The following is a 144,179-nucleotide window of genomic DNA, read 5'->3' on the forward strand; positions in this document are numbered from 1 at the left end:
CTCCCGTGTTCTAATCTTTGTAATTTTTCATAGTTTGGGCTGTCATTTTACAGGTTATTCTAAAGCAAAGACATTCAGCTTATTCCCTCTCTCTTCTCAGTCTTACTCCAATTTACAAAATATCTCTAAGTTGGAAGGAGCAAATTGTCTTGATTGCCCAAGTTTATTTCTTCCTTCTTCTGTTTCTCATCTTCTACTGTGGAGTCATTAAACCATGAAAGGAGAAGGAAACAAGGACACCACCAATTGCAAACTGCAACAATTAGGAAGCAGGAACACCCCAATTCAATAGGTAGCCTAAGAATTTTTTTCTTATTTTTTTCCTACGTCTCTTTCTCTCCTATTTCCCTCCCCTCCCTCCTTGCCCCCCCCTCCCCCCGACCCCTTCCATGTCTGTGCATCCTATTGTACATGTTCATGTTGGGACTGGTATTGATTCAGGACCAAACTTCATCAGAATAATTTCAGTTAAACACAATAAGCGAGCCAGTGACATTAAGAGGGGATAATTGAGATGGTGCTTTGGGCAGTTAGATTGAAAGGAATGGAGATAGATAAGGATTGGTTTAAAATGCAAAAAAAGGGCTGAAATATTATTGCAAGCGTTATTTAATTATTTCCGAGTTAACAATGCAAAATGAGGGTACACTAAATATAAACCCTTATCTTTAATTATTAAGCCTGTCCTGTTCTACTTGTACTGGAAAACCTGAAATCAATGGGAACGAATCCCAGCAGCGATCCAGTTACTACCAGAGAAGGATTGCATATACGAAAGGAGGGCAGCGTGCTTTAAAAGACAATACAACAGAAAGTAATGCAATTTGAGGCGGAAAAAAAAGGAAAAAAATACAAGCGAGGTTTGTTTCCTTGTCTGCCTTCATCCTGAGCTCACATTAAATGATAGACTTTTCTTCTCTCTGCATTCCAATTAGACTGTGCCAGTGGGCAAGCGGGGAAGGGAATGTTAATGAGGCAGCCGGCAGCGGGCTGGGAGCCGGGGCTGGCGGCTCCCCGCTCCCGCCGCAGTCCGGGGCAGCGCGGCGCGGCTGCCGCGGCTGTGCCCCGCCGAACGCGCGCTTGACCGGAGGCGACTGAGAGGCTGAGGAGGGAGGGCTACGGAAAATGTCTTGTACCGGTCCGGGGACCGCTTTTCGCCCCGTTTCTCGTTCGCGCACCGGCAACGCTGCCGCGCCCGCCCGCTCCGGGCTCCGAGGCCGCGGAAGCCGCCCCGGGCCGGTGCCGCTGCCCCTCGGCGGGGACCCCGCGCCCCCCGTGTCCCGCGCGGGCCGGGCCGCGGGGGCGGCGGGCGCGGCCCCGTGACGGCCCCCGGGGCAGCCCCGCGCCCCGGCAGGAGCGGGCACGCGCGCGCGCGCCCGCCGCTCGGTCCCCGCTCGGTCCCGGCCGCGCCCGCCGCCGCCGCCGCCCCGCGCTCCCCGCCACCGCCTGCCCCGCTCGCCGGCGGCACCCGCCTCCCCTCCCTCCCTGCTTCCCTCCCTCCCTCTCCCCTCCCTCCCCGCCTCGGCCGCCCGCCCGCCCGCTGCTCCCAGGTAGGGTCCCCGGGGGTCCGCAGCTGCGGCGGCAGCGCCCGCCCGTGTCGGGGGCTCTGCTGCGCTCCGCAACTTCTCTGCCTGCGGGGGCTGCCCCCGCCGCCGCCCCGCGCCCCTTGCGCTCCCCGGCGGCGGCCGCCGGTGCTCTGCCGAGCAGCTGTCAAACGTGCTGGGCGCTCGGCGGCGGCGGGGGGCGGCTCGCCCGCGGTCGGTCCCCGCACCGAGCCCCGGCGAATGGCATGACTCTGCCTCCCGCCCGCCCCCCCGCCCCCCCGGCTGCGGTGTGCCGTAGTGAGGCGAGGGGTGGTTAAACCCCCATCCTCCCATACATACGGTTTTTATTTTTTGTTCCTTTTCGTCTCGGGGCTTTCACATCACGGAACAGGAAAGCATCTGATGCGCCGGCTCACATGCCACTTCTGATCATACATTGCCTCCTTGCACAGAGCAGGATCGTTGGGAAAGATGGAGATACAATAAGTTGCTAGTACCGAAAAGTGCTGCGGAAATCCAGTGGTTTCCTTTCTCCAGTGAAGTGACATATTTTCCTCGGGTTTAAGTTGAAAGCACTGCTTGGCGGAGACTGACTGTGGCTGAGAGTGGGTTTGTGTTTTTCTTGCACCGTTAGGTTTTGCAAAGAGCAGCGATGAAGAAGAAGCTGGCACTCTCCGAGATGCAGTTGGTTCTTCTCGTTTTATTGGTGTGGCTACCAACGAGGTGAGAGGATATTTAGTTTCGTTGTTCAGTGCGAACGTGTATGTTACAATCTGCTAAGGGTAAGCTTGTGTGAGGGGTTATAAAAGTACAGTATGTAGTAACGTAATAAAAAAATCTTTCTTAGCTGTTTGAATGCAGTATTACATAGTTTAGAGAGCAAATGCAGTAGAATGTAGTTTAAGGACCATAAAAGCCTGATGTCTTGTCCTTAAACGGTTTGTGAATTGATGCTTTATTCCACCATTAAAATAACAATTTCTTTAAATGCTTTTTTGGATCTTAAAGACTTGAGTTACTGCATGACTGTGATTCTGTACCATACAAAAGGGAGAAATAGATTTTTATGAAGTCTTACTGCAAATCACTGTCCTTAAAATAATGCTCGTATATTTATTAATATGGCCATGCCTTTTTTTTTTCCCTTGATTTTTTTTTTTGGTCAAACATAATAGAATTCAAAATGATGCTTAAGCCTTAAACCTCTAGGTGGAGATAGCATACAACTTCACAATCACATATAATAAAACAATAGCATCATTTATTAATCAACTTTTCTTATGCTGTGTAAAGTTCTCAATTTCTAAAGTGACAGCACGAGAGCAAGTAATTTTTATTACATTACACTTTTGTGTTGCTCACAGTCCCTAAACACAATAATTAATTGTAGTTTGTAACTTTGATTTACTTGCTTTGGTTGTGGCTGCAGTAGGTCTTGTCCTAATATGGTAAAGATTGCATGCTATATAATGCAAGTTTCCTATGATTTAACATGTCTCCAATATTTTTGTTTGTTTCCCAGTGAACAAAATATTTTCTGAAACTATATTTTCTATTTCACTTTATACCTAACTATGGTGCAGTATTAGTTGAGTCACAGTGGGCCAGATCCTGCAAACCCTACTCAAGTGAGTAATCTTACTGACGTCAAAGAGACTATAAGCGTTATTAAAGACTTTATGCCTGAGTAAAGTTTGCAGGATTCGACCCTAATTTGATGTAATTATATTGATCTAATATTTTTAGTGGAATCTTGAGTTCAAAAACTGTTGTATCTCAAAAAGAAGCTTAAAAATGGCAGAGACGTACTCTGGTAGTCCATGAGTACAACGATACATTTTACAAACCGAAAAGGAACCATCCGGTTATTGCAACTAAGAAAAAACTGACACATGAGTAAAATCACACATGGCATTTTCATGGGTTCTTTACAAATTATCTGATTTGGGTCGATTCTATGGTTTATATGATGGAAAGCACAGACTGCAATGATTTACATTTAAATACTTCTTTATGGCATTGAGCTGGGACCAACATACAGCCTTGTCTTTAATCCTTTTATAGCTTGCTTTAGCGAAAATATCACCCAAACCTACTTTTGGTTTGGAGGAGGAGGAAACATGCTTGCTGTTTTGGCATTCAGAATATCTTCATTTCAAGATGATTAATACTCAAACATTTAGGGTTAAAAATTTAGGTAGCTGAAAAAGATATAAATGGTAATGTGCGTAGCATATGATGCTTTACTTCCTTGATACCAATGTGCTGGTTTTAAGTAGTTAAGACTGATGAGCTCATGTATTTCACATGCATGGTGCTTAAAATTGTTGGCACGGTAACATTTGCATGTGTAAGGCTTTCTGTGTGTCAGGGCTTCCCTGGCACAAACCCTGTTGGTCTGGGTGCCCAGGTTCCAGAGGACTGTGGGGCACCACGGCTGGCTGGGCAGCAGGTTCATATTCCAGCCCCTATAGCATGTCCCACTGAGATTTGATCCATAAAGGCTGTAATGTCTCTTTCTTTATTGGGGAACTTTGAAGCCATCAGTGTTCTACAGATTCTTCTTGACACTTCATTTATGCTTCCTTTTTCCATCCAACATTTATAAGGTTTGTCTGCATCTGATGGAGTATCAGACAGTGCGTTTTATGACAAAATAGCATTTTAGAAAGATGAAGGCTGTCCACAGCTACCCTGCAGCTTGCTAGTCAGCACTGGTGTTCCCTCCCACCAACTGCTGGCGTCAGAGGACTCCCTGAGCATGATCGCTGGAGTTTTCCCTCATGTTAGTTCTTCTGGTCATGTACATTACATGACCATTGGGTGGAGGCAAATCCACAGGATTTATCCAGAGATAGAGTATGCCTAAGTGAGGACAGATAACAGAGCTAGAAGGAGATGGGTTTGTGCATGGGAACCCGGGTTATCAGCCCAGGAGTGACATGCCACCAAAGCCTGGGAGGCTCTTCTAGGGTTTTGCACCAGCGCAGCCTCCACTAACGATGTTTGGGGAGCTGGAAGCAGCACTCACAGTAATGCAATGATGCATAGAAGTACAGACTACTTGAAAATGACTTCCTGAATATTTTAAGTAGTATTCTGTTGACCCTTATATGTCTGAACTTGTTATATAGAAATTCTGTATTTGCATACTGTTAAATACACCTTTCCTGTTGGAATGCAGCAAGTAATGGCCTGTCTGAAAAAAATGCATGTTGAGTGTATGTTAAAACATACTTAGCACCTTCTAAAATGTAAAATATCCATTTAGATCGGTGCTGGCTGACTCCCTGGAAGACGAAGCTAAGAATAACATCACCATCTTTACAAGAATTCTAGACAGACTTCTGGATGGTTATGATAATCGCCTGAGACCTGGATTAGGAGGTAATACAACCAATTAAAGATTGATTTTAAAAAATCAATTTTAATGTTCAGATTTTATGCAGTGATATTCTTCCTTCGGGGTTTTTTTTCCCCTAACAACTGGTATGCATCTTGATAAATTATTTATAACTACATTCACCCAGATGAATCATTTGAAGTTTGAGGAAGATAACATCTATGAATGGAAAGAAGGCATTTTCACACATTTATCTTAAGTAAAAAGAAAAAAATCTGGTGTTTTAACATAGTAAAACAGAATGTGAACAAAAATAACATCTAAAGCTGTTATTCCAGTCAGGGAATTTTGGTTGAACAAGGAATCCAGGCTTAATTCCCTGCAATCTGATAGGTGTATGTTTTCAGAAATCTGCACAAGTGTTTTGTGCGATGCATATAAATTCCACATTTGAGATTTGTTCCTTGGCCCAGTAAGTTCAGTGAAAATGTTGTGATTTTGAACCCTTTGGAATTGGGGTGTCACTGGTAATATACATTTAATTTCTGGGCACCTTGCACTTATTTGAGCATTTGGAAAAAAAATAGAGAAAAAGAGAATATTGGAGGACAGAGGTCACTGCACTCTTGTGCCATGACTGTCAGTTATTTTTCAAAATGTCAGTTCACATTTTGATTTTAAAGCTGTATGCCATCTTTTGTCAGTATGTGTTACGTTGGCAAGAAATTTAAATAATTTTCGTGGTGTTGAAAATATTACTGTGTACAGAAAAATATCTATGACATAGGGAGGGGCTGAATATCTCAGTTTTGACAATGTTTTGTCTACTACTATTGTTCATCTGTGTTTATACTATCTAACATTGACATGTATGATTCAAATATACACTTCTACTGCCATTATTATTATTTGTAACGGTTTTGGTAATTGTAATTTTCAACCTGGAGACTGTTTCAGCTTGGTGAAGCTAATTCCAGTACAAAATCCTTGGGAGCCATTCCTGTTCCTGTTGATTTCAGGAAGATCAGGCCCAAAGCTAGAGACACACTCCAACTTCCATGGAAATTACAATAACAGCTCTGATCAAATTAGGCATTAGTTAAAGCTCAGAGTTTTTATCCAACACTATTCCATCCTGACCTGTGGCTCTGTTGCTGTTCTGGTCCTGGGGAATTGTGGCTTAAATCTGACACAGCAGAAAGTGGGAGCTGACGCTGACTGAAACAGATTTCTCATTATGCATTGCTTTTAAACTAGGATGTATTTTCATTTCCATTTCTGGCCTCTGTACAGTGAAGGCTTGTGAAATATTTTATATTCAAAGATTTCTTAATTTGGATGATACAGGGGACCTATAGTACCGTTGATGCCAGAATTTATATAGTAATTTTTTACGTGGAGTTTTGATTTCTTTGCAATATACTCAAATTTAAGAATTTAGGCATAGTGTAAACATACAATGACTTGCAGAAACATTTCATATCACCAAACTCATGTTGAATTGACAGGGCTTTAAAAATAATGCATTTTATTAGAAAAATAGTTAAAGTTTTCTTGCTTACAAGGAATGAGCCATTTAATGAGAGCAGTCTGCAGTTCCTTTGCATATCAAGCATTTTTTTTCATATTGAAATAATATTTTTGAGAACATGAAATACAGACCTAATGGATTTTTCTATTTTTCACTAAATTTGCTTCAAAATAACCTCCCTCTTTTTCTTTATGAAACCTCATAGATAATTAAAACATACTCTGAGAACAAAAAATTAAAGAATTAACATCTGTTTGATATTGGTATACATGGCAATCAACCCATGCAGAATATGTGTGAAATGAAACTGTGTCATGCATATTAAACCGTGGAGATTCATGACACATTAATCTTAATCCTCAAGAATACTTCAGTTGTGGATGGATGGATTCTTACAGTTTTAAAGAACACTTGTAAATGGCAGTTGTGATAATTCATGATACAAAGCATACCAAACAAGGCTTTTGTACATAGTGCTTAGTAATTATTTAGCTTCATATTTCAGGAATTTTCTAGCAGTTTATTCCTTTTTCTATACTGACCTGTAGTCTGAAAAGAGATGTGGAAATAATTAACCTTCTGTTTTTTAACAGTATGTGCCTAGTAAGCCTGGGAATTTCTAGAAGTGTTTTTGCAAGAGATTACTGCATTTTGACCATGCCACACATCATTAATTTAAGATACCTAGTCTCAGTTGTTTTTCACTTCCCTTTATATGAATCTGAAATAGCTCATTTGAATGCAGCAGAATGTTTACTTTGGCATAGCAGTTTGCATTGTCGTGCACATATCACTGCTATGACTGGGATCACAATCTGGCCTAACATGCTACAACAGAAATAGTCCAGGGTCTGAGATCCTTCTGAAGTTGTCTGAAAGCAAGAGCTGTTCATCAGCCCACTTTCACTTGCTGTGAAAGACATTTTCAGAGATGTCTTGCAGCAAGAATTTAGCTCATTGTAAAAAACTGCTCCTTTAGTAATGAAATATTTTGGGTTGATATTACCATTTTATCTAGTTATTGACCAACAAAAGGGAAATGTACAGGCTTCTTGAAAGTCTGTATATTAAATTCAGCTAAATAAATGTCTGATTTGGAGGTTGTTCTTGAATTAAGGGATAAATTTGTAATTAATTTTGCTGGGACACAGTCTGACTACTGACAGTATGTAACTTGATGCTTTACTGATGCAATTCAAAGCAGAGTACTATTTTCTATAAGCTGTTGAGGAAGGTTTAACTTTTACTGGTGGTACACCTCAGTCAGATAAAGAGGTTTTGGCTGTTGGTTATTGGCTATCTTAGCAGCTGGGATCTTTGAGTGATGTATGAACACTACAATGATGAAATGACCTGCAAAATGGGTGTGGGCAGGGGGAAGATGACACTGCACCATCTCCTGAAGCCAGAGACATCTCATATGACTTAGCTATATACCCCAGCCTGCTGTATTGATAGGGATGAGCATGGGTTTATTTGAGGGGAGATAATATTTTCTCTGTACTCATTTTATGCTAAGCACAGGATTGCAGCTGGAACACTCTTGACTGTACTTTCAGCTCTGAAGTGAACCATTTTACCCAAACATTCCATGCCATTTCTGTTTAGTCAACAAAATAAATTACAAGTTTGACTTCAAACCAAATTTTCCTGTATCATTAGCATTAATTTATATGAAATATAGCCATGCAAATGGCAACTCATACAGACCTTCATTGTTTATGACTTTCTACAAGTAATGAAGGTATTTTCTTCTTTTTATTTGCTGTAATGTTGGCAATACACTTAGGCTAACATTTTTTCATAAATCTTTTGCTTTTTATTAGCAAGTAGAAAAGCAAATACACACATTAATGGGCACTAAAACTAAGCAAGGAACCAAAATATCTGTAAGTGATTGAATTATCTGTCTGCTCTCCTCTGCCCCATGAACAGACATGATCATGCTGGGTACTTCAGTAATGTGACTATCTCCATAAGTTATTCAGCCTTCTTTACTTTCTCACATCTGAAATTAGCCTTTCCCACAGCTAAAGAACTTCTGTCTTTTCTACTCTCAGAAACTTATAAAACAGAACTGAATAGAAAACTTAAATGTTGGAGAAAAGAAACAAACAACAAAGCAAAAGAAAAGGGAAGTTACAAGGGCAGAAGACTGGACTTCATAGCCTAAAGTTTCAAGTGCCATATTGATATTGAAAAGATCTATGGAAATGTCAGGATCCTTTTGCAAACTGTGGTCAGTCTCATCAGCTTCAGGATTGGTGTTCTTATTGTAACCAAAGAGTTGAATGATGGTTGTTAAAAAAAGAGGAAGATAAGACAGTAGGTAGGTAAAAATTAAATGCACTGTGAATCTGTTTTGAAGGAACCATCTCTGCTTTCAAATGTCCTGATTGCTTTAAGCAAGCATCTGCATTGCATTTCTCACACAGACGGACCAAATCCTCTTTTTTCCCAACATTTTGTAAATCAGTTGAACAGAAAAACTGAAAAGAATTGAGGGGAATTCTTTCTGACTATTGCTATCAGAGAGATGGTCAGCAATGAGCACTTGCTGTGTGTGATCTTTCATCTTTGGAGAACTGGATCTTTCATTGCATAGAATCAGTATAATGGTGTAGAATATCAGACTTGGTGATTAAAAGTTTTGTGATGTGCTCACCAATATGAGCACAAGGGAAACTCATTTTTTCACATATTACCTTTGTCTCCTGCCCGGATCAGGAGAGCTGTATCCATATATATGTGTGTGTGTGTTTGTGTGTGTGTGTGTGTGTTTATCAAATAGCTGGAGGTTTTCAGTTGCCAGGAAACACAGCCATGGTCATATGCTGATAATCTGAAATATGTTGAATTTAGGGCACTGTATTTATATATCACTGTGGTTCAGAGTTTTTAATGAGCTTCGGAAGAGTTTGTAGCTATAGCAGTCCCTAGCCTGGGGACCCTCATTTGGCTAGTCCCCTAGCCAAACCTAGTGGTGTTTGTCAGCCCCAAACATGCTTAATGCAAATTCAGAGTATCATAAAGGAAGGTTCTTTTTTTTCTGCAGAGCACTACTAGAAATCTTCCACTACTGTTTTTAAAGGGGAAAAGTGCAGCTCCCCATCTCAATTCTGGTTGCTTCCTTAGGCTTTCTTTGATCCAGGTTAATATTTTGGAAATGGTAATATCTCTCTGCCAGTGCTAGTCCAGAGCAATTCAGAGCAGCACTTGCATCTTCTAAAAGCCCACTGTCCTTGTAGCTATGCTGGGACACAAAGGGATAAACTACTGTATGTATGCTTCTCTTTTGGGCATACCTGGAAGGGACACATGGAATATCTGGCCATAATGGTGCTTTCAGAGGAGTCAGTGAGAAACTTATGTTAGAGCTGTGGATAATGTATATTGGCAAAAAGCATTCCTTGTAAAAAATGGAGAAGCAATAGAGAACAGGATATGAACATCTCATTAATAACTTATCCAGGGCATGCAGACAGTGCTAAGATGCAAGAACAGAACTAACTCAGTAGCTATAAGCATTCCAGGGAATGATTCATTAGGAAAGTGGAAGGATAAAAAACCTACAGAAACCTCTTTGATACTTAAGAACAAATCAGAAAAATTGTCTAGTACAGGGTAGGGCTGAGTAACTAGACAGAGGTTATTTGGTTATTTATTTATTGAAGTCTGTGAACAAATCAACAGTGAAGACATAAAAATAAAATTGATGCTACAGCTGTGCAGAGTACTGCAGTTGGGGAAAGTGTTGCACAATGCAAAGCAAAAAAGTCACAGAATCACAAAATAAGCTGATTTGGAAGGGACCCACAAGGATCATTGAACCCAACTCTGGGCCTCAACAGCACCATCCTAAAGAGTCAAATGCTCTGCCTCAGATGAGTTAACAGAAATATAGGTACTGTACAGTAGTTATATGTGCCCATAGAGGAGCTAGTCTGGGAAGCTCTCCCAGTTCACTGAACATGTATATTTAGTACTTTTTTTTTCTCTCCTGGCAAAGCATCAGCATTTGCTTCTAATGCTAGAATTACTGCTGACGACACCAATGCTGAATTAGAGCTTTGCTTACTTTTGTCTTATCTGCAAGGAAGCTGTGAAAGCAGATACTGCAGATTTCTCTGGAGCTCATTGGTGCTCATTGTAAATCAGACTAATGGGGTGCTTACATTTTTTTTCAGTCAGATTTGATAGACAAAGAAATCAAAACCATCACTTTTTATCTGTGATGCAGTTATTCTGGGTTATTTAGGAAAGGGTTGAGAAGCAGTGGTCTTGCTGGTATCCAAGGTATTCTACTGTTGATTGCTTTCATTAAGGCCTTTTATCTTGTTAAATCTTGCAATGATTTTTTTTTCTGTCTCAAACATACAACTACTCATTCAGGCTGACTAGTTTAAATAGCTAAGTACCAAAGGAATGCAATATCATAGTTCCAAAGTTTTTATTACCCTTGTGTAATGATACAATTCGCATAAAGCTACCTGAATTGGAAATATAATTATTATTTAAATAATCCAACTCTAAAACATTTTCTGAAATATTTAAGCACATTAGAAATTCATCCAGGATAACTTTGGGTATTTTTATGGATTTCATGGGTTTTTACTAGTGGATTTTAACCAATCAAAAAGTTAATGTAAAATGTAGTAATCAATGTATATGTTACTTACAATGAAAAAAAATTATTATTCAATCTGTAGAAATGAAGAGATTGTATAATACAAAATTAATACTATTCTAGGTTACACTTATAAAGAATATCAGGGAAATCCTTTCATGTTTACGGCTGTGATGCACCCATGGAGTACTCAGTTTTGTATATTCTTTTTATAGGAGACACACAGAGAATTACATTTCAAATATTTTCTTAAGTAAGATATACCAAAAAAAGAGTGCTAATTAAGAATGTAAGAAGGAAGCTATAGAGATCTCTTGTTCAGTTTTATAATTATCTAAAGATATTCTGAAAATTTTGGTGAAGAGCTATTAAATCAATTATTATGTTATCTATTATAAAAGCATTGATGGTCTTTGACATTTTGGGTTTAGATGCATAGGATGCAGACAAAAATTTGGAATACACTGCCCTCCATAAAGGTGAAAAAGTGGATCTTGGAAGATGTTTGATTTAAGGAAAAATGGCAATTATATCTCTGTGGTATGACTGACATCACTATTTAGTGATGTTGATTTCTACTTGTGTGACAACAACCAATATTTAAGCAAATAGTGAAGCATAACTTTCAAGACAATTAACTGGCAAGTTTTGACATTTTATTTTCAATGAAAACTAAAAACTTGGGATTAAATGGGCATGTATAACTCCTTCAACTTCTTTGTGTAGAAAAGACTGTGGTTTTCGTAACCTTTGTTCTTGAGCCCTGTAATGGTAAATATACATTTCAATATATCTTCCGTATTTTAGCACCTATAAAGAAAAAACTGCCATGAGACATTCATTCTGCATAGCAGAATGGGCTCCTACTACATTTAAGGCCTGATTGTGGCAAAACAGTGTAACAATACTGTGTCTTTATGAGACATAATCTAAAAGGACCAAAAAAAGAATTATTTTCATCCCCTCCTTAGTTTTACTAGGCAAACTCATAACTGTTATAGTTATAATATAACTCATAACTATTATGCCAATGCTGATGATTTTCAACAGATACAGAGATAATGGCTGCTCAGAGTTGTTGTGGAGTTTCCATCTTTGTGGAGACCCTCACAATTTGACAGAATATGACTTGGGTAACTTGCTGTGTTTTCAGAGATTGCTCTGCTTTGGACCTTCCAAAGGTTCTTTTTAAACTTAGTTGTTCTAAGATTCTTTAACTGACAGCCAGCAAGACATTGAAATAATGGCTGCAGCTTTCCATCTTACTTGGAAAAGGTAAAAAGAATTTAGTATATTAGATCTTGAAGATATAGCTGAAGGAAAAAGTCTGTGTAAATGAAAGGTTTAAACTGCTTCAGAACAGCAGGATGCACAGTGTTGTATAACTCTTGAGCTTATTATTCATGAAGACCCCACTGAAAAATATAAGATTTTGGGTAGACAGGATCTGCAAAAATGAAGAGGAAATATCCTTGTTTATAGTCTTAGCCACATTTTTCCTACGATCACCTTATGCTGAAGTCCTGAAAAGGGTTAAATATGTGAAAAGACAGTATTTTAAAGGACAGGCACTGTATTTCATCAAATCCTTTTCAGTTTACTTCAGCAGTGTACAGGGAAGTGAAAAGCTGCACAACACTGTGCATCCTGGAGATCAACACCTCCTCAGGAAGCATCCAGGAACCTCTAATCACTACCCTTCTGAAGTGTCCCAAGGTACCTTCCAAGGCTCCTCCTGTTTCATTCTTCTGTTTTTATATTGCCTTTTTCTTTTCTAAATACCTGTCTATTTTGTCTATTCTTATAAAAAATGCCCAACTGTCTTTTTTGACCAAAATTTGATGAATTTATCTAATTCCATCTAAATATAGAGTTAGCCAAGTCCAGGTGAGACCTGCCATGTCGATGTACAGCTGCTGACATCCAGCTGTACCTGAAAGATTTCTTATCCAGTGGAACTGGATGGAGGAGGTTGAAATGATGTGAAGACAGGCTCCTCTGTGGGTAGAAAGCAAAGATTATCCTTTACCCACAGATAAAATGGTTTTCCTTTTGTGCCAGCACAGTTCTCTGGTGCTGTTGACTGGTCTGAGACAGATCTGTTGCTTCTGGCAGTTCTCCTGACTGCATATTCCTGTTTCTGTTTTCTTGCAATGCTACCATTTCGTGACTGTCTTTTAGAATAACCTTTTCAATGCACAATCTAGTGCATCCAATTTTTAGAATTAATAGTGTGGAGAGAGAGATAGAGGTATTTCATCAGAAAGGATCATAGAGGAGGACCTTGTAATTGTCTATATATAAAAACAGCACATGCTTTTATTTTTTTTCCCAGTATTTTGGTCTTTTTTAATTGTCAGTATTCATGGCTACAATTAATATCTAAAAGTAGCTTCTAAATACTCCAAATAACATATATGAAGTAGAAAAAAAAGCTCTTTTTCAACAACCTAGCATTAGCATAATACAAGCCAAGGTGAAAAACCACTATGAGCAATAAATATGGGAAAGGGAAGGAGGGCAGAACAAAAGAGATGATGAGTGAAACAAGATTAAATTGTCATACTAACCATTGACAACTTTTAAAAAACTTGGCAGATTTAAACAGCTGAATGATCGTTTTTTCAAATATCCTTTGGAAACTTGAAAGTAGAATAGATAAGAAATGTTATCATTATGGTATATGCATGCATTTAAATTTCTGATATTAGAGTTGTTCAACAATGAGTCATCCATCTCAAGAAACAGGTATAGAGGATGTGTTGCTGTACTATTCACCAAACTGCTAAATTAAAGCAGCAGCAGAAGATTTTGAATTAATACTGTCAAAAGTCTAATAAATTTTTTTACTGTCAAAAGTCTAATAATTATAAGAATCAAAGGACTTTAATATGCCAATATTAATCTTTAAACACATTTTTATATCTGTTTTTTTACATGTTAATGCTACAATGAAATTAATCACAAGCTAAAATAAATTTTGTTTACCACTGTCACCCAATTAATAGTTTGCTTTATCATGCAGAGTATTTCACCACTAGTTTGTGGAAATGTAAATCACAAAAGTATGATTCTGCTAATCTTCCAGAAGTGGTATTGCTATTTGGGAACCATTTACGTGATTACTGTGTAGCACATGGCTCCTGATTTACATTCCATAATTCCTTGCCATATGTTGAGGGCTATTTAATAATTAGAGCATTTAACACTGTGAAAGAAATGTAAATCAATTCCCCTCTTACCTGGGATTATTGTGCATCAGAGAACATTGAACACTGCAGTGAAGTTGTGCAGCTGCAGAGATTGGATCTAGTCTGGCCAAACTGCATTCATTTTTTAATGTATATACATGCATATTTGGTCCTCCCCATGCATTTTTTTTGTTGAACCAGTAGAGATCACATGTCCTTACCTGCAATTTGTTTGAGAAAACCTGGGTGTCCCATGTTCCATCTGCTTAATCTATGTTTTTTTACAGACTATAAATTAAGTATTTTATAATCTGGTAGTGTTATAACTAATAGAGTTGACTGAAGATAAAATTCAGTACTATGGACCACTGACCTTCACATATGGTTCAATAGAAATCAATTTAAAAAGTGGTGTATGCTGTAAAATTTTCAAGACTGCTTGCATTTATGATATTTGGTGTGAAAGTAGTTCCCTGGAGTCACCTATCTTCATTTAGCACCTTCTTCTGTTTTAATTTAAAAAATTGCATCTGTCCATCTCTTAAATACCAAGATGACATGAAGGCAATGTATGTTCTGACTGAATGATTGCCCTGAATGTTGATAGTTCTTCTTTGTTTGTCTCAATTGCTTGGTGCTGATTCATCCAAAAGAGATAATTGTCTTCCAACACATTCCCTCCTTTTTCTTTCTTGTATCCATTCTTAGTTGTTCTAAGACAATAGGTTCCTCAGACTTCCATCAGGAAATTGGGAATTATTATTATTATTATTATTATTATTATTATTATTATTATTATTATTATTATTTCCATTCTTGCAAGTGTGTAAGCCTCTCAGCACAACACCAGAGAGCAGAAAAGGAATGGAACAGGTGAGGAAGTCTGTGTTTATATTCAGGAATTTAGAGATGGGTTCAAGGGACAATTCCTACCCTTAATACACCAGCATAATGTTCTAGATGTGTCATTCTGAGTGACAGTCTAAAGGCTACTGTAGATGCCTGTTTATTCTCACTATTTGAAATAATAATTTAAAGGCTCACTGAATGAGAAGCAGCTGAAGAGAGTTGTATTGTGGTGTATATAAATGAGAAAACCAAAGGTTTTAGTCATAAATGCAATGCTGTGTTTATATAACCACTCTGACATCCTAAGGCATTCCATAGCATTTCATGGACTTGTTTGTGTCAATAGTTTTAAGTGAGAATCAAAAAGTAAACTTCTTTTTACCAGATCTTTAAATGTGAATTTGGTACTGCATCATCTCATGCAGTTTCTGAAAGGAAAAGGGAAGAGACTTCCACCTGGGAAAATAAATGAATAAATAAATAAATAAGTAAGTAAAGATGAGAAAGGAGAAATGTAAATGCCTGTTACTTGAGATAAGGAAATGGTCACATTTTTAATAATCCCTTTTCATCGTCTCGGTGCTAAAAGCTGTCAGAGAATTCTTAAAGAATAGATAATCTGGTTTGCTACTGCATGATAATGCTATTTTAAAGTAATTGACTGTTTTAAAATAATATCTGCAGTAGATATTACCTGCATTTTCACAAATATTTCTGCTTAGAACAATATGCACTTTAAGGAACTGGGTTCTGATTAAACTCATATTAGGCATTGTTTCAAATTAAAAAAAAAAAAACACCCTCTTTTTTAATTTATGCCTGTAGAAAATCCAACCTGTTAATTTAATATTACAAGCAGATTCCGGTCCCAAATATATAGTCTTTCCACATATAGAAACCTAGTGGATTCTCAAAGTTCCATGGAAAGCCAGAGGCAAATTCTCTTGTCATAGGCAAAAATAAAAGGCAAATTTGAGGCTGCTTAATCCAAGCTCTGGGAGTATCCTGGGAGTATGTTTTAGAGGAGATTCAGGGAAACACTGTTATCTGTAAGTAGCTTGGAGACATTCTAGTGACTCAGCTGTGGGACTTTTGAGTGCCACAGTACACTTCTTGTACACACTAAGACCTTTTTTAGTATTAACTGGATAATCGAAGAATAAATGACAACTCTGTAACATGTTAAAATGAGAGTTAAAAATTGCTTCATTGTTGTCCATGCCAGTACTTTTTGCTTATTTGGGAGATGCTTGCTGAAGTATTAAAATGATTCTCTGTTGGATCAAGCCATGAACTCGTCGTTTGTCAGGACTCCTGTTTAGCAGGAAGGGTATTACCCATGACCATCATCTGAGTTGTCCTGCCAGGCAAAAAATGTTAATAAAAAAATTAAAGACAGCTTGGCATCCAGTCTGATTTTTGCTGTGTCTTGAAACCATAACTCTACTCCTTCCTTCCCTGTGTTTCAGCAGCTGTGATGCTCAGGAATGTGTGAGGAAAGTGTGTGTCTACGTGTGCTTAAGCATGCTAGGTATTTAGGGTGTTAACATGCACACAACCTCTAGCTGATTTTAGTAATTCATCTGGCTAGCTTTTTTGAGAATATAGAGTAGTCTGGATAAACATTAATTTCCTGTCCTTCATAGTTATTTTACCTAGCTTGAAATAGGAACTGCTGCCTAGTCGATAGGAGGATTAGAACACTCTCTAATTTTTTTTTTTTGGATAGTGTATCACAGTCTTCTGAAATACTATTATAGAATTTCATACAGCATTACATATGAAAAATATATTTGAGGATCCTGCTGCAAAAAGATGCATTAAAAGTGCCCACTAATATGCAGCTCTATTAAATAAAGGCACTACCTCTTTCTACCATTGGTTGCTGTCATGCTTGAATGCAAAGTACAAGGCTAGCAAAAGATAAAAGAGCTGCAGCTCCATTTTTAATGACTATACAATCCAGGACTATAATACCCAGACACTAAGCACAGACATTAAAATTAATCTGTCTGAAAGTATCTTCATTTTCAATGCTTCCTTATGTCTGTTGATCTCTAGAGGACATCATCAGCATTTGGGACTTTGGAACATGTGAGTTTCATACTTTGTTCTGAGAGCAGCAAATTTTGGGAAGATGCCAGCTTCTGGTGATGTGAGTGCTTGCCACAGAACAAGCAAGACAATCCTTCCCAGAGCTTCATCACAGTTTCTCTCAGCTCCAGGGTGGCAACTTTTTTGCTGTGGCTGACCACGGATACAGACATAATCCAAAGGCTTCTGCTGAAGCTGGTAGTCACTGGGCAAAGACTTTTTCACTGACTTCACTGGGCTCTGGCATGCAACCCAAATTCCTCCTTAAATAATTAACACGGCTAATAAGCACTGTGACAGTGTCTGTTTTAGCTTAGAAATAGTAGTATAGACAAAGAATGAAATGCTCTGTGTATATCATATGCATATGTATATCTATGTATGTCTATGTTTCCTGGACATTCCACTGAATTCTGTGGCCATTTTATAGGTGCTTGAAGTGGACTTATGATGTTCTTCCAGGAAATAATAAGAATTTAGGGTTTTTTAAAATGTTTAGAATGTGGGAAGGTCCTGAAGGACAGCATCCTTTCATAGCTTTGTACTTTCACTGGCAAGTTGACATGTTGCATATTTAATATATATATATGTGAACCAAAGTGGCTTCTGAAATCTAATTTGGATAAAATCTAGAATGAGTGATCTTGGTTAGAAGAGCAGCTGGGCCTATGTAAGTGATGGGCAAGCAAATAAGCTAATGACCACAAAAAATGAAGTTTTTGAAGAGCCAATAGCCACTATACAATAAAATCACTTGTTAAGAAATCCAGATTTGGCTGCATTATAACTGCAAAGAGAAACTGGAAGCTGCTACTTTTTAAAAATGATACTGCTGTTAGGGGTAGATGTGGTTTGAAATGCAGGAGGGACCATCAGAGTGAGTGTATCAAATGGGATGATTTATAAATGCTATGACTTGGAATATAGCACAGAGATTAAACCTGAAATTAGCCTAGAAGTGTAAAGCAGCAGAATTTGCCAAGGTGTTCCATGACTTTAGGTACTGAGGTCATAAAATTCAAACATTTAAAAAAAAAGAAGAGAGATAAAGACCTCTGAGTATAAGTTTCTGCAATCTGGAATAATTTTGGGAGTTTTTCTGCCTTACCTACATGTTATGATTTTCTCTCTAGTAGCACAAATCTCCAAGCAGAGTAGACAGAAATATGGTCTCATGCGAGTAATAACTTTGCCCTCCCTACTTGTGTGATGACACCAATTCAGGTCAGTTCAAATAATTACTGCTCTACTTTATCAAAGTCTGCTCCCTTCCAGACTCGTTTGAGTGCTCTTTTTGTCTTCCTCTGTCTCATTCTTTAGACAGTGTTGGGGCAGTCTGGTTCATTTTAGCTCCATCATGCTCATCCAGTTGATCTAAACAATGCAGCAGTCATATTTATTACTCAGCCTGGTAATTATAAACACTTCTCATCCTGATGGAAGCTGTAGTGTCTAAAGGGACCAGATTTAGTGCTGATGTTTTAGTTTTCATTTGTGTGACATGTGGTTTTGGTTTGCTGCCAAATGTGTTGTGTGTTTGCTAAATTCCTCTAACTTCAACATTTAAGTAATCTGTTTCAGCAAGACCACATTTCTTCCAGCCAAACTCAACTATATTTTCAATTTCATGTTTCTTTTGAACATTTTGTGCAACTTTAACTAAAAATTTCTCACACTGGTAGTTTACTTTAGAGCTGCATGCTTTTAAGTTATTTTTATTTTTATTTTTATTTTTATTTTTATTTTTATTTTTATTTTTATTTTTATTTTTATTTTTTTATTTTTATTTTTTTGCCTTCATGGTATGTGAGGATGTAATGAAAAGGGAAGAAAGGGAGATTTGGTGGATTTCATGGTAGTCTTATGGGAACAAGTTTATGCCCATGTGTTTAGATTGCTCTTCCCAATGATTTAATTTACTTTTCAAAATTTTGTCTCTCCCTTTTTAACGGTCAACACTAATGTTAACAATTATCCAGCTTTTACAAGTGTTTATACAACCAAAGCATCCATATTGTATTAATACCTTTACAATGAACCTGTAAATTGGAGGAATACTCTATTAAAATGATAGGGAAAAAATCCAAAAAGCTGTCTAGATAGTTAATTGCTTCCTTAATCACTTGGCAGTCAATACCTCTGAGATTGTCAAAATGTTGCCGGAGGCGACAAAAGTCTATGAAGTTCAACAGTAATGAGTGAGAGTAAATATCTTCTTTTCCCAGTGCAAAGAACCAATTAAGTTATGCACTTTTGGGTTGTTTGAAATCTCTTTCATGTTAAAGTAGTGTCAGGATTCAGGCTAGACACTGGATGGTTGATTGGCCCAATGTGATATGAGCTGCACCAGTCAGTACAGCACCCTTCTCATCAGGGATGAAGTACATTCTAGATTAAACATCTTAGTTACTCATAAGGCCTGATTTGGAAAAGGGATCTAAATCCATATTTCCCACTTTCCAAACCTTTTATGTAGACACGGGGTTTTTGATCATCCTGAAAAAGTGGCTTCTTCCACTGGAGATGTTTTACTTATTTATTTGTATAAAATAGCTACATATGTGTCAGAACATGGACTCAGATCTCTTTTTTCCTGCTGCCCTTTAGAGGCATAGAGGCATTCACGGTCTTTGGCCAGTTGGCCCCACAAGACTGAGGGCTTAAGTTTGTCAGTTCCCACATCTCCTGGAGCCCACATACAGTGGAATTCATTGCTTCCAACAGCTGGGCATCCTATGTGGAACATGAGAAAAGCTGGGCATGTTGGCACATCTCAGAGATGGTGTTGGCATAACTGTCTACAAATGTGGCTCTTAAAGTTGATAAACTGAGTAGAAATCTGTCAAGCTAAGTAATTAAAAATGCTGAAGAGGAGCAAGCAGCTGAAGCCTTTCCTTACTAACACATGTGAAACAACCAAGTTTGGGTGTGAAAACTTTACTAGTCTCCTTTTCATCTATTCACAGGGGTGTTCCCTCTCATGTCATTCCTCCTTTCCTGAAAAGAGCCATGAGAGAAGCTGATGGTCGGGTTTAATGGAAACTTCTAAAATAGAGAGCAGCTCTTGTCAAGTGCATGCTCTAATTTAAAGAAAAGACATGAACTCAGTTACTGTGTGTCAGGTTCTGTCTTGACCACAAAGGTGAATTTTCTAAGACACAGCATACTTCCTCAGTCTTTGGAAGGAATTATTCTGCTTTGTGTAAATAATTAGATCTTGAGCAGAGGCTTCAATTTAAGTCTGCTCTATCCCATGAGTACTGCTAGGCTGTGGAATCAGTCTCTTCCTTGTTTTCTTGCTTTCTCTCTCAAAATCTTTCTGGCTCAGTAAATTTGTAATTATTTATAGTTTGAGGAACTCGTTGGGACTTGGTTGAGAGCCAATTCTTTAGGCTGCTTGGCAGCATTGGGATATTTTTGCCTTAAGGTGGAAATATAAGCAGCCGGGGAATTTTAGGTACTGACAATGTTAGACAGAAATTTAGGAATAAAGGGGATTCAGACAAATATAAGCACAAAACTTAGTCATTATGATCTGGATCACAGAGACATTCAGATTAACTTTGATTGATTTAAATGGAAGCTTGGAGCTTAAATAACTTTGTGCAGCTTGTCCAATGTACTTTAAGAGATAATTGAGCACCAAAATCAGTCTTTAGTGCTATCCTTGAGCAACTTTCTCAAGTTTGTAGAGAAAGCATAAAATAAAGTTAAAACTGCACCTCAAATATCACTTATATCCAAAGTTCTTCATTCACAGGACCCTTTGGAAATTTAAATTTGTGATCTGAAATAATAAGGTTTGCAAATTAAAGGTCACTTGGGAGAGAGAGAAGAAAATGTAGTAAATATAACGTTTGTGTGTGTGATCTGCACTCTTCTTTTTCACTGAGAGTTAAGCCTCAAATTTGTTATATACATGTGAAAATTATCTTTGTAATGAGTAAATTTTCTCTCAGCACAGAATTTTTTTGTTTTTTAATTTGATATCTGGTAATGGTGCTTAGGTAGTTCAAACCAGCATCTTCTACATACAGCACAAAGAGTAAATACTGATTATAATATCACATTATTTGTGTTTCAGATGTGCCTACATATCATTCTGTGCACATTTTGTGGGTAACCTACACCTAAAAAAGCTGTTAGTTTAGCTAAAAACATATCTGAGAATGTTTTCACAAGTCATATTTTTTGCTACAGTAGAGAAGGGTGTTGACAGCTAAGCTAAATTCTTTTTTCCAGGTTAGTGTGTTTTTCTGATGGTCAAAAAGTCTTACTCATCTCTAAAGAAACACTAATGTTTAACTGAATTATTGTCTTATAGCAAATTCTTGTCATTTTGAACAAGTTTTAATTATTTCAGAATAATGAATACTGCTTTGCTGAAATAAAAGAGTAGGCTTATATGCAGCCCAAGTATTCTGTTAGTGTAAATGACATAATAGTATTTATGGTACTGCTTTACAGGGCTGCTGAATTTTTAAGTTCTGAATAGGCCTTTGGAGGGCCCCTGATAGACTTTATATGGAGCTGTCATTAATTTAATAATCGATATAATATTTGCTAATAGAAATCAGCTCTTCAGAGGTAAGTCAGTTGGGGTCTCAGGCTACTGGCTTTCAACTCCTGTCTCTTCCTCCATACTTTTTCTCTAGAATATATTCTTGTTCCATCAACACCATGAGAAATTAAGTACAGTGTCTGATTCTGGTCTTATTTACACCAATGTGAATCAAGAGTGCAGCTGTTAATACAATACTTAGTAGTATTATGCTAGAAGCTCCAGAAGTTAAACTGGTAAGCTTATTCTACATAAGCTTTGTTAGAGAGGGAGATTTGAAAGACAATCGTGGCCCATATGAAGAAATTTTCTTGCTGATAGTTCATGAATAAAGTGTGGCCTTTGGAAGTGAAGTGCTAATGTTAAGGGGAGAAATGGATTTTTTCTTCTCACCGATGACTTCAGCTTATAAATTGGAAGTGGTTTTATGTAGGGCATAAGTGGCTTTGAGACTGTTGTAATTTAATAGTGGATAATGAATGAAGATGCCGAAGTTGGATAAATAAAATTGTTGCATAAACCACCTAAACCAAAAATAAAGAAATGGCAGAACATGATTTTGAAATATCTGTGTTCCCACAGATTTTGCTGCTGTTACAGCTCTGTGTTGCATGACCTCCTCTGACCCCCATTCCCTGCCAGCCAGTCAGTGTCTTGAGCTGTCAACAGACACACTAAGGAGCTTGTCAGATAAAGGCAGCATGTTGAGTTGGAACAGTGTTTGATGGATTAAGACCCTGGCTGTTTCACCTGTGCAATTTCTGACTTGTATTATGAATGACATTTTCAAGGCCTTTGGGCAACATTGCCAAGCATGCCCCTGGAGACCATATTACAATGTCAGAACAATGTCAATTCCAGATAAATAATTTTTTATAGAAAAATAATTAAATTAACATCAAGCTTTTGACAGCATTTCCACAAAAACTCAGAAATCCTCAGTTAAATTTCCCATAGCACTGCAACTTGACCTCCTGTTTTTTGTTGTTGACATACTTATTTAAAGAGCAGTATTTTATTTTTGCTTCTTTTTTTTTTTTCTGCATGCTTTAGCAGCCTTTCAGTTACAGTCTTGCAGTGTTCTCACAGGCACTATTAATTCTACATTTAAAATAATGTTTGTCTGAATATTTTTTATAGTATACATTAGAACTGCGTATGTATACTTTAAAAGTTCTATCCCACCAAGAAGACTTTTGATGGTTTTTGATTGCCTCAAAGAGATTGTCTTCTATTTTAGCTGCCCAAAACCTGTATTTACAGCTTTATTGAATAAAAATTGAAATTAAAAAGAATAAAAAGCCCAACCCAATCTTTCAGGCCTGTTTTCTTCTGAAAACAGCCTTGACACATTAATCAATAATATAGCCAGTTTCATGCAAACAAACATCTGGAACCTTTCAGAAGATTTTGCAGTGATCACACTCCTTTCTTCTCTTCTTTTAAACGTACATAGAGTGAGCCATGCATGTTTTGTCCCTACCCTCTGTGAAGAAAGGAATCTAGATTATTTTGGTGAGGGGGGGAATGAATAATACTCAGGTCATTCTCAAATATGGGAAATACTCTGAAAATTTATTTCAATAAAGGTAATGCTTTCTCAGCATTCTCCAGGAGAGGGGGAGCTCTCAGGTATGCAGAATCCTGCATGTCTATCTACCTCACATCACAGACTGGAACTCTGTGTACCCTGTCAGGGATGCAGGCAGCTGAGAAGGGACATATGAAAGAACTCGAAAAAATTTTGAAAACTGCTGTCAGACAGCAGACCAAAGGAACTCATTGAAAATTTAAATGCCTCTGTGGAATCTTAACATTTTGACAAACTGGTAAATGCTCCTGAGGAGCCTTTTCATCTGACTTTTCTGATCATCTCTGTTACTCAGCCTGGATTGGTTTAGACTTCAGCCACTGCAAATTCTCTGCCAAGCAGCCTACTTCAGCTGAGCCAGCTCTTCTGCTGAGGGACAAGTCAGCAGGATTTCAGACCATCAGAAAGGGTATCCCAACAGCTGGAGAGCTGGCATAAAGGAATTGGTGATGCCACTGATACCAACTCCAGCTAAGTGCTGAACCACTTTTCTAATTTTTTGACAAGTCAATGATGTTGACATTTTCCAGTGTGTTTACTTAGTAGTGGACATCTGTAAGCAGACTTGGCAAACACCTGTACTTCACCTTACTTGCACATAATTTAATCCTTCTGCCTCAGCTTCCCAAGGAAAATTGAAGATAATAAAATTATTATCTTCATAGAGGACTTGTTATAATTAACATTTTTTTTTTGATCCTAAATGTAATTAAAATACATAGCAAACATTCCAGCTAAGGACAGATAAGGATGTATAAATCTTCTGCAATTTGTTATATGTATTGATTTTTCTTCCTTTCTGTTTTTTATTTTCCCCAGTAATAATATCATGTCAGTTCAAGTAAGGAAGGGGAATCAGAAGAAACCAGTGCTTGAGAACCATGTGCAACGTGATCTTAATAATTACTGGGGGTTTTTTTACTTCCATGGGATGTGCTTTTCTTCCTTCCTTTATCATTAATTTTATTGACTATATTTTGTCAGTTTACCCTTGACTTCCATCATCTGAGAAACTGGTCTGATCTAAGTCAGATAGGGAATTTTTTTAACATTTATGACCAAAGAAAGTTAGAAATGGTGCTGTAATAGCCTTTGCAGAATTTTAGAGTATGTCATGTGATGGTGGCAGCTACTTTTTATATTCTTTGCCTGAGATTTTTTCCCCTAAAAGAAGCATCTTAAATAGAAATTATATCCTTACCCTTTGCTGTTCCCATTTCTTTGTATAACTTTCAAAAGCAGTGATTCAGAATAACTTAAGAGCCCACAAGTATAAATGAATCTGCCCCCCTTCCTCCCAACAGAGGGTTCTTTAAAATCTAGACTGTTTTTCAATATGGGCCTCCATTGATTTTAGCACTTTTGAAAATCAGGCCTTTTAGTTACATGCATATGTGTCACTTGAGGAAACAAATTTTATAATCCCAGTGGGAAAAGCTTGTCCTTTTCTCAAAAAAACAAGCTAGATTTTTATGCAAACACATGTTGCATTGAACATCTTTTAGCTGAGTATATTCCTTGGCTTTTCCACAAGAACTGATGATCCAGAACTGTTTGAATCTCTGGTGGGCTAAGTACGATGACTGGTGCTGTTCTTGACAGAATACGAGTTATAAAAAGCCTGTAACTGTGACGCCTGCTGGATGAATTTTGATTAGAGAGCCCATTTGAAACTGTGCTTTGTGCTTCTGAATTGTTTGTTTGACAAGTACATACTCCTTCAAAGCAATAGCTACAATATTTGTTGTAAAAAAAGGATGATGTATGTTTTGTTTTTGTTGACGTTGATTCAGAACCCTCAAGTTCAAATTTTTAATTCGGAGGTACCTTTATTTTAGCACTATGTAAAGTAACAAGGAAGAAACAAACACAAGATTCAGGCTGCTAACACAAATGGTAACAGGAGTAATTCAAGATTTATTACATTTCAGCTTCTTTTGTCTTTAAGGACTTGTTTTCTTTAAGGTAGGGTATGAATAGAAACTTCTTAACTATGAAGAATTTGGAAAATAAGAGGTAAAAATATAAAAAACTGCCATTTCTTCCTTAGTGTACATTTTCTTAACACAAACCAACAGGGAGAATCGATAGACTGTTCTAATAGCAGTTGTGGTCAATATGTTTGCTCTCCTCTCTGTCTTCTCTACTCATTTCTGATGGAAAAATAGATCCAGAAGAGTTTAGAAATCATATAACAGAGTATGGGAATTTTTTAAAAAATTAAAACTTGGAATGCAAGGCAAGCTTGAAGATTCCATGTCCTGTAGTTTATTCTATGCAAATATTAAAATCATTCCTCTGTGTCAAATAAAAAAATCACATACAAATAACTGGTAGCATTAGAGTAAGTTTACAAGAGGACCATGTTTCCAAGCATTTGATGGGTGGGGAGCATGCAGGTAAAGATTTGCCAAGTGACTTTGTTGCCTATAGTAGGGTTCCTTCAAGTTATACAATTATATTTGAATTTAGCCTTGATCCCTGCTGTTGGGATACTTGATTGTCAGTCATATTTTTGTAACACCAGTGCTTTTCTTGGAATTTTAATTAATATTTTGTATTGTCATCAGTACAGGCCAAATTTCACAATTAGTCCCTGCAGCTCCATTTTACCTCCTGAAGAGTAGCTCTCTTGTCACTCTCCCATTTCATTCCAGTCTGTGCCAGGTAACCATTTGGAGATAATAATCTTTTTTTTTTTTTTCTGGAGAGTCTCCCATGGGCAGCATGAAGTCCCTAGTCCTCTGAAATGTACTTTTGGCTCCTGTAGGATACTTCAGCCATATCTGTACTTTATCCTTGTTGAATAGCAAGGGCTGTGCCGACTCAGCACCTTTTCTGTCCACTGACTTAAAATTTGTTTGTAAGAAGTTTGGAGTAGAAATCAACTTAGCTTGTGTAAGGATGCTTCATAATGGATTTCAGAAGTCTCTATCATACAAATAAACCAATCTTAGGACGTGCAGAGGATTTTTAGGAGTCAATCTTTATTTATTTGCTTAAAAAGCAGACATGATCCTGGGAAAAAGATTCTTTTTGGTAGGAAGGGCTTTTTGGAGTCCTGTATTTCTAGAGTTTGGCTGAAAAAGGAAGTTTCCTTGCAGATGAGAACAGATGAATATTCCTTGTCCATGCTCCAGAAGTTGTCTGAAATCACTGTATCTTTGCAGCTACATCCCTTTGAAAATGCACTGCTCCCCATGCAGCTGCTCCTGGAACAGTGCTGGCCTTTTCCTGGTGCCTGGTAGAGACTGTTCTCATGAGTGAGCACCACTGGTTTCTCCCAGTGAGGAGCAGGGATTGTACTGTTGGCCTCCATATAATTAGAAGTAAAATTGGCTTGTATCATGTATTTGTTAAAAGGCAGCTTTCAGGAAAACAGAAACTATTATCTACCCACATTTAATAACGATTAAATAGGGAAATATAATCATAATATAACAGCAGGATCACTTATACAACAGGCAGTTGTATTATTTTTGGGAATGGGAAATTCTGCAATGAGTCAAATTGCACCTAGTTATATTCAAATTTTTCTTTTCCAATCAGCAGCTGGCTTTAAGGAAGAGAATTCCTTGTGTTGACTGTCTAGAATGCTGACTGTGTGTCTAGAATGCAGACTGTGGTTGGCAACTGCTGTTAAGAAATTTCCTGTGCATACTGCCCCTCTTAGTGAATATCATTCTATTTTGAGCCTAATTGAAAACTGAAGATAGAAAACTAAGCAGTTATTTTCCCCTGCAGTACAATATCTAATATTCTGATTTCATGGCTGTCTGACTGCAATGATTGGGAAGGACATTTTCTCAAAGTGTTCACAGTACCACAGCAATGTGTCATGAGCATTGCCTATCAAGGAAAGGAACTGTTATATTAAAATATGTGCCACTTAAAAACACACCCAATTGAAAAGTAGGATGCTGTTGTGTTACATTTGGTGCAGTCAATAATTGCCTTTTCTTGTCTTTTTCTTTGGAAAAGCTATTAAGAATGTAGAAAACAGCCTTCAACTAGAAAGGCTTTAATAGGAGAGATCTGCAACAACAGAGGTAACACCTCTGCAACAAAGGCATTTTGTGTTCAGAACTCTCCTTCCATGTTAAGTCCACGATGCTGGGGTTATTTTTGCTGGTAGAGAAAAGGGATATGTGTGTGTAGTTGCTGGTGATTGTATAGCTAAACAGGCTTAAACAAACTACTCTGTGATACAAATGCTTGTTTGTTAACCTCTGTGTTAAGTGGGAAAGAAACCTCCAGTATTTACAACAGGACACTGGTGAGGGGTAGTAAATAAGGAGAGAAACCTGTTCAAAATGTCCCATAATCTTACATAACAATAGAAAAAGTACTGTCAATTTAAAATGTTTGCTTGTTTGTTTTTTTTTCTTTTCTTTTTATATCAGATAGTATTACTGAAGTCTTCACTAACATCTATGTGACCAGTTTTGGACCTGTGTCAGATACTGATATGGTGAGTTCCTGAATCTTTTGCATATATGGGTAAATGGTGTAAGATATATATAAACTTCCTTTAAACCTGTATTCTTTTACTTATTGTGGATGGATTTGAAACAATCTTACTGAAATCAGAACAAGCCAAACCCCATGTAGTTTGAAATTTGAAAATTGATTTATGGACTTTTCGTGATAAGTGTGCTTGTGTTAGCTGTTTAATTTAGACCAGTAAATCTTCTGATTTTCCCACTGACTGTACTTTGGTTTATATTCTGGAGAAATCTTGATATGGATGAACTGGATTCCTCTTGCATGAAAACCTGAAAACCTGGAGTGAAAGGAGCACTCTTAATATTGGCAATAGACTGAGGGACCTGATGGAAATCAAATCTAAAACTTCTTGAAAGACATAGCTTGGAAGCTGGGTCATCAACATGATTGTGGAGTTTTACAGATCTGTCCTTGATAGTTTGCATTGTTTAGTAAGCATTTAAAGAAGTCAGTGACATTAAAAAAGAAAGAAATGTTCAGAATATTGCTCTGGATTATAAGGAATTGTTTGTAGGCTCACTGCAAATAATACAGAGATTAGGGAGAATGTTTCACACTGGGTACAAAGACCTGATGGATATAGCTGTCTAAAAGGAAAGGGAAGGACAGTCTCAAACTTACTTTACCTGTCATGCTCCTGTTCACTTGCCTGGTGTAGGGAAAGGTGGTTTAATTGACTCTGGGAAATGTGTAGGAGAGAACAAAATTCTCAGAAGAGTCAACAACAATCTTTTACTTGCAAAATGTAGAACATCAAGATAGAATAAGATACTTGACTGATGTTAAAAAAACATCCAAAGTAAGTACTTCACAAAATTTAGTTTAGCAAACTTAAACTTAGCCAAGCTTAACAAATCCAGATACAGGACACTTAATAAGGCATTGCCAGGAATTTTTTAGTCTGGCTGACCATGTATTTTGAGAAGAAATGGAGAAAGAAAGAGAAGGAAAGGATAAGAGCAGAAAAATATCACCATCTGTGGATTTAGTAACAAGACTCGATTTTGATGTCCTTTGGTCTAAATGGTATCTTGATCCATCAGGGGTGGGAGAAACCCACAAAACACAAATTCCGGAGGGTTTAAATATATGCTTAGCTTTAGATGGAATGTCCAGGCACCTTCCCTGGGGTAGGGAGTTTTATGCTGTCTTTTGCAGCACCTTGAATCTGTTGCAACACTGTGGATCCTGCTCAGTCCTCTGGTGGAAAACCCCAGGAATTATTCTGGGGGCATTTTTGGGGTCTTTGATGGTTTATGACATTTTCTAAGACATGACAACTGCCTCTCAGTCAGTGCAGTTGAGCCCCTTATGCCCTATCAGATGGGATGAATATCTTCAGGCCTACGTGTGAATATCCCAGTATGTCCCCCAGCTGGGGAGGAGTTTCACAGCTGAGCCACTTGTGTAAGGAAGGACATCAGCATGATAAAAAATATTAATCCACCTCACAGGATCTGCTACTTTTTGGCCTCCTCCCTCATCTGTCTCAAACCCCAGCTTCTTGCTAAGCCAAGGCTGCTTTGTCATGGTCATCCCCTGGTGCTCACACCCTCTGCACCTGGGCTGTTACTGTGCTTATCCTCAGCAAAGCACCTGCTGCTTTTGCAAATGGCTGATTGTTTGAGCCATTAGCCATTAACACCTCAATCTTTCACACTACCCTTGCCAATCCGGCAAGAAATTATTTTTGAAATGTTTCAAATATTCTTTATTATGTATGAGACATATTAAATACTACCTTGGTGTAGCTGTAGAGACTAAAAATTAATATTTTTTAAAGTAAGACAACATTTCTTTTTCTATGAAAAAAATCAGGTTATGCATCATACAAAACAGGGAACATTATGATGTTATGAACAAGTTTATGAAGTTAAATTTTTCATGGTACATTGAACATTTTAAAAGTTATTTGCTTACTGGTAAGTTAAAAGTTATTTGATTACCAGGTAATCATAGCTTTGGAAAATATATTCTAGTGGGGTTTTGTGGGTTTTTTTTGTGTGGGTTTTTTTGTGTTTTCAAGCTCTGTTTTGAAAGTTATGAATACACAGGTAAGACTTCACATGAAAGGCCATGAAAGGTGATTTCATAGGAGAAATAGACTTTTGTTTATATTACTGTACATGTTGCTGATTCTCCTGAGGTGTTTTTTTCCTGATGATTTTAGGTTTATGAAATATTTCTTATTTTGTTAATAATTTTGTAAAAAAGGTATCCACGGCTATGTACAAAGATGATATGAACATCTTGACCTTGTTGGTCTAGTATCTCATGACTTCAGAGTGGTGAAGTCTTGCATTTATGGTATTCCTGTGTAACAGGAATATGATATTAATCCACTTTTAAAGATGATTACTGAGCCACAAGGAGACTTACCCAAGGCTGTGCAAGTCATCTGTGCTTAAATGGAAAAGTAATGAAAGCTCCCTGAGCCTATTCCCTCCCTCCCAACACACTTCTGACATCAGTGGATAAATGTATGGAGAACTCTGGGTGCCTATTTGCATAGACATATAGACAGTGCACAGATCTGTGCAGAGGTGTTAATCAAAGCAGAGTGCACTGCATTACAATGGCAGCTGTTACTCTAATGGGTAGGTTTATTTGCACATAAGTAGATAGATAAGTAAGAGCAGTTTAATTCTTATTACTACAAGCTTCAGGGTTAATTTAGCTTGTTCTGTTGATAATTATAGAATAATTTTGAAACGTATGAGCAGTCAATGAGAAAATTCCAACATGTGAGTTTTGAAATAATAGCTTCCAAACCATCACATATCCTGTCGAACATGAAGGTGACATTAGGGTTTTAACCATGAGTACTTTTTCATTTAGGAGCTGCATGACTGAATCAATAATTTAAACTATTATGTAGAGGATTCGTTGATATTTTCTTCTGTAAATGCTGGAAACTCAGGGATATTACATATTTTTAAAATTTCTTCCTTAAAAGGCTTTATTGCAAGAATAAATTTGACTCTTGCCCATGTCTTCTAGAATTTTTAGAGGATCCCAAGTTCAGATTTTTTCAGGAAGATTGGCCCCATCTCAGGAAGTCCTCTGCTGGCACAATGTGAATGGTGAGGCCCTCAGTCATGTGAGGTATTTAGGCTGAACACTGCTGTTGCCCAAAACTCTTAGGATTATTGCTGCCCCTAGGATTCCTTCCACTGCGGTTTCTTACAGTAATAAGATCATCAGCTGTGTGGCTGCACCCCTTTACATGATCTGTTTTGCAGTTTGTTTTTTCCTCCTTGGTCAGTGTATTGTGAAGAATGATGGTGCTTGGAAGAAAGGTGCTTTTGAAAACAGGAAGGGGACTCACTGACATGCGAGGTGTTTAATATGCATTTACAATATGGAATAAGGAAGTGACAAACAAGCAGTGATGGATGGATTGGAGCCAAGGACACAGTTCTTACGTAGTGTTGATACACAAAGTTGATAAAATTTAATTCTAACCTTTTTTGTTGCATTGCTATGAATTCGTGAGGTCTCTGCTTCCCTCACTAGCTGTTCCCATTAATGGTAAAGTGGTATGGTGTTTGATCTGTGACCCAGTCATTGCTGAGTGTGGGTTTTTATTCACATTTGCTGTATTTCTCCAGTATCACAACTTTGCCAAAAAATCATTATGTCCAGGGGAATTTGATCTTTTTCTGATTTTAAGCTAGCTGGAATTGCTGTTGATAAATTCAGGAAGTAGAAGCTGAGGCTGAGATTTTTCTCTAAATGTGTTAAGAGTCAAAAACATTTGGTGCGTGTAGTGGATTAACATTTTGACTAAGTTCAAAAGATGCTACTCTCTGTTCTGACCAAAATAGTCAGCTACCAAATGTGTTCTCTCTTGGCCAGGAGTCAGTTGCAAACTGTGCTTCAAATGAACAAAAATATTTGTATCTCTACCATTTGTGTCAAAGAAAAGCTCTATTGTATGTCAACCACTCTATCTAATGTCACATATGCAGTGCCAATATATAAGGATTTTCAACTTCCTTTTGCAAGCTAATGAGAATCAAGGAAGGCAAAGCAAAACACAAGTTTAAACAGATTTTATTTTCGCCCTTCTATCTTTTTGAGTTGTTGTTTCTCAGAAATGTTCAAGTTCAGTATTGTGATGCTATGCCTTATAGGCTTCCAACCCAATCAGTGATAAAAATTTATTTTGACATTAGCCCGAGAGAAGAAAAGCTGCATTATTTAGAAAAACAAACAAATGAAAAATTGGACAGCACAACTGAAAAACAAAGTATCTCTTAATTTTCTGAAGTGTTATAGGATTAAGTTCTTGTTACAGGGGCTAATTAAAGCATTTATCATGAAATTAAAATGGTTAATATTTGAAAATTCAGAGATAAAGGATGAACTTCTTTGGACTATAATTTGTAGGATATAAAAGGATTGAACATTAAACCTGATTATTTTTCTATTTTTAAAAATTTGTTTGAAATCTGGTTGACTGTACCATCACTATAAATCTACATGCTGCTCACTTGAATTTCCTCACTGAAAGCTATGTATTTTTACCTCTTTTTCTCAGGCTTGGTGTCCTTCCAGGCTCTCCTGGCACTTTGGCTCCTAAAATTTCTCCCACAGCCATAAACATAGTGCAGATGTCTACAATTGAAAAAAATTATACATATAATAAATGACACCTATTTACTCTTCAAGCAGTAGTTATTTTATGTAAGACAGATTATGTAGGTACTGAGTCCCTTATATAAGGTCTGCTGTGAAGAAAGATTTGCCAAGATGCAGCAAATTTTGCCTCAGAACAGTCTTTCTGATTGTTGTTGGGAACGGTCTTTCCTGCTTTCCTCCAACACATGGTTAGTAGGTGGCAGGACTTGAATCAGTTTAGCTTGAATATTAAAACTAAGACGCCTTCTGAAACTTTTGTATTTCAACTTGCAGTCTTAGATTTTCATTGCTATTGGGGGGTTTTGTTTATTGTAGTTGCACCTTTATTCCCAAGTCGCTTGTAAACAACAATTTTTCCTAATTTCTTGATGATAGACTTCCTGTTTTTCACTTTGAAGTCAAGGAACAGGAACATTCCTTTGTAGAGATCATCATACACAGCTGGTATGTGTATGATGTGTATATTCATCACTACGCACACTTCCATCTCATCAGTTTTCAACTGAAATGTCAATAAGTGTTTCTGATTTTTCAGATACAACCAGATTAAAAATTTTCAGTGAAGGCTGAAAGTTAAATACAGAAGTAAGCAGAAGGTTTGTTACAGCATTCATCACTACAATTGAGGATGGTTCTTTAGAGGTAGTGACTGACCTTAGAACCCTGTTTCTTTTTTCTCTCTGTTTTTCAAATTTCATCACTTCAGTTTGTATTTCAGGTTTTGTTTGGGAATTTTTTTCTATGCAACTTATTTTTTTGCTCTGTTTCAGAGTCTAATTATTAGGTAAAATTCCTTAAGAGAAGCTTTACAGAGCTGGTATGATATTTAAGTCTGGACAGAATAAGGGAATGCATCAAGATGATTCAATTTTCAAATAGATTAGAAAAAAGGTACTGCAGTTACTTTTACGTAGTTATTATTTGAACTCAGTAAGAGAAGACTAAAGAGTAAAGGAAATGCTACATACACCTGGAATTTTTGGGACGAATTGGGGAACATCTAGGTTGTGTTTTTATAATTGATATATTTCTGAAAAGTCAATATATTGTTGGCTCAGGTAATTGCCTTTGCAAGTTAAATCCATACACTGAAATTTTGATGAGAATATCTCACATGATCTCTTGCAGAGTTTCTATCCATTTATTCTGTTGGGAAGGCTTTTTCCTCTGTGCAAAGTCCTGCCAAGGGAATCAGTATTGGAGATTGATTTGTCAGAGGTTGTGTCCAAGCCTGTCACTGCCATTAGCTCTCTCTGTACCTTTGTTTGGATTCCTGTTCCTGGCACCAGGCATCCACTGTGTTTCAGGGTTGCTCTTTCTCCATGTCTGAATAAAAAAGGGATAATGACAAGTGTTTTTATTTTCAGTGACAGCAGAAAAACATCCTGTACTCTCTTTTTTAAGTAATCCCTATTTGTATCTTGTACAGAACTCTCTTATCCCTCCTTGGTGCTTCTTTTAGGCTCAGCTTTCATTCTACATCAGGTATATGGAAAAAAAGAGAGAGAAAATTATTCTGAGAAGGTCCTTTTCATAGATGAATATGAATAGAAAGACATTCTCTTCCCTAGACGCTATCATTCAAACTGGTTAAACACATTTTTTCCAATTTTTTTTTAATACTTCATGTTTCGATTAAATGCCTAGACAGAAATGACTGAGGTTGACAGATTAGGCAGAAATAAAAGGCTTGAAACAAGTTCTTCAAATAGAGAAAAATTGTGCTGCAATTCCCTAGAAATACTCCACATATTCTTGATAGTATGAAAGGGCATGTGTATCTGGCAGGCATTACTTATGTATTTAAAAATGAATACATGTTCCTTTGAAATGCAGTGATGGGATTGTGTTTCAATTTTTAACAGGGATGTGAAGGGTTTTGATGAAAACTAACCAACAATGCTGTTTCAAACCAGAATCCTCCTTCATCAGAATATTTTCAAGGATTCCAGTCACTAGTATGTAAGATCCACACTCTGAAAGACCTGAAGGAAATTTCTGTCTGTATGCTGTTTTTTATGTCTATGTTCTGTGTTGTGCACACATCAGAAGGTAGGTTTTGGAGAAGAGAAAATGGACTCAGTTTATTTATCTGAGCAGTGAGGTTTGATGTTGATAGACAAGGGCCTGTACAGAGCCTGAGTAGTCAGTACTTATTACTGGAGCATTGAGGGGGTTTGGAGGAGAACTCTTTCAGTCCTCATATTGTAAGAGAATTGCTTGTTTTTAGAGAAGAGAAAAGTAGAAAGTGAGATGGATTGTTTGTCCAGTCTGGTAGGTGGGCCTGGGCAAAGCCAAGCAGTGCAATGATGAAGTAGCTTATGCAGACTGCTGTAGTGTGTCAGTCCTTCCTTCTGTGTGCCATCTGCACCCTGCATGGATCTGCCCACAGAGACAACCACCAAGACAACCAACTAGTGATGTGATCCTCCTACTGTAAAGCTAAATTCAGCACTCACTGAAAATATCTAGTGTGCAGGTTTAATAAATTGAACTGCAGAAGTTGCATCACAAACTTACACTCGTCACACCGATGAATATCAGGTTATGGTAAGAGTGCATATAATGGGCAGATTAATTTTCTTTGACTAATTACATTTTTTTGAGTCTTCTGTCTAAACTCCTTCTTGGTTTTCTTGAAAGTAATTTTGATGCTTAGATACATACTAATCATGTTAGTATTCTGCTGCACCAGTTACATACTAAGGTTGTTAATGTTTTTTAAAAAATTCAAAAGAGAAATTACACGTTTCCTTAAGGCAGATATGAAAACAAGAATGTACATTTTAAGAACTAAAATGAAGAAATTATGCTGATGTAAAAATAAATATTAACATGCAGTCCCTATATTAGCTAGGCAAGATTTAGGTCTATGAATCTGAACGGTCTCATCAGTGTATCAACCACAGTATTTCTAACTGTTTTAAGGATTCAGTGGAAAGCTATATGTGCCATTTCCCCTTTGCTTGCTTTTAATTTTTTTAATTTGTGTTTTAAATGTTTTATATTTTGCAGTATTTAAAATTTGTTTTTGTGGTTATATATATATATCTGTCCATTAATGGCTATGAGAGTGGTCAGGAAAAAGACAAATACACTTTAGATAAATGACTCAGAAAAATCTTTACAAATGGGGAATGAGGAACTCTGGCTTGAACTATTCATTAAACAAAATGCTGTGTTCCAGAAGGTAATTAATAAAATGTTCCATCTGCTTCAGGACAATACTGCTTGCTAATGGACACTTACAATTTTTGAGATATTTGGAACACGTCCATCTTTACTCCAGATGCTAAAACTTCCAAAATTTGCCAACCATTATTGGACAGGATGAAAGTACATTTTTTGTTGTTTGAACAGATACAAATCTGGTCTTAGCAAAAAAAAACAAAACAAAACAAAAACACAAACAAAAAAAACCCACCAAAAACTGTCATGTAGTGGGGAGGGATTGCTTATACTCAGGTCAGTTAAAGCTTCTGCCAGAGACACTAACTTCTTTTTTATGGTGTGTAGTGTTATGCACACCAACTGCATATTAAAAGAGGAATAAAATTCCTTGCCATTTTATTCTTCATTGAACTGGCAGAGGGTCAAGTGCTTCTTAAAACTGTAGCAAGAATCTCATTGCCTGCACCTAAAATTTCATGTAAGGTAGTATAACACGTATTTGAAAGATTATGTTTAATCATACTGCATTAGAGTCTGGCTGTATAAGCACCATTTTAGACAGGACACAGTAGACAGTTCTTTCTTGTCTAGAAATTATCACAAGACTCCTCTGAAAACTTGGAAGTATGATCCTGTGATTTTGTGGAGATACTGCACTGTATACTGCAGAGTGGTTAGGTTATATCCAGAGAGAACAGGTGTTTTTCATAGGAGAATATTTGCAGAATGAATGAAATTAGTATCAGGTATTAATCTGAGTATTTTTTCTGGAGTCCAGATTTGCCTTTGTCATGGACATTAGTCTTGACTGAAAAGTAAACATTACACAGCATTTATCACAAAGTGATATATATCAAACATATTGAATAGGAATTAGTCTCAAAATCTTTATGTAGCAGCTATTTGTAGCTGGCTTTTTATCATATTGGTTATATTCAATGTACTTCAATTCCTTTCTATTTTTTCATTTTTTAATATGGTAAACATCAGTAGGGATATTCCTGATCATAAGTAGAATAGATTTGGCACAGAAGGGAACATAGGGTCAAGTGAATATAGCACTGGGCTGCAAAGGCAGGGGTTGTGTTTTGCTTAAATAATCATTTTAAATGAACAGAGACAAGATTCAGATCCTAATACTTCCATTGAAAAAAAATGCAAAGAAGTCTGTAGAAAGATAAGTTATTTAAGAGCTATGAGATTTTACTACTATTGTGGAAAATGGAAACAGAAGGTGTTTGTCATCATTCACACCAAACCTTGGTTTATCCTGTTTCCATCTTCTAAATGAGATGTTCTGAAATAAAGATCTCCAGCACAGACAAGAGGGTGTTACAAACCACCCTAAATGTGAGGGTAACTCAGGTTCTTATTAATTGATCCTGGGAGCAGATTAGGGTGAAACAACACTGAATGACTAGTGTTTATAAACACATACATACATATATATATATGTGTGTGTGTGTGTGTGTATGAGTTAATTTTGGAAAGCTTTGGTTCAATGGAAAGGGGGTATGTAGCCATTTTGGTTAGTAGTATCAATAGTAATATAGCAGTACAAAAGCATAAAAATAACACTGAAGAAAATTTTTGAGGAAATGAAAGAAAAAGAAGGAAAGGAGAATAGAAAGATATCACCACACATGGATTCAACAAGACTTGATGTAATTTCAGCATTTGTTAGTCAAAGTGATGGCCACACTTTTGATCTGCCAGGGGTGTGGGAAGACCATGAAACATAGAGTTAATATGTATGTTAGTATTAACAATGGGTTAATATATGTTCAGGTTTACATGGGAGTGCCCAGACACCTCTCCTGGGGAAGGGAGCTTTACACTTTCTTTTGCAATATGTGGATGTGTTGCAAGTGTGGATCATGTGCAGACCTCAGGTGGAAGACCCCAGAAATGAGTCTGGCAGCTATGGCCTTCCCCTGCCAGACCCAGCCAGGGCTTACTTTCAGCACATCTGCAGAGTTGGCTTTTCTTGTGGATACATTGCTTCAGCCTTGTCTACTTCTCCTTAGACCTGAGGTAATGGGACAATAGTAGCACCTTTATCTTATCTCAAGTTCCTATCTGGAGGCTTAACTTACTGTCCAAATTTCCAGGAATTCACAGAGGGATACTGGGGAGAGGGAGAGAGGGGAGTTCTGTGGTCTCAGAAGAGCAGTTGCTTTTTTATATGCTTTCCCATAGTGGGCAAAGTCCTTTGGTGATTACCTTAACAGTGTTTGAGCCATTAACCATTACCTGTGGATCATCAGAGATTTCCCAGTAGGATCTTTCAAGGCTGCAGCTCATTTTACTGCTCATTCTTTCCTGTTCATTCTACTTCCTTAGCTGTTGCCATGCAGCAGATGCAGGGTTTTGTGAAATGTTGCTGGTTTGATTTAGTAGCATTTCATGTCTGCTTTTTTTTTTTTTCTATTTTATTTCTCTTGTAATTATTTTTTATGAATGTTGGAAGACAGTAAAAAAGCAGGATCTTTGAAGTTCTTTATTGATGGAAACATTGCAAAAAGGTTCAGATTTATATTCTAATCATTTATGTGCAGAGGTGTTTGTCAAAAGAACCTGTAGGACGTATCACTCACTCCTGTTGAATTTCAGTGGAATTTCAAAGTCTTAATCCCTTCAGGCTCTTCTTCCCAATTCTTTATACCTCAAACATCAGTCTTACCATAAAAATGATTTATTGGTAAAGCCCCTCAGATGAAAGGTACAAGGAGGCTCTTGGGGCAATTTTCCTTTAATTACCTGGTATTTCTATCCATATTTCATATATTCCCCCTGCTCCTGATCCTCCATGATATTAGGCATTTTGTCACTTTCCCTGGTCTGCAACTGAACTGATAGGTAACTTGTTATTTGTAAATGGGATTTTAAGTCACATGATATCTAACAAATAAAACAACATATAAATCAGCAAATAAAAGAGGACAATTAAATGTGATCTATCATAAAGAAGTGAGCAAACCACTTGTTATGAGGCAGTGTCTCCAGCAGTGATGAGGCACTGAACAAAATCCAGTGTAATATCAAAGAAATGCATGTTTTAGAGGTTCATAGTTTTGTATTAAACAGATATATTTGCTAAAATACTATTAGAGAAAATAGAAAATGGGATTAAAGAAAACCAAGCAAATAAATGTTCAGTGTACTGTTGTGTTAGTTTTATTTAAGTTTATTTTAAAAATTTAAAATTTTAATTATAAAAATGCCAGAATTTATTACATTAATGTATTATGTATATACCTCTTGGTATAGCTAAAAACTGAGCTTCTGTTTTTTGTCAGATTAGTTTATAAGTATCCATAGTTTCCAAAATATCTCTTTGCATCTGTCACCATTCATAAAGAGAACAGCTTTCTCTCCTGCCCCTGTCATGCTCCTTCACATAACAAAATTCTCTTTCCTTTATTCCTCATTCTCTCCTTAGCCTCTGGCCCTGACCTGGAAAAGTCCTCACAGCTCTTTGGCTTGCAGACCAAAGGAGCTGAAGAGAGCTGTCACTTGTCTCTGTCTAGTCAGCACTCCTTTTGTATTGCTATATGATTGATGGAGAAGAACCCTAAGCCTTGTTAATCAGCACACAAGGGAGCCAGCAGAAAATGATAGAGGCTGATAAGTTCCTTGAAGTCACTTTTATATTGAAATCCCTTGAAAATTTTATATTGGTTAAATTTTATCAGGCCTTGTCCATTCAAAGTAATTTACTTGAAAATGGTCTATGCAGAGCAATTGCAGTAGTACAGACTGTTGCAGCATACTAATATTTTGAAGTCATGAGATGACATTTTGTACCTGTCCAACAAAACAAAGTTGCACCAAGGTAGCATTTGCCAATATGCCGAATACAGTTTGCTTCCAACATAGTTTTTAAGCTCTCCCATATCCAATTTTTATGCTGGGCAAAGCAAAGCACTAAATCCATTTGCAGTTTCATTTTTGAAGAGAGCTGATAAATTTAATTTATCAATGTTTAATCAGTTTTTTGTTTGTTTGTGTTGTGGTTTAACCCCAGCCAGCAACCAACTAAACAGCAACAAAACCCACCAGATGGGATACCCAGCCTGCTGACACAGGCATCTGGTCTAGGTCATCAGTCTGTTTTTGCTTGCATCCTTTTTTCCCCACTGTACTGCCTTCCCAAGACTAGGCATCAGGGTGATATTCACCAAGCAGTGTGTGTCACCTGTTAGTCATCAGCTGCTGTTTCCTAACCAGGTACTTTTGTTCATAAAATCCACACCACTACAGGGCCTTACATTCCTCTTTGGAAAAATCTTATATCATTCTGTTTGTATATACTGTACCCCTTGTGGGTTGCCTTGTTTCCTTCCAGGCTCAACCATTCTCCATGCTCTTGAAATGCTGGGTTATTCTATGGGAGAAGATACTGAAAGAACTATTTAATCTTGTGTATTTTTTCCTTACTTTCCTTCCTTACTGTGTTTATGTTATTACCCAGGTCACAGGTACTTTGTATATCAGAAACAGATATAAATATTGAAAGAGTTCAATATAAAAACAACACCTAGCAATCATGAAGAAGGATGTCATACCCTTAATACACTGACTTCCTGCTTATTATTCTCAGTACTATACAATTTTTTTTGTGATGATTGTTCTCCCTTGACAATTTTACGAAGGGAATTTTGCAGACAAAGCTTTTCTATTTTTGTTCTCAGAAAGCAGATTAGTGTTTCATTGTGTCAAGAAAGGCATATATTTATTCCATTACAGGAGTACACGATAGATGTGTTCTTCCGTCAGCGATGGAAGGATGAGAGATTAAAGTTTAAAGGCCCAATGAACATTCTTCGACTGAACAACCTAATGGCCAGCAAAATCTGGACTCCAGATACATTTTTCCACAATGGGAAGAAGTCAGTGGCTCATAACATGACAATGCCAAACAAGCTTCTACGAATCCAGGACGATGGGACCCTCTTGTACACCATGAGGTATATCTGTTCATCTCTTCTCTACTCAAGCTATTTCTTGATGGCATTTTTCCATTGAACAATTAGATCAGGTTTCAGGAGAACTCTCCTTTGCTTTGTTTTTCTCTACGCAGAAAGAAAGCTAGAAAAATGTATGTTTTGTTTCCAGTTCTGTTAAAGGCTTTTGGCTGATAATGAGTTAGATAGTTTTCTTATGTGTGCCTCAATTTTTGTAATGCGTTGAAGATACTGAACAGCTGAATAAAGTTAAGTGAGACCTTCAGGTAGAGTTTACCAAGTCTGTTTTAGAATGATTAAGGTAACGTAGGAGTTGACCTATTACTGCAGCCATTGTACTGAATATGTGAACCCCTAAGCAAATTTTTCATTAAGATCGGGGGAATAAAAAAACAGAGCAAGAATGAAGAGATAATAATGTCTCAAATTCTTTCCAGCAAGAGCTAAAGGGAAAATATGTCTTACTGTGTAATTACTGTTTCTTTATATATAATTAAAATATTTATCTTTAAATTTTAATTTTTTCATCTTGTGCATCATTTGTAGCTAAGATAAATATTTCAGCTGGTAAAATGTATTAAATTTACTTAGAAAATAGAATATAGAATATGAAAAATTATAAAAAATCATGTATACACAGATATTAGTAGCATTTTTATAAGGCTGATTTCTTCTTTGGTAACTCTTTTGGCAATAATGTTTGTTACCTATGTGAATTTTTTTGAATATTTTACCCAAGTTTCCAGAAGCCCTTGACTTAGTTTTTTTCTTTTTCTTGGAGAATACATAATAAATTGAAGTTGTCATGAATGTTGACTTAAAATCCCCAGCCTAAGTCAGATAGAAAATGTGAGCTTCAAAGTTAGCATGTACTCTGGTACTTTCTTCATGCAGCCATGCCAGCATCCCTGAAACCCAGTTTTACAACCCAGATCTGAAACCCTTACGCTATTGAGAGTTGATGAGTAGGCTGCTGATGATATTGGATGATGTAGTGCTTGGAGAGATTCAGAAAAGTTTGCTTGAAGTAAATTCAGGCCCCCAATGTTGTATTTTTGCTTTGGCTCAAATTAATATTCGAGAATAATCTGTCTAAGCTGACTGAAATTCCTTCTCCAGAGAGTATAAGAATCATATACTATATATTATAGGAAATACTGTTTGAGACCATTATGAAGCATAAGCTGGGTCAGGTTAATTATAATTGACTAAGCATTTTTGTTACTTGTGAGTATGTTGGTTCTCAGGGTATGAGATTAATGTGTACACTGATCTGTTTTGCCTAGATTTTAAACAGCTATTTTTATTATGTCTACATAAAATGATTGTGTGATTTACATCAGAAGCTCATGCAGTTCTTTCCTTTGCCTTCAGCCTGTTTGCTGATTCTTATCTGCTGGTGCCCCTTGAATTCAGATAAACATTGCTGGGGAGTGGAGGGGTAGAAATATGAAATATTTTTTGGTGGAAGGCTGGGAGAATATGGCAGAGAATGCAATGACTAGGAACCACTGGGAATACAGAAGGATGTAACTGATGTTTGGGGCTGGATGAAGAGGAAGAAAAGGCATACAGAAAAAAATCTCTACCCAGAGAAGACTTAAAGGATAGGAAGGAGAAACAAAGGGTTTTTTCTTGGCTTTTTTAAAAATTAAAAATAATGGAGAAGTCCATGAAATGCTTTCTTCAAATTGTTTTAAATTATTTTTTATTATAGTAATCCTACTACAATGTTACTGGGATGTTTCACAAAATAGGCAAAAGTGGACGCTTTGTTAACATACGTAACATATACACACTTTACATAAAGATTACTCACTAGTAACATGGAGAATGAGCAGCAGCAATCTTTTGAAAGAAAAAAAATATTTTTTCTCTGTATCTTCCATTCAAACTGTGAAAAAAATTGAATTCAAAAGACTGGAGTAGGGTTCTTTGGCAAGTTAATTGTATTTTAGATGCTCCTTTAAGACCTGTAGTAGCACACAAGTACAACAGAATATTATGAGAAGAAAATTATTTTTCTTAACAGCCTGGCAGTTCTTAATTTGTATTTTTCTTTAAATGACCTTTGTTCATAATTTTGAGGTCAGCTTTTACAGGTTCTTGATATGATAAGTAAATGCCTTTCAAAGGAACACACAAATTGGAAGAAGTAAAAGTAGATTTAAATTCTTGTTAGTTTAATATAAAATTTCAATTTAGTCTACTAAATTGGCATGAACTCTGTTCATTTCTGTGGAACTGATTTTCTTGTCCTGCTAAATGACTTAAATGCATAGAGATCTTTTGCCTTTTAGGCTTACAGTCCAAGCTGAATGTCCAATGCATTTGGAGGACTTCCCTATGGATGCTCACTCGTGCCCACTGAAATTTGGCAGCTGTAAGTATATAATGGGAAGTAGAGCCTTGATTCACTTGATTAGTGAATATCTAACATTTCTCAGCATAATTTTGTTTCAGTAAATTTTTACATGAGAAATGTAAACCACAAGATGGGACTAAAAAAAAAAAAATCTGTAACCTGACACATCAAAATCTCTTTTCTCTATTCAAGTATTGTGTCTTCTAGTTTATTTTAAAGATTTCATTACTCCAGTTAACAATAAACACCCTGCATCTGATCAACACTGCACTGGTCTACTTTCATTACAGTGTGCAAATCACACTGACCAACACAGAACTGGATGCATGTAGCCTGCGTAGCATTAACAAAGAGCAGATAGAGGAATTCAGTGAGTGGGTTTTTAAAATTTATCACCAAAACTTAGTTTCTCTTTATTGTTAATGATATTTTTAATGTTCTTATTCAATGAAGGCAATAAGGAATGGCTTTGTGTGATAAAAAATTTCATTCTTTAGTGCATCTGCATGTTACAGACAGGTGGAATTTGACCTCACTGGTATTATTTTTAACAGCAGCATTATTTCACTTTCTTAGATTACAGCCATTCTTCTTCTTCATTATATATATTTTGGATGTTTTACACTAAAAGCTTTATGGTTTTTTTTTCCCTTTGGCTGCAGCCTACATTTTCTGCTGGGCCCAGGAAAGGAAATTGGGTTTTTTTGAGGAAACAAGTTAAGCCTATAAATTCTGTCTGACTTTACAATAATTGTAGAAACCACAGAATACAAAACGGGATATGTTGCCACTAAGGACCTCATTAACCACATGATGCTTGTCATAGCACTGTGCTACTGTGCACACTCTCCATCATGCTCCAATATTCCTTTTCCTTGGAGTTTGTAGCAAATTAAACAAAGCCCGTGCTTCTGATGATGTTTCCACATTTGTAGGAAATCTTAGCTATGGAGATAAAAGATCATTAAAATGAATACTATTTGCATCATGGAGCTTTCTCCTGCCCCCTCAATATTATATTTGTAGTACATGATGCAGCCTAAATAACTAACACCAGAGATGTGAGCCAAAAACAGCTACTGACTAATAGTATTTACATATATGTACCCAGCAAGGCATGTTGGATTTATAAGGTGTTGCAGGAAAAAAAAGGCTCCTCTGTAGCCTCAAAAGAATTTGAAAACTCCTGTAATAATGGAACTGATACTCAGGCTAAAAACCTACTTTCTTCAGGAGCAATTTTAGGTTGAAAATCCTTATTACTAGATGTATTAGACTCTGTGTGAATCACTTCCTTTTTTTGTCATTTTTTTTGGTCCTGATTGTTTGTTTCTCTTACCAGCTTGCTCTTTTTTTCTCTGCCTATGATTTTCTAATAATCAGAGGAATTCTAAATGTGAGCAATGTGATTTTAAAAAGTGTATTTCATTTCTCTCAAAGTCACCCGTGCCTGTTGGCACATTCTCAGGGGACTCTTATTTCTGTTCATTTTGAGTGGCTTCGCACACATTTTATTTCTTTACCTAGGACTCAATTCTAGACAACTGTCCATTTTTCAGCTTTTATTTTGGGATAGAATCTGAATGATGAATAGTGGTGAAAATAAGCAGGAATCCTGAGGATTTTGGTTTAACTAAGGCAAGTTTGCCGGTGGTATATATTTGTCACAGCTCTTCATATGCTGCTAATCTTATGTTGCTAGGAGGATCATCAGCATGTATGAATGTCTCTTTTTATACATAAGAGAAAAGCCACAATGAATGTATGGGAGAAGCTGTAGCTTAATTGATTGCTTTTCTTTATTCTTTTCCAAAAGTCTAGCTGAAAGTGAAGAGAATGGAGAGAAATTAGCAATTTGCCATACTGCTGGTTTGCATTAAAGCAGAGATATTTTTGTGTAAAGCTGGAAGGATACATGGGAAGTGCTAAAATCTCTACTTGCTACCCACCTGCTAGATTTTGTTAGTCATGCAATTTATGGCTAGTTGCATGAAGAAGCTACTTTCTGAGCCTCTAGAGATTTCTCAAGTGAAAATGTTTGCAGACCAACAGTAATGATGCTTTACTTTTTAATTACACTGCAATTATGGTGTAGGATTTAAAATGTACTTGTCTCAGTCAATCAAAATGAACACCCAACTTCTTCCGTCAGTAGTTCACCCTTTTTCTTTCATATCCCATCTGTTAATAGCATATTAGACTGGAAAAACTTTCAGGACATACTCTTTTTTTTTCTTACTTACTGGAGAGGCATAAGTGCTGTTTAAAATTCAGTGTTGATTTGCTTTCATACTAGTTTATTTTGAGAGACCAGGCTAAATGTATGTTTGATCATGAATGTACTGAGAGAGCAGCCTGTTTAATGTTGGTGTGTCCCCCAAAATAATGGACACTAGTGAGATTTAAGAAGGTAGGCAGAACAAGGTGCCAGGGTGTTTTCACTGCTGGCATGCCATATTTAAGTCTAGATTTCAACTAATAATGAAATCGTTGTGATACATCCCCGAAGTTGAGCATGGAGACAATGGAAGATCAGAACTATACAGGAATGAATTTTTAAAAACGCTGTGTGTCCTAAATCTTGCAAATTGTTCTTCTTTTCATCTGTGTTATCACAAATTATAAGATACATATAATAATCTCTGACAAGTCTTTTAACAGTGTAGAAGAAATGTTGTTTGTAGTTTAATAGAAAGAAATTGTGTTTAATAAGATCACAAGTGAGTGCCCTGTTCCCATGCTGCAATAGACACTTACTTTACAGTAAAGCTATTTTAAATGACCAAAGATACTTTTTACCACATAATTTTAAATTCTTTGGGGCGAGTTTTATTTGAAAAATAAGTAGGTCTTGTAATTCTGTGAGTTTTGATCAATGCTATTTAATTTAAATTGTTGATGAAATATTTTACCTTGTTTCTCACAGATGCATACACAACTTCAGAAGTGACATACATTTGGACTTACAATGCTTCAGATTCAGTGCAAGTGGCACCAGATGGCTCAAGACTGAATCAGTATGATCTTTTAGGCCAAACAATTGGAAAAGAGACAGTTAAGTCAAGTACAGGTTAGTAAAAGAAATTTTGAAATATTTTGGAGAAAAAGGCAGTTACTGGCTGTGAAAACTATATTCCAGGTGGTGTTACAGGCTTCTGAAAAAGAATGTTGCAAAATGGGATCTATTAGGCATGTACTGTGCAAGTAACACAAAACAGCACTTCACTGATTCTTTCAAATTATAATTAGCTGAGATAGCAGAGATGAAATTGCCCTCAGTAACTGTCTTTTAAAATGCTATCTGGAGGTTCATGTTTAATCCTAACATTTGTAACCCAGGGTTGGGATATTTGTTAAATTTCATGTGGTAAATGACATAGATTTTGTCTATTAAATGGTAAAGCAGACATGTTTCAGCTATGTTTCCCTTCCATCCTGTTTTTGACATGAAACACTGGACTATTCTACTAGACTCTAGACTGTTTTCCTGCATGTGCCACACTGTGATGGACCCCCGTGACCGCTTCTGATCATAATTAAATTCTCAGAGAGATGTTGTGTGAATGCAGAGAGTTTCTTATAAGCAGAAGACTTCAAGGTTGAAGTACTTCTCAGTGCATACAGGAGTTCCTGGAAGTTCCTTAACACTCATCTTTCATGGAACACAGTGGGAATAAGAAATAGCTGTACTCAAAATCTTTCTTACATTCTACAGGATGCTATTGCAAAATACCTCTGGTACAATATAACCCTAGAACATTTGTTTCACATAAATATAGCAAATGTTCTCTTATCAAGGAAATGGACTTTCTGAAGATGATTACCTTTTGTTTCATTGTATTTTTTTTTGTTTGTTTGTGGCACCTAGGTGAATATACAGTAATGACGGCTCATTTTCACTTGAAGAGAAAAATTGGTTATTTTGTCATTCAGACTTACCTCCCCTGTATCATGACTGTCATTCTGTCTCAAGTGTCATTCTGGCTGAACAGAGAATCTGTACCTGCCAGGACAGTCTTTGGTGAGTATATTGAGTAGCATTAGCTCTGTTTGCAGTAGCTGAAGATGCTAGAAAGTACTTCTGAATTAAAGGGCTTTTTCATTCAAGTTAAAGTGTTTGTAGAATGTTAGATAGATAGATATGATTTCTTTTCCAAACACCTTTCAACTGCAGCTTACACATCTCCCGAGAATCCCAAAGGTCTTGGAAATTAGTACATGCAAGCAAACTGTCCTCATATCCTTGACTCTTAAGAGAAAAAAAAATCACAGAATAGAAAAAGATGATAATGTTTCTATTTAAAAAGTAAATTTAGTAAATTTAGATGATTTTCTGAAATATCGTACTTACCTTGGTATTGTACAAGTTTTCCGGTACTTGGTAGATAAGCAAATTTCTAAATTTATATGTAAATTAGGCAAATTAAATTTGAATTTGTTGAATTATTTGTGTTAAAATTTCAAGCTGAAGTTCTTTTAAAGAAACCCTATTCTGGGGGTTTGGGCAACACTTTTTTGCTAATTCAAATTGGAGATTACTGTGAGGCAGGTTCAGCAGAGCAATAAGATGTTGTTTCTCAAAGTAACGTCTTTCTTATTTGCAAAGCAAAGTTCATTTAGTTTGTTTGCTTTTAAAGAAAAAGAGATCAGCAAAATAAAATTATTTTCTGTGTGAAATCACCCATCAAAAATGCTGCATAAAATGGTATGCTTAGTCATCAGTGAGCACCGTGTACTCTTCAAAAAATAGGCCAAACTCAAATGCATATTAAATATGATGCACAACAAAGCACTTACTGTCTCTCCTGGTAGAAAACATGCCACACAAAGCACTGTGAAAATTGCAGGTTTGAATATGAGCCTTACAGAAGTCAGATGAAATGGGTCAGTGGTTTCAGTGGGACCAGAATTCTACCATGGTTTTCCAGGCAGCTATCAGGCAGATTCTTTGTCTTTCTTCACAATCTTCCGTGAATTTATCTATTTTTAATTATGAAAACGTACACTCCTGTTTTTCACCCTCGCAAGTACACTGTCAAATCCTTCTATATCTCTGTCTTTGCCCTTTTCTGTATCCACTCCAATACATATAGGACAGTGTCACTGGTTTCTCCAAAAAAAGTCTCACATCTGCTCTTCCTAAAATGCACTTTCTGTTACCGTGTCACTGTTAACAAGGCCCTGCATCCATAACAAGACCCTGGGATAATTTTCCTGAAATGTGTCCCTTCCTGCACACCTGTTCTTTATTCTTGATTTATTTTCTGTTTAATTTATAATTTTTTTTAGAAATAAGTGGTATCTGCATGGCAGCCTGCTGCTTTACTCTCCTGGGGTTTAGCATAACATGGATAATGAAGTGTCTTGCTTCAGGACTGATTCAGTCTTGAGGGAAGTGCATAGGAGGGCCACAAGAACAGAATCACACCACTCAGCGACACCAAACCTGAAATCTCTTTACTAAAAACATTGAGTTTATTGCAGACATGGCAGTTTTATGCTAGTATTTTATTCCTGCCACACAGACATGTACCCTGTATGCCAGTAGGGGCTCTGTCTCCTTCAGGCACCCTTAACCCAGGGAAACAAGACACATCCAGGCTCTCCCTTTTGAAGAAACCTTAGCCCTAGCATGCAGCATTTGCTCCCCAGGCTTAGCCTTTTTCATTGGGTTGGGTTGGATTTTCCCTGAGGAGCTATTTTATAACATTCTTTGACACTCTAGATGAGATTGTCAGCAGAAGCTGCCAATGGGCTCTCTAAATGCACAGCCTGAAGTGGATCTCCCAGGCTTTCTCCATACCTACTGGCAGCAGTTGTCACTGGGATTTCTGATACCCCCTGGTCTCTTGCCTGAATGTGTTACAAAAATGTGCAATTAGTCAGAGTTTCATAACAAAGTTCCTCTATAGCTCTTTAGTGGTTTTTGAGCATACCGAAATATTCTTGTCAGTTGGAGTTGGGCTGGTACACTCAAGGTTTCATCTGGGTGATACTTTGGAGTAGGCTCCATCCAGTTACAAGAGAAGCTCATACTGCAGTGGCATTAATGAAATGAGCTACATTCAGCAGAGAATATAAAAATTTTAGGGGGTATTCCTTTACATTTTATTGATCATACTTAATTTTTAGTTTTTATATGGAGTAGTCACTTGTTAGATACCCATTTTTGCATTGTATATTAAATATATCAATTTTAAAATGTAATTAAACAGAAGTTATGAGTCTGACAAAGTGTTTTTAAAAATCAGTGAGAAATTTGTTTCAATGACATTCTTGAGAGCTAAGGACCAACTACAGGAATACTGTTCCTTTCAATGAAACATACCTTCAAGTTATTCAAAGCACCACTTAGCATGTATTATTTCATGGGTGAAAGAAGTTACTTTTCTTTTCCTTTTTATTCTCTTGCAATGTGGTTTCAAGTTCTAGGCTAACATTAGGGGTTGGTATAATGAGGCTTATTTTATAGTTGAGCTCTTTAATCCCCTTTCTTTATGGCATCTATTTAATATTATTACTATATTGCTTCAACTTTGCTTTAAATTATTGGAAGAAGAAAGTTTCGTCATCGTTGATTAAATAAGTCTTGAATGTGTTTTCTCTAGCAGATAAATCTGATTGCATTCTTAATGAAAGAGAATAAGACTGGTTCATGATGCCTTCATTTAGTGCAAGATTACAATCTGTTTCATTTACTAATGTGTTTATTGTCATGCATTTAGTGTCAACAATATTAGCAAAACTAATCTTGTGCAGCTTCTTGGATTCTTGCTTTGTTTTAATGGGTCATAGCACTTAGAAGCATCACATGTGTTTGAATAGCAGCATTAGATGCAGGTGACAAATCAGAAATTAGTTTTCTTAGTTCTACAGTTATCTATCCTTTAACTCACATGGAGTATCAATGAGAATGATAAAATAAATGTAGTTAGGTATATAATCTTTGTTAACTGAAGCAGGAAAGAACAAAAATTTGTCTTATTATTTATTATATTTAAATTCACATAGCTATGTTCTTTTGTCAGTTCACTGTGATAATTTTATTGTTACACAGTTCCTGTGTCTGTTTTTACTTGTTCTTGATGTGGGTGCAGTCCTTCAGGAGCAGAGTGCTCCAGAATGGGTCCCCTGTGGAGCCACAGGTCCTGCTGGAAGCCTGCTCCAGCACAGATTTCCATAGTGTCACAGCCCCCTCCAGGCATTCAGCTGTTCTTTTGGGGGGACCTCCATGGGCTGGAGGTCGATCTCTGCTCCACTGTGGACCTCTCTGTGGGCTGCAGGGCCACAGCTGCTTCCCCATGGCTTTTACCACAGGCTAAAGGGGGATCTCATCTCTGGTGGGGGAGCACCTCCTCCCTCTCCCTCTCCACTGACCTGGGTGTCTGCAGAGGTGTTTCTGTCACATATTCTCACTTGTCTTCTCTGCCTGCAGTTGTGTCTGCTCAATATAATTTTTTTTCCATCTTAAATATGTCATCCTAGAGGCACTGGATGTGTTGCCCTTGGGCTTGGGCTTGGCCTTGGCCAGCAGTTGTGGGTCCCTCTTGGAGCTGGCTGGCTTTGGATCTCTCAGGCATGGGGGAAGCTCCTGGCAGCTTCTCGCAGAAGCCACCACTGCAGTCCCCCACTACCAAAACCTTGCCATGTAAACCCAGAGCAACTTTTTAATTGTGACACTACAGGAAGAGGAACCCAAGAAAAGTTCTTGGAGAACTTTGAAGATTTGTTCTCTGGTTATTTTTACATGGGAATTGAATAATAAAGACCCGTCCTTTTGAGCAATTCTATAAATACAAAGTACATTTTCTCATTTTATTGAAAAAAAATCTCAAGTGTCTTTATTCTTCTCTCCTTCCACATGCTGCAGATTATCTTTTGTGCCTTTAGAGATATCCCACCACTCACACATTTCTGTTTATAATTTCTTAATTGGGAATTTCTGCTTAATGTAGATATAATTATATAGTGATAGGCAGTGGGTAGTGGAAAACTAGCCCTGAGCATGAGACTGAGCTGGCTGCAGACAAACCAATATGTCTCCTCAGCTTAGTTTTGTGTGAAGACGCTAGTTCATATTCCAGGGGTGGCATAATTGCATGCAGCTTTTCCTGGAGTTGGGGTAAATGGCATTTGCCATTTGCCTTTGGGAATAAACTTGTCTGTTGCTCCATGGGAAATTGTGTTCCATTGCTCAGTATTGATACAGTGAAGCAGCATGGTACCAGCTTCACCATATGGATACATAGCTTACCCAAATGATTGAATTCAACTTTTCTGGAAATAGATTTTGTTATAGTTCTTGTCTTCCAAGCTATTTAAAAAGGCTGGTTGGTGTTGTTATTTTAGTGAAAAGAGTGCTTGAGCTATTTTCTGTAATCATTCTCTCAATGGTTGTTCAGATTTACCTGCTGGTGTTCAAGCAAAAAAGTACACTCCTTTTGTATTGTATTTCCTGCTAACACATATACATTGAGTAAATAAAAGCAAACAGCATCCCGTGTGCTGAAATGTTATGGTGTAATGCTTTAAAATCATGCTAGTACAGAATTTTTAAACTTTTGTTTACACTTCTATTTGGTCTCGGAGTGATAAAATGAAGTGGTAATCTGTATCTCTGAAATGGTCAACAATCTTTTCTTTCTACTGTTATTTGTATTTATGAATCTCTTTGGGTTTTGGGCCAGGTTGGATATCTAATTACCAAAACACATTTGCAATTGCTGTTAAAAAAATAGAATAATGAAATTAATTTCCTAAATTAAAAAAAAAAGTGATTTATCAATCCTTTTGTGATATGTTCTTCAACCATTATGCGTAATTAATAAATGTGGGCATAAAGTAGTTATCTTGACAGATTTTAACTTTATTATATATGTGTTAACTCCTGTTATTTCCACTCTCTGTTTCTAGTTAGACATTTCTCGCTTTTCAGATTACCTCTTCCACTGTTATAAGCATAACAGAGCTGCTATTTTCCAGAGATATAAGTTTAGTGCCAGTGAAAAGTGTTGAATTTGCAGCTCGGGAGATGGATTTTCTCTCTCCAGTAAGCAAATGCTGTTTAAAAAGCAGCAACATAAAAAAAAAAAAAAAATCCCAGGCAATCAAATAGCTCCAGTCTTGGCTGTAATGGATAAACCTGTAGTGATAGAAGATATTTAGCTATGTAGGCATGCACTGCTGCGAACAAACCTTGTAAGGATGTTCACTGTGAAGTAAAAATTCTTGGTCTTCTTTGGAGAAAAAAGGTGGTTGGATGGTTTATTTTTTGGATCTTTTTCAAAGACTAACTGATGACTGCTCATGGTCCTCACAAAATAATACATGACTGTTTCTTCTGGCATCAATTCAGTTGCCACATCTGCTGGGTGCTGGGATGTAGAAGAGAGTTCTTGCCCTGTATGTAAACTGTTTTTTCTGCATCATAGTGAGATATCATGCAGTCTTTACATAGCCTTTTAAATGTTTTTTGACCACTTCATTGTAGGGGCTACAATCTACTTGCTGATTTTATACCAATTTTAGGTCACTAGTGTTATGAATTAGATGAGCAATGATGAATATGAGTTTTGTTCTGATCAGTGTATGGGTTTTGTGAGGTTTTAAGTTAAACCTTTAGGAAATAAATGAGTTTTGTTTTTTCAAGTTGACCATGTTCTTCCACATTATTAACTTTTCAGTCCTCTCAGGTTTAGCAGTGGCAAGGAGGCAGGTTATTTCCATTCAGTCCTTTTTCATAAAGAAGACTTGATAGAACTGATTTTTCAAATTAACTATAATGTGCAAAATCATCTGTCTTTTCTCTGAAGAATAATAGCAATCTAAAAGGACTAGAGAATCCTAAACTGACAGATATTAAGATAAAATTTTCTGTCCAATTTTTTCCCATTCAATTCAGGTTAAATGACTGTGATAGCTTGAACATCACTGAATTTACAGAGTGAAGGAATAAATGAAAGTATGTTGGCAATGGTCTGACAGTGTGCTGCTTGATTAGCATTTGGGTCACAAAGTGGTGTAACTTGCTGAACTTTTTAGAGAAATTGTCAAGTGGTAGCATGTGGTAACAAGATATAAATTCACAATGTTTTAACTGGGACTAGGAAAGGTCAGCAGTAAATCTTAAATCAGATTTCTGAAGAAGTCAATGTGGTTTCCAGAAGATTAATTTATATCTATAAAGTGGGATTTAAACTGAGTAATACCTTAGCAACTGTATATATTTACATGTGGATAAGGTCACCTTATATCTGAGAAACACTCACTTTACTGAACCTCTGTATAATTATAATGGTTTATCTGCAGTTCAGGACCAGTGTTAAAATTTACATGTGATAATTTAAAATGTAAGATAGGCTGTCTTTTCCCTGAGCTGCTGAAAATAATTAAGCCATATGTTCTGTAAGCATTAGGAGAGACTAAGTTCTTTACAAAATATATTTTTTCTACAGATTTTCGTACTGTTCTGTACGATAGCTGCTTCCTTTTCATTATATAGCCTAGTAGATGCCAACAGTGTCATGGCTGATTCCAGGCCACCCACTTCTTTAATTTATGGTGGCTGAAAAACAGCAATTAGAGATTTATGTTTGCTAAGGTGTCTCCTGTGTGACTCAGCAGAATGCTTCTGTGTGTTGTTTTCCCTGCTGCGCAGACCTTTGAAGGCACTGAAGCTGAGTCCACTTAGCTTTGCTCTGTCACCCTTGTGGCACCTTCAGAGATGGAGAATCTTTACTGGAGGGATGAAGATTGTGGAGTCTGAGGAGGTCTCAGTAGATGCAAATGCTGCCTCTCTTCTCTTTCACACAGTGGTTAAAATTGCTTCTTCTCTTGTAGCAGAAGGAAAATCAGAGCTCTGTTGATCCTCCAGAACCCAGGTGACAGATTGCTGACAGCAGAAGATCTGGCTTAGGGAGAGTCACTTTACTTTCTCTTGGGAAGCCTCCTACACCAGTTTTATGAGTGTGTATTTGTTGAAGCTGTGATGTGCTGTTACTAATACTTCTGCCATGGCATCTCCTTTGCTGTCATAGTGGAGTGTAGGTTTGCTGATCTGTGCTGAGTACATCACTTTGTGTTGCCTTTAATTCTGCAGACGTGCTTAATGGTGTGCCACAAAGGGAATAGTTTGGTTTGTCTACGTGTGATTCAGCCTGAGGTGGGAGAACGGATTTACTTAAGGAATGGAGACTGTATTTATGGCTGTGGATTTCTGCTTGCTAAATCTGACTCAGACAAAAGTTCTTCCTTTCCGCCCATGTATCTTCTTCCTGATTCTTTTGGGAGGGATTTTATTTTTTTTTTACTGGATCCTCATTATGTAAAAAAGTACTGCAAAGTTCCTTTAGTAATTGCACAGTAAATGCACAGCCTTCCTGTATCACCAGCTCTTGTTTTCTGACACATAATACAGTTACAATAATCTGTCATTTCAAAGCAATACTGTTCTAGGATACAATCCATGTTACCTGAATGAGAACTTACACTGTTTATATCCTTGAGTATGTCACTGAATGGTTAGTAAGACAGCAACTGTAAAGAAAAAAAATTCTCATTTAAAAAGGGTATTTGTGTACTAATTTCAGTAAATATGGGAGCCAAACATGCAGCCATTGCAGAGAAGCCAGCTACCAAACATTAACCTATTAATCATTATTGCTCTGGTGTTGCTAAGTATTATGAATCTGTGAAGAAATTATTAATTTTTTTCCTTACAATAATGTATCCTGCCCTGATAGGTTAAAAAAATTTATTTTCTGTAAGTGAAATCATCAGCTCATCTAAAAACGAAAGTTTAGACAAGAAATTGAACTGAAATTACTTCAAACGAAAATCCAGATACAACATTTAATACAATTCTAGCAATGTTTGTCACCAACTTAGAAAAGAAAATTTCATTGTGTTTCAAAAGCATACCATGATATTTTTTGGTTTATTTTTGCTAACATTCAAAATCAAAGTGAAATTGTTGATGTTCTGTTTTTGTGTCCCCTTGCAGGAGTAACAACTGTGTTGACAATGACAACACTGAGCATCAGTGCTCGAAATTCACTCCCCAAAGTAGCATATGCAACAGCTATGGATTGGTTTATTGCTGTTTGCTATGCATTTGTATTCTCTGCATTAATTGAATTTGCAACTGTAAATTATTTCACAAAACGAGGATGGGCCTGGGATGGAAAAAGTGTAGTGAATGATAAGGTAAGTCCTAAGGAAATAGTCCTATTTTCAGTCAATTACTTAAACCAGCTCTAATATATTGTTATGATATTTTGCTATATATATTAAAAAAAAGCTTTAAATCAAAAGAATATACATGTATTTTCTGTCCTGAACAGGAATATTTCTGCCCTTTTGCTAATCTCATTTGGTTTCACTAATCCAGATTTGGTTATCAAGAATAATTTTTTTTATTTATTTTGGGAACTGTTTGTCTTGTTTTTTGACTCCTCAGACACAACTGTTTATCTGGTTATTCATAAAATTTAATCCAGATTATATTGGTGGATCACTTTTTGTATTTTTTAATTCAGTTGAGTTCAAAATAAAAAAAATACAGAAATATATAATGTATATTAATTTTCATGGTATGTAAGGTTTAGAAAAGCAAATTAATGTCCATATATGTAAGTACTATGAATAACAAAATCTAGAACTTCTGAACATTTCCAGTATTCTGAAACTTATTCCTAATGATAGGTAGACATTAATGTTAAAACCACTTTAGATAGCAGATGTACAAAATTCTTCACCTATGATGTGTTGATGCTTTGAGTACACAGAAACACAGTCATGCCTTAATTTTCTGCTCTTTATAATGGTGTAGCCGTGATGGAATGAAGAAGTTTTGACCTCATAGAATTTCTCATTTCCTAAACAGAATGAGCTAGTGATTTTTGTATTTGCAGTTTAGAATTATAATAACACAGAAGAATTGTTAAAGCTCACTCATTTTGACTGACTTAATATATTTTATCCTTTTTTCCTATCGTCATCCTTGATTTTACCAATGAAAACATATCTCTTCTGAAAAATACATAGACTTCTGTGATCCTTCTTAAAATAGGATAGAATTTTATTTGCTTCCTAAATGATTGCAGTAAATATGAAGCAGGTTTCATTAACCAATTTCTCATCATTTTGAATGCATAAAGAAGCAATTCATAAAGAAGCAAAATGTTCAGTCAATAGTAAAGGAGAATTAGAAGAAATGTTCATTCTTCATAATTTCCTGTGATTTCTGGAGGGGCATGTGCTATCCATAACTTCAGGATCTGTTACCTCCTGCTAGAAGTAAATCAGGGCGAGTTTATCAGCATGTCTTAAGTGAAGCTTTTCAGACTGGCACATTGCCTTGTGTGCCAGTGATTGCCATTATTACAATAATGGTAGTTATAATTGTAATAATGTAGGGAGCCCTTATAAACTCACTGATCATCCTTTGGTTATTCCTTTAAAGTAAAATAGCATTGTCTCATGATATTAGGAGTTTAAAAGACTGTTTAAAAGCTAGCCAGTATTCCTTTCCTAGGAGTGACAATAGCATCCATTGCATTTTAAGATTTATATACCATCCATGTGTCCAGTTCTCTTCTTTCTTCAAACTGACTTAACAAAAATATAAGCTTTTAACATAGTCATAGTTTCTCAGACAAAATTATGGTTCAGCTTTATTATGCAGGTCTCAATAATGATATTAGAGATACCTTTTAAAAACGCACTAATTGTGTCTGAAAGGAAGGACTAACAGATGAATTAAAGCGTTCCTCTCATAATTTGATTTGGTAATTTGCTCTTTTTTTAGTTGAAGGTATCTGTACACCTAAAGCCAGGCTTACTTTTCACTAATTAAAATGAAATACTTTTCAGTAATTAAAATGAAATATGTTTCCTCAGTGACAATTGTCTGTGTTCACATTACATGGAAATTCTTCTCTAAGTGCTTTTGACAGGGAATTTGCCTCACAGGAAGGCAAGTGCAGGAAAAAGCTACACATTTGATCAACTATTTTTCACATGCCAGTCGATAAGGAACAATGCTGAATTCCCAGCTGATTCCCAGATTCTCTTTTTATGTGACACCATCTCCTAAGACAAGGTATTATAGGCACAACATCCAACCATGAAGATCCTAGCAAGATTTTTAGATGGACCAGATAAATATCAAATTGGATGTAATTTAAAACCAAAATTGGAAACGGAATAGATGCCTCCCAGTGGAAGTAAAAAGCTGAAATGCACCTATATGAGAAATGTCACAAGAATTCCCTTACTTGTGTCACTTCCATCAGATTAAAAATCAAAACAAACCAATACAACTGATGATTTCTTATATGATCCAGAAATTAGCTATTTTTTCATCTGCTTAATTCTGTATTTTGTGGAAGAGATGGACTAAATCTAAGATTTATTTGCTTGTCTCTAAATTATATGCATATATTTTAAATTACATTATATTATTGTATTATTTTATACATAAATTATATATGTTATATTTATATATATGTAAATAATATATATTGCTTCCTGAGAAACTGCCTTCCATTCTTTCTTGTAGGTAATTGGAAATTCCTTAGTCTGAGATTGCTGCAAAGCATTGGATTAATTTACAGCATTAGTCTTATTGTGGAACTAGTCTGTGAACCTATGTATTGGTCTAAAACCCCAAGCCTGTATTCATTCCCTATACATCCCTGTGCCCATGTGTCCACATGGACTCTCCAGTGACCTGCCTCTGGCTGTACTTCAGCCCTTTGAAAGCATACACAGTCCCATAACAACACAGAACTGGTGAAGTTGGAATTGACCTCTGGAGATCATTACATTTATCTCCCCTAGTGCAAGCAGGGTCAGCTAGGGATGGTTGCTCAGGGTCATTGTCCAGATATTTTTTTAATATGTTTGAAGATGAAGATTCTACAACCTCTCTAGGTAACCTATGCCAGCACTAGGTCAAGCTCATAGTAAAAATGGGAGGGTTTTTAACACTTAAATGGAATATTCTGTATTTCATTTTGTGCTCATTGCTTCTTGTCCTTCAACTGTATTTCACTGCAGAAAGTCTAATCTTTATTCTCAGATACTTACATACATTGACAAGACTCCCCCTGAGCCTTCTCTTTTCCAGGCTAAACAGCCCCAGCTCTCTTGGCCTTTTGTATTTCAGATGCTTCAGGCTTTAAATCACCTCTGTGGTTCTTCACTACACTAGTTTCATTATGTCCATGTCTCTCGTGATCTGGGAAGCACAGAACTGAATCCAGCACTCCAGATGTGCCTCACCAGAGCTGAGTCAAGGGGAATGACCACTTCCCTTGGCTGGCTGGCAGCACTCTGTGATGCAGCCCAGGAGGTTGCTGGCCTTTGTTTCTGTGGGGGCTCACTGCTGGCTTATGTTCAACTTGGTGGCCACCTGGACCCCCCGGGTTTTTTCTACAAAGCATCTTTCTAACCCATTAGCCTCAACCTGCACTGGTGCATAGTTTATTCCTCCCCAGGTGCAGGACTTAAATTGCCCTTTTCTAAGCTTCTTAAATTAATTTCATCCCACTCTCCTCATCTTCTGCTGTTTTTTACGTTCTTGGTCTGTTTTCATCATTGTTATACATTTTTTAACCAATAATTTATGAGAAACGGAAATAGTTTTAGGGCTAAATCTCAGCTCAGTTCTAAAACTATCAGTCTGGATTCCTTCTTTCACTTAATTGCAATCTCTTCCTGACCTCTCTATATGTGTGCCTATGTATATATATATATATATGTGAAAGCACATTTCTCCAGAGTCTCTAAAAAATGTATACACTTAACTGAAATTCATGTATTTATTAGTGGTATGTTATGACATGCCCAAATGATAGTCGTGCTAGTTTTATGTGAGAAAGGTGGCCTAATTTTAATTTTACTACCATGACGGGTAATCTTCACAGAAAACATTGTAAAGAACTTGCAATTCTGTTGTAAGGAGACAGATGCAAAGCCACTACAGAAAGGGCAATGCTTCTCCAGTTATGCTTACAGTCGCAGTAACAGAGACTTCCTTACATAACTTCAGTAGGGCATTTGATGGTGCAAGAGCAATCTTATGTCACCTCAACCTTCTTTTTGGATAGACTGGAAATGTCTTTCTTTATGTGTGATTTGATTGGCATGGTATTTATTTTAATATGCTCACTTATTTCTTTTATTTTTGAAATTATGTTTTATTAAGTCTATTCTGGCAAATACACATGAAATATTTAACTTCCTGCTGTCTTCCAATAGAAAAAAGAAAAAGCATCTGTCATTAAGAAAAACAATGCCTATGCAGTGGCTGTTGCCAACTATGCTCCAAATATTACCAAGGACTCAGTTCTACCAACCATCTCCAAGAGTGCTACAACTGCAGAACCCAACAAGGCAAAACCAGAAGCAAAGCCACAAGAAGCAAAGAAGACATTCAACAGTGTTAGCAAAATTGACAGAATGTCTAGAATAGTGTTTCCAGTCTTATTTGGTACTTTTAATTTAGTGTATTGGGCTACATATTTAAATAGGGAGCCTGTCTTACTTGGCTTTGCACCATCAACCTAAAAGCTGACTTGCACTGAGGACTTCAAGCATCATTCTAATCAGATAGGTTGTTCGCTATGTACAGTCCGACTAATAACTGCTAATCTGTGAACCATTCTTCTGTACAGTGTGTATATAAATGTCTTGTCTGTGTGTCTCCAAAGGAGGGACACAGCGTTAATTCATGGGTCTGTAAACAGATAGCACCCATGGCAAATACAGCCAGCTCTTTAAAAGTTAAACCCAGGGGACTTCTGTTAAACTAGGATTCAAATATACAGAATTATATTCTCTCCGTACAATGAGATGAAGATGTGATCCTACATAATTATTTAGGAGCAGTATTTTTTTAATTTAAAGTTAAAATATTTTTCTATAAAGTAACTAATTCTACTTTAGTGAAAGAAACTGTCATTTAAAAAAAGTGATTTTTTTAAAAAGGTGTAATTGTTTCATACAATAGCAGTACCCATGTACATACCAGAGTACGGAGGTCGTACAGTTCTGCTCTTCACAAACATTCTGGGTACAAGTTAGATTGAGGAGGTAGTAAACACTACTGTATGGCAAAAGCCACAAGTTTCTTATTTAAGTTGTTAATAAATTCATCTAATTGATTTCAGGGAAAAGGGTAAATCAAATTCAACATCAACCGACTTCTGCTAGTGAGATACTTATTTTTTCACTGTTTATTTATTTGATATTACTAAGCTGGATTGTCTGGTTCAGCAAAGCTGGATTTTTTTTTAATTATTATTTTTGATTTTGTTCTTAATTGAATTATTTTCAGGTTTCTAGAATCACTCAGAAATTTTTCAGGTTTAAGTTTATCAGTAATATGATATACTTTTTTTCTTTGCTTAATGTTTTCCTAAATCCTGCCATTACAATATTTACCTGTATTTGTCCCAGGAAGCACTGTTTTCAACGGAAACAAGAACCATGATTTAAGTTCAGGAATATGTCCATATAATAAAATTTACTGCTGCTTTTGTAAATTGCAACTTTACATTTTGCTGACATAACTTTACAACAACTTTGTATACTAGAAATGATTTTGCTAAGATTTGAATGTTATTTTTTTAATAAAAGGTCATGCATCATCAGTAGGCATCAACTGTATTTCATATACAGAAATAAAACAAAATTGGCAATTTTATAAGAACATTTAATACTATCAGTAAAATTGTTTTTCTTCTGAGCCTTTGCAAAGATTCTTTATGCCCCTAAAGGCCTGGTAAATCATAGCATAAATAATAACTGTGTACTGTATTTAGATTTTAATATACTTGGCCAATCAAAAATATTTTGATTCACACATACATTAGCAGTTATTAGTTGACCTTTAGAAAAGATACACCTTTATGATGATGTCTTCTAGTAGAGACATATGTAGTCGTATAGTGTCATTTATTGCAGTTTTGTACAGTAACTTGAGTATAGTGCATAAAATAGATATGTTCAGAGTTTAAAAAAAAGTTGTACAAATATTTCTAAAATCAAATAAAAGAGTATCTTAAGACATGGAAGTGTGCTAAAAACAACAAAGAGAAACACTGCTTTCTTTTGCTGTTTTATTTTCTTGCTTTTTCTTTGCTTTTGATGTGATTCTGTTTTGTACTTTGTGTGACAGTATAGATGCCAAGGTCACAAATGCATATTATAAATAGAATTAATAGTTAAGACAGAGTTGACATCAGTAAAATAAAGACATTTAGTAGGTTATAAAAGAAGGGGAGAAGCATGGACAAGGTGTGTATCCCTTGAATTCCCTCTAATTAAACTGTCAGACTAAACCTTTCTCATCAACAGTAGCTTAAAAATGAGCACTTTACTCAGAACATGAAAATAAAAATATCCTTATTTTCATATATATTTATATGTAAATGTAGATCTTCCATGTAACATGGAGATGTGTGCAATAGTGTGATTATGAACAAAAGGCTAGAAGGCAAGCAATAAAAAAAAGGGTTTATTCATGGTATAAGCATACATTTTTAAAATGTTTCATTTGTAAATTAAAAAATTTTCCCTTCGACATCACGTTGTCCAGGTATGAATAAATATATAAATATGTACATATGTACAAATAATTGTAAATATTAGGACTGTAGAAAAATCCCTTCACTTTTAGCTCTGTTTTTGGCAAAGGGCTCTGACTGTATAGTTTAATGGAGGCCCCTCCTAAAATGCTCTTGAACTTGAATAGCTCGATTATGTTTTCTGTGGCTGAGGTCTCCTTCCTGTGACCTAGTGAGAGTTCTTACCTTCTGTTCTTATTGGCAAGATCTAGGGACTCTCCAAACCTCACCAGACTGGAGTGTGAGAAACAGAGGTTTGTGTTTCGCCCTTGGCTACATCCCAGGTACTCAAACCCTTCACAGTGTGGAAACTGTTGTGCATTTCTTCATGCACGAGACTGTATAGTCAGAAGTCTCCCCATGCCAAATGTGAGTGTGCTCAGTCATGTTGAATTATCTGATAAGGAAGGATCTTGCATCCTTATCCAAGAATGGGACCTCCTCAAAGGCTTTTAATGGTTAAGTCTTCTCCAGCAAGACTTCTCTGGAAAATACCATCTGGGTAACTCAGAGCTGCATGCAAAAAGCCCATCTTCAGTTTGCACAAGAAGCCCGATGCTGTCTCATGCTAGTCAGCCCTGCTGCTACCACTTTCATTAGGTACAAGTATTTTTTCATCCACTGACCCTTTTCTCTACACTGGCCTTAGTCAGTAGAAAAAACAGGTGTTTATCACATGGTAAAGTTACGTTTATTGCCCACTTATATAGCAAAGTAGGCATACTATATAAACTCAGTAAAAAAATCCAAAACATTTTAAATATATACATGCAGTTATTATTGTGGGCATCACAAGGCTTTTAAATGGGCACGCTCCAGAAAATTTAGTAAATTGGTCAACGTTAAAGCAATCTCCTATGGGAAGAAGGAGTATGCTTTACTGTTTCACTGCAGAAACATTTACAGTGGCCCAACTGAGTACACATAAGTTGCAAATTTGTAAGACTACCAGCGAAAAGTGGATGAGTGAATATAAATGTAAAGATTTAAGTGAATGGGAGCATTGTGCACGGAATACCAGAATACAAGAGTTAGGCCTTACTTTCCTTTAGAAGGAATCTGTGTCATTTCATTTACCATAGAATCTGTGTCTGGGATTTTAAAGCTAATGTCACAAATCTATGTGCCAAATATGTAGAGGTTTCCTATAATTTGAGTAAATCTTGCAGGTCTTAAATACTTAAAATGGGGAGTATGAGTGAGAAAATGCAAGTCACTTCTCTATCAAGGACTTGCAATGGAATCTGACAGTGAATTTTTTGGTTGGCATATTAATCTAACTGACTTCTCCTATTATTCTTGGGTCAGTGTGTCATATTTTATTATTTAATAAATTAATAAAATAAATACAAAGATAAAACACTGTGGTAAAGTTAGATTGGAGTTACAGTAATTCTAAATGAGGCTTATGAAGTTGGCTTCCAGTGTAGTACTGGGGCACATATTTCTGGATGCATGTGTCAGGTAATTTAACAGTAATTTATAAATCAGCATGAAAAGTAGAGATCAGCACAGTTTATCAGTCAGAGTTGTCTGCTGGAGGCTTCATGACAGAAGAGTAGAAAATTCTCAATTATGCTGTGGCCAATTAAATTACCTCCACCTGTCATATGTGAGCTAATTCAACTTGTAGCTGCTGCATTGTTGAGCATCTTTAAAAAAATATTATGGTAGGCGTTCTGAGAGATGAGCTTTAGTTTGGCAGACCACTCATACCACTGAACATTATTCTAAATTAAGGAGCCAATTTGCCCATGTAGTCACAGGAAAGAGCATCTAGAGACTGAACAGGAGCCTTACTGAGTCACCTTCCCTTCCCCTCCCAGTGGTTACAGATAACATACAGGGTGATGAGACTTTTCAAAAGAGACCAAAAACTGTCTGCATGAAATCAACAAGAAGCAGCAGGGAGGAGGTAGGGATGCATGGGGGAGGAAAGGAGAAAAGAGAGCACACAAATGGCTTTGTTACCATGGCACTGGAATGTGAGATAACTGAGGAGGAAGTCACTGAGGGAGGTAATGTGTATTTTTGTTTCAGCTTTAGTTCTGAGCCTTCACTGCCACATGTGAGTTGTGGACAGTAACTCCTAGAGCACATAAAATGGAAATACTTGTATAATTTTACTGAACTTGAGGGACACGAGTTGTGCCTTTGAAAGCGAGAGGCCTCTAGTGACTGCTTTGTGAAAACAGACCATGCAATACTGTGTGTCTCCTGCTGTTTGGAACATCTTGGGTGGAAGGAGAAAAGAAGCTTCAAAAATTAAGTAGAATTTTGTTAATTCTACACTTTGTTTTCTTAAAAAGCATGGCTTTCACTTAAGCACAGAGAGTCAGCACTCATCCTACATACCTCTCATTCCTTTTCTGAAAGCTTAGTAGTGCATAGGTTTTGCTTTGGCCTTCACAAAACAGATGAAGTCTATGCTGCTGAACATTACCACTCCTAACAAATTTGCATGAAAGATTATTTCAGTGTGGATATGAAGCTATCATCATCTGTGCCCGATTATGTGCAGACACATAATGCTAAAATTTTTAAAGCCATGCAATGAGTTTTAAAGTAGAGGAAGAAAACATTTTAAAATAAACCCAGTAAGTTAAATGGCTTCGTTAAAAAAAAACACAGTTTGGCAATTGTAGAAATATCTAAACATACCTAGATAGACTCTCAGAATGTGTTATAATTTCATGTCACATATAAAGTTTTTGTCTTACACAAATGCTAAAATAATTATGTGAATTTGTGTAAAAGTCAGATCACCCTTCAGCCTTGAGTAAAATGAATGTTTTTTTATAAAGCATTGTTAAGATTCCTTCCATCTCATCACAGCACCAGTGAACCTCCTGTTAGAATCCTCTTAGTGAACAATATAAATTCTAGTTACCTCCCTTTAATATCTCTTTTTTTTTTTCTCTTTAGTCAAGGAAACCTCCACCTCATTTCTGTAGATGACCCAAAGTCCCTAAAAAAATAGAACCTTAAATTATTTTCTAAATCCAATTATTAATTACAGTCATCTGAGAATCTGTGAGGGACTTTAGGTCTTTAGTAGTAGAAGTTAAAGGATCAAAACTTTGTTACAATGCCTGGCATATGTTAATTGCATAAAATGTTTTCTTTCTCTCTAGTTTAAACCCTTAATTTTCTAGATTCAGATCTTTCTAGGTGAATCTTTTAACTCATGTTTTTGGAGTCTGTGATTATATCTTACTGGAGGAGAATAAATTTTGAGGGCTTGACATCCTGATGGAGATCAGGGCAAAATTTGCTCTGAAATTAAAATAAAACTAATTTACATCCTCATCATATTTATCTGTATCAGTGAAATCAGTAAGGACTTTTCCAGAAGAGGAGTACACCTAACTACACCTGGACTCTCCTTTGGATATGGATTGTCAGTTCTCTAATCCATGAAAATAAGCCCTTAAAAGAAGTGTCAACCATACTGAAATACAGAGCTTTGTCTGTTTTTTCCTTGATATTTATTAGTACCCTTTAAGAATATTGTGAAAGTGCTGTAAGTTAGGATGAGGTGATAACACTAACAAAAGGAATTTGGAGGATACTTTAAAATATGCAAGATAATGTATACTCTTCCTCTAGTGTTGGAGTCTACATAAATATATATGATTATATTTTTATTGTTGGATAATTTAAAAGTTCTATTTTGCTTTCAAATTATTTACATAATGTGAATACTTTACTTGATAAGGTGTTCTGGAGTGTGTCCTTATGCATTCAAGGTTTTTAATGATTGCAATGAGTGCTTTCATTCATCTGATATTAAAAGGGGTGAGCTTCAACAGGTTGAAGTGTTATATTTGCTTTCCTATACTTTATCCATCAAACCACGCCGTTGAGGATGGATGGAAATAGCGAATGGAACAAGATATTACTTTGATCAAGTGCTTTTGATATTCTTTATTAGATGTTCATTTTGGCTGAATTTATCAGTTTATAGGCTGCTGTAGCTTAGCAATAGCACGGAATGCAATGTAGTACTTTACATCTGTTAGAACACATATGCACCGTATCTATAAACTGTTAAAATATCAGTTCCTAAACTGCACCCCTTCACCCTCTCCCCTCCAAATAGTCACTTTATTGCGAAACATTTGAAGGCACTTTAATTTTAATGGAAGTGATTACACTAAATGGTGTTATACTTGATTAAAAAAAAATAGTAAAAACAAAGTGGTCTCTGATTCATACATGGTTTGCAATTTCTCAGCTGGGCTGGAGTCAGAAAACATTTATGCATTGTATGACACATCTTCTTGAGTGAGTCACTTAGGTGTGAAAATACATAGGACTTGGAAAATAGGCACTCCCAGTATATTAAAAAGAAATAAGGGAATGAGAAGAATGAAACCAATAATTTTGAACTTAAACACCAATCAAATATGCACAATAAGAAACTGCATGATAAATGTAAGTATACTTAACCTTGAACATCAATGTCATATAAAATCTTCTGGGTGACAGTTTACTTATTTAGTAGGTTTCATAGTTATAAATAATTAAAGAAGATTATAATATTCTGTAATTTGTGACCTTGTTTTAACTGGGAAAATCGTTACTTTTCTAAAATGTAAAAGAAATAACTGGATTTATGTTTGAATGTGTCACTGCTTGCTGTTGAAGAATATTTATTAACCACATGCAAAATATTGCTTAACATTATCTTTTTGTACTTCTTATTAAAGTTAATTTAAATATAGCACATTTTGTATTTTTGTTTTTAATGCTCTGACAGCAGAAATATTCAATTCCCTTCATGTCTTCTCTCTTAGGACTTGTGTGTGGGTTTTTCATTTTCTTGTTTTTAAACAACCCATTACAGCCTCTACAAAGGTGCTTTTTTATTAAAGACAGTATTTCCCAAAGGAAACAAACAATATATTGGAAAGAAAATATTCCTCAGCTTGGTGAGAGTTTAACAGATTTCCTATTTATATAATGAGAATACCCTCATGTATTCATATTACAAATGGCAATGTTTCATATTTTCTGAAGGTTATAAAACATGTTGCTGCTGGGTATATGCTAACAACCGAATGATGTGGAGCACAAGAAACCTCCTACCAGACAGCTTAATTCATCAGTGGGAGTATATGGGGTAACAAAGCTCACTTAGAAACAAACAGAAGACTATACTGTTAGTAAGGTGTCGGTTTGGATTTGTTTTTGTTTGGTTTTTTTTTGCTTTAAAATGAGCATTCTGATTCCAAATCTTTCAGTGGAAAAGCTGTAGATTTTTCTGGGATGATCCTTTCTTTTCCTGTAAAGTCACATGTTCTCACAAGAAACACATAAATGTTCTTCATGAATGATGAAGTACATGACATCCTTCCTTTCAAATTGGAGAGACATGGATTTGAGACGTGGGTGATATAATGGGTGAGGAATTGGCTGGATGGACACAGACAGAGAGTTGTGGCAAATGGCTCAATGTCCAGGTGGAGGCCGATGACAAGAGGTGACCCTCAGGGTGCTGTTTTGGGACTGATGCTCTTCAATATCTTTATCAAGAGCACAGACAATGAGATCCATGCACCATCACCAATGATGCAAAGCTGAGCAGTGCAGGTGACACAGTAGAAGTGAGGGATGCCATTCAGGGGCACCTGGATGCACTTGGGAAGTGAACCTCATGAGGTTCAGCAAGCCCAGGTGCAATGAGCTGCACCTGGGTTGGGGCAGTCCCAGACATGAGCCCAGACTGAGAGAAGATGTCCTTGAGAAGACATCTGCTTGGGGGTTCTCGTGGATGAAAGTATGGCCATGACCCATCAGTGTGCACTCACAGCCCAGAAGGCCAATGGCATCCTGGGCTGCATCAAAAGCAGCTCAGTGGAGGTGATTCTCCCCTCTGCTCTGCCCTGGTGAGACCCTTCCTGGAGTACTGTGCCCAGCTCTGGGGTCCTCAGCACAGGAAAGACACAGATGTGTTAGAGCAGGTCTGGAGGAGGCCATAAAGATGCTCAGAGGGCTGGGACACGTCCTGTGAGGACAGGCTGAGAGAGCTGGGTTGTTCAGCCTGGAGAAGGGAAGGCTATGGGGAGATGTCATTGTGGCCTTTCAGTACTTAAAGGGGGCTTATTAAAAAGAGGAGGAGGGGCTTTTTACATAGATAGGGTAGATAGTGATAGGAGAGGGGACAATGGTTTTAAACTAAAAGACAAGAGATTTAAATTAGATATTAAGAAGAAATTTTTTTAATTCCTCAGGGTGGTGAGGAACTGGCACAAGTTGCCCAAAGAAGTGGTGGCTGCCCCCTCCCTGGAAGTGTTCAAAGCCAGGTTGGATGGGACTTTGAGTAACCTGGTCTAGTGGAAGGTGTCCTTGCCAAAGGCAATTTATGGAGGGCTAAGGGATTAACAGCAATGCAGAAAATGGTGCAAAATATAGTATATTTTTTTCAGGAAACACTTAATCCAAAAATCGGACTGTAATGAATAAGGATTTAGTTTCAAAAATGTGTTTTATGTATGGATAAAAAGTAAACAGGGGCCTGAGTAATATTTGCAGAGTTGACAAATCATATGGGAGAAAAGAACCATTTAAGTAGATCCAGCATGGAAAACATTTTGAACATTTTGTCCTGTGCATTTGTGGTGGATAGGAGTCAGAGTAAAAGTGAAAGATGAATATTCATAACATTTTAAATATTGAAAAGCAACTCTGCTTTCAAGTTCTTTGCAGATCTTTTGAGACCCTGCTATAACTTATTAAAGAGGAAGGAATTTAATGTCTTTTCAACTTTCCAAAGATTAGCATCACTTTTTGCTAATGCTGGACATGAGTGACAAATACAAAGAATGTGACAGTTTTATGAAGATTACTGTTTTTTGTAGAGCAGCATATTTAACTCCTGAACTCCTCTCCCTCCCCACCCCCCCCAAATCAATTGTTAATGTTGGAGCTAGTAAGAACCAGCAGTTAAAATTGCCCTCAAGTCGTGACTTGACATTGTTATCTTAAACATTTCTGATGGAACACATTTTCCTTCAAAACACCTTTCTGTTACTCTTTTCTACCACAGCCACCTGACACAAAACAGTTTAGTGCTCTCAGAAATGACAGTGATGGGGGTTTAGTCAACCATGCTTCAAGTTTCATTATAGGTAGAGTTCAGCTATTTTTACTGTAGGTTGTATACAATGGTAAGTGTTTCTATTTTTAATAGAAGAGTTCTGACAGCATTAATAGTCTAGAACAAGTGTCCAGCAATGAGCCAGTGATCAGGTGATATGGGGAATATCAAAGACTAGATCCATCTGGTAACTCTGCCAGTTACCAATGGTAACTTCACACCTCACACTAAGACACAGTATTTAAAAAACTCCAAAAAAGAGTTGAAAAAACCCAGGGAAATATAGAAGGCTCTTGAAGTTCATTGAAGACAACTTCCTGGCTGAGGTGATGGAAGAGTCAAGGAGCTCATGCAGCTCTGTTGCAGCTCATAATTACAAAAGGAATGGACAGGATAGTGATGTGCAAGCCTTGGATGACCATGAGATAGAGGTGTTCAGGATCCTTAGAGGAAGGAACAAGGCAAAAAACTGGATACCAGCCCTGGACTGCAAGAGAGAAGACTGGTCCTGATCTCTGCACAGTGCTAATTCCATTCACAGCCCCAGGCAGCTGAGGGGAAGGCTTGAAAGAGTCCCTTGGCAGATGGCTCTGGAGAGAAAAGAGATCCAGAGCATCTGGTTGATTTTCAAACATATTCCTCTCCAACCTCAAGCAAAGTCCAACTCAGCAAGCATCAGGTCAAGCCAAGGTGGGAGGAGGCCTGTACAGATAAGTTGGCCTTGACTAAACTCAAATATAAAAAGGTGGAAGCAGGGGCAGATGACCTGGAAGGGATATGGTGACACTCTCTAAGTTTTTAGAGTGTCATGGAAAAACAAAACTCTGAGGATGGGAAGGATGCAAATATTATTCCTACCTTCAAAGAGGGGTGGAAGGAGGGTCTGGTGACCTACAGGTCATCTTTACCTTGATTGTTGATTGGTTTCTTTGTAACAAAACAAATACTCCGGAAAACATTTTCAAACATCTTAAAGACAGCAGACCCATTGAACTCCATGTGTGTGACATTACTTGTGAAGGTCTGGCATCAAGGAGTGAATCTTTTCCAGCAGTACCACTAGTGTAACATTACTATTGGGCTGCTAGGATTTTTTTCTGATTCTGCAGATTCTTTTTTCCTACATGAAAGAGTTTAGCAAAAATTAGCTATATCTCTTGCATTCCCACAACAGTCAACACAGTAGGCAACTCTTCACCATTGCCCCCTTTCTTACCTTTTATGCTGTTCTTGCCTTAGAACAACAGTTTCTATTCCTTGAAGCTACAAAGAAAGCTTCTGAAGTGTACGCTCAACATCAAAAGATACAGCACTCCCTGAATCTGCAGACAATCTGACTCAACAGATCACTTCTGAGAAGTGTCATTTTAGTGTGTTGTGGAAAAATCAGTTAATCATTTAATTGGTCCTCCAATTAGGACAATTTAAGTAATTTGAGCATGGAAGAGGGTTTGTTTCCTCTGCCAGCCTACAAATACATATTTTTAACTTTGGTGCTTAGGAGATGGGAAAGAGGAAATCATAAAATAAGAGCCAACTGAGGTTTATACAGTGCTACACTATAATGAATCAAAAAACCTGAGTTTTAAAGGTTGTAAGCAAGGAAGGATATATTTAAAAGTACATTCTGAAGTTATAAAGCATATAATATATTAACAGTACAGACACCTGCCCTTTAATAAGGACTTTTTCCCATGGTAGAACACATGCTGGAATTGCAGGCCCATTTTGGTGTTGGCAAGGAGAACCCTTTTGCCCACCACAGAAAACCAGTGTGTGAGAAGCTTTTCATGCGTTTCATGACTTTAGTTATTTCTTCTCTGTTGAATGACTAGATCTCTTATTACAATTTGACATCCTATATTTATGACTCTGAAAGTGCATTAAATAGTCCTTTTAATGCTGAGATGCTACAACTGAATCAACATGTTTCCTGCTATCCATTCTCCATTTTCACAATGAAATTTTCAAAATTACCCATTCACTTCTGTAGACAATTCATGGCAACAAGATGACTTCTATTTATTCTGAGCTAATCACAATGTCATAAAGAGATGACTACTTGAAATTGTTGCCTTTCTCACTACTCACACATCACACTTCTTGTTGAAGCCTAAGTATTTATGTCTGAAGTGTAACTGCTTTGTTGACAAATTATAATAATGGCAAAACTTTCAAGACCTTTGAGCATGATGCAAATATCAATATTATTGTAATTATTTCACTGTTGATGAAATAGTGATCATCAATGATAAATGAATCGTCACAATGAAATGAGAATCTTCTATGAGTAATATTTTGTTAATTTTAGCAGTGTATTTGGGTTATGACAAAAAATATATCTCAGCTTGACTTCCCTCACTTACTCCCCCTGCAGGTCTTATCCTTTTCTGCTCAGAGTTTCTACCTGGTTTTATTGACTGGATGTGTTTTAAATAAAGGTGATTAAACTATTCCCTTTCCACAGAGAAGTATAACTTCTGACCTTTATTTTTTTATGTATGTTGGCTTTTCATTTCTCACTTCAGTAAATATTCCTGAATCCCTTACACTTGCTCAAGCACCAATTACTATATCCTTGCATCCAATTCCATTTTTCAGTAACAGTTAATTTTTTTTCATTGTGCTAAGTGTTGCAATCACAGATTAATAGTACTTTTCAGAATGTTTGTGTCGTTCATCAGAATTTACTTTGATCCATGGTGAAGGAGTTTTATAAGTTCTGAATCTCTGATTAATAGATGGTACATATATTATTCACAATGATTAATGGTTTCATTTGCAAGTTCATTTATTGATTACAATTTCTAAAATGTATACCTTATGTAAAATCTGAAACAAAAGCTTGTCAGCCTAAAGAGTTCTTCAGTGGAGTAGTGGGCCATTGCATATCATAATTAGGTATTTGTTTTAGAAGGAATTACCACTGAGAGGAAAAAGTCTGCTTCCTGTCTATATTTTGAGGAAAGCCATAGCATTTGAGTATGGAACAAAGTGCAGCATTGTACTGCAAACAAACAAGAAGGCTGGAGTGGCACAGGGAAGCAAGCATTTTTGACTTGGTGAACACCTGACCTTATGATATATACAATGGTCCCATGTCTACATGCTACATTTCATTTAGAGAAAAGATCAAATCAAATGTTATAAAGTACTAGTCCTTCACCCTGTGTCCTTAGCTCAGACCTCTGCTTGAATTGCAGAGCAAGCCCTCCCAGGCTGAAGGGGTCTGGTGTGGGCGGTATTCCCACCTTGCTGAACTTCAGAGGCTCCCTGCCATGGAGCAGCAGTGACCAGAATCCTGTCCAGGGGAAGGCCCCAGGTAACCCACATTTGTTAATGGCACAGGGACACAAAGGCAGAATGGGATTCTGTTGAAGCAAAACCCTCTGGTACTCATGTCACATCTGATTTGCCCTCTTGCCCATATGGCGGTGCCTTGCCTCAGGTAATCCTGGATTAATGGACCTCTTCACACAGCACTTTCCTGCCCTGGTGGGCTGTGATCTGCTCTACATGACTTTGGTTTTCCCCTCCAGGTTCTCTGGTTCCCTTCAACACCAGCAGGCACCTCGTGGGGCCACTGTAGGAGAGCAAAGCTTAACGCCTCTGTCCCGCATCCTGTGGTGCTCTGGTGACCTGTGACAGCTCATTTGGTTTGGTACACAGTAAGTGAGCCACCAAAAACTGCCTGAGGAAGGCAAGAGCCCTGATGATCACCGTCTCATGGTGCACCTATGGAAAGTCCATAGCTGTCTGCTATCTGACCAGCTCATTAACAAGTTTAATTGCAGTCCCAAAGGAAGCACAATGGAATGCAGTGAGGATGAGCCCAGTGCTCTGTCCTCCCATCGTAGGGGTTCATAGCAGGGTCTTGTTGCAGCAAAGAGAATTAAATTACTTTCCATAGGCATTGTACCAAGAACTGTTTTCAAACTACCTAATCCAGGATCAATGCCAGCAGGATAAGCCTGGAGGCATTATCTAAAACCTTCAAGGACCATTATTTTTTTATAGTTTGCCATTTTGCATAAAAGCTTTTAAAATATAAAGAAATGTTGAGGCCATAAAATAACCTGTGTATCTGTTTAGCAGTCCTTTGATGGTTTGTCAGTGAATTTCCCTCCCCCACATATTATTCTTTCTCCCCAAAAATGGTTTAATTTAAAGAGCAAAAAGCTACAACACATCTGTTGTGTGGTATAGTACCATAGGGAATAAAAGAAAATGAAATATGCAAAGCATCTAAGAAAATAATTACTTTAATTGAGAAATAATTGGAAGGAGAGAAATTGTTCAAGTAGAATACTTCAGGATAATGACTCACACTATTTTCATAGCAAATTACAGAACTAATCTTGTCAATTTGGCATATTATTTGTATATTTGAATATTTTTACGTATTTAAAATTAAAATCTTAGAACATTTTCATGTTTCTAATCCAAATTACCTCCCAGTCTGATTTACCTTTAAAGAATTAATCCTTATCATTTTCTTTTGCACTTCAGAAAATCTGACACATAAAGGAACATGATTCATTGATACATCTGTTTTAAAAAGCAGTTCAGCAAAAAGCACAATAGACATATTTCCTGCCAAACTGGAAATATGGCAATTTCAGTGAAGTCTTAGAGTAGGGTTAAAATGTAGATTGCACAAAGCACATTGTATACACAAGCATGAAAGCTAAGTTTCTCATTCATAGGGAGCACCTATAATAAAAATGAGATGTCTTCCATGAGAGAGATCACGGGTTCTTTAAGGACTACTTTTGAAGCAATTGTGCTTAATAATTAGAAAAATAATAAGAAAACCTGTATAAGTTTTCCATCTCACCTGTTCATGCAACTGTGTAATACTCTTTAAAGCATAAAAATATTTAACAGGCACCTGGTTTTCAACAAATGTGTTGTGAGATAGGAGTATGTATATTCATTTCATGGACTATTTCCCTCATTGCGAGTCAGAAACACAGTCTAGGTAATTTCCATTAGTTAGATAATTGAGGAGTTACTCAATCTGACAGAAAACATCAGAATGTAAATATCAGTACCTGTACAATTTGTGAATAATTTAAAATTAGTATATAAGTGTTTAGGAAAGGTTATTGCTCTTTTCAATAGACAATATTTTGAGGCAACTCACATCCTAATGCAATCTCTGAATAAACAGACCCTTGACTTACTATCTTGCCCCAGGCAGCTGATGGTGCAGATGTGCAGCTCCAACCTGGGCATGTTTCCCTCTGATAGAGGCATACATAAGAAAGAAGAAGTGAAGATTCTTTAAAATCAATGAAAAAATATTTTTTGTGAGTTTCTCTTCTTCTGTACTGTTTTCTGCCTCAAACCATTAGTATTTAGATGTGCTTTTTATTTGGAAACTATCCCACAGAGATGTTGGAAGAGGGGGCTGTAGTTGGTTTGATTTCATACTTAACAGGGGGCTCGTGTTGCAGTTGAGTTTTAGAAAATGTTCCTCTACTTAAAGTGTCTCCCTTTTGTTCTTGCAGTCTTCTATCAGATTACAAGAGGCTATATAACAAAGAAGACATTATGTAATAATGGATCACTTCAAATGAAACATATTTCATATTCATTCTTCAGTACTATATATCCCTTTCATATAGTCATATTTCAATAGTCATATTTCAGAGTCACCATAAATAAATTCAGGGTTAGATTGTACCTCTCAAGGTGACTTGTTCAGGATAAAGGCAGTTGTTATTGTGTTTCAGCTCTTTGTAATGCACGTACAAGGCAAGGAGGGCTTTATCAAAAGAAAAATGTTTTAGTTTTGTGCTTTTTCCTCATAGCAGAAAGTCAGACAAACAGAGAGCTATTGAACTTGTACTTTCTCAAAGAAAACTTGCTGAACAATTGAGGAAGAATACCTTTTTACAAAACCAGTTTGTTTAGATTCCATTTGGTTATGTTTGCTTTTGATTTTCCCTAACACATTTCATCCCATTAAATTTTTCCATAGTTTAGTTGAAAAGAATTTTTCTTTAGGGTCAGGCTTTTCCAGTGCTTTTCTAATTTTTTTTACATCTTCAAACTTTTCTGAAAATAATTTGTTTAAATTCCATTCATTTTGGGTATTGGGGGTTGTTTTCTATTAGATTTTGGTGTTGATTGTTTTCCTGACATGTTTCATTCTAGTGAATTTCTTCTTAGCTTAGCGAAATGAATTTTTCCTTGGATTCAATACAAAACGTCATATTTCTTTCTATAAAAGCATGAGAGTTTACAAGAACATTTCTGAGTCTCCTTTCTCCTCTCAAGCCCAAGGAAGATTAGATTCAGTACAACTCTTATTTCTGAGGCACAGAACTCTGGGGAAGAAACATTTTTGTTTACAGAAACTTCTGCATGCAATGGAGAGAAGTCAGGCGAAATACCAGGCAAACCTCAAGTACATAATACCCTTTGCAGATGGTTTGAAGGTATGAAGGCGTAAGCATTTATAATATATGTAAAGCCATAATCCTTTCCTTAGCTTTTCTGAATCATCTGAGAAATTCTGCCTGGTTCCTGTGGGCTGGCTCAGCCACTGCTAAGGGAGGGGATGCTCAGAGGTTTTTGGAGCTGCAGATGGGTGCAAGGAGCACAGTGAGCCTCCTGCTCCTGCAGGGCAGCAAGGGCAGGGAGGGAGCTGCCAGCTGCCAAGGTGTTTGCTGTCTCCTCTTTTTCCCTTGCAAACTGACTTAAGACTGCACAGGACAGGGTGCAGGTTAGTGTGACCCATCCTTTTGCAGCAGATGAGAGGGCTTGAGTAAGATAAAATAGCAGCAATGAAAGTTATCCCGAAAATCCATGGTGGAGAATTACAGTGAGTTTGCTGCAGACAGTGGGAGAACTTATCAAGACATCAAAGAAAACATGCAGTTAAGTCAAGCAGAGGATCCATATCATTAGATGTTTTTTTCCTACAGAAACCAAAATTTACTCAGAAAGGGCCTAGAGACAATTTGAACCCTTATTAATTCCTAGAAAATCCCATGTTAGCACTCTATAATAAAAATGATGGAGTGCATTTTTTATGTCAGGTGCCTTGGAAGCACTTTTGGGAATAAAATTCCCTCCAGATGCATCAGATGTAAGCAATAACTTTACCTGGTGTATTTTGGCAAAGTAGCTTGCTGTATTTTTTCCATTGAGAAGCAATTGAGATTGTTGAAGTATTGGAATAATGTGGAAGAAAATTAGAATTGTAACAAGTGTTAAATAGCCCTAAAGGAGCTTCTTGGCTCAATAAAATCACAATATTTTTATAAGAGATATTTAACTTAAATTTATTTCAGATATTTTCTACCTCTTCAAACTTGCATGGTGTTTCACATTATTACTGAAATTTTGTGTGGGAGCATATATTAATTCTTGCATATTGGACTGATCCCCAGGGAATTCTCTTAAAGTAGATCACATTGTAGCTCTTGATAAAATACAGCTCAGAGTTTTACAATTTCCTTTCTTTCAGTGTTTCCATTCCCAGTTCAGTTAGTATGAATTGCATGAAAAATAATTTTATCTTGTTTTCCCTTTACCTTGCCTCACAAGAATTCTTCTTCTACATATTTTGCATGCACAAAGAGCACATCTGTACTTTCTTGTCTGAGCAGGAAGAGTGAAATGGTCCCATCACTTCCTTTTCTAGAAATAATAGCAAAAAAGGTCAACCTCAAAGTCTCATTTCCTCAGATACCTTTTCTTAAACTTGATTTTGAGATCTATGAAGCTTTTTCTAACCCAAGAGGCTTTTCCCTCCAACACTATAAACCTCCTAGGGGCCTGCAATACAAACCTACTGCTTGTATTGCAGCCATAGAAGAGTAATTGCAGGGATATTGTGTCACAAATGGAATCCCTCAGTTCTGTTACATGTTTGTATTACTAGTAAGTTTACCTACACTGCTTGCTTGAATTTTAGTTGTGTTTTCATTGTCATGGGCATTTTATGTTAATTGGCAAAATAACATTTCTAGCTCATTGTCTGTAAACACTTAATTGTTTTGTCAGAATGTTAGGGCTGCTGCACAATATCCAGTCACCACAGCATCTTCAAGATTCTGTTTAAAGCCCAGCTGGTAACTTTGCAGGTAATTTTAAGTGAGAATGGTTTGTTTTCCACTAGAGAGGCCTTTACACAGCCACAGGTAGAGCTGGGAGATGACTAAGCATTAGCTAAGCTCACTGCTGCCCGCTGTAAACAGTAAGGCAGCACAAGCAGCCTTTTTTATCCCAGATTCTTTCATTTAGTGTAGGAAAACAGGCTTGAGACATATATTAATACCCAGGCAGTGACTTTGCTCTGCAAGAGTTGTCTTTTAAAAGACTTGTTTGTCTACTATAGTATCCAAGAGTTACTTTTTTCCTAAAAGGACATTTCACACTTAGATGTCATTTCAGCCTTGAAGAACTACTACTTAAATCTGCTGAATGCTGGATCATCCCTAAGGGATTTCAGGACACCACATAAAGTCAGCTTTTATAGGTCTTTGATGCTTTATGACTAAGACAGTATTTTGAAGTAGAAAGAATGTCTACAAAGTAGATACAGGGGAAAAATTAAAAATTATGCTTAGGCGATTCAGAATGGAGAAAGCAACAAGCAAGCACATTAATAATTTGCAGTATTTAATCACATGCTACTGTGTTACTCCTTTTAAAAGAAATTTCCTGAAGATATTCTCCCTAAGAATTATTGATTTATGTTAGGATGCAGATTATTTAAGAACTCTGCAAAGGAATGAGACACATTAGAGAGATAAAAACATGGATTCTCTGGAAATGACTTTTGCAAGGGTTATGCATTCAAAGGGGGCTGCAATATATTATCAAAAGAAGTGTTGTGTTATACAAAGTAGTTTGTTATCTTTTGGTAACTCTGTCTTGGCCTGACTGGCCATGATTTTTATAAGGGATTTCAGAAGTTCTATTCATGAGCATTTTTCACTAATTTATAAATACTTGTTTAAAAAAAATACTTGTTTTATGTCATTTTATGTAGTATGCAGTATCTACTAGTGAAAAATTATAATTATACCCAAACATCAAACATCTGAGGAATATTTTTCCAGTGTTATTTCCTCACAGAAAACTCTCAGAAATGTAATGTTAAATAGAAGTCTCCTGCAGACAGGAGGGAGTAGGACTTTCTGTGCAAAGGGAAGAGTTTGATCTCAGGTGCTTCACAGGAGCATTGGAAGAGGAACTGTAGGTAGAAAAGACAAACCCTCCAGCCAGACTTGCACCAAGATGGGATTACATATTTTCTGCATTTGCAGCAACTAGAGCATGCAGGCATTCCAGAGATGGACAGGAAGTCAAAGAGTGTCAGTATGAGTGAATTTAGGGTGCAGGTAACTTCTCTGTGTGTGACACAGGGCTTCTAACTCCTGTGATTTAGAAGAACCACTCAGTGCTGGCAGCTCGCTAGTGCTGTGAAGGCTTCTGCTCCTCCCTTGCTGCAGCTTGTGCCTTTACCTGTGCTGTCCCTGCTTGTTTCCAGAGCATCAGGGAGTCAGGACAGCCTGCAGCAGAATTCCCATTATTCTCATTTGGATTGTCATGGCATCAAAAGTGATGAAACATACCTAGTCACAAGGCCTTCATATATGCACAGCCTTTGGTTAAAAGAAGAGCTGTCCTATTAATTTGTCTATCATTACATTGGATGAATATGCAAAGAAGAATAAATAATACATGAGATATGCCATATAACTTTAAAGAGCAGTGCATTCAAATACAGTCAAATACAGTTTCAAGGTAGCAGACCAAATTCTTTGTGTAGTGCATCTGGGCTAATGAAACACACACCTCATGCAAACTCGGGAATTTATTGTTACTCCAATTAGAGTATTAGAAATCTAATCAAATTTTATATTACCAATCTAGCTACAATTGTTCACATACAGTTGAAATTAGCCAATTGAAAGAATTTCTCATTTAAAATACAGTTGTTGAACACAGATTTCCTAGTCTCTTTTACACACACCTTTATTATTCTGGGTCAGCATATAGATGGAGTTACTGTTAAGCAGAATATAATAGATAATAGGGGAGCGTGGCTATACTGTGGATCCAGCATCTGAGCTGCTTCACTGATAGGAAAATGGTGGTTATAGTAGAACTTCTTTCTCATCATTTCTGGTTTCACTTGGTGTTATATTTATGTGTTTGCTAATTAACTTACTTGCTCTTTCTTCAATGGTCTGCAAATTCTGTGTTATCATTAGGTTTTAGTATATATGGTGTGTTTTCCATGTCTTAGATACTTGAATTTTGCTGCCTTTGTTATCTCTACATCTAGTTCTACCCTGGTCTGTTGCCCTAAGAGTTCTGATGCCATCCTGCTCTTCACTTTTAAGGCCCATTCTGCATCTTGTGCTTGAATTTTTGGAGGGCACTGTTTTTCTTCAAAAGCCTGGAGCTGTTCTTTCCCAGTAATGTAGCATTATACTAGCACAATCCAGTCAAGCACATAGCCTCATTCAAGAGTAACTCAAGGGTTCATGCCACAAAGAGGAATGCTCTATGGGCACATCTATTTGTATACTGATATGTTTTGGTAACTACTTATTATTAAATATCTACTAGTTATGGCAGTATCACTGTTATGGAAATTGCTTTACCAGAGGAGGGATTTCAGTCACTAGAAATGGAGTAGGAATTTTAAAAAGTTTACAGTGTGTTACTTTAGGTGTTAATAACTTGTCAGTATGAGTTAGTAGCTTTGGGAGCTGAGGGCAGATTTGAACATTTGAACTCAAATCTTTAGTGCACTTTGCACATTGTCAAAACTGTGTAGGATTAACTGTGGAGAAATTCTGTTTGAGTGCATTGCATGTGAAAAATTCATTGGTAGGTAGGACTGGGATGCTGTTTCTAACTCTTTGATTCCAACTTGTTGTTATTTTAACCATGATTTAATACTGGTGACAGACTTAACAGTTGTTTCAATCCATTTCTGTTTTGCATAGGTATTTACACCACCTTAAGCAGGTTGGCAACAGAACGAGGGCATACCAACATGCTGGATACCCAACCCTCTCCCATTCAGGATCAGACATTTTGACAGTCACATATTTAAAATATTATTTGGAATTCCTTAGTGAAATCTGTGGACTGGCTACATTACAATAAAGACCTATAAAAACAAAGCTGATTTTTCAAAAGGGTATTTGAATCTGGCAAGGAGTTCAAAAGTATTTAATTAAAGTTTTAAAGGCATTAAAAGGTAGTAAAACTTATAGCAACTGATGGAAAAATAGTGTCACCAAGACCTCATGGCAGAACACTCCCCTGGTATTCTGAGAAATCAGCTCTGAAAAGTCAACCCTTCTTAAGACCTTCAGGTACCAACCATCAATTCTCTTAGTCCAGCAACCAAATGTTCAGGGTGCTGTTCAAAGCGAAAATTCTGATTGAGAGCCACATTGCAAATTGATCATTAAACCAACATACCTCATCTCCTAACTCCTGTAGTTCTTGAATGAGTGCTAAGTGCTGCTTGCTTTCAACTTGTCTGTTTGACAAATGCAACCATGGTAAATCCAAAGCAAATGCACTTAACCTCTGCTTTGCTTGGAATTTTTCACAATTTTTTCAGACTTGGTGAAGACATGGTGTGCTTATAAAGTGTAGTGTAGTTATAAACTACCAGGATGAAGAGACAGGTGAAGTATTCTATGAGCAGCTGGCTGATGTTTCATGATTGCTAGCCCTTGCTCTTGTGGGAGACTTAACATGCTGGAAGTCTTCTGGAAACTCAACACAGTGGAGTGGAGGCAGCCTAGGAGGTTCCTGGAGCGTGTGGAAGGTAATTTCCTGACACAGTGTGTGAGTTAGCCTACTGGGGTGGGACTCCGTTAGACCTGCTGCTCACAAGCAGAGAGGGGCTGGTGGTTGGGGTTGTATCTGACACAGAGACCATGAAATGAGAGAGTTCTCAATTCTTGATGAAGTAAGAAAAGTGGTCAGCAACACCTCTGCATTGCACTTGCGCAGGATGGTCATTGACATGTTCATGGTTCAGAGAGTCCCTTGGGAAACAGACCTTAACAACAAAGAGATCCAGGAAGGTGGGACATACTTTCAAAAGTAAATCTTAAAGGTGCAGGACCAGGCTGTCCCTACGTGCCAAAACACAAACCATCATGGAAGAAGACCGGCCTGGTTGAACAGAGGGCTGTTGCTGTAACTCGATAGGAAATAAAGAGAATTTATGACTTTTGGAAGAAGGGGGAAGGCAACTCAGGAAGAGTAAAAGGATGTTGCTAGGTCACGTAGAGGGAAAATTAGAAAGGCGAAAGCTCAACTAGAACTCAATCTGGCTACTGCTGTGAAAGATAATAAAGAATGGTTTTATGAATATATTAATGACAAAAGAAGGGAAAAAGAATATCTACATCTTTTTATTGGATGTGGAGGGCAACATGGTCACCAAGGATGAGGAAAAGGCATGAGGTACTTAGGTACTCCACACTTGTCACCAAGGATGAGGTACTTAATGCCTTCTTTACCTCAGACTTTAACAGAGAGGCCAGCTATCCTCAGGACAACCAGTCTTCTCCCTTGGTGGACCAGGACAGGCATCCCCTGCAACCCAGGAGGAAGTAGTTAGTGACCTGTTGTTCTACTCAGACACAAATCTGTGGGGCTGCATGGAATTCACCTGTGGGCACTGAAGGCACTGGCAATATGATTTTCTCTTACTCTGTAGGAAAATTACTGTTAAAAGCCACCATCACAATTTACAATGTGAGAGTAGTGCTTGTGTGCATAGTTGTGGGGGGATAGAATGTAAGAGAATAGTGCAGAAGGCAGTCTCACCCCTGAGGAGTTGCAGCTGTACCAATCACCAAAGATTAGGAACAGGCCTGCCCTTAACAGGCCACAGCTGTGTCCAATAAGGAGCCGAGTGCTACAAAAGAGTGGGTTAGCTGGGTGAGGAGAGACATGGAGTTTGTTGGCTGTGCTGTGAAGACAAAGGTGTCAGTGCTGTGAGGAGCTGCCTGTGAGAAATCACTGAGAAGGTATGGGAGCTTTGCAATAAGATGACAACATATAGTAGTTACTTTACTTTTTCAAACCTGTTTATTCCAGAAATGCTCCAGCAATGTAGTCATGACTCTGTACTTATAGCTGAGACAACAGGACCACCACAACAGAGCGCTAAGGCATATGTGTTAATAAAGAAATGTGGTAGCTTGAATGATTTAGGATAATACATCCACTTGATTTTAGATTAGCACTTGGTTACTGAAAAAATTCAGCCTGTTCTCAGGACCATCTTTCAATTTGTAGACATTGATATTACTGAGATCAAGTTGTGCCAGCCTGAAGATAATCTATAACTTGGACTTAAGTACTTTGCTTTCCAAGCACACATACCAGTAAACCATACAGATGACTTCTTAAAATGTTACTTTTTTTTCCCTACATATAGATTAAAAAAGCAAGATTGTTTCAGTATAGTGATTTATTTTTTTTTAACCAGACTGCTTATCCAAGGAAAATTTGATGTTATTTCAGGGAGAGTTCTTACAGGATAAAAGCTTATTGTGCTATCTTAAAACATCTCTAAACAAAAACAGCACTGAACACTAACAGATGTAAGGTAAGATTACATTAGGTACATCGACTAACACATCCTGCCATTTTATGTTATCCAAACTCTATTTAGATGCAATTTAATCTTTGGATTTATTTTCAATACATTCTTAATCACCAATGGCTTGAACAGGATTATTAACTCATCTGTCCTCAACATATGCAGTGTGTAAGGTCACAAGTTGTCACACGTCTTGAAGAGTTGTATACTTGTGAATAGGCAGCTTATTTTGAGTCCAAACAAGAAATAGGTGCTCCTGGCTAACACATTCACATGGGTTCCAGCCAGAATACCTGCTGCTAGCAAAAGTCTTCATCATCCTGGAAATGCAAGTTGCTTTCCTTCTTAAAGGCAGTTAGTTTTTACTCACCACGACAAAATTGTTCTGTGATACCAAATTTGACTGGGGACTACACCACTGCTATTGAAGAGTATTTTGCATTTGCAGTAGGCTCTGGCAATCCCTGTGTTTTGTACAGCCATGATTCACTTTATCTGGGCTTACACATGGACTACTGCTTGGCACAATGTGCCTATGACCCAAAGCCAAGAGGTAGCAGGAGTGTGTTTTTTCCATTGGTGCAACATTCAGGCCTTGGTTCTGGCCAGGATGGGGATAATTTTTTGTAGGAGCTAGGTGAGAGTATGGCCAGGGCCCTGATGTGTTTTGATACCACATCACCTAGCTGCCCTGGGGGAGACTCTCTCTCTTCCCAGGAGAAGGGGATCCTCCATTTGAGTAAACAGTGTGGGCATGGAGTGGTCTGGTATTTGTTTATTGTTGGGAGCTTTCCATGCTCCCAATTGTTTATTTATCTTACACCTTTTTTTCATTGCTATTGCTGCTGCTACTGTTTCCTTTCTCACCTCATTGCTGTTTCCAGTTATTTGCTCTTATCTCAGCCCATGAGGGAGGTGGGAAGGGGAAGCATTTAGTAAAAATGCTGAGTTGGAGAATACCATTCCTAAGCAACAATCATTTCTTACAATGGGCAGATCCTATTTTGTTATAAACCCAGCATGTGGAGCTACAACAGCGATGAGCAAAGGATAAGTTTCCCATTCTTGCCATGATTTCCCAAGAGAGCACAGCTGGACTGCAGGTAATGCTCACAACCAGGCTATAAATGTCAAAACCTGGAGGCAGGACTTTATCAGATGGCAACGTAACAACCTACTGGAAGCAATTTGTGGAACTAGCAAAGCCAAGCAAGGTTCATGATGGACACAGGCTCTGCAGAACAACAACACTGAAAAGAGTGACTGCCTTTATACCTTTCTTTTTTTGTTGTTTTTTTTTTAATATGATTTTTCATTCAAACCCTAAACTTTTAACTAAGTGGACTTTGTGCAACTAGCTCAGAAATTTAATGAGATATTTTAAGAAATTGTACAAAGTCTTTGATACTACAGTGGCAACTTTGAGAAATGTCTGGGGTGAAAAAGATTCAAGCTGGAAAAATGGAAGTAGGAATGTAGTCCTCTGAAAATAATCTTTTCATTTCAGAAACAGTGTGATGCAGGAAGAGCTGCAAATTCTACTGTAAATAGGTATCCAGATTCTGGTATTGATCTGGAAGGAAGCAGGAACTGTCATAGAATATTATGAGTTGGAAGGGGCCCACAAGGATCATCAAGTCCAACTGGCCCTGCAGAGGGCATCCCCAGAAGTTACACCCTGTGCCTGAGAGCATTCGCTCACCAAACACCTCTGGAACTTTGTCAGGCTGGTGCTGTGACCACTTCCCTGGGAGCCTGTTCCAGAGCACAACCACCCTCTGGGTGAGGAACCTTTTCCTTTATCTAAACTAATTTTCCCCTGGCTCAGCTTCAGGCCATTCCCTTGGGTCATGTCACTGGTCACCAGAGAGGAGAGCAGTGCCTGCCCCTCCTCTTCCCCTTGTGAGGAAGCTGTAGATTGCAATGAGGTTTTCCCTCAGTCTCCTCTTCTCCAGGCTAAACAGACCAAGTGACCTCAGCTGCTCCTCATACAGCTTCCCCTCCAGACCCTTCTTCATCCTCATGGCCATGTTTTGATGCCCTCTAATAGCTTTATGTCTTTTTTACGTTGTGGTGCCTAACACTATGATATGCATGCTATGATAAAGATATATGGAAGATAGATCATGGAAATTCCTCAGCTCTGGGACACTGGCAAACTGTACAAATGGAAGCTTCTGCTCACCACCTGTCATAAGCCTGTGGCACACTGAGACTGGCAGCTATTAACATACTACAGCCTTTGCAATACTTCCTAAAAAAGTAAAGATGGGTCTCTGGATGGACAATATTTTTCCAGAAGCTAAGGAGAATTTAATGGGGGGGGAAACTAAATAAAGCTGTTTTACATGGCTAATTCACTGAGGTGAATCTTTGCAAAAACATGCAATGCTTTTAACAGCTATTAGGGAAATCAAAGACTCTGACATACAGAGTATCATTTGCCACATAGCTGAAGCAGAAGATAAGTATCACCAGTCCTGTCAGTAGTATTATTTTAGGAGATACTTTCAAGAGAATGGTTGATTTACTCCAGAAGAGGATCATTCTTAAGAATAGTCATCAATGATGCAAATCAAAGCAGCTGTTTCATCAGTCTCCAATCAAAAGGGTGAGTTGGTATTGATAATCATAACTGATAATGGCCTTCCTGAGAGCATATGATAAACCACAGGATAATGTGTCCACTTTCAAAAATAGATGATTTCTCTGTTATTCACTAGAATTATCTCTGCACAGCAACATTTTTTGTCATGCTAGAATGATGAGTTTTCATCATATGCAAATGCTAGAATATGCAAGTCTGTGATTAAAGACAACCACAGAAAAAAAGAGTTTGTCTAGGAGCAACAGACCGAAGACTAAGGGTCTTCTAGTCCTATTTTCTGGTATTGTTTGAGAGGGAAAATTATTCTTCTCTGGGACACATTTAAAAAATATAAAAATCAAAGCACTTTCATCATACTGATGATGCAATGAATTAGTTTTGAAAACATACCATGAAATATGTATTTAAAATATTGTCAGACTTGTGAGTTATGACTCAGTGTAATATGCATGTATTCTTTAACCTCCATGCTATGCCAATGCTGTTAAATGTCTATATGTTTGATATTATCCACAAATTATTTTTTCATAATAAACAGTATTTACCTTACACAATCTAGTGAGGACCTGTCATAATAGACTATTTTTGTCTCAATAATTAAACTAGGGAGGAATGCTGGTTTTACATGATGTATTCTGACACGATCCTACAAATGTAAATAAATCTATTTACCTGGCTGCTGAGTTTACACCAAGGTATATTGTAAGGCAGTTCTATCTGATTTGTAGTGAATATCCAATAACAATTAAAATAATTCGAAGTTCAGACAGATCTCTGCTTATTTCTCTTGTAAGCACAGGAGACACTTATGACTGTGATGTATTCAATTGGGTTACTAAACACTTGTTTCATAAAATGTAGTATAGTAACAATAACTGGAAGATGGAAGAGGAATCTTAAGAAAAATGGAGATGCAAAAGATAAATTTAGTGAAACTTTAGAGAATGTAAAAGGAGGCAAAATACAATCTATTGTACTAAAAAGCAATCTCTAAATATCTGAGACTTCTGTTACAATTGAGAGACCTAGAGGTCAATTAATAGCAGTTGTAGAAGTTGAGCAAGTGACATAATATATTGCAGGCAGAGTGTTAATGTTCTGGACTGAATTACTTTGCTCTTCCTTTAGATTTGCTATGGGATACTGTTACCAAGAGTTAAATTGTCATTCTGGAGAAAATGTTTTCCAATTATTAGACAGACCAGCCTTCTGAAGAGACCTTTTTATCTCTTGTGCTTTGCAGATTAAAAAACTTCTTATACTCTAAGGAGGATTACTCAGGATAGGGTCTACTGAAAAGCCACTTTCAACTTTCAACAAAGGCTGGGGCAAGTATCAACTGAATCTTTTTGAAACTGGAAAAAGTACAGACCACAGTCTTTACCTGCCCCATTATTTTTCATTTTCACATGTCTTTGTCCTCCTGATCTGGCTGGAACAGTAAGTGCTCACAGTAGTCAGGTAGAACAGCTGCCCTGTTAGCCTCTAACAAAATAAGACCAGACAGATAATCAAATAGTATTCTCCCTAGAGCATCCTAGAAGCCATGAAATTATTCTTATTCTTAACCATTTGAAGGGGATTTTTGTCCTAGATGGAGACAAGAGAAATCAGCAAAAAGGAAAGATTTCTTTGCTATGGGGTTTCAAAGTATGGGTGAACATACACCAAACATACATTGGCATGCTGTTTTGCCATGATTCATGCCAGGGTGCTAGTCCTCTAATAATTTACTGTGCCTTTGGCTACACTGGCAAATACTGGAGTAAAATAAAAGCAGATCTTCAGAGACAATCCACTGTACTGAGAACCCAGCAGCCACAGTGTGGTTTGGAGGGGATTTACTTTAGACTAGTGCCAAGCTAGTTCCATAGACAGATGACCCATCACTGTGCTGGAGCACAGTACATTCCAGCAGCCCTGGTAAGCACATTCAGAAAGATGCTGCAAGCACCTTCATGTACCTCATGGCCCACTTTTAAATTGAATGCTCCTCATTTGCATTGCAGTGCAAATGTAAACTGTGCACTCCTTGTACATTTGTGCCACTGGGGTCCACTGGTTGAACTGTGTCACTTCCTTGACAGGGAAAAGAGAGCACAGACTGGAGATGAGTTTGAATAGTGCCCACTTCCTGCACATGACTCTGGGGCTATCCAAGCTGGATTTAACTTCCTAAATTAACTAGTATGCACCTTGGTGTACAAGTCCCCTGTAAGACTCCTTGCCTTGTCTGCATCATACATGTGCCTCACACTTGGAAGCAGCCCTCTTCCCACTGGTCACCATGTTCCCTCAAAAGCTGGCTGCTTTCAAGGATGTATTTTAACAGATGGTAAATCCAGGCTCCTGAGAAATCCAGAGTCCTAGTCTCTGTTTACTGGGAAATTGTCTGATAGGAGAAGGAGAAGCAAAGTTAAAAATGTGCTCTTAGGGTGAAGAAGAGTTAAGGATAGTGGGCATATGCCTTGTAAAACAGGAAAGATCAAAAAGTATTTATTTGCTGTTTATTGGCTTGTGTTGAGAATACTTGAAGGTCTAGTGAAAGGCAATGACAATAGTAATAGACCAGGGGAATGTTTGTGGTTTGAAGTTATCTTTCTGTACCAAGGCACTCCAGCCTAGTTACCACAGATCTGTTTACACTTCAATTTGTTTTTCATTTCATCTTAACTTAAATGGAGAGGAAGTGTAACATGCTAAATGTAAAGGAATATCATCTTATATACTGCAACACTTCTCCTTCCCCAGATGCAAAGATAGGTGCTGTCTTCTTTCTTCATCACTTTTTCTCTACTTGAGATTACTTCCCCTGCTTAATTTTTAAGTGCAACTGAAGATGTCTGTGTTCATAATAATTTTAATGAGTAAAGTGAGTAGTTGAATCAATGTATCAGAGATGAAATCCTAATTAAAATAGTATTTAGTTATGAAAAGTGAGAATTTTATAATTTATTTTCCATTAAGATGTTGATTGTTTCACTGAAAGCAATTATTTTGTGGTTCAAATCACAATATGCAAGCTGCACTGAAGTTACATTTCTGTATCTTTCTCTTCTCCTGGGGATATCCACCACCATCAAGTCTTAAGGCCCCTTTAAAAAGGCCTATACCAAAATGTTTTCATTAGTTTTCTTTATTTTTTGAGATGTTCTTTACATTTATTGTAGCACTAGGCTATTATGCTGTTTAAGATAGCTCTTTAAGTTTATATTAGAGTAAACATTCAGGTAGGATTAACCATGACGATGCATATTTAAAGCCACATTTTCTGAACTTCCCTAAGAAGAATGGAACTGTTTTCATTTGGGTTGCAGGTTTTCAGTACCATGCACTTGACTCTGTTCTTATGTTTGTGCTTACTCAAATACAAGCACACAAATGATATGTGTGTACATTTTGAAATTGTCCCTGCCCATGACAGGGAGACTGAACTAGATTACTTTTAAAGGTCTCTTCCAACCTAAAGTATTCTCTGACACTATAAAACTAAAGTGTGAGGTGTGTTGCCCTCTTTTTTTAAGTTTTTCTAAGCCTTCAGACGTTTACCTTCCTGTAACGAACTTTATGTAACTTTATGCACTTTATGTAAGTAACTTATTGTTTTGCATTCTTTTATGGAGGGAGAAAAATTTGATGGACTGTTGGTTTGTCCAGTGTCATTGGAGAGGTGGCACTGTCATGCTCCAATCTACTATCTCTTTTGGAAATCTATAAATGTTGGAGTCAGAAATGAAACACTCTCTTTTTTGCCTTGGAGAGTTGCATGTCTGCATCGTTTTATTTCATGTCCTACAATGACAGAGATGCACAAAGGAAACTGTTTTGTGAATGCAGAGTTAAGGTCTGCATATGCAATTTCATCAAAATATTGTTATGTAAACCTGGCTTTTGAAGACATGACTGCAGTGGTCCTTGAGCTCCTGCTGTTCTATATGCTGTTTTTTGGTGGAGGACAGAACACCACAATAATTTGTTCTTCCCTCTCTACACGCTGGATAACTTTGCTTTCAGCAGGTAAGTGCTCCTTACACAACCACATGAGAGCCATTAACTTCCCTCAAGCACAGTGAACAAAGATGGGCCATCCACTAAGTCTAGGTTTTCAAAGCTCTTATGTACTCAAAATGGTATGCAGGCATACAAACCATGCATCAATTCTCATATGCTCCTCTCTATATATCAGGATAGATGTTTCTCTCTATCCAAGAGAAATTCAGCAGATGTAGGATGTCAGCTCAGTAAAATTACATGTGAGTGTTTTTAAGTTCCTCTGTGGTCCTGAGCAATTGAATTGTGAAGAATCAAAATGCTCTTCAATACTAAGTGTGAAGCCTCCCAGGTGAAAAATACAGTGATATTTGCTTTTTATATATTAATGTTGCAGATTTTTTTCCTCCTCCTTCTATTTGGACTTCAGCTTTAATAACAAAAATTCTTTCTCATGTCCTTTTAAGATGAATCACATTGTAAGTACCTTGTGGTTGAGTAAGTGCCTTCCAGACTGGAAATCAAGAGTTTGTGCTAAGTGCCTTTGCTCCTTTTATAGTGCATGAGCTTAGGTGTATTATTATGGAATCCAAATCAATAATTACACTTTTAAGAAATTAGGGAACCGGTGATCTCGCCTGGCTGTGTTTTAGAGGTCTTTTACCTTGGATTATCCTATCTTGCACTCCTTAAATCTGAAGAGTAGAGAAAGTTTTCCAGTGAGTTTGGGCAGAGTTTAGGTGCTGGGCTGCTCAAATTGGTGCTCCTCCTGTTTGTATGGGTATTTCTCTACAGTCCTGGAGAAATTTCAGTTAATTATGAATATATGTCTTTGGATTTTCTACTACTAGGCAGCAGCAGAGCTGACAGCTGAGATGTGATGTTACATTTAGGTACTTACAATCTTTACCAAATTCAACCCATGAATTATTTTTGTTTTTCCATTTGTCAGCATGTTATCACTTCCCATTTTATAATTGATATTCTACACTGTGATAATTTAACAATGTATTCACTTTTTTTTCTATAGACTTCACCAATTTGAAACTTTCATCTGAGAGTTTTTGGGTTTCTTCTCTTTGAAACCATTAGTTCAGTAAGTAATCAGTTAAATACAATAGTCTCAAGACCAGACTTGTAAGAACTCAACTTTTTAACATGGAGAGTTAATTGCTGACAGTAGTCTCAAGCAGTTTCTGAAAGATGGCCTTACTTTCCTACTGACCCCAGAGCTATGCATCTTTAACAAATTCCTGATAGACCTAAAATGGTTTTGAAAGACAGTGAATTATGAAGCTCTGTTCTTCTATTGATAGATTCATTAAATATGACTGTAGAAGATAGAGATGTGGTTTTCCATTGCAGAAGCTATTCTGGTTTGTTCCTCCTTAGTAATAGTAGTGATGTGAATCCTGCAGTTTTGCTTAACTTTGGTTAATTTGATGATTCTGAAATGATGCCTAGCAGGTCTGAAGAGACATGATTAACTTGTTTCTTCATCTTGGTTGTTTTTTTTTTTTTTTTTAAAGATGGCCTTCTTACTTCCAGCATCAGAAGGTGTTTTTAACTGAGAATTTAAATACTGTTGTTAGGTTAGCTGTGCCAGTACCAAGCCCAGGAGAAATATCTGCAGGTCTTAGTTACTAACTCACTATCTTTTAGTGTTTTGTCCTGTATCAATATCTCCTTCTTTTGACACCCAACTAGGTGATTTCCCCAGCTTTTCTTTGATATTCTCTTTTCTATTTTGCAGTTTTAAAATTCATTTATTGCTTCTTTTATTTTCTTCAGGAATACAGACAATCTGAGTTGATTTTTTTCCCTTCATGTATTCTTCTGATGGTAAAAGTTTTTTTTGTTATTTTCTGTTCCCTGTTTGCTTTTCAAAACTTTTATACCTATTTCTCATCTAGTATTTTACTTAATTATGGAATAATTTCTTCTCTAGGTTTTAGAGGGATGGATTTCTATTTACATGAAAGTACAAGAAAAATTCCCTACCTGAAAAATTTCACTACCTGAAACCAGCTTGTCCAGATGTCATCCTTAACCTGAAACCAGCTTGTCCAGATGTCATCCTTAGTTTTGTCGCATTTGAGAAATAGCATTGGCGCTGCTTTTAATTTTTTTGACAGTACTTCTATATGCCTTAGTGTTCTCAACCCTGAAATCAAATGAAAAATTCCATTTTCTCACTATTCATGCTACATGTTATTTTAGCTGTAATCTTCCACCTCTTTCACTGTTAGCAAGCTGCTGGATCATCACAGGGGTGAAATTAAGTTTTTAAGTAGATGCTCCAAACTGCTCATGTAGAAAGAAGATGTCTTGGAATCCTGTAAGTATGTTTAAACTTCTTATGTCAAATTTTTGCAGTACTTACTTTAATTGCATATCTTTCAGTGACAGGGTGGAATTTTATAGACTGGTAAAGAGCTTTAATGATTCCAAAACCATCAGAATGCAAAGACATAAGGATTTCTTGCATATTTTGCAAAATGCAGTCAATTTGACAGATAAATTTATAATAAACCTAAGGACCCTGGCCATTTTCAGGGCAGAGGAATTTCCCAGAGAGAAAGGGACTTGGGGGTGGGCTGTGCTCATTGTCTTGCTGAGAGGGACAGCAATCCTGCTTCTTGGAGCTAGTGCCACCAGCTGCAGCAGAGGAGCTGCTTCTGCACTTACTCTGTAATAAATGCAATGCTTTGAGCTCTTGCCTTTGCCATCATGCTAGGATGCTGCCTGCTGTGTTAATCCACCAGTAAAGAGACCTCAGGTCGTGCAATAATATGTGCCTTTACCGTCTGCCAGTACCCCCAGGACTGGCTATTAATTTTCAAGTTGTTGAATTTTCATTTAATGTACTGCAGCTCTCTGAAGCATGGTGAGTTTCTTTAACCATTAAAGCAGTAAGCTGTATATATAAAATAATAAGCAGATGATGATGTGTAAAGAAGACATAACACTGCCTTTCATAGGAAGAACCACTGGATGGGGGATTATTTACATTTCTGCAGTGACAACTTGACTCAAAGGAGGATGATGATGATGATGATGGCTATAAAACGGTTTGCTACTTCCACTGAGAGCTCGGTGCACAGGTTGCTCTATAAGTGCCCTGTAGAGAGCTGCGAACAAGGGCATCGCCGGGGACGGGGATTTGGCTTGGTGACAGCCTGAAGCCGAGAGGAGAAATACGCGTTATCCAAGCGCTGGTCCCGCCGGGACGTGCCCACTCGCCCTTACTGCCGGTCAAAGCCTGCGAGCGCGGAGCCTGCGGTCTCTGCAGCGGCCGCGGCGCTTTTCTGCCGGGGGTTCAGGGGTGTGCGTGCGGGCTTGCTGGGGGTATGTCATGTCTGGCTACCTTCCCGCCTACGTCTCCGGAGGGAGCAGCCGAGAGGAGACACGAAGGGAAAAAGAAGAAAAGCCCCCATTCCTTTGCGGTTTCCATGCCCTAGCGCATTTCGCAGCGCAGCACGGCGCATCGGCCGCCCCCCGCCCGTCCCCGCGGGGCGCTCCGCGGCCGCGCAGAGCCGCCCGCAGCCGCCGAGCCTGCGCGCAACTCCCGCGGCTGCCCCTGCGCGCCCGGCACGCCGCCTGCCTCCAGCACGGCTCTCGGGACTGCGGCTGCGGGGCTGGGCTCCCTCTCCCGGGGACGAACGAGGGGATGGCGGATGCCCCCTTCCCCGCCGCTAAGGCCGCCCCCCGCAAAATCCCGATCGTGCCAGACGTGGAGACGCGCGGTCCCCGCGGGTGTCCGTGCACATCCCCCGGCGTCTCAGCTCCTGGTTGCGGGTCTCCGCTAGGCTGGGAGGACCGGACCGGCTGCCCCTCGGAGAGTCGCCCTCTGAGTAGCTTCAAAATTAGAAATATTTAAATGTATATGCGTAGCTATAAACATGTATTTAACATTTTATACATTTTGCCTATTTATATTTACATGTATATGTACATACGTAAGGTTTATTTCATTTCCCTCTTTGGAGGAAAATACCAAATCAATGCCACCCTTTCTCCCAGGCATGTTTCCCTTCTAGTAAAGGAGGCTCCACCTCTGCTAGGGATTGATTCGTCCAGCAGTTTTTAGGATAATTTATGAAGCAACCTGATGAGCCTATTGGGCGAGTTGCTCGGTCCTTGCAGAGTGGGTTTCTACCTGTTTGGGTGTTTTATTTTATTTTTTTCCCCCTTCCCCTCCCCTCCCTCTCCCTGCCGTGTGCCGGGGGGTGGTGGGATCGGTAGGGTCGCAATTTCCCAGGCTCTCCGGAGAAAACTCGGGCAAGGGAGAGCTCCTTCTCGCTCATGGATGCTTGGGGGGGCCCCGCGCCCCGCTGGATCCGCCGCCGCGGGGCCCGGCTGCTGCTGCTGCTGCTGACCGTGCGCCTGGGGAGCGGGTGAGTACGGCGGGCCCGCGCCTCCCCCCGCCGGGACACGCTACTACCTGCGCCCCAGGCTGAGCTGGGGGCTCCGGGCGGGGGCCGGGGCAGGAGGGGCGGCGTGTTGCGCCGCCAAACTTCAACCAGAAAGGTGTCGGTGCTGCCGCTGTGGCTCCCGCGGGCGGCTGCGGCGGGAGCCGGCTCCGGCAAAGTAAAACTTCAGCCGCATCCCACTTGTTCGCTGGGCGGGTTGGTGAGTCCAGGCTCGGCTCGGTGCTGGAAAAGTCTCCCCGTGCCGAAGGCGGCCCGGAGCCCCGAGCTCCCCGCGCGGTGCCGCCCGTCCCCGCCGGCGGCTGCGGGGAGAGGGCCCGGGAGCGCGGCCGGCGCTGCCGCTCCTGCGGCTGCTGGTGCGGGGCACCCGGCGCGGCCGCGGGACCCGTGCGGAGCCCCCGCACGGCACCGGCTCCTGCCGCTGGGAGAGGGATCGGGCTCACGCGTGGGATGGAGCAGGGCAGCTGCTCAAGTCCCCGAAGTTGAAAAGGTGCGTTTTAAGGGAGAGTTAGAAAATTGAGCTGGAGACCTCTGAAGAAACAACAGTTTGGTACAGCTGTGTACATGTGTTATTAGTACCCATAACAACGAAAACCAATGTGATAATTCAACTCCATTAATGATGCAGAACTAATGTGAACCATTCCACAGGTTATACTCATAAAATCACAAAGCAGCACTTCAGGTATAAATAAAGGGTATTTGACTGTTGCTCAGTGTGTGTTTCTTTTAAATGAAAGACGAAGTTATCATTCTAGAGGATATAAAAATGTGTAGTGTAAAGGCTAGCAAAAAGGAGGAAAAGATCTATTAAACATTTTTAAAGTCCATGTAGACCCCTTCACCACTGAATGATGTGTGAGGTATGTTGATCTCATCCCATCTCTCATCTTCAGAAAGCTGCTGTGTTATCCTAGTAGAAAAGCCAGTGATTATACTTTTCTTAACCTGTGTCTTTTAAAACCTTGATAAATTATGGAAATGTTTTCCAAAGACATTGATGAAAATGATACCAGTGCAGCTGTGTGTCTTCAGAATGTTTCTTAATGATCGTAGTGTACCTCAGGTGTGAAAGAAATTATCAAGTGGTTTGAGAGAAAAGAATATGCATGCTAATTTATCAGTTCAAAGACTTTGTAACAAAGGAGGAGAACTAGCCAAAAAAAAAAAAATTTGCTTTGCTTGTCAGACTGTGGTTGGGATTATAAAACTGGGTGTAGATTACTATGGATGCATCTCATTAACATTATAATCTATAAATAAGTTGATAAGAAGGGAGAAAAAGAGGTAACTTACATGCATTGTTTTTTTTTTCTGTGTTCTAGGACATTTCAGATAAAAGGGAACCTTTGGTATGAATATCTATGTATCTGAATCAACTGTTTTCAGCCTTGACTTTTTTTTCAGAGGCTATATGGAAAAATGGTGTTTGAAAGATTTCCCCCCCTCCTTTTTTTTTTTCCTTTTAAGTGACCTCAAATGGACATGTGTTGCAGATCATGATTCTCTGGTATGTAGTGCATTGCAATTCATGGGTGCTTGCTTAGGACCTTTGGCACTCTTTAAAGTCTGCTACAAAGTAGGATGGAAATACTATTTTTCTGCTTCTTTGGATGCCTCTCTATAGTTTTGGCCCAAGATTTTTCCTTGAAGCCCAAAGTAAAACACAGGAGTAATGCTTTTTCTCAAGAGTAGACGAGGCTGCACTAACTCTGCCAGTTTTTCTAAAACTATCTTGCAGGAGCCAGTCTGCCTTTTCAACAGATATTTTTAAAAGGATGCAAATTGCATCATTTTTAGTATGCATGTATACACAAAGTACTTTGGGCTGAGTATGAATAAAGTTGCTTCAGCTGCAACAAATGGAGCTAAAGCCTAAGCAAAGGCACTGGAAGTTGAGCCCAACCAAGAGTTTATTCTATTAAGATACTGCCCCAAAAGCTGTTCTGTGACATTGCACCAAACTTCCCACACCAAAGTGTGGGAACTCTTTCCCATAAAGAAGTTGTTTACCTCCAGTTCTTCACCTTCAGCACTAGCAGATCAGAATGGCCAATGCCCTTGATTTAATTCCATGGGTCAGTATTTTGAAGGACTACATTTGTCAGTCTGAGATATCTCTTCTGTAGCAGAAATTGGGCCGTGAGCCTTTCTACAAGATATGTGCAGGGAAAGAGTACTTACCCAGCAGTTACTGCAGTCCTAAATGTCTGACAAACCCATTTTTCTTGTTGAATTCAAATAAACAGATAATTGATAGGCAGAGCATAAGAACTGACAATATAATTAATGTTATTTTCTCAGTTCTACCCGTACAAGTACACCATAACTGTAACTTTTCTTCCAATTTATACTTCTTTAAATGGTATGTGCTGGTCAGCATGCCTAAAGGTATATTTTAAGCTTAACTTAATTTTGGCCATATCTTCCCTTTCAATTTGTAATCTGATGTTTTAAAAGCAATTATAAATGCTCTATTGAAATGCAACTGTCAGCAAGTACAAATGTCAAGTGATATTTTCTTTTCAAAGTATCTGTTAGGAAAATATGTAATACAGCCTACGTTTTCCTCTCATATAAATTCCTGGATCAGAGTTAAGCCTGTCATAACAATGTTGGTTTCTTAGGGCTTGATAATAGTGATTTACTGTTTCATTTGAACATCTGTGATGTTTATTCATTATTATCCTCACTCTTATGTGCTTTGTTCATGATGTGACAACAAAGAACTTGCTATTCAGCAGTCCCAGTGGTTTAAAATACAGTTTATTTTATTGAAAGTTTGTTAATATTTTCTTTTGTTGGTATAAAGTTTAAAGAGACCTAAATATTGAGAAGTACTTATAGTCTTTGCACATAATCTTCTTACAGCGGTTTCAATGAAACCTTCAAACTATGTTGAACTGTTAAATAAAGAAAAGGCTCTCAGCAAATTGAAACAAATTTTCATTTACTTTTAACTTTCTGTTTTTTAAATCTGCCTGATGTTAAAAAAAGCACCTTTGCTGCAAATTCAAGCCTTTTTGAGCTGGACAGAAAAGTTTACAGGTGAGCACTTGTTGAGCTTGTTCAACTTCTTTTTCTGAATACAGAAGTCTATCTACAGAGTAGATTACAAGGGGATCAGGAGAATAATGAGGTGTTTTTTCTTAGAAGCTCTAGACAGATTGTATTAATCTGGGTAAAACAGAACACCTAGTACATAGGACCACTTAAATGGACTAGGTACATGCACTGTTTGAAAGTGAGTTGCTTTGGTTTGGGCTATCATAAATTTAAACTAAAAGAGTCGTATGTGTTGAATTCACAGAAAAACAAAAGCGATCGTCTCAAACTCCTTTTTTGTAATACCATTTATGATAGAAGAGACTAGCACTTTTTTCAATTACCTGCATAACTTTCTTGCACTGCATCCTAAATTGGTCATGTGCATGAGTAAAATAACAATATCATAACTTAGTTGGTAAAGAGCAGCAGAGACAAGTACGAATTACAAATTACTGTAACACACTGACAGGAACCTTTAAAGGCTGGTGGATGACAATGACACTAACTTTTATTTCTTAATTTCTCTGAATAGCAATAATTTGTACAGAGTAATTCAGATGCAACTGAATTAATCTGAATTTGACACAGAAGTCCTGATTTTGAATTTTTACACATGCAAACATTATTTAAGACTGAAAATAGTGTGGTGAGGTCAGTGGCCTACAGGTCAATGTAAAAAATTGATTATATGTATATATATAAAAACCTAAAATGGTAAATCATGGAGCAACACTGAACTAATAGAGGTAACAAGAGAGATTAGGAAGATCATCAGGAGTTCATCAGAATAGAACTTATTTCAAAGAAGAGGGCAATTTCATTGATATGGATATGGTGGAAATAAATTGTTTCAAAAATATGCTTTAATTGGGGATTTCCCAGTCAGTAGGATCTGTTGAGATAATCTGGCCCTATATAAGAGTGTATAAGAGGCTAAACAAAACTGGAGAATTTACCCTGGCGCCTCTATTAGGTTTGCTCCTTCAGTTTAACTAAGTTCCTGCATACAGACTTGGTGAGGAGGAATCTGATGAAATATTACACAGTATTTCTAGTCTGAGGTTTCTCTGGCTTCCAGCCAGTGGATCTCCTGTTCCCAGTGTAACCTGCTACTCCTGGCTCAGCCACTGGATCCCATTGTCCATCTCTTTGTGGGAAAATCCACATCTTCTTTTATACTTCTGGTTCTGCAGGATAGCCTCAAGGTATAGACCAATGGCTGCAGCTGCTGTTCAGGAGCAGAGTGTGGTCATCAAAGCTCCTCCTTGTTCTGATTGCCTCTGCCAAGCTTTGCCCTGACAAGAACTCAGAGCGTCTCAAGTGAATCCCGAAAATTCTTAAAGGAATTAGTATTTTGGTCAGAAAACATCCTGGTGTCTTTCTCTTTCCAGCCTAGTCTTTCATAATATGTTGTAGAAACCTCCTCACCTCAGGGCGACAGGAAGCTCCAGTGTGGTTAGATTCCACGCAGTTGTTGCAGGATGAATGATCTAGCTCAAAATGAAAGTTGTGTACAAATGTGTCACAATTGGAGACACTCTCTGCAGTGTGGAAATGCCCACTGAATTGGATTCAGCCATGCTGCAGTCATTTGAACTAACCTTTGAAGCACATCCCTGGTAGGTGTAGTTTAAGAGATGACTTGATAGCCACTTACATTCTTCTCTCACATGAGTAAACTGAGATACCTACATTTCTTCAGAAAATATTTAATTATTTGCTTGACCACTTTTAAGCGCTTTCCATTTTTTTGTCTGAAGAAGAGATACACACAGAATATTTCTTCACTGCTGCTTCATACTGCTCAGATCCTGTCTCACAGGATTAGCTCCAATATTGTTCAGGTGTAACTCATGTTCTTTTTGCCTTGGTTGTCAAATTCTTTTCTGTGTCACTGCATTCGTGTCTGGTAAGGTGTGAATGGCTAATTCTGTGTTTCTAAATTTATATGCAGCAATTTTTCTTTGTTTTAAGGAAGACAGACAGACTTAGTGGATAGGAAAAATCTGAGGTAGAACAAAGGGGATACATCCCCTTTGGATTAAATTATTTGATGTCTCAAATAGATTGTTAGTCCTTTCCTTTAATATGGTTATCTTCTTGTTTAAGGCAGTGTATCATGAGGGATTAAGTGTTATTATTAGTAGTGGTAATGCAGTATTATTGTCCAATAATAATAATAAATAAAGTTTATTCTAAATAAAGTTTGACTGGATAGAATATATATTAGTAAAAAAATGTAGCATTCAGTGTCCATTTAGATGGTAAAATGTCAATGTAAGTCACGAAAATTTTTTTATTTCATTGTCCAAAGTTAAATTTGCATGACAGAATAAATTATGTAGATTTTTTTTTTTTAAATAAAGTGTCCTCATTGTTTTCTCTGGAGGAGAACAGTTCTTAATATCATTGCCATACAGCCATTGGATATGGATTGGGTTGTGTTAGACCTGTTGCAGGTGACCTATGGACCTATACCTTAGGTTCTTGCTTTGCCAGTGAGGGCCATCCAGCTGATGGCCTGTGCGTTGTGTCCAGCAGGGGACAACTCTGACTACCATAAATTTTAGTTACCATCTAACAAGAGGTGTAATTCTTCTGTTTGAAAGATATGTGTAATGTAATACACAACATCAGAGAAGACAATTTTGTGCATAGAGACAGCAAGCTTTTGATTACATGGTTTAGGTATTTCCATTAGTCCTTACAGAGTATATTCATCTTTCCATACAATTATTCATTAACTTAACTGACCTTTGGATTAGTCCATAATTGCCTAATTTTACACTAAAATTTCAGTAGAACCTATTAATTATATTTCTAGTGGGTACATGTTGTCATTGCCTAGTTATTGTAGTTGTGTGGCTTTTTCTGTAATTTCAAGCTGAATTTACTTATATGCTGCAATTACAGTGTGCAATTCAATGCAAGTGTCTGGTTCTGTTGCTGCTTCAGTCATGCATATTTCTTTGGCTCTTGTGGGAGGAGGATGGCACCTGCTCACATGTGTAGCAGAATTTGGAACTATTTCACAGAAGTTTGGTTTTGTGAGGTGTTTTGGTAGATTTCTTGTCACCTGAAGATTTTGCAGGAAATATATGATGAATTGTGTTAGAACAAATACTCAAATGGATATGCTGAAATACCATCAGCTTAAATGACTGGAAATGCCTTATAAGGGGTTGCTCATTTGATATATTTTTTGAGATGCTGGTGATATTTAAGAAAATTAACTTTGCAATTCGGTGAATTTTATAGTTAGTGTGGGATGGCATTTAATTAGGTTAACATCTTTTTTTTTGAGGTTATAGTTCGCAGCATTCATTTATCAAAGATTTGTTTTAAGTCTAGTTTCACTATGGAAAGTGTATCTTAGATCAAAGCACTAAGCCCATCAACAGTGTATCTGCTCATTTTGAATTTGATGGCAATTAACTTTCCATCAGTCAAGTGTAGATAATGTGTGAATGGTGTGCTGATGTGTGACACATGGATTTATGTGTTCCTGTCTTTGGGTCTTTGTGTGATGATCAGTCTGAAACTTCCAGGAGATCTGGAACTGCCATGGTTAGTACGTGTTTCACATAACCAGAGAAATTATCAACACTGGGACCTTCCTTAGCAGTTTGGGGATATTTTGACCTTTATTTAATACCTGTTGTCCCTCTTCAGTTATATCTACTTAGGTTCTATAATTTGCTTTGGTTACCCTCTTACTTTCTGTTCAAGTCTTCATTGGTTTCCTGCTGCTTTGTCTAGATGAACAGTGCACTATGGCTGTTTACATTCTGGTTATTTGATTGCATGCTTTGGCCAAAACCCACAAAGAAAGTAAAACCTACCAACGGAGAAAACCAGATTGCACCTCAAGTCCTGCGTTCAGTTCTGGGCCCCTCATTATGAGAAAAAACATTGAGGTGTTGGAGTGTGTCCAAAGTAGGGCAATGGACCTGGTGAAAGATTTAGAGGTTAAGTCCTGTGAGGAGTAGCTGAGGGAACTGGGGTTGTTTAGCCTGGAGAAAAGGAGGCTCAGGGGGCTCTTACCACTCTCTACAACTGCCTGAAAGGAGGTTGTAAAGGTCAGGACAAGGGGAAATGGCCTCAGATTGTGCCAGAGGAGGTTCAGGTTGGACATTGGGATAAATTTGTTCCCAGAAAGCATTGGAAGGGGCTGAGCTGGGTGGTGGTAGAGTCACTATCCCTGGAGGTGTTCAAGAAACAACTCTCTGTCACTTGATGCCATGGTCTGGTTGACAAGATGATGATCAGTCAAAGGTTGGACTTTGATGATCTCAGAGGTCTTTTCCAAACTAAATGGTTCCATGATCCTGTGAAAAGACATCATACAACATGTTCTTCAAGTTTGTAATCAGAAAACAAAATAATTGCTGCAAGGAAAGAGAAGTGAGAAGTGTGTCCTATTTCCTCCTTTGTCTGAGGTGGAGCAAGAACTGCTCAGAGCATCAGGAATAATGATTTCAGCCATAATGTTTCTTGAAGACATTTTTTTTCCATCTTGAAATATTACTTTTTTACCAAGTTCACATGTTTGCAGACAGGGCTGCTGTTCTGAGGGAGCAGGAGAACCTGGGGTAATGGGTTGACAGGAACATTATAAAAATCATCGAGGATGAGTGCTAAAATCTTGCACCTGAATGGAAAATCCCCCTCAGCAGGACTGGAGCTGGCTAGCTGGGGAGCAGCTCTTCCAAAAGGACCTGGAGCTGCTGTTGGAGAGCATGGCACCTTAGCAGCAGGGAGGGCCAGCAGCCTCCCGGGCTGTGGGATCAGTACACATTCAGGAAGCTGAGGAAATTGGCTGTCTCCCTCTGCTCAACCCTTGTGAAACTGCGTGTGGATACTGCATCCAGTTTGGGGTTTAAACTGGAGGGGGCTCAGGAGAAGATACCAAGCTGGTCAAGCAGGAGCACCTGTCCTAGGAGGCAAGGGCTGATCTGACTGGAGAAAAGATGACTTGATGTGGATTCAGCATCAGTCCCCAGCATTTACTGGGAGACAATCCAGAAAACAGAGGTAGGCACTCCTAGTGGTGCATGGTAAGAAAATGAGAAACAATGGTGATGAATTGCAACGGGGAAATCTCAACTAGATATAAAGAAAAAATTGCTAAAAAGATAATTAAACAGCAGAACAAGATATCCAGTGAAGGTTTGAGATGTCTTTCCCTGGAATTTTATATATCAGCTGGATTAGGCAAGCACCCTGGTCTGAATTCAGATTCAGCCCTTTGACTAGAAGTAAACTTTTCAAGATTCTTTCTAAATTTTACATGAAAACTAATAATTTCTCTGGAAAATTGCAGAAATCAGCTTGTATTTTTTGTTTTGTTTTGCTATGTGTGCAAAGTGCTAGCTCTCTATTGTGTAGCACAAAAAGAGAATTGTAGAAACAGGTAGTTTTCTGCCTCAGGTCTCTACAACTGAGTATTTTTGTCATCGCATATGGAGATAAAGACATGGTCAAAGTAAGATTGCTATATTAATCAAGCTGAATATGTTTGAGAATCCAGTAGCTCTGAAGTGGTGCAGAGAATTACTTGTACTTGGCTAGAGAGATGTGAGAAAAATTGTCAATTGATTTCTGGGCTGCAGCTTGATAGGACTAGAGGCAGCAGTTATACTGGTTTGACCATATCAGTCTTTGGATGAACTTTCAAGGAGAGAAGATAAATTTTGTATTATGTTAGAAGACTGATGGATAAAGAATATCTGAGATGCTTTGAGTCTTTATGACAATTTAGTGAGATCTGTAAAATCTATTTGAATTAATAGCATTTGACCAGTGTTATTTCAAACAGCATGCAGCCTTATGTGAAAACTGACTTGGAGAAGAGCAATTTGTGTGGATTTCAGAACAAAATTGTTCTCCCAGAGGATAGCTTTAATAGTATCTGTTGTTCCTCTTGTTAAAAATCCACACTTCTATAAATATTTTTTGCAGTCAGATTGTGCCTTTATTCAGTGCTCAGAGTTAAGTCTGGTTGTATTGTTCAGTAATTTTGAATTAGTTTTTAATATATAAATGTCACAAAGATGTTGAAGATTTTATGAGAAATGTGATAATGCTTTTAAGTGAAGGTATCACTGCAATTAAAATTAGTTGGACTGAAGTTACTGTGTGTTGGAGAAAATGTTTAATATCTTTCAGAGATGTGCTTCAAAGATGTAATTACTCAAAAGATCTTAATCATCCAATACTTGTGATATGCATGAACATACCACAAGGTTAATGGTCCACTCAGATACATAGGCAATGCTTTTTGTTACAGGGAGTGAACACCAGAGGCGCATGTTTTTATTCTGTTATTGCTATGATTGTTCATTTTTTTTGCAACAAAGCTTATTTAATACCAAGTGAACTTCCCTATGTAGCTTATACTTCTAGTGTTCAAATGTTTCTGTGTAGGAATTCCTAATATTTTTTTCACACTTTTCCCTGATAATTAATGTCCAAATTAATCCCTTCACTAAACAATAAGGAAGAAGAAGGGAAAGAAGAAGCAGGGCAGGAAATTATAAAGAGCCAGACAAATATGAAACAAAACAAATAGCACAAGGCACTATGTGTATTCAGAAGAAGAATCAACCTAACAGTATGTGGTTGGTGTACTGGAAAGAAGATATAGGGAATAAGTAAAACATACTTTAGTAGGAGAGAGAAATACACTTTGACACACAAAAGAATATGCCCAAGTCTGGCAAGGCAGAAAGGGGGAGAAATTGATGAAAACATTGGAGATGGAATAGATGGGGAGAAAAGAGATTTTTTCAAGAGAATGTCTAAACCAGTTTGGGAAGGATAAAGAGGAAGGACTATAATATCAGTGGCTCTATATCCCACAGGATTATGAGGCGTAAGTGGTGCTTTTTGGACACATATTTTCAGTAGCTGTAGTTTTTTGCTTGCAGTTACTTTTATTTTCCCAGAAAATTTCTGTGACACATAAAGCATATCAGGGAAGATGCTGATGATGAAATGCAAGAGTTCACTTCCACAGAATTGTAAGGGAACTGATGACTATGAAGTCAGCCATAAAGTCTGAAAGATAAATTTTGAGAGATGAGTCTTGAGAGTGAATGCTTTAAACCATTCACTACTGACAGCTAGCAGTGATAGTGAGCTTTCAAGTCTTTTCTAGAAAAATGGAATTGATTTCTATTTTATGAGTCATGATTATGTGGTCCTAATTATTTTTTCTATTTGAGAGTAGTATTTGCATACCTGAAGGAGTGCTGGTAAATTCTCAACTTCTGAGGGTACTACAAGTCTAACTGACATCCATGTTTTATCTTAAGAAGATTCAATAACATATGCAAATATATAATTTAAATTTCTGACATGAGAGTAATTATTAATTCCACACTGAAGTTGCATTTTTTCTCTGTATTTAAGGAACTTTAATTTGCTTCAGGCATTTCTTAAACTTATCATCCTGCCAGAGTTCAGATTTTCATCTACACCTGGTCCTATGCCCTGGTCATTCACATGGCACAATTAAGTACTTGCATTTGTGTCTTCTGAACTAGAATCATCACCAGCCTCTGTACAAATGTCTGACTCTGGACATAAGTGTGTCAGTGACCATGTTTAGCTTTTCAGCAGAGCTTTAGGTCTTTTTTCATGTGTGCAATTTGGCTAGTTCAGGTGAGCTCTGACCTCACATTGATGGGGCCATGAAATAAATACACTTTACCACATACAAGCATACAATGCTTGGTGTTCTGGAGCAAGCTAGTGTCTGGTTAGATGATCTGTTGGAAAACTTTCCTGGGAACCTTACCTGTCTTGACTGACTTGTTATGAAGGCCAGTCTGGTTAAATGAACTATTTTGACAAACCTGTGAAGCAGTATTATTGTTTACAAAGTAATCTGTCGTGTTAACACTTCAAGAAATTTTTTTTGATTTTTGGTGGGGTTTTTTTTGTTTTGTTTTGGTTTTTTGTTTGTTTTTGGGGGTTTTTTAACTAATAGAAAATAAAGGTTAAATTGCATTATATTTAGACAAAGGATGTATCCTGGGAAGCACAGCCAGTGAATAACAGCTGTCTTATGGCATATTTCATCATTTAGGTAAGTGTCACTGTGCCCTACCCCTGTGTTGGTAAAACTACTGAAGCAACTGAAGATCCTCAGGTAAATGAAGTAACACAACTAACCTTACTATTTTCGTTCACATATGTAAGGCAACAAGGGAAGAAGTGTATTTGTTTTAGCTCTGTCAGCATAGAAATTATCTGAAACACTCACTTTCCTCCTTATTTATTTATTAAATAATCATCAGAGTATTTCTTGTACAGAAGGATCACTATCTCCAAATAGACGAGGCCCCTATGAAGGTTGTCTAAACCTCACAGATACCAAGAGCTTGATTGAGTTGCTTCTGCACAGACTTAAAGCTTCAGCAGAGATAACTCAGGTTCCTTGACAAGTCTCTACTTTTCCAGATGTCTACAGGTTCCCTATAAATCAACCCATCTTGGAGGACTGGATATCCTTCCGTGTGTTGGATAAGAATAGGAGCCTGGGAATGGACAACTAAATTGATGCTTAGCTATATTTAAATTCTCTCACTTATGCCATACATGTACTTCTGTGCGTAATACTTTGACATGCATGATGCAAATAGCAGTCAGAACATTTTCACTGTATTAATTTTTCTTCCAGTTCATTGCATAACTTGACAGATGTTAATTGCAGCACAAAGGTCACCTGACTGAATTTTATCATATTTAAAGGAGAACAAAAACCTATGATATTAAGATTATTCTGAAGAGAAGCACATTGCCTGATGTTAAAAAGACTTATTTAGTCTTTAGTCACTTGTGCCCAGAGATTTATTAGTGATGGTAATGTCTCAAATTAGTTGAAGGACAGAGAGCATAATGGGGGCACTTTTTGCTAAATTGCTGGTAGCTGTGTACATGCAGTTTACTGTTGAGTTTATGAGGGTAGCTGAAGTGTTACAACAATAAGTATCTTAAGAGGTGAGGTCTCTTTCTTATTTATAAAATCATTAAAATCAGAATTAGCACCTGCATTAATAGACATAAAGTAGCACTCTGCCATGGAACAGAAATGTTTTAATGTTTGATGATGTGTTTTTGTTCTCAATCATAATCTCTCCAGACATTCTGAAAAAGACAGTGAGTGAACTTAGCTGGAACAAATACATTTTACAGTAAATGGAGAGATGATCAAGTATTATGTTCTGTGTATAGTGAAATAACCTTTAGATGAACTTGGAAAGGAAAAGAATTCCTCTTTAATTAAGTTTGCCTTTCTTCTTGGGGTTGTGAAAGAGACAGGATAGTGCTACCATTAAAATGGGAGTGGAGTTAATTGGCATTAATCTTCATAGGTTTTTCAGATTTATTTTAATGACAAAGTAAAAAGGTCCTCAGCCCAAGTTAACTGTCACTAAATAATTGAATACCTGAATTTAACATTTTATTTTCTGGTTTAGAATGAAGTTTGCTGCCTTCTGTTTTTCCTTCTATCTCATTCCAAACCCTGGAGAAAATGCTGGAGATGCACAAAAACTTGGTAAAAGGTTAACCAAAAGTTTTGACCCATCTTGTTTTCTAAAGTGAATGTTTCTTTATAGAACATGGCCTAGCAAGGTTGATTAAGTGATAGCACCATCTCAACTGATCCTGCAGACTTTTTACATCTGAAGGGATTTCTATCTTTAAAACAAACTAAATTAAAATCTCTTTAGCATGACAAATGTTTAGCATGACAAATCTGTTTAGCATATTGGTAATTCAGATTCCTGGAAGTGAATATGGACACAGTGCCTATCCTGTTGCCTTCACATGACTAGGTGCTCTTTTGAGAGTGCTTGGTGCAACTCCCCCCAAACCAACTGGACTGGCAATTCAAGCTGGCAGGTGGTGTGCTCTGTTTCACTGAAGGGTGTACAAAAGACTTTCTGTATATTCTGGTCACTTCCTCCTTCCATCCAGTATCATTCATTCTTACCACAGTCTTGTTGCTGCACATCAGTGGCTGTGGTTTAGGAATCAGAACTGCAGAACTGGGTGCCATAAGCATTTCAGAGATACTATAGTCTTTACTGCATACTTGGTGATCTTGGGCACATTTTAAAGACAAGTTCAGAAGATGGTAGTCAGGTAGTGAGATGGGTTTATCTCAGTGAATCACCTCTGAAAAGAATAGCTGTTTTCACCTTGTAGAACAGCAGTGATTCAGGTCTTCCACATTTGGTTGCATTATTATCTGATTCATGTTGGTTTTTTTGCTGTTTTACCAAATGGGTTAGTGAGTCACAAGCTCTTGTTGGCTATGTGTACTAGTGTAGAAGTCAATTGTGTTTCTCTTTGTGCGGTTGGACTTTTTTCAGTGTACAGTATTTCCAAGATAAAATCAAATAGTTCCGTGTAAATAGTCAGAAAGGCGCATTTTAAACCAAGACTTGTCAGACACCAAGTAAAGAAATGTTGCCTCTAATAAAACTGTCTTCTTAAATGGATTTATTTACTGGTGCCTGAAAAAATGCTTAGATGTTGGGATGGAATTTTTCCCTCTCCCCCTGAAATTGCATTAATAGCTTTCTGTAAGCTGTCATTGTATACCTATTTGTAGTTCAGAGTTTTAAAATTGGCGGAGGACCAGAGATACTCCAATTAAGTAAGACAAAAAGTAAAAAAATGAAAAGTGAAAATCTGAAATCTGTTTTTATTTGCATTTTTTCTTGTTGTTAATTTCCAGTTTATTTAAATATATTGAATAATATAAAAGAGCCAAGTGGAGATCAGGTTGCTCAGAGAGGTTGTGCAGCTTGCATTTTGGATGTCTGCAATAGCCAACCTGATCAGCCATGAGCAACCTCCTGTGAGCTCAGAGCAAGCCCTGCTTTGAGTAGGAAGCTGGACTAGAGAGATCTCTCATGATCTCTTTCCAACATGATTTGTCCTGTGAATCTATAAATAAAATTAAGGACTCTTTGAATTGTCAAGGTATTCAAGTGACTGTGAGTTGAGGTGTTGTGGTTGTAACTCCTATTTGGTTTAGGTGGTCATGGCATGACCTCTTGTACTTTCCCTTTTGGCTAAATCTCTGCTGTTCTTAATAGCATTGTGGAAAAAACTTTAAAGAACAACAAAGTAGTGTCATAATCACTTCAAATTTTCTGCAAATAATTGGGCTGACCCAGAGAATCAGGTGCCCTGTATATGTAAGGAACTCTGTTAATTTCACTATACTTTCTACTGCTTATGGGATGGAAGACAAAAAGAAGAAGGTCAGTTTTGTGGTGATTATGTGTTTTTCCTTAGAGAGCTAGTTATAAATTAACTTTTAACTCCTCGTCATCTTAATGCCTCTGGGAAAAGTCTGGGATTGCCTCTTCACTCTGAGCAACTGTAAGCTAATCTATAAAGTAATTAGATGCCAAAAAGTGTAAGCAGATCATAAATAGATATAATAATAATAACAACAACAACAACAACAACAACAATAATAATAATAATAATAATAATAATAATAATAATAATAATAATAATTATTATTATTATTATTATTATTATTATTATTATTATTATTATTATTATTATTATTATTATTATTAAAGCTGTATGGCAACAACACATGAAAGAAACAGGTAGCTCTGAGGGAGAAAGAGTGTACAGTTATGAAACTTAGCTTCCTAATTTTAGTGCTCCCATTAGTGGGATCCTGCTAATGGGAAATGTTAAATATTTAATATCTGACATTTCTCTATGTAGTGCAGTAAAGATTAAGTATTTTATGGTGCATTTCAATTTAAAAGAATGAAAGCACTTTTCAGGCTGTTACAGGGAAGCTGTCAGTGAGCCTTGTATTTAGACTGCATATTACTTTCTGCTATAATAGACTCTTTCAACTTGTTTGCAGCAAGCTAGGTACGAAAGCTCTGATATCTGAACAGTGCTTTTTGTTCATCCTCTGGAAACCTATTGAGCTGTGGCAAGGTTTCCTTTCCCAAATTAAGCAGGCATGCCAAAACCACTGAGAGTTTCCACAGCCATGACAGTTTTGATTTTCAGTGAGACTTGCTAGTGTTATCCAAGAGGTGATGCAAGGCCTTTCTATTACAGACTGGTTTGAGGCATTCCCAAAAAGGGCTGCAATAAAAGGCAGGCATGCCTTATCTCACTCTGTCCTTTACTAACTTCTTCTGTCCTGTCTTCACATGGAACATACTGGTGGTCTTCTTTCCTGTAGTAAATTTGCTGAAAATTTCCGCTCTTAGTTTCGAGGGCAGCAGATATCTGTGTAATTTAGAAGCTCTTAATAAAGCAGTAACATTTTTAGTTTTGGTGTACAATGTGAATTGGCACAAGGATAGTAATTTAATTCCTTTCTTTTACTGGAATATTGTGCTTGTGTTAACATTGGATCTGATTTATAGGGGCTGCATATTTTCTGTAATTGCTAGCCAGTGCCCATTTGGGAAGGTAGGTTGTGTGACTGTTAGTTACTGCTGTCAGTCTCAAGCAGTGTGCTTTACCTCAAGCCCATATCATTTCCTTGAAATAAACTAGATGAGTAATATAGATAGCAGTTTTTAGCACTGGAGGAATACTGAAGTCCATACTCATTTGATTGAAATGGAAAGAAAACTACTTTGAGGCATTCTTTGACCTTTTGGTGATATCTGAGTGAATTTCAGATGCAACCAAGGTATTGCAATTTTTTTTAATGATCTAGGGATTCACTATCTATTGCTGCTTATCTAATTAAAAGATAGGTAATAAATGAATATGTAATTATTTTCCTTGTACAATTGTTTCATCTTGATAAAATAGGTAGCTAATAAATGATCTGAAAATGGAGTACTATTCCTTTCAGTTAACTATACCACGTATACATTCAGAGACATAATTGGCTTATGTCTGGAGCTTCTGCTTCTCCTAATGCTTAGTTGTAGCACATGGATGTAATGTTTGCTTGCTTAAAATGTGAATGGAGTTTAATCAGTATGCAAGTCTTATTTTTTTACATCATATAACAGAGTCTACTAGGAAGGAGATTCTGTTGATGCTTTTTTAAGTGGCATACAATAGGTATGCTATTATGAAGATTAAGCATCTCTTAGAAATATCAGCAGTATTGCTGGAGAAAGAAATGCATGTAGGGAAAAGCTTTGGAATTACACTTTTGTTTTAAAAGAGGAAAAGGCTGACAGTAAGCTGATGCCTGCTGCTGCCTTTGTGGGTTTGACTCATGGCTTGAGTTTTTCTATATGGGTGGTGTGTAAATGCCTCTATTAACACTTACACTCTCCACCATCATAAAACAAAATGTTGGTAAATATTTATATAGATATGTATTGTAAATAAGGGTCTGCTTCTTTCTTTTGGCACCAGAATGCATTTGTGTTTGTACAAACTATTCTAAGTAGTTTTCAATATTTTTATCTCTTTCTTCTCCAACTCTTGTGTATTCAGTTTCACCGTGTCATTTGTTTTTCCCAATTTTGTTTTTTTTTTAATCACACAACATAGAGCTGATAAAGCAGATGATGAGGATGATGAAGATCTAATGGTGAATAAAACATGGGTCCTTGCACCAAAGATTCATGGTGGTGATGTAACTCACATACTGGACTCCCTACTTCAAGGATATGACAATAAGCTTCGGCCAGATATTGGGGGTAAGCTCATAAAATGGTTCAGTGTAATAGAAAATGTGAACTAGAGATGATGTGCATTTTGTCAAAGATGGCAAAACTATGCTTATTGCAATATTTAAAACACAATATTGCAAGCTAAATATAAAAGTAATAAAATACAGTAATTTTCTGGAACTAGTAAAAAATGTTCACTGCAAGATAAGACCTCATGTTCTATTTATAATTTTATTTTTCTTATGGAAGGTATTGGTTTTGGGGGACAGTGAGCAATCTTTAATAAATTACTAAAAGGCAATTATACTTTGCTTTGTTTAACAAAGATCTTCTGTCAGAAAGAATTGTAGATATAAACCAGCCATGGCCATTTCAAAAATTGATCTTAAGTCTTTAGGACTTCATTCAAGAATTATCCCTAGACATTTTATTCTTAGTGTAGGAAATTCATTGTGTCTATTTTGAACAAATATAACTCAACTCAATTGTCTTCTCTTAGGTAAAATTTTGAAAAAAAATTCAAGAGTCTAAAAGTATAACTTAGGACCCATTTTTTAAGTGGAATATGGAAGAAAACCTGCATTGCTATAGATCAAACTTTGCAGCTATATGAAGGCAATTTTGTCTTTCAATAGTCAAAGCATCAATTTTTGTTATTAAGCATAAATATTTGGAAGAATCTTGTTTTGAAAACATGTAGTACATGAAACCTTGCCAGCTCTTTGCATGCAGGATCAAATAAGAAAAACAATATATTTTCTCTGAGTTTGTTTCCTGAAATGTGAAGGAAGAGGAGGAGGACATAAGTATTTGTGATGTACCTGGCACTCCTTATCAAAGGAATGCCATGTAAGTCTGTAAGCTATTTATACTTTAAACAGCACAACAATCTAGACCTGTTTCATTTATGTAGGGGAAGAAAAAGACACAATCTAAAATTATGCATCTTCCTTTGAAAGCTTCTGACAAAGTGTTTTCTTTCTCAAACTTCTGAGTTCTATTTTATTGGTGACTGTTATCTTAGAGATGTTGAAAGGCAATAATTCTCTCCCTGTCATAATATAACCACATATGAATCTCATAAAGTTTGGTTTAAGTCTTTTCCTTCATGTTCATTTAATTGAATTACTAAAAACATTTAGACAAAACAAAAAGTCCTCCAGCATGTTTTTCCTTAAATTCTCAATGTGTGAAAAATGTGTAGCTTACTGTTTGTTTTTGCCCATTTGATGCAACAGACAGAAAAGTGATTGTGAGGAAATAAACTGTCTCTTCTAGGACTCCTTCTAATGATTGGCTTGTACGTGGGGATGAAAGAAAAGAGAATTCTTTTTCTCTTCTCTCTCCATAAAACTTACAAGTAAATGGAACAAATACAGAGGAGGAATTTATTCTGACATGTCAAATGTATTTAGATGGGCATGGAAGAATTTTGATGTAATTCTTACCTTTATTTTTATGGCTATGTTCTGAGTCTTGATAGGACAAGAACTGTCTTTCTGTGAGTAACTCAATGTACAGCTTTTTGGATTCAAAATATCAGTTCCCAAAAGAAGACACTTAGTTCTAGCTTCTCTCTCATAAATGTACCTCTTCTCAAAAGTTCTGTACCAATATGACATTGCTATCTGGGCCCTGCATCCATCCACTATACTAGAACATAAAGTTCATGAATAATCAGCCAGAGTAATGAAAAAAGGAAACATTTGGGAGTATTCACTTTGTTTTGAAGAAATGTTAAGTATGATTCTGCCACAAGGAAGACATTTTGGACAACATAAGATGAAATTTCTGACTTCAGTTGAAAGCACTGCATTCTGTCCAGTTGTTTGGAAACTGCAGCAGATATTTGACAGACAGAAAAACAAAATCAGGCTATAGTTTATTCATCTTAATCTGCTTCAAGTATGTGGATAAAATCTGGTGTCAGATTCCTTTCTTCATGAATGTCAGTTCTTGTACAACAAGGTTATTGAACTGGAATTTTCATTATCTTTCAAAACATTAGAATCCCACAGAACATTCTTATGATTGAATTACAAAGCTCATTTACAATAGCAACATTTTTTTTGTTTTGAACTTGGATTTTTGGGTTTGAATCCCAGAGCAGAATTTAGTTTTCTTCCTGGTGTTGACACAGAATTTCACCATCTCACAGTGAGATAAGAGTTTCATTGTTAAACACGCAGTTAGTTGAGGGACATGCTAAAGGAGAGCCAAATGAAAACTGGCATTTTGGAGGCGATACTGAAATTTAATAGGGGAAAAACACTGTCATTTTCTGTTCGTCTCACTCAAATATCTATGAGTGGTAGTAATTTCTTAACTTGTACCCTTTGCTATGTTTAGTAATCTTACTAGCCTTTAATTCAAGTTATGTAGTAGGCTTGAGTGTTTGGAGCATAAGTGTTCTATCATTCTTCTACTCAGTATGAAGTAATAGTAGTTATCAGATAAAGTCTCCTATCTGTGGTATAAATATGTTTAATTACAGATACAACCTTGGAGTGTTGATATACTAATAAAGCAGTATTATTCTCACTGTAACATTACCTTCTGGGTGCATGATTTTATAACCACACTGTTTCAGCTCTAGTCCTGCATCAAAGTCACTATTATTTTTGAACTTTCCTTTTTAAAGGAAAGAATTCTGGCTTCTCATTTTTCACCCCTCTCATCCTAGGGACAGTGATCTATTAATATTATCCTATCAATGTACAGATAATTTTTTCCAGCAGTGATGTGTGTATGTGCGAAATACAACTGCACTATCTGAAAATTTAATTAAAAAATAGGAAACTGTCATCACATATCTACAACTTTAGTGAGTGTTTTCATTAACAGTTTAAGACAACTCATCATTAATGGAAATCTTAAGAATTTGGGATAATTGGGTGGGAATTTAAGGATAATTGCTCATGGATGTAGAAAAATTGGATACCTAGAGAAATGTGGATAGTTGTTATTACCCCATAAGCAAAACATGGGTGAATAATTGCATCTCTCAAGTGCACTAATATGAATAGTCATGTTCTAAGAGATATCAAGAATACATGGAAAATACAAGGCTTTCAAACTGAAGTGCTAATTCTCAAAAAATAAATGTATTAGAAGTATTCTGTTGAACAGGTGCTCCTAGTGTAACAGCAATGAAAGTATGATATAGGCAGAAAAGTAATAAGATCAAAATTATGCCTAAAATTTTTAGGGTTTTTTATATTTTTCATATATTTGTAACTTTGCAGACTGTTAATGTATAGTTACAACTTTTACAACTTTTCCTGAATTCTCCCATCTTTTAACAAACTCCTAGTTGTCGCAGATATCTTTTCATTAAAAATCTTTCCTTAAGATTTTTTCTTCCTGAGAAGCTGAGAGGCTTCAGGAACAAAATGTAAACAATGGTTATCTGCTGCCGTGGAATGCAACAGGTGGATCTGTGATTGGTCTCATCTGCTTGTTTGTAATTAATGGCCAATCACAGCAGAGCTGACTCTGACAGAGAGTCTGAGGCAGCTGCCTTTGTTATCATTCTTTCTTTTCTGTTCTTAGCTATCCTTCTGAGATGAAACTTTTCCTTCTATTCTTTTTAGTGTAGTTTCAATGTAATATATATCATAAAATAATAAATCAAGCCTTCTGTAACATGGAGTCAGATCTACGTCTCTTCCCTCATCCCAAGACCCCTGTGAACACCATCACACATAGTAATACATTCTTGGAATTCTGTCTATTGGTCTAGCAAGGACATTTTGTTTTGCACCATACATTGTAGATACAATAATATAGAGGGCTGAAAGATCGAGGAGCTCCAATGGGGCAGGACCTTGAGGAAGTTACCTAGCCAACTGTTCTTCTAATTGGACAATATTTTTTACATATACTTGTTAAATAACCTTATAAAAATTGTAGAAATACTGTAATGCATGTGCATATCGCCATATTGTGCCACCGTGAATACTTTCCATTAAGGACTTGCTTTTACATTCTCATTTTAACACTGTTTAGAAGGTTTTTGAATTTTATTCCAGGCAGCAAAACAAGTAGGAAAATACCAAGGAAAGTTAGAGAGAGATGTATTTTAAGAATATTTTCCAAGAATTGAAGAAAATCAAAATACAAGAGCAAAATGTAGAAGTACATATTCAGGGAGTGTTGATGGTATTGGACGTGTGCACTGCATAGAAAATCATGGAAATAATAAAATTGGTGGGGTAGGAGTATCTGCAAAAGATGGATTTCTTTTAAGTAGAAGTGCAAAAAGTTTAGAGAACAGAGCTCTGCCTTCATCAAAATCACTTTGAAAAAATTCTTCAGAGGTTGACCTGGAAGCCTGCTGTAGACACTTGAGACTAAATTTTCAATATAAGTAGCCATTAAAGTAATAATCTTAGATAGCTGATTGTTAGAATTATATTATTCCATTAAAAGCTATTACAAATTGAAGGACTCTGTTATTTCTGAATATGGTAGCCACCGAATTTATTTGCTGAATAACTACTTCATCACTATAGGGGATGCTTCTTTAGGCAAGTATTGAGGAGTTATAGAAAACATGCTCAAAGAAAATAAGCCTTGATGAAGTCACAAAAGTGGTCTTAGTTAAAGAGCATAAGAAGTATTAATTAAAAACAAGGGTGATGTGGCTTAGACCTACCTTCATTAGAAAATGAGGGAATTGTGGTAAACTATGGGGTTAGTGAATTTAGGTGGACTACCATGCTCTAGGTTAATGTATTGAAGTAATGGATTGGAGGAATGAAAATAGCAGAATTAAGGAATAAAAAGTGCAATATTCTAGACTTTTACAATAATGATTATTATTTGTGTCAGGAGATAGATGTTTATAGAATGAGAATAGCTGATAAGAAGAGCTCTTAAGTGTAGCAAGAAGAGATATATCAAATATTAAAAGCTGAAAATTGAGCCTGCAAAAATATAGGGCTAAAAACCAGGCACTTTAAATATCAGGGGCAATTACTAAAATAATTTGTCAATTATTGAGATAGATTTATATTGCTATGATTTTTCTTATGAGGAATAAACATTTTTCAAAATTTTTAAACCCAGAAGAAGTTTAGTCTAGTGAAAAAAAAAAGTCAAAGCAGGAAATCAGAAAGTGAGTATATCTCTCTAGATTGGGCTTACCAAACAGGTTCCCTGGGTGCTTCAGCTGCATTAGAAGCTGACCTTATGGTCAGCTGCTCCTTTGTGCTCTTCTTTCTCTGTCTCCCCTTCCTCTTGAATATGCACTCTCACCTTCTTGCTTTACTCTAGCCTGCATCATACTGTCTTTCAGTTTAAATATTGAAAGTGTTCAAGCCCTTTCTCCCCTTGTTTAGAGCACTGCTGCTCTGCACTTCATGCAGGATGTGTTAAATAGCCTTCTTCCTACTTGTGTTTTCAGGGCTGATAGCAAGTTTTAAAGTAAAATAGGAAGCAGTCAGGGTTCGAAAATCTTCTCAATTTGTTCTTCTCAAAGTATCAAGAAGGTATTTTCCTCCAGCATTTGTAATTTTTATGAACTGTTATCACTTCTAGTTCAAGAACACAAGAAATATTAATTAATCCTTCTAATTCAGAAGTACATTTCTGTACTTCTCTCAGAAGTACAGAAGAACTAAGGTAACAAAATAAGCTTCTTCCAGTCCTCTTGAATTGAGTTTCTCTCTCTGGATCATTTATGTCAATTAAAATAATTTCAACAGAGGCAGATTTTTAAACTGTTCGCTAGCTCTTAATGCATCTTATAATCTTACTCAGAGCAGTATGGAACAGGCAAAATTAACTGAGTGGCCCACTACAGGAAAGCCCTTGTGGCAGATGAAGTACTGCAAGATGCAAGTCAGAATTTCTTAAAATTGACACAGCCCCCATTAAAAACTGTGTCACTGACAGAGTTTGAAATTTAGTTGTTAATAAACATCCCAGTGGCTGGGATATCTATAGTGTGGTCTCATAGGAAATTTTTGATCAAGAATAATGATATTTTGAATTATTTTAGCAATTCATTTCTGTAGTTACACTGGCAGATGACACAAATACTGTTGGAAAGGAGTGGCTGCATCTGCAGAGTATTTAGCTCCTTCAGTATAACGAATTGAGAGGGGAAAAAGGAGGTGGAGGAGAAGGAATCCTGTGAGTTGTATTTCAATGAAGTATTCAACATTACTTGAGGAATAAGGCAAGAAATACTTTAATCCACCTCCATGTGTTCTGCTCTAGCAGTGGGGCTCCTGTTATAAAAATAAATAGGATTGCAAATTAAAGGAAGAGGATATCCATTTGCAGAATGTGATATATGTCAAAAGGATTTCGTTAGACATATGACTAAATACACACATTATAAACTTCTTACTCTGATATTTCAGTCTATGTGTATGGGTTCTTGTGTTGTCTCCCTTCCTTTATGAGCTTTGCAGAAATCGGAAACATTTGTAGCTCAGAATCAAAGAATGACAGAATTGCAGAATATTTTGAGTTGGAAGGGACCCATAAGTATCATTGCAAGAAGTACTTATTTTTTCCCCCAGGAAATAAATTGGTTTCCAGAATCTGTTTAAACTTTCTCTGAAGCATGCTGGGGACAGTATGGTGATCAAGTGACTCTGTGCTCTGTGGTCGTACAGAAAAACCTTTGTGCAGCCTCACTAGTGTGTCTTTCTGTCAGGCTTATGTTCACACCATTAACCAGATTTGGAATCAGGGCAAATTTCCTCCCAAGTGAGCTTGGCAGGGAAAAAGTATCTTGGGATATTTAGAAAATGCATCTTGCCTGTCATTGTAGTTGTCAAGGAGGTCACTGTTACAGTCTTGCTTCTTGTATATCTGTTAAAGTTTTCAGAAATTAGGTTTGTTGTTAAACCCTTGGCTTTTGCTGTATAAAAAAGTTAAATCTGATGACCTAGGGTCCCTCTCCTATGAAATCAAAACGCCTTTTTTTTTTTACCTTCCCACTTTTTTTTTATCTGCAGCTTGAAAGAGATGCTTGTTTTATTGTGCCACACCATAAAAGGACTAGCAGAGCTCTATTATTATTATCCCTCTTCATTCCATTGGGTACAAGGACATATATTCTCTTGTGTCCACATTCTGCTTCTCCAGCGCAAACCAGAAGATGCTTGGTAAAATGATGAAATTAGAATGCATCCTCTCCTCTTTCATTTGTGCCCTTTTTTCTGTATAAACCAGTTAGGAGGAAAAAAATGAGCTATGAGAGCTCCCTGTACTTCAGGTGTGCCTTTTATGGACACTCTTAGACTTTGCATCCTTCTGAAAATGTACAGAGTAGAGAGTACATTCTGTACTGGAATACATTTTTTAAAGTTTTTGGTTTTTTGTTTGCACAGTGAAAGTGTTTGCCCTGTTTTTAAAGAAAAATAAGTTTGGTAATGTTTACCTTTTAAATAACTTTAATTGATGAGCTTTCAATTTGGTCCTTTAACCAGTGTAATAATCAAGCTGATGAAAGAGCATTAGTAATCCCTAGGTGTGCTGTGGCTTTATGACTTGAAGAAACCTGTGGTGAACAGTTATTTTTTATCTGTTATATATTCTCAGTAGAAATTGATAGAAGGCACTTCATATTGATTCCTTGCAGCTGGTAAACACATTTGTCCCAGACCTCATGGTTTGTTTTATGAAAAAAATGTTCCAAACTTGTTTTCTTTTTAGGACTGCATTTTTATATTGGAAGAGAGTTTTTGGGTTTTTTTGTTTTATTTGTTTTGCCTTTCTGTGCCTTTTTGATCTGTCTTATATTGATCAAAAAGCACAGGTGGAGTTTGCATTATGAACTAAAAAGTTAAAGTTGATATTTCTAAAAAGTCATATGAAATAAGACAGCCAAGTCATATATGATCCTTTACAAAATGAAAAAAACAGAAATTAAATTGTTCTGAATCTAATAAAAGAATACCAGATGCACTGTTTTTAGTTAAATAAATTAAATTGCGCTAACAATGCACAGAGTTAATGAAATATGTAATTATTATGGTTACTATTTTGTTTAGTGAGAACTACAGTGATTGAAACAGATGTCTATGTTAACAGCATCGGTCCAGTTGACCCAATCAATATGGTAAGTTCTGATTATTGACACAAAATATCATCTGCATGTTGCTATGGGTTACTATTATGAAATAATTCTAATCTCATTCAAATTTTTCTTTATTTCTTACTGTGTATTCTTATGCTGTTGGATATGATTGTAGTTATTGCAGAGATACATTTAGTCCCTCTGTTTGAAATTGCTGTAATTTTAAAAATAGTTTTTCTTTTAAAAAGTCAGGTCACACAGAGTCCATTGTATCAGGTCCTTGTTTTATTTTGTGTTGAACATTTCCACAATATTTGTGTATATCTGTTTTATTTCTGGCCTGGTTTGATTTCCTAGAGCTACTCTTCAGAAAAAGAACAACTGATGCAGTATTTGACCAAAACTATTTTCGGTGAAGTGATCTATTGTTTAGTTTTTCTTCAAATTCATTCAAATCAAAATTTGAATAACTCTTTTGTTCTTCTTTTTCCATTTCTGTATCCTTTTCAGTGTGTGTATGTATAAATGACTGGTTTCCTAGAAGTTAAGAAATACATCTCACCTAGTTTGTGGTGCACCTTTGAGATCTGACCTATCTGTTTAGTACCGACACTGAAGTAACAGCCATTATGAGGAAGCTGGGGATGTGGGGTTGTCTTAGCTCTCTCAGACTGTGTGTTGTATGAAATGGGGGAGGCTTTAGAAAGGCCTTTTGGCATGACTTCTGCCCAGGACTAAGAAGGGGCCTTGCCTTCGGGTGATTTTGAGTTTACCTCCTTTACTTCCTCCCTACAGAATTGCTGACAGTATTGAATTTGCATGACAGAGAAAAGTTTTGTTCAGAGGCTAGAGCATGCCAGTGCAGAGGGCTTCTGAGAATTTCCTGAGAGTGCAGTAATTCTCAATTATTATTAAGAATCTTGTGGTTTAGACATGTGTCATCGTGTGGGGGTGGAGAACAGAAACTTTCAGTGATGGGAAGCCAAGCCAGAAAATCCAGTGGTACTTAGATACTGTGGGAAAAGGTGCAGGTCTGTGGCAAAGGATACTCATTCTAGCATAATGGTCTAACCAGCTTAGGGTTGGCATTGCCTGGGGCTGTGGCAGGGAAGTCCATGTCCCAGGCCAGGACTGTATGTAATGAAATCTGTGACAGCATAAGAGTGACGGAGTGGAGAACATTTTCCAGCTTCCATGTCCAGTGTAAGTGGTGTCTTTGTTTTGTCTGTCTCCCTTCTGCAGTCTTTCTCTTTTGCTTCTCTCTGTCTAATCCTCTTCTGAATTAACTAACTGTGGAAGGAAACTGGGAGGATGTGTAAGGAGGATCTAGCAAGTAGTAGAGACTTCTTTTTCCAGTAACCTGTGTACATTCTTCAGAGGCTGTTTTTTCTGACAGTGATGCTGAAGCAGCATATCCGGGAGTATGTTTGTCTGAAAGCTTTAGAGAATATATATGAGTACTGAACATATGTGAATACTATGAGAACAAACAGATTTGTTTTTTTAATTGTCTATTTTCCTGTTGCTATTTGATAAACTTCCACTTTCATAATTGAGGTCTATGCATGACATTCATTAGAGTTTGTTTTTGAAGGCTGTTGTGTTTTGGCTTTTACTATTTAGCAAGATCTACAAACTATTTTAGATTCTATAGTCACTCCATGATTAAGATGCGTTTTCCTAGAGCTTGTGATCTCTTCGGGCATCTGCATCCTGAGTAAATACTTTAAACAAGTGTCTGGATCACTAGAGTATTTAGGCTTCTAATACTAAGTCTAAAGATTTGAATCTGTCTTTTAGAGCTAGTCTGTGCTATGTACTGTGCAACAACCATATAAAATGCAGCTAAGTGCCATTACATGGCACATTCAGGACTACCAGGGCATCAAGCCCAGCCAACATGGACTTGTGAAAGTAAGATCAAGGTTGACCAACCAAATCTCCTTCTATGACAAAGTGACCAGCTTAGTTGATGAGGGAAAGGCTGTGTTCTATTTAGACTTCAGTAAAATATTTGACACCATCTCCCACATCATCCTCCTGGAAAAACTGGCAGCTTCCTGAATGAAAGGAAGATCATGAGGGATGCACTTTGGCCCATACTTGAGAATTTGTGAGGTTCCCTAAAGGTTGTGTGGATTCAGTGTGCAAGTAATGGAAACTCTTGAAAAGTCAAGTATATACACTTAATGCAATTTGGTTTAATTCTCTTTCAAATGGCAGGAACTCTGCGATCAATTTGTTCATAAGACAGGACAAAAGTACCAATGGGTCTTTGAATATTACCTGTTTTTTATTGTACAGTATCTTCTTTGAAAGAAGTTATAATTATTTTTCCCAATGTACATTTTTATTTCAATTAGGGAAGATAGATTCCAATCATTGTGGTGCCTGTCAGCACTGCAAGTGATCATGGTTAATTGGCTTACTCAGATGACTGTTTGAGATTGACAGATGCTGTTCATGACAGCAGCTGAGTAAATATTTTTTTCAGTAGCCTTGAGCATTGTGGGGTTTTTTTATGGATTATACTTAAAAGTCAAACCAAATATTTCTGCTAGCATTTCTTGTGTAACCATCTCTAGAAATTGAGTAATACTTCACAAGTACAATTTAATGATTGTTCTCTCTTTTTTTTTATTCCCTAAAAGGATTAGCTTTAATTGATTAATCTGGTTCTTGCAGTTTGATTACTGTAATTGGAAAATACTTCTAAGATTTTCTTGTTCAGGGAGAATCAGCCAAATACATGCAGTATTCTGCTTGTACTGGGACAGCATAGCAGTTCCTTTTCAGCAGCTGGTCCCAATCCCTGTGATCAATTTGAAGGGAATGGTGAGGGGTGAGGGAAAATGCAGTTACTGTACAATTAATGTGCTGAACAGTTACTGTACAGAAAATACAGTTAAAGTACTGTACTGTACTCACAAGTGTTGCTGTAGCCTTCTGAAACCAAAGCAGAGAACAGACAGCTTTTTAGTCCTGACTTTAAACAGCATTCAGTATTTTTCCTGTTTTCAGCTGCAGTTTACTAATTTTCCTTTAATAAGTGTGAAGCCAGGAGAGGTACTGAAGGTTCCACACAAGTCACTAGGAAAATCCATGCTCTTTGCTGTAAAATATGGCCTTCTATGTGCCATGTAATAGCATTGCTATGTAAGTCTTTTTGTGCTGTGGTTTGTTCTTAAATCTTAGATTAGTTTATGCTTTAGGAAATACTGGTTTTGTATTGTACCACTGCATCACTTTAAGCCACATCTGGCATGGTGGCAGTAATGATAATAATCAATATAGTAGTAGTAGTAGTAGTAGTAGTACTACTACTACTACTATATTGATTATTATCATTACTGTACAGTACAACTACTGTTTATTTTTACTTCACTCCCCTGATTTCAGTAGAGTGTGCCAGCATACTGTTTGGAAATCCTGTTTGTTTCATCTCAGATTCCTAGCATTCACAGCCAGAGCAATAACCAAACTGCCTCTGAAGTACCTGAGCTTTCATACATAAGTGCTCTGTAGTTGCACAGGGCTAATCTGTGATACTGTAACTTGTTAAAGAAATGGCAGGAGTGCTGAGCTGTGGATGTGGATAGGGCCAGGCAACAATTCTGAAAAAGCTTCCTTTTTTACCTGTGGTCAGTCTGTCAGTGTGTTGTGATAAAGTCTCAGTTTCTTGTGTTCGTAGCATTTGTCTATTTAAGTATTGATGTGAATGTATTTCTTAAAGCTTTTCCTTTGTTGCTTCTGCACAGTATGTCTTCTATGGTCACCTTTTCTTCTCCTGCGCTCAGTTTCTTCTCGGACGTTTAATGCACAAATTTAGACACCTTTCTTTGTCAATAGCCTGCTATTCTGTGTCTCCTTTTGTCCTAAGGAATCTTAGTTCTGTCCTGTGTCACTCATATGTGTTCACAGTTGTTTTGTTAGCTCAATATGGCTGAATTGCAGCTTTAAAGCTTACAAATTTTCACGCCTTATTCACTCTCAGTTGCTGTGAATAATCATTAATTTTTGCCATTGAGGACTGGAATCTAAAAATTTTCTATGATGTATGAGTCTTAGAACCAGGAGTAGTCTCAATTTTAGTCTTGCAAATTCTGAATACAAAGAGATTTTATATTTCTTTATTTTTTAACCCATTGCATGAAAACTCTTGTCCAAATCCCCATTGTTACGCTACGTATTTCTGTAACCTTTCCAGCTGCAGCTTGGCTCCACTCATAGCATCTAAAGATGTCCTACAGGTAGAACTTTCCACTTTTTCTCCTGACTTATCTCTTGTTCAGGTTCTTCTTTTGTCTTCTCTTTCATTATATTTCACACATAAACTATTCCCTTTCACTTTCAAGGTACTTCAAAACCTGTCCTCAGCGATTTTTAGTTGTTTTTTTTTTTTCCTCAAGAGGCCATTTCCTGCCTCAGATCTTGCTAGTTTCTGCTCCCATGCTTTCAACTTTTTATATTAATTTCTCCCAAGCTGCCCTTTATGCTTGAAAGAAACTTCCTAAAAATGTCTGCAAAGCAACTTCATTGTTTCTCATTTTGTTTCTGTTTAAACTTACTTTTCCTTTTGCTCATTTCCCATTTTTCCCCCTCTGTGAAGGTTACAAAATATCACAAAGAATTAAGCTCATGTCGTGCTAAAGTTGTTATCTGTAATTATGCCCCCGTTGGCTTTCCAAATCTTGCCTTTTATGCTAAATTCAGGCCATCAGCTCCTTGCAGAGGTTATGTATCCTGTGTAAGCAATATTGAGTGCCTGCATAGTTCAGTTATGATCTGAGATGATCTAAACCGAGACTAATGTTAGTGTAAGTATTACATAGCACTTCGCTGAGAAGGTAAGGGTACTTACTTTGCCCAATTTTAAATTTCATTGAGTCTTTCACATCTGGGTGCTTATTTAGACCACCACGGAGAATGCACATTTAAAACACTTTTTCTTGGGCTATATTGAAGTGTGTCATTCACAAGCATACAGAAAATGCTGATTGAGGTGTTGCCTTTTTGAATAACAGTGGTGTATCAAGTGTAGAGTTTTATCCCCACAACAGGTTATGTTCTTGAGACCAGTAAGACTAGTAAGTAAGTAGAGGCTCCTTTTACAAAGTTCTTCATGGCTATACGTGCTCTTTTATATTATTTATCTCGTCTAGTGTAGCAGATGATTGGTGTTTGAAGGTGATTTCTGCCCCATCAACCAGAAAACCAAAAAGGTATACTGTATTTCATGTGGGATCATGTATTTTACAGGAGTTGCAGAGTAGAAACCAAGCCACAAATAAGTCTGTCTGCCATCAGTGTTGGGATTTTTAACCATGGCAGGAAAACCATGTACATTAAAGACCAAACAGTAAGTGAGCAGTTAGTCTTGCTTTCAAAACAGTTGCACCACACTGAACGGTGAAGTATTCCCTTTGCTTATAAAGAGAAACTACAAAACCATGTATGCTTGAGTAATGTGAGGCTTTGCTGCTAAAGTTGCCTGTGCGTCCAGTTTTGGCTAGAGTGTCTCTAATTACAGCAAGGTAAATGTAGATGCTTACTTTAGAAGGTACAGTCAATGGAGCAGATAAATCACTATTGACAATCTGTAAGCCAAATCCTTAATCCATTTATTCATGTGGTTTTATATATATATATATGTATTTACACATTCGGTGGTTGGTTTCTGTCTATTTTTGTGGGGCTTTTTTGTTTGATTGGGGTTTTTTTTGTTTCAGTTTGTTTTTCTGTTTCAGTTTTTGGGTGTTTTTTGGTTGTTGTTGTGGGTTTTTGTTTTGTTTTGTTCGGAGTTCTCTAGTTTTTTCTAGAGTTTAATGTTTGTTCATGAGAGCTACTGGCTGAAATATTCAATATTCTATTGAAAAGTAAATCAAAATTTTTTATATAATTTTTACCATTAGAATGTATATAGATTATGTATATAACTTGTCTACTTCCTCTCCCTATGCTCTCTTCAAATGACCAAATCTGATGAAATAAAAGCATAGATTTTGCTGTAGTGCTTAAGTTTCTTTTCTAGCTAATCCTTTCACTATTGGCAAGATTTTAATGATAGCTCGTAATCTACAAAACATTGAAATAAGTCTTGCCTTTGTTGTTTGCATCTGTCAATTTGCATGTTCAAAATAAGGACTAGATTAGCACAGATGCCAAATTATGATGTGAAGAGTGAGATTTTTTCCTGAATTGTGACTGTGTAGGTCTTGCTGTACTCCCTCACCTTCTGTAGATATGATTTGCCATATTTCCACTTACCCTGTGTATATGTTCCCATAGCATCCTCCAGTGTGATTATCTGTACAGTTATAGCAATCTGACTGATTAAAACTCTGGAAGCAGACACAATGCACTTCTGTTCACTGCATGAATTCTGTTCATTGCATGGCTGCAGCATCATTAATGTAATATTACAGGTATGGGTCAGAAGCACTGTGGTTTGTTGGATCTCTTAGGTTTCACCCTAAGGTCAGTAAGTTCAGATTGCTTTAGAGACCAAACAAAAATGGCTTAATAAACCAAAAAATTTTACTTTTTCTTTGGTCTCAGCCATGGGGACTAAGTTCTGAAACCACTGTTGGCCCTGAAGCAACTAAAAAAAACTCTTTAAAGGGCTTTTAAAGTAACCTACCAGGCAGAGTAGCCACATTTTCAACATTTTGTTTAGAGGTTATGCATCAAGGATAGGTTAAGTATTTTAATAAATTACTTTATGGCCCCTTATTGATGTTCAAAGAAATTTGGGTGAGGGAAAAGGTAAAGGTTATGAGTGTTTATTGGCACCCCCCTGGGCAGATGAAGATAAATTGACTAATGATTGATGCTTTATTTTGTGCTTACCTCCTAGGAAAGCTTGTGGTTACTGGTTTTGTTTATGACTTTTTTTTTTGTTTTTAAAATCTTTTCATCAGAATACTAAATTGGTATTTGGTATTAAATCACATCTCTTATTGTGAAAACATATAGGCTGGTAGAATGCTTTCTTTAGTTTCCCTTTATTTTTTTTTTTTGCTGTAAAATTCCCTGCCTCACTGACATTGAATTCCAGTTTAAGAAATTAGAATGCTGAATAGAATGATAAAACACCTGACTAAAGTCATATCAACTTGTTAGTTCAACTGCTTTGAGAGGCTCCATATGAAACAGATTTCAAAATATGCCGTTACAGGAACACTGAACTGTCCTTCACACAAAATTTTGAATCTAGTAGAAAAGCTGTGGTGGGTTTCTGAGCAAAGATGAAATGATAGGAATATGTTTTTATTTATTTTTCTATTAAATTCGCTGGTCATTAGCTGTATTGGAAGTCTGTAGCTTGCAAAAATTTTTTTTAGTTCTGAGTTTGGTTTTGGGACTCTTTCTTGATTTTCTGTTTCAGAAAACAGAACTAGGCAACTTTCTTCTGTTCTCAGACAAAATGTGTTGCATTTAATATAATCCAGCCAACAATTTAGCTACTTGTTACTTGCCTTCTCCAAATTTTTTTTTTATTCTGGAATATCAAATCAGTTGTTGGACTGTCAGGAAAAATATACAAAAATTCTTTATTTCTTTTTGCTACATTTTTTCCTATCCTTATTGATATTATATTGGAATTTGTGTGGTGCAGTTTAGAAACAGAAACAATCGTATTAGATGATATCTGACTCTCTTTCTTTCACAGCTTTCCAGTAAATAAAAAAAGCAATCCACTGACCTTTTTCAAAGTCTGACTTTAATTGAACTGTTCATGACAATGAAATGTATTGAGGATTTTATTTATCCCCCTTCAGTAGCTGTTCCTGCTTTGTTTGAAGTAATTGTTTTTATATATTAAATGACTTCCACTGAAGCTATGAATCTGTTTTTCAGTAGTCACAGTTTGTGCCCTGCCTGGCCCTTTAATGGTAATCTCTGATTAGTCACACTGTTCCCAGCCTTTGGAGTTTGCTAAGATCTTTTAGAGAGGATAGAGATGGAGGAGGATTGAAGTTATCTGTAAATAATTAGGCAGGTGGGCACTTCATGCCAGCTGTGAAAAAAAAGTACTCAGAGATTTAATCAAATGCCAAATAGGAGCCAGTATGTGCCATTGTTCTTGGACCCTGTGAGGTTAAATATGAATAAGCTGTGACTAACGCAGCCATAGATGGATTCCACTTTATTCTGCATGCCTATTTTGCCATTAGTTTAATTTGAAAGAGAGGGTAGTAAACCAATTTTTATGGTTGCACAGTGCCATTAAATGGTGAGTTTCATCAAAGACTAGTAGAAGTGATAGAAGTGTTAATTTTAAATTTTGTAAGAAAACAAGGAAAGCAAGATAGTTGGCTAGAAAGATGTGTTGCAATAAAAGAATATTGCATTAATCTTGTTGCTGTTATGCTTGCTTATGCAATCTCTGAAAAAAGATAGGGCTTTTATTCATCTTGTTTCAGAAATAAAGTACTCTCAGAAAAGACGGTATGGTGATTTTTTCTACCTTATTTTTAATAACTTTTAGGGACCCAGATTTCCCACTCTTAAAAGGAAGTAGGAAATATTTTGGGATAAAAATGTGATCACATGTAAGATGCATTTTGTGAAGATTATGTGCTGCCTCAAGATGTGTTATGTACCCTCAGAGAGGTCTTAGGGTAAATAGATACGCTGAAGAATTAGTTAGTAATGTCACCAAGGCAGATGGTAGAAGTGGAATAAATGTTCTTGGGTGAAATCAGAGCACTATCTCTGGGTTCCTTCTGAAAGAGCAGGGTGAGCTGCTGCTGCCACCCACCATGAGGCTGCAAGTCCATGTCTTTCAGGTGGGATGCATGGTAGGATTATGCCTGTAGTTGGCTGATTCCAGAGGGAGAGGGAGAAGGATGTGTCTGAGTGCAGAAGTGTGAGTTTATACAAGGAGGACAAGTCTCTTCAGGTGTGTTACAAGAGGCTAGCACTTGGATCTCATTTGACATTCAGCAAGATGCTTGGAAACAAGACATTACTAATTTTCTGACATTAAATTATTGTGTACTGGGTTATTTTTGAAGAGTTATAAATGTATTGTGGAAACTCAGCACGTCACTCCGGATGTCCAGAGTTACCGAGAGAACCCTTGGGGGGATTCAGAAATCCTGGAATATTGCCAGGAGCATCTGGTGGCTTGACTTCGATCCCTCTATGGATTTGCCACCTCTTTGAGGACATGAGAGTCACTTGGGAATGAATGGTGCAGGAATGATGTATTTACAGGGTGAAATATAGATTTTAGGGTTGTGGTACAGGGGGTTATGGAGACAAGATGGAGGGATCAGGGCATGTCTTGTCCTTCTTCTTTCTTCTTCTTGTCATCCATTTTCTGTGGTGATGTTGGCACTTGGGGATTGGTCCATGGTGAAGGTGCACTTGCTAATATGGGAGAAAGGTATTGGGAAATAAAGGTAAATATGATGTACGTAGTTTTTAGTATAAAAAGACACGACTGCCCTGTGGGTGGTCAGAGTGCCCTTGGCTGCCTTGCAGGTCAGACCTCTGCTGGGCAGAAAGAAAATTCTGTAGATAAGAAATAATAAACAATCTGAAGATCGAAAAACTGCAGAGTCCAGACTTGTCCTTTGAAGCGCAGGCTGCCCCAGAACCACCCTATGCGTGTCTGGGCAGAGACAGACAGCCGACCGGACAATGTATCATGAAGAATTATTCTTGGTGGGGTTTTTTGTTGGTTTTTTTTTTTGTTTGTTTTTTGTTTGTTTGTTTTGGTTTTGGTTTTTTGTTTTGGTTTGGTTTGGTTTTGGTTTTTTGTTTTGTTTTTGTTTTTTTCCCCCAAGGGTTTTCTAAACACCTCCTCTAATACATGCTGGTTTAATCTGAGGTAGAACTATTTTTCTGCTTAGTAGCTGGCACAGTGCTGCTGTTTGGAGTTAGCAGGATACAAACCTGCACATTTAATACTGAAAGGCAAAAGAATACAAGCATCTGAGTCTTCTGAGACCATTCCCTTGTTCTTTGTGTTCAAAATAATCTTCCTTTTTTAGTCTAATTTATTAGGGTTGCTGGTATTCTATGACAAGCTGTGTTTTCTTGCTTGGGTGGATTTGACTATAATGACTTAGATAATTTATTTTCTCAAACCAGTCATTGCTACTGTGAAGTGGCTGTTAAGAGTAGCACCTTCAAACTCAGATGGTCTTCACTTTTCGTACATTTCATCATGTCTGTTGATTCTGCTTGCTTCTTTTTTCATTTCTCCTATTTGTATTGTAAAGGCAATGCATAAATCTTGGTTCATTCTGTCCCATTAAAGCCCATTAAAACACTTCTCTGGTGCCCTGCCTTGGGCTCTCCTTTATACTACAGCAAGGCAAGTTTCATTTTCAGTTGTAACTACAAATAAGCACAGAAAGCTGAATTTTAAGCTTAAACAGTTCCAGGATTTTCACAGGAATCTGGAATTCTGTTTGCAGAAAAAGAAATAAGTCAAGGACTTGTTTTGACCTTCAGAATCTTCCTCTGATGGCAGTGACTCTCAAGAAATATGCAACGTTTTAGAACAAAGTCACCTTAAAACTACATTTTTATAGTATTTTTGTTCTCTCTGTCTCTCCACTGTTTGCCTCATGCATTACTTGTTCATAACCTTTGGAAAACACTAAGTTACCAGGTGGTAATTCATCTGCCATACATCACAGAGCAAGAGGAAACCTCCCTCTAGCATATCTGTTTCCTGAATTTGTAACTTCTCCCATCTGGAGAGGTGGGAAAATTAAGAGAGATTAAGATAGTTCTTGAATATCTGCCTTGGTACTTCTCAAGGATGAAGTGCCAAATTTCTCAAACTTTCTAAGAGATGGGTGGTATCAGTTGCTGAAGCTAGTGAGGAACCTGTAACTTGTACAGTTGGCTGCTGTGATTGCTTAAAAGGAAAATGAACAAAAAAAATCCACTCTAATCAATGAAGCCTTTAGGTTTCATTTAAAAACAGAATTGATTGACTGCACTATGGGTTTTTATTGACCAAGTAAACAAGTGCTTACCCCTTTGGCTCAAGCAAGAGTGTGGACACCATCTCTTCCTCACTCTCTCCTGTGCATTCAACCCATAACTGAGAGGTGAGCAACCAGCACCAAGTGTTTCAGCTTGGCCTCCAGCTCTTTCCCTGCAGGGGAGCTGCCCAGTTCTCATTGAAGCCCTCATGGGGCAGCTGTGCAGGAAAGATCACATCTGCTGTGGGGTAGGGAGACTGTTGCCATTAAGGTCGGAGTATGGTCTAGAGCTCTGACAACACGGAGAGCTGCTGCTTTTCCCCTTTGTCTGAAGTGCAGAAACAACTGGCTGGATTCTTCAGAAAGAAGAATTCTTTTATGCATCTGTATTGATATCCCTCTCAAGTTTTACTGTGTCAAGAATTATTTCATAAAATGGGGTTACCTTTTATCTATTTATTTTGGTTTTCACCTTTCTTTTCTGGCCATAAATCTACAGAGGAATTTGATTTTCTATTACAGAAGGACTTCCTTGAGGCTTTAACAAGTAAAGTGGAATTTCTTCAGGGAAATTTCCTTCTTGATTATGATTATGTATACTTTTGTGTGTATGTTAGTAGGTGTACAAGGCAGATGGTAACAGATAGTTCTGCAAACTGGCATGTTTGATTTCCACATATTCATGAATTCTTCATAATCTGAAATTTCTTGAAAAATGTTAACTTGTGTGTTGAAAAGTTTGGGGGAAAACATTGAAAGCTTACTTTGTTTGGTTCTTAAAAGTATAGAATATCTGTCTTAACACAGTCTAACCCTGAAGTACTAAGGTTGCCCTTAAATTTCTGTCCAGGGCCCCCAGAGGTGATTGCAGTGTGCGGGAACCTCCAAGTTACACTCCCATCACATATCTTCTTCCTGAAGTAATCAGTGTGTGTCAGGGGAGAGGAGGTAGCGACAGAAGGCTGTGTGCATCTTTTGTCTCTCATTCTGGGTTCCCTGGCTGCTGTCTGCTATGCAAATGGTAATACAAACGAGAATAGAGGAAGTGCCTTCGGATTTCTATATCAGTCAAAAAACAGTTGGCTTGCAGATGTTGGTAAACGTAAACATAGATATGGTTGTTTCTCTGTTTTTAGGAATACACTATAGATATAATTTTTGCCCAGACTTGGTATGACAGTCGTCTAAAATTTAACAGCTCAATGAAGGTGCTTATGCTTAATAGCAATATGGTTGGAAAAATCTGGATCCCAGACACTTTCTTCCGGAACTCAAGGAAATCTGATGCTCACTGGATTACAACTCCAAACCGTTTGCTTCGAATCTGGAGTGATGGAAGAGTATTGTACACTCTAAGGTGGGTTTTTATTATTTGGGTAGAAAAATAATCAAAACATATTCCTGTTATGATCAGGAATATGAAAATAATGAATATGAATCAAATTCCTGCCATCTCTTTTGTTATGGACCATAGGAATTTGCAAGGAATTGATTAAATAAGAAAATAAAAAAGATCATTTGATCATGAAAAAATTAAATTTGCAGTATTGAAATATAATGCAGAGATAATTGACTAAGGACAACTGAAGGTAATAGCAAATTTTGATCTCATTTAGGTACAGGCAAGATTTAAAAAAGGATGCTATTATAGTATATAGCATCATGGTGGTCTGTCACTAATATATTGCAGATAAATTATTTTTGGTTGAAATACTTTAAAATCTAATTTCCACCAAATTATATTCTGTAAATAAAATATTAAATGCTTCAAATAATGAAAATTATAAGAAGTTTGATTAAAGCTAAGGCCCCAGTCCTGCATGTACTTCTTAACATATTTACACTTGTAAGCTATTAAAATCAGCAGATCTATTCATCCAGAATAGGCATAAACAAACATGTTGGTGATAATTCTACTTGGCAAATGGGAGATGCTTGTGCTGCTTTTAAGCTTAAGGCTATCTGTACTGATTTTTGAGTCACTTTTCAAACAGTTCTTGAAAGGCTGTAGTCTACAGAAAGTATTTTAGGGTCATCTCTGTCATATTTTCTAAATATGCTGAACAAATCCTGTAATAAGTCAGGGGCTGATCAAGAACTAGTCTATGCAGAGGATGCCATAAATATGATTTTGTTCTTAACAGTTTGTTTATTTAGTTATCTATTTAAAACAAAAAGTGGCATTTTAAATTACTTTCTTCTCAATCATTTATGCTCTGTTCATATGCAGTATATGTTGTATGAACAATGTATGAATTTCTCATGTATCAAATGTAAGAATTAGAATGCTTTACAAGGATTCTCTTCACTTAATTTTTTCGTAGTATGCATTATTTGAGAGCATACATCTCTGAAGAGCACTTTTTAAATGGTTTATTATGCCAGTTGGTGTTTATAAAAGTCTCTAGAGAGCCCCTTCTGTTGACATGCTAATTTTTTTTTCTTTTTCTAATTAGCAATTGTAGAGTCATACTTGGACTTTACCCTTCCATTGTCCTTCATTTTCAATGAAAAAAAAATTTCTAAAGAGATTCAAAGTAAGAGAAAGAAATAAATATGAGCAAAAAATCATGTGAGCCCTCAAAGAGCAATAGGTTAGAATTACTGTGTCAGAGCATGAGAAATAAAGTGCAATGAGCTGGAAACAGAACAGTAGAACAGGCTGTCACCCTGCACTGCAACACACCAACATCTGTATGGGTGAAGATATGGCCTGAATTTGACCTAAGGTAAAACAACATTTGAGAGGTTCATATCTGGCTTGTTGAAGGAACAACAATATGATCTGACAGCTCTCCAGGTTCGTGGGCTCCCCTGTATCACCACTCTTTCCTTGTTGGTAATTGAGGGGGCAGACGTGGTGAAAATATTAACCAGCCTTACCGAATGTCCTCTGAGGGTGTCCATGGTCTGTCCATTGCACCTTCTGTGATTCCAGATCTAGTTGTGGTGCTTTGAACACAAGGCTCATCTTGTTTTCTTTTTCTTTGAGAGTTTAACAATCCAAAAATCGAAAGTGGAAAGTAAAGGCAATAAATGCATAGACCATAGCTAAAAAATTTGAAAAAGATCTCCATAGCAATGCAAGTATTCTGCTTGAAAGTGTGGGGAAGGGTCTTTCTTCCTTTCTCTCACAGGTTCCTTATAAACCTTTGGTCAGGTCATAGTGGCAGTTTGTGTAGAATAAATACTTTGTTCAGAGACTTATAAAACTATCTGGCAGCATGTCTCAGAGTCTTTTCCTATCTCTTGTCTAATATGTAAGCATTGCACACAGTCAAGTATGTGAGCATTATGGCAATTTTTAAAGTTGATTTTAGAAGACATTCTGCCTTTCTATACAGTGTTGCCAACAAAGGAGGAGGTATTTTAAATGCAAAGAAGTCAATTTGAAGTCTAGCCCCTTGCTTTGGCTTACTAGTGAAAGGTGGCAGAACTGGGTTTTGCACTTATTCCTTGGAAGTCATGTGGAAATTCGTGATAGCATTTTCAAAAGCAGAAAGTGATTTAGTTCAGACAGTTATGAGTCCTAAACCAGTTCTAAAATGTTTATAAGTTGTAAATGATTTGAATGCCTTAGACATTAAATAGGTAGAAACATAGTTTGCTTTTCCTATCCAAATGCTTTTTTCACCAGAACTGCTTCCATGAGTATAGAGCAAGTCCAATTTTTCTCTTATGTAGAGCCACCAGATACAATGATGACAAATGCCATGTGACTTGATAAATGTGTTCTACAAAAGCTTCCTTTTTGTGCTATCATAAGCTCCTCTCTTTCCCCTGTCTTCAGACCCTAATTTTTATCCCTTGTTTCTTGAAGAGCTGAGAGGTGCCCCAAAATCAATTGAAATTTTGGAAATGGTTTGAAATACCAATTGAAACAACACAGATCCTCAAGTTGCATGCAATAATAATTCCTGTTTTGTTCTTTGGTACTAATGCTGGATGTTGTTTTCCTGATACACAGGAGGCTATTCACAATATCCATTAATTGGCAAAATTTATTTCTGTTCATGTTGTTTACTATGTAGTATGAAGTGTCAGAATTCTTGAATATAACCTGTTTTCTTCTTCCCCATCTTTTTCTAATTAGGTTGACAATTAATGCTGAATGTTATCTTCAGCTTCATAATTTTCCTATGGATGAACACTCTTGTCCTCTGGAGTTTTCAAGCTGTACGTGGTAAAACACTTTTGTCCTCTTTACATTCAGCTTTATATTTACTTAAATTTTGCCCTCAGGAGAGAAAATGTTTCCTTTTTAAAGCCTTGAGGCAAAAGAAAGAACTGACCATTCATGTTTTGACTGGATTTATTGTATTACTTAATACACTAATGAATTACTTGAATAACATGTATTTTTTGCAACTTTAAAAATAGTCTTTTTGCTTAGGAGTCTAATACAGTGCCTATTACAGTTAATGGAAATGCATTCTCCTGGAAAAACTTTGTTTTCTTATGCCTGCAACTTTGAATTAGTTTCATACGGTGTACTTAAAAGGAAGAATAAGATTTGTCTTCAACTTGCTTCTATAAATGCTGAATCAGTAGAAGTCCTTTTCCTTTCAGTGGAACTTAGTTTATATGAGCAAACCCCCTACCTTCAGGCTCTATTTTTGATGCAAACTATGTTAAAAAAATCCTAGGGAATTGTGCTATTGTAATCATACAATCATTAATGTTGGCAAAAAATTCCAGTATCATCAAGTCCAACCTATGACTGAACACCAACGTCTCAACTAAACCATAGTGCCATGTCCAGTCATTTCCTGAGCGCCTCCAGGGATGGTGACTCCACCATCTCCCTGGGCAGCCCCTTCCAATGCTTCACAACCTCTCAGTGAAGAAATTCTTCCTGATATCCAGCCTGAACCTCCCCTGATGCAGACATGGGGCCATGTCCTCTCACCCTGTTACTGGCTGCATGGGAGAACAGGCCAACTCCTGTATTGCTACAGCCTCCTTTCAGGAGGTCTACCCTAAACAATCAAATTAGGTACTGAGAAGTGTACTTTTAAGCTCTTTCTGATCATTTAATGATAATGTAATGACATTTGTGATTTAATAGTGATGATTCTGAGCCAGTTTTTATTACTGGAGTTTGAGAATACCATGTAGATATTTTCTAAACATTTGTATTTACACAATTTTTGATTGATTGTACATTCACCTAGACTTAAAATTGAGACCAATTATTTTGTGGTTAAATTTTAAGTTTATCAAAAGGACTATAGATGGTCTCAAATCCACTTAATGTACAGCTCTGGTTTAATTTATAAGTAACTTCAGAGATCAGAAAGTGTGCTTTCTATGTACATTCTATGGCTTAGTGTTTGATTTTTTTTGTTTCATTCTAGATGGATATCCCAGGAATGAAATTGAATACAAATGGAAGAAAACTTCTGTTGAAGTGGCAGATCCAAAATACTGGAGGTTGTATCAGTTTGCATTTGTAGGGCTACGAAATACCACTGAAATTTCTCATACCTTGTCTGGTAAGGCAGTGTTGAGTATTATTTTGTGCAATATCTATTTAGATCAAGACTAACATATAATGATACAATTGAAAACCATATGATATGTCATATAAATATTTTTTGTTTTGTTTTTTTTAATTTTTAGGTGATTATATTATTATGACAATATTCTTTGATCTCAGCAGACGTATGGGATATTTTACTATTCAGACATACATTCCTTGTATACTCACAGTTGTTCTTTCATGGGTGTCATTTTGGATCAATAAGGATGCAGTTCCTGCAAGGACTTCTCTGGGTAAGAATGTCTTTTTTCAGCCTTGAAGGATCTGGTACTCCTAAAGAAAAGAAATGTGCAGCAGGGAGTAAATTAACCACAATTTATGCCCCTTCAGATTGTGACCATTGGTCATTCTCTCTTTTGAACTGCAACAGTAAAAGTAGGGGAATCCTGCTGTAGTTGTGTGGAAGAGTTAAAGGAAGCAAAGCTGAGCATGGAAATCCTGATCCAAGTTTTTCAGTCTGCTGTTGTTCACATTAATACGTTTTTTCTTCTTTATGGCTTTTTATCATCTCCAGGGACTGTCATGTGGTAATTATTAGTCTGACACTTAGCATTATGGAACAAATCAAGTCATTACTACATGACCAAAAATGGTGTAAATCTGGTTTAGTTTTTTTGTTGCTTTTTTTGTGTTGTTGGCATTGGGTTTTTTTGGTTGGTTTTTGTTTGCTTGTTTCAGGGGGTTGTTTGTTTTTGTTTTTTTTTTTTTTTTTTTTTACTAGAATTATTCAATTATTCTTTTAGGATAGGACAGAAAATTTGCAACCAAAGTTGCACTTCAAGAAGTTAGGCCTATAATTCCCAAAACATCCTGCTTTTACTACAGACAGTTCTGAAGTGTATTGCAAGTTCTAATACAAAGATAATTCTGTGTTAGTGTCATTTTGGCTGATCTGTTTAGCACAGCATCAGTCTGCTAAGTTTGACTGTTTGGGATTCCTGTGCTGCCTTGGAGAAAAGTTGCAGTCCCCACGTAAAGCCTGATAAATGGGTACACAGAGTGCACAGGACACAGCTTTGAGCTTAGCAGGGACAGATGCTTGTAGCAGAACTAGTGACAGCAGTCTGACCAATTTTGGGGTCAAGAGCTGAGAGTTGTATCTTGGGAAGTTAGAGGTGTGAGTTAATTTTCCTGATCAGCTGTATTGCTGTGAACACACCATTCCCACCCCACAAGATAATTTGCTACCAGAAGCATGAGCCCACACTTTAACTCCCTGCCTTTCCCACTGAAACTGGACCACCAGCAAGCCTGCAGATTAATGAGTCAAGAGAGAAAGTAAGCAAGAGCAAGCACGGCTCAGTAGCCTAATAAAAAGGTAAGGGAAGAAAATCTCAGTCTTGGACTCTAACTTTATGATGTTTGAAAGTGTTGCAAAATTTAGTGAAGAGAGTCTAAAGTCTCGAATAAATAAGTGAAAATTACTTTTGATAGTTTTAGACCTTGGTGCAGAAATTTCATCAGATTTCTTTGACTCATTGAACATCATTGTGGATTCTGATTAGTTTCAATACAATAGTTATAACAGGAAGAAAGTGTTCTATTGGTATCCTTCTAGTTCTGTATCCAGTTTTTTGCTTTTGCAAAGTACTTTTTATATGCCATGAAACTAGAACTCTGTCTCTGATGTCACAGCTGAAGATTTCAAGCTCTCAGTTCAGCAGTACTAGCCTTCATCTACTCAAGATGGAATACAAACTTTTGTAATATCTTATTTACAGCTCCCTGCAGGTGACTCTGAACTCCTTTCTTGTAAACATGCAAAAGCCATCACTTGACAGTTTGTAGGATGACTTTTCTTACATGCAAATGTTCTGGAGAAGGAGAAAGAGAGTACCTATCAAATAGACACAATTCTATGGAAAGAGAAATTAATACAAGAAAGCCAAACCTCAGCCAGGTTTATTATGGCAGGTAGCTGTTTTGCTGTTGAAGGTTTGCTCCCTGTGACAGCCCCCTATGTCTTTCACATAGCAGACAAGGCTGGAAAAATTTGGTTTTTTTTGTTCCCTCTGAACGGATGTCGGTACAGGGAATGGTGGGTGCCATTTCCCATCTGGAAGGTGTGCTGGGGTCTGGTACCCTGAAAAGGCTGGGCCTTTTTTTCTCATACCTGTTGGAAGATCCTGGAAGATTGTGGTTTCCCAGAGCAAAAGATTTGGGGTGATTACAGATATTTAAATATTTAGTTACACAGAGGAAATGCCAAATCTGTTTTCAAAAGTATCTGGTGGGAGTGAAGCACTTTTGAAGAACACTGGTTATCAGTTTGCCCCTTTAGGCATGTAATTTCATTGGGAAATCTCTTGGAAAAACACGACTGCCTTCCTGCTGCAGGAACAGTCCATAGCGACCAGTGATTCCATGCTTTGATTTGTGAGCCGTAGACAGTTTTAGCCTGGTGTAATGCCTTTTTTTTTTGTTGTTTATTTGTTTTATTTTGGTTGTTTTTGTTTAAGTTTTAAATAATCTTGTGCATGTAAATAAAAAATTATTTGTGTGTTCAAGTATTGCTCTTCAAAGGAAAGGTCACACTTAATTTTAGACTACTATGTAAATGGATTTGCATCTCCCTGAAGCATCAAATATAAGAAGAAAGTGTTAAAACCTAAATGCTAAACTAATGAAGAGTGGTACAGTTGAGCATATATTTTGAACACATAGTTATTAAGGCCAATTTGTTCTTATAATTAGCTTGTATGTAAGTGAATCAGGGCAAACATTTTTTATTACTTAGGACATAGTGTTGAAAGCATAGCTGGTAACTTAGACAATGAGACCAGAAAGCTGTGAATGTCATCAAATTTGATCTTCTATGTCTTCTTCAGAAGCAGACAATTGGAAACATTATTAATTTTTCTTTTGTTTACCATAAGCTTGAAATCATTGATAAATAATACACCTTTTATTTCTGAATGCATTCTTTTTAACATTTTAATAGTTCGAGCTAAGGACTTTCTTGTGCTTATAAAGTTTGTGTGCTTATTTGTACCCATTTTTCATTTATGTGTACATTTCATGTCAGATTTATAAAATTTCACAAACTTAATCTCATTGTTTGTTCAGTGTGAGCTGAAAATAGGATGGATTTAAAGGGAAGGTGAAATGTGCTGCTTTCTCTATGATCCAAGAGAGGATGCTGCATCCATAGGGAGGGATACTTGCCATAGCACCAATGTACATGAATGTAATCAGTGGTGAACCCACTGACCCCTCCTGTGGGTCAGTCCTTATATGACTCATTAATTAAATAAGAGCTAATATGATTACTTTTTTTTTTTGGTGACAATATGATTTGATTACCTATACATTTCCCATTTTCTGTCTTTTTTTCTTTCTTTACAGGGATCACAACAGTGCTGACCATGACAACGCTGAGTACAATTGCTAGGAAGTCACTCCCAAAGGTTTCCTATGTGACAGCAATGGACCTTTTTGTTTCAGTTTGCTTTATTTTTGTGTTTGCTGCCTTGATGGAATATGGCACCTTACATTACTTTACCAGCAACAGAAAAGGGGTCAAAGGAAAAGAAAAGAAGGCAAAATCAAAGCCATCAGTAAGTTTAGGCAAATAAGAAAAAAAAATACAGAGTGGTTTTTATTGTAGCATTCATTTTGAATGACTGCTTAAGTAGAAAAGCTAATGTTGAAAGATAATTAACACTAATATTTATTTTTTCATTTTTTTTGTAGTTAGGGGCTTGTACTAATTTTATGTAAATACAACTAGTGAGCAAAGAGTTTAGATTATTTCCCATATGTGAATGCGGACACATGAGCCTAAGGTGGAGAGTGGTTTGATATAATATTCCACGTCCTTGGTGCTTCTAGAACTGCCCATGAAGTGTGTGCCCATGGAGATGGTTCTGTAGGGGCACAGGGCTTCTGAAAACAGCACCTGGCAGACCACAGCTAAAACTGTAGCAATAAAGATAATGTGCATGGACTGAAGGTATGAGGATTTCTTTGGATCTGCATCACCTAACTTAAGTCTTACAAAGCTTTGCAAAGGAAAAAATGCTTGCTATTGGCCAGTATTCTGAATCCCACGACAGAAATTCTATCTTAACTCTTTTCTAATTTGGCTTCCATGTTTCTTTCTGGTTAAATTAACCTTCTGCTTTTACAAGTTGATGTTTTTATGGTAAACCTCTACACATCTCAGGATCAAGTATTATTCCATTTTAAGAGTCCTTCTGCTTGTGTAGTAAGAGTATTGTAATTTCCAAGGAATTTATTGTTGGAAGTCAGTACAAATACTTAAAGGTAGTCTTTAAAGCAAGAAAACATTGAAGAGAATAAGAGAAAGGAAAATGTTATAAAGCCCCTTTCCAAATCATCTCATTAAAAGATGCAGGAGCATACCCGAACCATAACACCAGTTGTCTTTTCTGGATGAAGGCTGAATACCAGCTCTTTATGAGGTGAAACAGAAATTGATAAGAAATTACAGAAGCAATTGCGGGTATGGAAGTGCAGAAATCCTGTTATGAACCATATCCATTCTGCAGCTCATGTCAGCAAGGACTGGTGCACCCATTTTGAGCAACACTGCTGTGGGCCTCTCTTCTATGGGGACACTGAGGCTGTTGGGGCTTGATTCCAGGGAAATGAGAACCCTTAGGCTTCATTTGGTGAGCTGTTCCAAGGGGATCAGCTGTGTGTTTAGGACAAGGCCAGTGGTGAAGTGTTACTACTTCCCTGTGCTGCCTTGGTCAGACATCACTGTTGATCCTCAGGGAATCCTTCACAGTCAGGAAAACTGGAAAATGGAAACCTCAAACCTGCTTCCTGTTAGTGGTAGAAACACATGTGGGAGCAACAGGAGGAGAAGAACACAGGCTTTGGCAAAGGAACACTTGAGTTTTGAGGTTAAAAGGTAAGAGAGCATGTGGGGGCATCCCAGTGTCAGCACAGCAGACTCAATTTCACGTTGCTGCTGCAGGGAGGTCTCAACAGCACTCAGTGAGCAGGGAGCTGAGTAGGTCTGAGTAGGCATGCACAACACAGAGAAGGCAAAGATATCAGGATGTACTGCTGTATTCAAACCAGGCAGATAGTAAAGATCAGCTGCTGACAAATCGAAAGACACTGAAGCAGTTTGCAAGGATGCTCTATTGAATGAAATAATGCCACTTTGCAGAATCTGTTCACACATCACCCATGTGTGCAATAATCTGCCAAGTGCCTTGAGATTTTCAGTGCATATGAAAATTTTAAATGCAAAATAATGATGAGATAGAAACTATGAAACTTACTGGATACATAGCTGGAATTTGCACTAATAATAAAATTAGCAATATAATACTAAAATACTGTTCAGTTGTGTTTTACTGGGTTCTTAAACAATGCCTTTTTATTTCTAAGTTGAAAAAAGAAATCTTTTTGCACAGAGTTTTTTAAACATGTTATGGCTATGAGACCATACAAAATAAAGAGATTACACAAAGGGAGAATTAAATTTAATATACTTAGAGGCAAGGATTCTAATTTGGTAAAAGCTTTTCTAGTGATGTTTTATAAAAAGATGTGACTTTTCTTGCTCCAAATAAGTAAAGAAGGCATCTAATTAGTTAATAAGTCATACCATTACAAATCCTTTTCCTTTTATTCTTTTTTTTTCCTTTTCTTTTTCCCACTTTATTTTTGTCAAGGACTTCTATTAATTCTTTTTGTCTTGTAGTTATGGATATGCAACTCAAAAAAACCGTTTAATTTTTAAAGTCAGTTTAATTCCTTCTGAAAACTCACAAGTTATTTTTTCCTTGGGAAACTTGCATAGATCTTTTATTTCTACTGCAAAATGCAATAAATGGTTACTATTCCAGGAACTGATGCCAATAAGCCACGATAAATGATCTTGTGGAAAAAATGGCAAGATTTTGCAAATGATTACAGCAGTATTATCTTACAAAATATGTGCTGGCATCATTCAAGAAAGGTAGTATGAATTGGCTTATGCAAATCCACATTAGTAAGGATAATGAGTTTGGGCAGGAAAGATTAAACCTAATTAGTTATGGATCTTATTCTGATCATCATTTCACCTGAAATGAATGCATCACCTGTGCCATGTTCTCCACAGACAATGGCTTTCTTTTGTACTTGTATTAGTGTTATTGCAGAATAATTGGGGTTTGATCCTATCAGACTGTATTATAAATGATCTCACAATACCTGCTGTTTTATCTACAATTTCAGTAGGCATATCCATAAAAAGTCAGCATGTACTTCTATATCTACATGTTGTGAGTGTTGTTGTTTTGGTTTTGGGGTTTTTTTCAGTTTCTTCCAATTTATATAAAGACATTTTCTTTTTAGGTGTTGGTCTTTTTTCCTCTTTCCCTCTCATTGCCTCTTAGACACATTTTATGTATTTCCTGTAGGTAGTTAAGCCTACAGGATGACTGTGTCTGCCTCTCTCAAGCCACCTCTTCAAATTTGTAATTCAGTGGCCACCTCCAGTCTGTGCTGGTGAGGTGAACAGTGGAGAGCAGTACTGTAATTTTTTCCTTCTCCCATCATGTTTCTGTATTGAGGATTCCTCTTTTACCCCACTAGTAGAAATAACTCATGCCATAAATCTTACATGGGCAAAACCAACAGTGAGCAGAGCAGAGTAGGTGTGAATCAGAAATAGGCATCTTTCCCTGTTTATCTTGAGCAGAATAAAGACTTTTTCTTAATTTAAAAAAATCCCTGAACCTATTTTTCATGTTTTGTAAAAATAACTCCTCTTTGCACTGCATCAAATTAGGATAGAGGCATGTAACTCCTGTTTCTTAGTATTGTCAGTATTTTATCATAACTGAAAAGAATAATGAGGTCCTTCAGGATGATAATTAGCTCCCTAGGTCATCATGTATAATCAGTTTTGAAACAGCAGTCTGTGTGAAACTTTCTCTGGTAGACACACTTATTAAATAAAGCTATTTGAAAACATGGTGGATACTGCACTGCATTAACACCATCCCTTGGGATATTGGGTAAAATGCCCCTGAAGCAAAAGAATGTCACCTTAACAATGTATAAGAAGTCTGTGTACTGGCCAAAGTAATTCCCAGGAAATGGGACAATGGGACTTTAAAGCATAACAAGAAGCTAAATGATGGCTTCCCACTTTCCATACTTTTTCATGTGTTTTCATTGTCTATTATGTATAATTGGTTAATAATATCCAGTTAGATTTTCTCACTGCTTCCTTTCCTGCTGTTTTATATTCTTACATAACAAAATATGAAGAATGTGGAAAAGAGAGAACACAATATAAGAGTAGTGTTAATGTAACCCTTCTCTTTGGTCAGAAGATTTTAGAAGAGATGCCAAATGTGGGGTGGGGTAAGTTGAAAGAATATTATGGAATAGTTTAAAACAGCTGTGAGATTTAGAAAGAGAAGATAAAGGACAGATGAAGAAAGAGAATATATTTTGAAACAATCAGGAAAAGAAGGATGATGCATAGAAAACTGTGAAGAAACAAAGAAATAAAAGGGGAAAAAGTTGGTTGTGTTAGTGTAAGTAAAAGGTGGATAGGCAAAAGTCACAAGTAAGGGAATAGCAAACACTATATGTACTAGGCAATAAGCCACCCAGATTTTTTCTATGAGAATTATAACATTTTACACTGAGTTTTTATCAGATACCAGAAGGTTGTTATGACCACAAAAGTAAATTAAGAATTAAGAACTAAACGCACTGGTGATTTGAGTGGCATTCTCCTAAGGAGTCATGTCTTGGATTCTAAAGGGGGGCTGTATTGTTCAGGGATTTAACATCTGAGGGTTAGAGGGCATGCATAGCCTGGCCTTACATGTCTCAGTCTGTTAAACTTCCCCAGCAATGCTGCGGTAAACCCCTTAGCTTTTTTTTTTCCTTTTTTTTTTTTTTTTTTTTTTTTTTTTTTTTTTTTTTTTTTTGTGAAAATGTAGCTTCCAGAAACAAATCTAGTCTCCTAAGGACTCCAAAAGATGGGAGGACCATCATTCCTTTGTTAGTGGTGATTATAGCCTGCTTGTGGACTTGGTTGTGACCCAGTTGTCAAGGAGTGACTGACTTCAAAATGTTTGTCTGTGTTGTGTAGATGAGATCAGCTAACCCTGTCTGTGTGACTAATTATCTACTATTCCCAAATCCCAGCACAACCCAATTTTCACTGTGGCAGGTGAAAGTAGTTCATGGTCTTTTGCCTACATGCGCTAATTACATATATCAGTTCATAATTTTCTAAGCTCCCCAAACTGTTTTCTTTAATATGAGAATTTCTGCATTTTTTAGTGAAGGTGACTTTATTGCCGGGGAAATCCTATGGAATTATTTAATGTGAGGATAAAAGCACACAAAATTGTATTTCCCTTTTTTTTTTTTTTTTCCTTAAGAAACCATCTGCAATTGCTGTTCGACCTGGATCAACACTAATTCCAATGAATAGCATTAATCATCTCCCTGAACGTGATGATGATTATGGATATGAGTGCCTAGAAGGAAAAGACTGTGCCAGTTTCTTCTGTTGTTTTGAAGACTGCCGCACAGGATCTTGGCGAGAAGGAAGAATACACATCCGGATAGCAAAAATTGACTCCTATTCTCGAATCTTCTTTCCAACTGCCTTTGCATTGTTCAACCTTGTTTACTGGATTGGATATCTTTATCTGTAAATTTCAGAGGTTTGACAAACTCAGAAAAAAATATTAATTGAATAGTCATTAATACTTTTAACTGAGCAAAGATTAGAGCTGGTCCAAAATGACTCAAATTGCTTGTATGCTTTAAAAATTTGAAACAATGAGAGGAAATATGATGATGTAGTCTCCCTCTTGTGATCAACTGTAGAACTGATACTGCTATTTTGAAGAGAACATTTTAAAATAAATATCCCTAAGATTTATCTTTTTTCCAGCTCTAAGAAAATGCAGAATCACAGGCTATGCTATTTAACTGAACCAACCTTCATAAGCTCTCAATTCTAATCCTAGATGACAATGCAGAAGGATTTTGTAGCATCTCTTACACCTTTGCAAAGAAAGCCTTAATTAAATGGGATTAGTTACTCTCATCCATTTCATCCATAAGGTGATGATTTTGTTAATCCCTAATTTTAAAAAGTTGAAATGTAACATTTCTCTTTTCAATCAGCCATTTGTTCTCTCCAGTATGTTAAAAAGTGTGATTAGATGATAATTAATCAATTCAAATTTATACAGAATACAGATATAAGAGCAGCAAGGAATTGATTTATCAAAACACCCAAGGATAATTCTGAGCTTGTCTTATCCTGACCATGGATAGAGACTTTTGGCTTTCAACCTTAGATTACATTTATATCTGTACTCCATTTCCTGTTACTTCATTGTCTTGAGTTCCCCAAAGTTGTCCAAGAGGTCTACAATTTTCAGAAATTCTTATCCAGCTGCCATTGCCTGCTCATTTCATGGAAAGCAGACTGGTTTTGGCCTAGATTCTGGCCATCAAGCATAATGATCTTCACATACTCAGTGTTGGAGAAAAAGTCATAACTCTACAATTGGAAGAATTTGTATCAGCAGAATTTGGAGGTGCTGTAGTCATTGTACTCAAAGTCATTGTGTTA

The 144,179-nt window shown here is 37.2% G+C and overlaps 2 protein-coding genes across 7 annotated transcripts in view; both read left to right on the plus strand.

Moving 5' to 3' along the window:
* The first annotated feature begins 1,002 nt into the window (after positions 1–1,002).
* Positions 1,003–66,342, plus strand: GABRA2 (gamma-aminobutyric acid type A receptor subunit alpha2). Of its 3 annotated transcripts, none has more exons than XM_077177569.1 (10): positions 1,003–1,138; positions 2,179–2,267; positions 4,816–4,931; positions 27,735–27,802; positions 40,402–40,622; positions 42,920–43,002; positions 45,911–46,054; positions 46,853–47,005; positions 54,986–55,188; positions 59,248–66,342. In XM_077177569.1, the coding sequence occupies exons 2-10, from the start codon at positions 2,197–2,199 to the stop codon at positions 59,554–59,556; spliced, it is 1,368 nt and encodes a 455-aa protein (XP_077033684.1). In that variant the 5' UTR covers positions 1,003–1,138; positions 2,179–2,196; the 3' UTR covers positions 59,557–66,342. The 3 variants fall into 3 exon arrangements, with proteins under 3 accessions (XP_077033684.1, XP_077033682.1, XP_077033683.1); XM_077177567.1 differs by lacking the exon at positions 1,003–1,138 and adding an exon at positions 1,487–1,550; XM_077177568.1 differs by lacking the exon at positions 1,003–1,138 and adding an exon at positions 1,572–2,080.
* Positions 66,343–91,797: 25,455 nt separating this feature from the next.
* GABRG1 (gamma-aminobutyric acid type A receptor subunit gamma1) overlaps positions 91,798–144,179 on the plus strand; it is a 60,591-nt gene continuing 8,209 nt past the window's right edge. The window contains exons 1-9 of one of the 4 annotated variants that reach the window (XM_077177570.1): positions 91,798–91,818; positions 109,940–110,088; positions 118,074–118,141; positions 130,188–130,408; positions 133,145–133,227; positions 134,409–134,546; positions 134,674–134,826; positions 137,939–138,150; positions 142,969–144,179. The exon at positions 142,969–144,179 is cut by the window's right edge and continues 8,209 nt beyond it. In XM_077177570.1, the coding sequence (XP_077033685.1) occupies positions 109,977–110,088; positions 118,074–118,141; positions 130,188–130,408; positions 133,145–133,227; positions 134,409–134,546; positions 134,674–134,826; positions 137,939–138,150; positions 142,969–143,247 (1,266 nt within the window). In that variant the 5' untranslated portion in view covers positions 91,798–91,818; positions 109,940–109,976 and the 3' untranslated portion in view covers positions 143,248–144,179. Of the gene's footprint in view, positions 91,819–92,714; positions 93,329–109,939; positions 110,089–118,073; positions 118,142–129,901; positions 130,073–130,187; positions 130,409–133,144; positions 133,228–134,408; positions 134,547–134,673; positions 134,827–137,938; positions 139,473–142,968 lie in introns of those variants that run through there. The other 3 variants (XR_013182129.1, XM_054633009.2, XM_077177571.1) reach the window with 3 other exon arrangements.

The sequence above is a fragment of the Agelaius phoeniceus genome, chromosome 4 (genome assembly GCF_051311805.1).
Source record: "Agelaius phoeniceus isolate bAgePho1 chromosome 4, bAgePho1.hap1, whole genome shotgun sequence".
In the NCBI taxonomy this organism is placed as follows: Eukaryota; Metazoa; Chordata; class Aves; order Passeriformes; family Icteridae; genus Agelaius; species Agelaius phoeniceus.

Coding starts and splice junctions, on each gene's coding strand:
- GABRA2 (XM_077177569.1), top strand. CDS start 2,197: ATGAAGAAGAAGCTGGCACTCTCCGAGATGCAGTTGGTTCTTCTCGTT. Junction 27,803..40,401: donor CTGTGTCAGATACTGATATG/GTGAGTTCCTGA, acceptor ATTCCATTACAG/GAGTACACGATAGATGTGTT. Junction 43,003..45,910: donor CCCACTGAAATTTGGCAGCT/GTAAGTATATAA, acceptor TGTTTCTCACAG/ATGCATACACAACTTCAGAA.